The 144,179-nt window shown below is 39.7% G+C and overlaps 2 protein-coding genes across 2 annotated transcripts; both read left to right on the forward strand.

Moving 5' to 3' along the window:
* Nucleotides 1-27,073: 27,073 nt before the first annotated feature.
* On the forward strand, nt 27,074-64,061 carry SAMTOR (S-adenosylmethionine sensor upstream of mTORC1; the record flags this gene model as incomplete). Its single annotated transcript, XM_082013894.1, has 5 exons — nt 27,074-27,230; nt 40,054-40,195; nt 48,739-48,912; nt 57,139-57,253; nt 63,432-64,061. 5 exons carry the CDS (start codon nt 27,074-27,076, stop codon nt 64,059-64,061), a joined length of 1,218 nt encoding a protein of 405 aa, XP_081870020.1.
* Nucleotides 64,062-73,291: 9,230 nt separating this feature from the next.
* Nucleotides 73,292-93,569, forward strand: TMEM168 (transmembrane protein 168; the record flags this gene model as incomplete). Its single annotated transcript, XM_081999129.1, has 4 exons — nt 73,292-74,428; nt 86,245-86,387; nt 88,454-88,728; nt 93,022-93,569. The coding sequence occupies 4 exons, from the start codon at nt 73,292-73,294 to the stop codon at nt 93,567-93,569; spliced, it is 2,103 nt and encodes a 700-aa protein (XP_081855255.1).
* Between the last annotated feature and the right edge of the window lie 50,610 nt (nt 93,570-144,179).

Consider the following 144,179-nt stretch of genomic DNA (forward strand, 5'->3'; position numbering starts at 1 on the left):
ACTACCTCAGATAGCAGAAGACTTAGTAGGCTAAGTGAATGCACTGACCATGCAGGAGCTGTTTACAGGGCTGGCAGACACAAACACAAACCGTACTGCAGCATTAATTTTTGGCTGCACTTTATATAACTTAAGAGATAACAGTTCACACGCTCTAGCAGTCATTCATGTTTCCTCTCGCTTACTTAAAAAGTTTAGGAGAAAAAAAAAAAGAAGTAGTAGGAGCTTGATTAATATTTAATTACTTTTTTGCATTATCACAAACATCTAGAGCAACCGTTCAGTCCTGAAGACTTAACAACCTTCATCTGCCAAAAGAGGGCTGCCAGATTTTAGTAGTACTCCTTGTAACTACGTAGTACGATGTACTTCAGGTCAGTTGTGAGCTGAAGTTCACAAAGATTAACTGGAAGGGGCATTCTGTATAACATTTCTCATATGATTGCTAGAAGAGCAATCTCTGCTCAATAAGGAGCTATGAAGCAAAAAAGCAATCTTTCAGTGTTTATTGTCCCTTTCCGGTAGGTTGTTTTCTTCTTCTGTTACTCTTTGTGCTAGAAGACAGCAGCTAGATTTTGGAAGACCTAACCACTGATGTCACACCAGGCTGAAACACAAGTTGCAGCTGTTCTTCTGCAGAGGAGGGTGTCTCCCCATTCATCACTCGGCCCCTCATTGTGGGGAGGCAGAGATGCAGCTTGGATTTCAGCTTCTCATGACATGGCTATGCCAGCCCTCCCGCAGGCTGCAAAGACCTGACCTTTCAAATGTAAAAATAGAAAACTGAATTCCCTGGATGGAGAAGACAGCTAGAGTTTGAGGCAGGAGGATATTTAACTTGTTTTCCTATCAATTAGATAGATTCCTTAGACTACATATATCCTTCAAACTCTCTTAAATTAATAACATTAAAATCCTAATTGGTAACCAACCCTTTCTGCTTCCCCCAGGCAATTACAACAGAAGTAGACTCAGGTAACTCAATTAGGCATCAACCTAAGCCAGTGCTCTTCAAGCAGGTCTCTAAGCAAAACTCACCATGAGCTTGGTGAAAACAGCATTAGGGTTGCTTTGCTGAGGTCGGATAGCATATGCCTACAATAATCAAGACTTAAACTTTCTCCTTGAAGGCCAAATGTTGCCTTGTTGCTTATGCTATAAGACCTCTCTGCTCGGCACTTGGACGCCTCATCCATTCTGACCCAGAAATTCTACTGATCTGCTGGGTGTAGTATGAGGTTGACACTGCTCTTGTCTTGTTTCCCTTCAGTCCCACTTTTTTCCCAGACACTGTGCTTCAGACACAGACGTGAAGCACAAGATATCAGGCAGCAGCAATGCTGAGCTGTGTTTCAGCAGTCTGCTCTGTGTTTCCTCTTCTGCACGCTCCCTCTTTGCTGCTTGGAAGTAGAAGCAGGGCTTTACTTCATATATAAAAACACAACATGAGCACACAGGTGTAAGAAAGGGCAGCTCCAAAAATCTGCATGGACAAGGCCTCAGACCTCAGTTCAAATAAACCTGGGGCCATGTTAAAATGAATCCTTAGACCCTTGCCTCTCAAGGGAGCCCAGGATAAGGCACAGAGGCATCGGTGCAGAACATGGAGAGAGGCAGCTGTCTCCAAAGCACCACCCAGCCACCCCATCCCGGAAAACTTGATGTGTTGCATGTTGTTTTACATTCACTGGCTAAAACCCTGTGACTGCCATGCAACAAGAATTTCCTTGCCTCGAGGAAACACCCCACCCCTAAGCTACCACCCTAGACTCTCACCTATCTGCTCTACAGACATGTGTGACTGTGCTCCTTGCTCCCTGGTACCCTACACCTGCAGAAGGGGCAGGAGGTGCCTCCCCTGGTGAAACAGCCGGCTATCAGTGGCGGTTTCCCAAGCTGAGGAACGTTGATGGCCGGGGCTTCCTCCCCTGCCCTGGGCACCTGCTCCATATGCTCAGCTGTTATGAGAAGGTGGGAGGCACAACCAGACAGAAAGCAAGGCTTCTGAAATTACGTGTATGTGCAGACATCTAAAAATGGGTTGGAGCTCTTGACACAGGTTCACAATCCCCTTTTCCAGGCTAGGCATTAAAACTTCAAAAAGAGGCAAACGTTCAGATATACCCCTTGGGCTCAATGTCACCCATCACTAACTCGGAGGATATCCCTGTTGCACAAAGGCTGGTCCAAACCCCCCTCAGGCACTTAATTCTTCCCGTTGTCTGTATAGGGAGCCTGTATGCTTTACTGTATGATTGCACTTTACTCCAAGCACTTAGAATTCACACACTGGAGGACTTACTTAATTCATGGGTACTAGCCCTTTGTAATATCTGGTCTCCATCAGTAACTTACTGACACAAGCAAAATTGATATACACAAGGGTTAAAAGGATTAACAGAAATCTACATTAGAGATTTGCACCAGATGAACCAGATTGATTTTTAAATCCACTTGATTAAATGGGTGTACTTTTTCAAGACTGATTCATTTAGCAATTTCTCCCTCAAAGGCTTCACTGATATTTCACATACAGTGACTAATTACTTTTCAGAACACTATGTACTTGTTCTCTGCTTCTGTGGACTTTAGTAACTTCTGCACAGTCACTACATCTGGGTAAATTGGGTATAAAGTGTTATTCTGCGTGACAGTATTTCACACCACCCTGCAGGGAGGTACAAGGGATCATGAAAGGGGCAAGAGAGCATCTGACAACTGCTTTTGGAGGTAGAGCTGCAAACAGTGGAAAAACACCTTGCCAAAGCCTTCCCAGGTGGTGGGGCTGTCATACTGGCTTTGGAGGGTGAAAAAAAGCAAAGTCAAGGTGGGAGCAGTCTAGAGGTGGCTGAGCCCTTGCTGTGGAGAGCACAAAGGAGGAGGAGAAGGAAGAAACGCAGCCCTCCACCACCTGCCCACTCTTCTGCTGCCGTGCCGTAGGGCACGAAACAGTCCCCAGGATACCTGGTATCCTGCTTGCCCTCCCTATGACAGAGGCAGACAACAAGTGATGATTTAACACCAGCTTTTCCCCTCTTTAACACTTTTTTTATGCTAAATTCTTGAACCCCTCTGCTCTACCACTGTGCCTGGTGTTTACTTCCCGTCCTTTCTTAAATTTGTAAGCAGTTTTTGTGCAGCTCTGTCTCAGGTTTGTGTAGCCTTTATTTTCCTGCCTCCTTCGTGCAAAGTGGATTTCAGTATAAAAGTCTGTCAAGTCTTCAAAAATCTTCTGAAAATTCTCTTTCTCAGTGAAGTGTATTTCAGTATAGAAGTCTGCACAGTCTTCTAAAACCTCCTAAAACTTCTCCTCCACAGTGATGCCCAAAGAACCTGGACAGGCAGCTGCTTTAACTGACAGTCGTGCTGTTTATCATCATGCTAACTAGCATTTTCTCATTGCCTGCTTGTGCCCCTGCTCTTTTTTATTTTATTTCTGTGCTGTGCCTCATCTTACACAGAAACCGTTTACTTCATGGGACAGGGGCTGAATTTATGTTGTTCGAATCATACAGATTTAAGTGGTCTACAGCTGTGAAATACCTGGTTTTTACTATCCGCTGTTTCCCTATGCAAAGGGGAACGTACTCGGATGCTTCCCTTCAGCGGAGAACAGCATTTGTGGACCAGTCTCAAGGTACGCCTGAAAGGCCAGTTAGTCTTACTGAGAGCTCACTTAGACTGTGCCTGCTTCGACAGGTACAGGGAGATCTGCATTCACCCTCCTCATGCTTACCCGGGCAGCAGAAGCGCATAGGATACAGCGCTGGAATAGCTGACATAGCTGGACGTGAGCCAGCACAGCTCTGGCTTTAGTCTAGATGTGCTTGACTGACATGGGGAGGGCAACAGTCTCAGAAAGGCCTCCAACAAAAAGGTTCAGATCTCCAAATTCATCCGAATTATGGTAGTCATATACGCTGCCCTAAATTCACCCTCTCATTAAAATTAATGCACCATACTAACGTATTTATCTAATACCAGCAGTACCATGCTGCCAGTGTTGTCATGAGCAGGAAGAAGAAAGCCTGTGGTCAAAAGAATCCCTTTAAAAAAGTGTACAGAGAGGATCTTATTTCTTAAACGTCATCACCTTGCTCATTGTCACGGTTGCCCTCACATGCCCCACAATGACAAGAGAAACAGAACTGGGACAAAACTTCCCCAGAGATATGGCTCCAAAGCACTCAGATATGTTCTTCTGCACTCCACTGCAGCGTAGGAAAGCTGGCTGATGCCCGCGGTGTTTGCGCCAGTTCACACAAGAGAAGGTTGGTGTCCCAAAGCCTCCCCAAGCCAGATTGCTCGTTTCAGAGCCGACCTTTGGGATCCAGTTGCTCTCCTGCTTTGGAGTTGCTAGAAATGTTGAAATTCACTCCAGGCATGTTCACGGGTCTTCTCATAATGTTCTGTACTTAAGAGACAAAGAGATCTCTGGAAAATTCATTTAAGTTTTCTCCCACGTAGCCAGGCAGGGCAGGAAGGCCAGTTTATTGCTGCAGCTTTTCTGCTTCTTGGAGGCAGCTTAAAAGAAAATCTGAAATTTCCAGGGCTGTTAGTGCCACCACATGCTCCCTGTGAAAGCTGCTGGGAGCCGCTTGCGATTGTACATGACCTCTGTTGTAAGCAGGAGAGTGTAAGACATGGCTCAATGTAAAGGAATACAAGACTAATACTTTGGTGGGGGAGAGCTGCATGCCAAGCCCAGCTCCGACTGGACTCTTTTGCTGACTAAAGTAAGGAAATTCCTGTCCCAGGGAACAGGAATTGGGCTGATGTGATACTTACAGCACAGCATAAACAGTGTAACCCCTGTCATACCCTAAACAATTCCACTGACTTTAGCATTGACGGATAAGGTGTGAATCACAGTGGGAATTAGTTAAGTATTACAAATTATTTAAGTACTACAAATTAGCTCGCTATTACAAATACTGAGCAATGAAAAGAAAGGTCATGCCTGACCTCAGAGGTGATGTTACAGTTAAAAGGACCTTTCAAGGTAACATAGCTACAGTGGAAGGGAAAGACAAAACCAGGAAGGGGGCAAGGAAAGAAAGTATGAAAAATTGACTAAGAAAGGAAGAAAAGTCAAGAAAATGAAAGCCTTTTCAGAAGGGAAATAGCAAATAAAAAAACCCAACAGGTTGAGGACAATCAACATGCTCAAATAAATAAAAAAACATACATACAAAAACCCACAAAGGAAAAAAATAGAAAAAAAACCCTCCCCAAACATTTACAAGAGGTCTTTCCCACAACACTACTCTTAATTCCTCCTGTTAATACTTCATGCATATTTCTAATGTACTTTTAAAATCACAAGACCTGATTAATCAAATATGGGTACAATGTGGATATCTTCCTTGCTAAAAAGCCCAGGAAAAATACCATATAATGTCTAGGATAGGACTGTTATCTGCTTTTCCCATTAGCTCCATGGATTTGAAGACTAAATTAACGATTTCAATATATAACAATTTTATTTCTTCTTATTCCCAACCAATCACACATTAGAATCTCTAACATATTTTGTAAGATGCCACTTTTAAGACTCGACAAAACTTGATAAAAGAAGATATTTGGAACATTTATAATCACTATGAGATTAATCTCAATTTTGAGGCTGTTCTCCTTTATGATTGACAAGGTTAGCACTTCCACGGTCCCTCCTCTTTGTTCATATTCTGATTGTACTAATGACTGTGACATGACATAGATTTTCCTGTCCTACTTTCTACTTTGGATAGTAATTCACTTCTTCCTCTGACAATTAAGAGATATCTTGGAGAATTACTATTCTATACACTACGCTGAACCTAAGTCAAAACAATTCTCAGTTCAGTTTGCAAGCCCCAGAGGAAAGTGCTAGAATGTGCATATTGCACCCTCTATAAATGAATGCATGAATTATACATCAACGTTGTATGTCTCAATTCTTTTTAGATTATGAGTTGTTTATAGAGTACTTTAAGGTTATACAGAATTTAGCATGCAAAGTGACCCAACGCCTGCCTTGCTGAGTGTGTAATAAAGGTACCTGTTCACATCTGCGGAGAATATAGCTATTCCATCACATCTTTCCCTGGAAATCTGTGAAAGTTGGCATTAGATGTGAGTTCTCCAACTGCATGTTTTTTCTGGCCATGAGTCAAAGCTAGCATAAAGCTTTAAGAAGACTAAATCACACAGGCTACAATTTTATGATCCTGAAATCAAAGATTTCAAACACAGGAGAATCCACCTTTCTGAAGAACTAAATCCCAATTAAAGAAACAGTGATCACAGTTTTCTTGGCATAATATGAAAAGATCTTTTTCAGAATGCATGCAATTATATTCCAAAAAGCGAATTTCAAGGACTTCAGAAAGAGCAAGAACATCAGAAAAAAGGAATCCCTGTTAGTAATGCTGGGCAAATCGGTAAGAGGATTATGAAGAGCTTTACCAAATACATATGTGAAAAAGTAGGTCTAGGACTGGAGCAGAAATTAACAATGATTCAAAAATGACTACGATATTGAACACAGTCTGGAAGTCTAAGCATGTGGTAAGAGAAGATTAGCCACTAATGTAAGTAGATAAATGCAAGTCAAGGGAAACATTTGGATGAAGTGCTGGGAAAGACCATTAGACAGCTTCCTGCACTGCTCAGTATTTGGGGAGAGCAACCAGTGAAAGGAAGAACCAGAAAATAAACACAAAAAATAAAAATTGTTTTGAAAATTAACATTGGATGGAAAAAGACACTTTCAAGCTATGATCCTCAAAAGTCTATTTTTAGTCTTCATAAAAAAGGCTGCTACTAATTTACCAGCACAGTTAAAGTAAATGGATATACTGAAAGCTAGAAGTAGAAGACATTTTCACAGATCAGAGACTATGCTGAGGAAAGACAAATCTGGAAAGAATTACAATTGGGTTGAATTAAGTGAATAATTTTAATGCTTTTTTTTAATTAAAACAAGTTTCATTCCAAAATTACCTTTTCATTTCCAGTCAGAATGATACATTTAACGCAGAGTAAATCCAAACAATTTTACATCTGATTTTTATGCTTGCCCCACAACATTACTCACACAGATCTGGTAAGTACCTTTCATTCAGACTAAAGGAAGGAGTAATTAAATATTCCCATGTGTGATGACACCTGAAATAGAAACTCTTGCCCAAGGTTAAAGCCAGTATGGTAAGCAGTTAAGCCAGTTCGGTCAATAGGCTTCTCTGATTTCTCATTTGATTGCAAAGCAATGGATTGAGGCACAAACTTTTTTAGCTCTGCGTTATTAAAGGCTGAGGGAAACCAAAGGGCTAAAAGCAACCCAGCAGACAGCACAAACTGTACTCATCAGGAGCAAATGCAGGGCTTAGTGTTGTACAGGGCCACCTGGAAACTCAGACTTGGCTACCGTAAGCTAAAAAGCTGGTCATGGAAGTCTATTTGTATACTCTGTTAGGGCAATTAAGCAAAGTTGCAACTTTGAGTGCAAAGAGTGATCAGATTCTGCTGTTGATGGAGAGAAGCCAGAAGAGCCTCCAAATACTGGCAAACCACTTATGCCAAGGGATAATAAGTTACTATGAGGCCAGTGTTCAGGAAAAAATCCATATGAAAAGGTACAAAACCAAAGAAACAGAACCTTGCAGTACTGATCTGAGCTGGCCTCCCAGGACACTAGGCCCTCATAAAGTCTTCTCCCTCCTGCAAATGAACACTGAAGGGGGGAAAGACATATCTACATACATAGAAGATATTTATGCATATATATGCATGTATAAACCCCTTAATTCTGTCTTGGACCAGGCCTTTGGAAAACGACAATTTGCATTAACAGTAGCCCTGGCTGTGCAGCACCATTCAGGTTTCTGTGCCATTTTTTGTGCCACGTTTTCAAATCATAACACAGCAAGAAAAGAAAAAAAACCCCACCACACAGCACCTGTCATGTACAGAGGCCATCCTATTTTTCCTGATAAAAGCTGCATAATCATTCATTCATCATCAAGTCTGTGAGCTTTTATACATGAAGGCAGGCCTCGAGTTCCTCTTCTACCTGGCACGGAGAGTAATGAGATCAGAAGTGATCCTGAATCAGTCTCCAGGAAAGCGCTCCCTCATCCCTTGACTCTTCTGTTGTGATAGTCGGATTCATTGTACCTGAGCTGACAGCTGCTGTCTTAACCCAGATCCATACCATAGCATCTCTTTAAGGGCCTTACAGAAGAGGAAGGAGATCTTGAACACAATAATATATTTATTTTGTGGAGAGAAGTTGTACTGTAAAGGTAGGACAGGTCACATGGAAATTTCATAGGAATTTCTGCACTTGATGAGAAATATTTGTGACAGCATTGAAGAAGTCAGGAGAACAACCAAGCCTCCATTATAAAAGACCCCCTGTCTGGGACACAGCCATCATCAGACCTGGAAAGGCACCTCAGGGGCACAAAACACTGAAGACCAGCAACACTCTGTACTTTCTGCAAGTTCCCACTCACATGACTAGAAACAGATCTTTCAAGTCATTATCCCTGGCTTTCTTATAGCTTGTGTGTAATAGATGAAATGCTGGGAAAAGGATAGCAGTAGAGCTTGAATGCATCTGACCTAACGTCTCTACAAATAACATAAAAGAAAGCGTACGAATGGTTATGTTCAGAAATATTTGCTTCCTAAGAAAAAACATTCTCCTCAAAAGGAGCAGTCAGTAATTGAAACTTTGTTCAGCTTTTCAACTGTTTCAGCATGCTGCTTTTCTCATGCAGAGACCCATAAAAATATTGTCTTTTAATTCTCTCACTGGATATTTAATAAGAGGTAATAGCTATTTATTAACCGCTTACACCTAGAAGCAGAAAGTTTTACTTCCAGTTATCCGTTCTTTCAGCAACTTAGTCTTCTCCTGGTTTGGAGCAAAACGGGGTTATTATATTGTGCAATTTAAAGACTGTATATTTTTCTTTTCACATCTTTCACTTGTATGTTAAAGCAGCATCAAAATGTACCTGACATCCTGTATTTGACATCCATGATGTTTCTGTCTACAGAAGATGAGTTGGAGATGTAATGTCCAAGGACAGAGATCAGACTAGGTAAGGGTCTACTTTTCCCAAACTATTTGTAAAGCTGTTGTACAAATATAGAGATTAGTAATTCATACACGCACTTACATAAAATAATTATGTTGCTTTTTTTTTGGCTCACATCCAGCATTTTTATGCAGTATATACTAAAAACACTGTAAACAAGCAGCTTGTGAAAACTTTGAAGCTGTTTGGAATTAGTAGATTCATCCACTCTGGCAACTCCTAATTACATCATCAGCTGTTTGCCTGGTTTTAATCCAGTATGTTCACATTTTGCTATACTAAGCAAATGACCAGATACCCTGAACTAGCAAACATACTGGTCTGTAGTAACCTATCAGTCTAATACTTATCTCTAGGCCCATGTTTTTAAACAAAGCACGTTTCATGATTGATATACTGATATCTCCGTGCATGGCTATACATGGAAAGAAATACGTATTCTTCAGTTATGTTTGTTCAGAAGCGGTAGCTCACATGCTGTAAAATTCTGGAGAAGCATAACTTGTATTTTTAAGACATACTGGCAGGCAAGCTGATACGGGGGAGTCTAGTGCCTACCACCATCCTGGTTTTGATGCATCTGACAGTTTTCTGGATGGAGGAAATACCTCACTGACCTATATGGGTACAAAAGTCCACTCTTGAAACAGGGCAGATCACTAAAAACTCATTTAGAATTAAATAGCAGGGCAGTTATTTTGATTTCAGGACACTCCCTTTGTTTTATATCAGCAATTGTCTCACATGACTGAAATGTCATAGGTTATTCCAGGCTGAGGAACAGATTGTAGCCTCAGCTTTTTCCTTCTAGACTTAAATTCCTTTGTTATTTCCACAGGAATTATTCCCCCGAAACCTTAGGATTACTGTCAGTTGTCTAGGATTCCATCAAATTTTCAAAATCTTTTTAAACCTGGACACAGTATTCCCAAGCAAAGCTGCACGAAGCAGAATTATTTTGCTGTCCTTAAAAGTCATACCCTATTTATATATCTGATACAGTACTCATTTTTTTGCAACTTCATCACATTGTGAACTCCTGTCTCGTTTGCTCTCCATCACCCTCAGGTCTTCCTCTGCATTACTGCATTTTAAAACTTATGATTGGGGAACTGTCCTTAAGTAAAACTAACCGATTCAATCAGCCCTTATCCAGAATTTTGAGAATTCAGACAATCCAACAGAATATTCCTCTGCTTTCCTGACTCCACCTTCCCTAGTCACACCACAAATAAGCACATTTACTCCCACCACACACTAATCCTATTATAATTCTCAGAAAACCTTTGCTGTGGGTTGAGAGGAAATGGCAAAGAAAATAAAAAACTGTGCTGGAGGCTCCAGCCCTATCAGGGAAGGGAAGTGGTCCTCCCAGCACCCAGTGTGAGCTTACCACTCTTTACTCCTGAGGGTAGAAACAAGAATTGCTGCTTTGTTATCATCACCTCTGCTCCAGCATCTTTCATTAGCAACACCTCTCTGAAGCGTTTCTCTACCATCTCTGGTTTCCCCCAAAGCTCCACATGGTTGAAAAACACCTCTTTGGTGGCAAGTAGGCATTTTCTTCTGCATGGCAAAAGGGCTCTAAGCTATTTAATGTGGGAGTATGCTGAAGTTATATTTTATACTCTCTCTCTATATAAAAATTTATATGTATGATATATAAATATATGTATATGTATAATATATACACTATATTATATTTTACAATTCTGCAACCAATTCTGCTAGAAACTTCCATGTAAAGCAGAGGAGGATGAGATTCTTAGTCGGTATCACTCTAAAAGCTGATGTGTCATGAAAATCACAAAAACTGTGTACCATATTACAGCATGATTTACTTTGCATCAACAAAGTCAACTGCTGCAAAATTAGCTTCCTGATTTGAAAGACAGATTACTCAGTCTCTCTTCTGCTGATGGCATTCCTACCAAGCAGCAAACTTGTGAAGAAAAAAAAAAAAAAGCCCATTGTCATCTTCTGTTTCTATTCATGTTACACTGTACATACTGAGAGAGGCTTCAGTGAGAAGCCTTCCAGGGTGAGACTTCACCCCTGGAAGTTTTCCAGACTTGTCTAGACAAAGCCATGGCTGATCTGATTTATTTCCAGGATGAGTTCTGCTTCTAGCAGGAGATGGGTAGATGACGTCCACAGGCTCATTCCAAACAACACTTCTGGGAATCTGGTCTGAAAAAGCAGAAGGAAAATCTTTTGCATCTCATTGCTTTTTAGATGTCAAATACTGAATAAGGGAAGAGGAGAAAATGCATCTCAAAATAAAAACAGAGTCAAAGGATGCCTTGTTTTTCCTGTCTCTCAACAGCAACAAGAGCCAGGAGCAGGCAGAAAATACAAAAGTTCTTTTTCTCTCTGGCAGCTTGGGTGGGTGACTCACAGCAAGTAATGAACTCTCTGCGTATGGCTCCTGTCAGTGCCGAGAGAATTCGCCTTCTCAGCCCTGACCTGGACCACACGACTGCGGACAGAGAGAGAGAGCTTGGCTTCTTCCTAACCGTTTTTGTCAGTAAGACATAATGCTAAGGACAACCGAGGACAGCAATCACTGAAACTTAGACTTCACAAAGCAGCTAAAAACCAAGTGGCAGGAAAGCAGGTTGAGAAAGTCCCAGCACTCTCACATCCCACAGTTCCTCTGAATTGCAGCAAGCCGAGTCTCTCCCCAGACTTTTCTTCCCAGAGCTCAGAGTGTCTTTGGATCTCATTAACCTTTACACCTACCTACTGCCAGCCAGAAAATGTATGATACCTGTTCTTGTACTTCTCTATCAGCTAAGGTTCCCACCAAAAATTGTAGTTTTCCTTGTCACTTCTAACTTGTAAACCAAGCCTAAAGATTGAACAGAGGCAGCTTTTTCATGTGGGGAACAGGAAACAGAATTTGAGGCTGATTCTGCAATTAACTTGTTTTTGTCCAATTACTATATATCGTAATTGCACACAAGCACTGGGGCACTGATGGCATATTTCCCTTATAATGCCATGAATTTTCACAGTGCTAGCATATACCCAGAGAAGGCTGTTCATGCTCTTCCAGAGTAATAGGAAGACAAAGTCTTGCAGTAAATATTTGTTTTTAAACTTTCATTTGTGTTTTGCAGAACCAATGGATTTGTATATCATCTAAACTTACTGTTACATTTATTAGACCCAGAAAGTTGAATTGTATTTCACTTGACCTTCAGCTATGAATACTAGATTTTAGCCTCCACAGCTCAGGCAGCACTATACTAGTGTCCTGCTTCTCCATGTAAGTCGGATTTTTTATATATCTTACACCTAAAGGCAACAAGCATTATGGCTGTGAAATCTGCTGCCAGTGCAGCTGTGGCTCCAGCTGGTTTTCTTCCCTGGGGTAAATGAACAGTACAATACTTGGATCCTGAGGGGGGCTTAATTTATTGTAGACAATATCATCATAATCATCAATCATATCACTTACTGTTTTTGAAATAAGTTGTTTCAGAAGAATTATGATTTAAAAAGCATTCCCAAGATTTCTCAAGCTTGAGAATGACAAACCTGGTTTTTCTTGTCTTTTACTGTATAGAGTGTGTTACTGCTTACTTGTACACCAGGCAGAACATGAGCATTTTATGCTTGCTTTGCACAGCTCGAGGCTAAAAAGAACCCACTCCACATTGCACAGGCTTTATGACTGGAAGTTTTTCCTGTTCAATTCAACAGCACAAGGACAAAAGTGACTGTTAATATTAAATGTAGGGTTGGTGGAAGCTTTCAGGTTCATACCCTGGGAACAGATCCTTCTTGGCCATGTTCTGGAAATGGCTCAGGAAACAGCAGTGCACTTTCCTCTTTCCTGAGGTCTTCCTCCTTTACTTTAAAGAATAAAGTCCTTTGATACTGCAAGAGGTACCTTTATTCTGTGCTGAAACAGTCCTTCCTAAGAAGTCTCTTCCTCCCTTATGCTTTCTGACCTCCTACTTCAAGTCTAGTTCAGTTCAAAGTTGTCGTGGATTAGCCCCAGCCGGCAACTAAGCCCCACGCAGCCGCTCACTCACTCCTCCTCCCGCAGTGGGACGGGGGAGAGAATTAGGAAAAAAAACCACGTGGGTTGAGATAAACATGGTTTAATAGGACAGAAAGAAAGAAGGAAACAACAATGATAACACCAACAAAGGAACGTGCAAGAACAAGTGATGCCCAATACAGCGATTGCTCACCACCCCGTGATTGACAGCCCGTCCCCGAGCAGCGATTTCCGCCCCCCGGCCAACTCCAGTTTATGTACTGGGCATGACGTCGGATGGTAGGGAATATCTCTTTGGCCAGTCTGAGTCAGCTGTCCCGGCTGTGTCCCCTCCTAGCTCCCCGTGCATCCCCAGCCTGCTCACTGGCAGGCCAGCACAAGAAGCTGGACTGTCCTTGACTGCTCAGCAACAACCCAAAACATCAGCACATTATCAACAGTTTCTCATCCCAAATCCAAAACACAGTCTCACACTAGCTTCTGTGAAGAAAACCAGCTCTATCCTGGCTGAAACCAGGACAAAAGTGCAGCAAACTCACAGCTGCATGTGAAATAGGATGATTTGGGGATGCTTGTGAAGCACACACATATCACAGGATCTCCTCTGATCCTCCTCTGAGGATCCTCCTCTGGATTAGTCCTAGTGAATGTGGTTGACTCCTTCCACCACTGTTAAAAAAGCCCACAGGAGCCATTAGTGATCTAGCTGCCATGCATGCACCTGCCCATTAGAAGCTGTCCCTGACAGTTAAGAAGCTACTGAAAAGTAGTCATGAGAAGTTAATTATATTTAATTCCAATTAGGACAGATCTGAATCTCTGACTTCAGGGTGAAGGAGAATGAGTGCTGTGAGCGAATCTCCTACCATAGGATGTTCTGAGGAGACCTGCATGATGTCAACATTTGACTCTTTTCTGACAGCCAGTCACTGCTCAAGGTCAGGTAAGGGCAAAGCAAGTGAATGTAAAAGTAATTATTTAGGGAAAAAAGAGGCAACATCAACAAGACTTGGAATTTTAACTGACGTGAAAGAAGGTTATGCTTAAAGATGCAAACATTGGTAAGTAAACACATTTGTTTTCATTTGAAGATAGAACCATTGATCTGTTTGCCCTTGCTATGTTGTCTAATTGATCACTTGGCTGATTGGATTAAAATGTGTTCCTGGTATGTGCCCTTTCCACCTCTTAGTTGCTATTTCTTAAATATTTAGAGCATGTTAAAAATCAGTTTACAAGTATTTTTCTGATTGCAGACCACACTTATAGCATCTCTTGTTATTTTGAACACTTTGTGAGCTTTAGAATGTTACATTCCTCTGTTATGTTTTCTGTCTCCAAGTGCTGTATTTACTTGGTCACTTCCCATTTACTGGTAATTGGTTCCTGTAAGAAATCTACACTTTTTTCTTACAGGAAGTGTGCAAGTACTAAAATTCAGCTTCACTAGTATAAATCAAACAATTTTGTGAAACTGCAGTCTCATAGATATTATCTTCACTTTGCCTGTAGACTTAAAATCCATCTGGTGAGAACTAGGAAGACAAATATTTAGTATAAGTTTTAATTTTTGCTTTTCTTCTACAATTCATTAGGTCACCTCCAATCATGTACAACAAATCTTGTAAACTTTTAAAAAATAATCAATACTTGGCTAAAGGTACTATCTTGAAGTATGCACTCTTCAATAATGAAGTATTACTTTGCAACTAAAATATCAAACTGGGAGACAGGAACCATACAGTATCAAGAACGAAAACCTGACTTATGGCCCAGTTCTTCATTACCTTGCTCTGCCTTAAGGGTCTATTGGCAGACATGAACTTCTTTCTCAACTATTCAAAGATGACAAGGGCTGGCTTAAAACTTACAGTGCAGGTTAGGCCCCTTGGTTAAATTTGGAGAGTGTCCTGGGAATTGCAGGATTTCTGTGGCACTCTAGCAGAGGCTACCCTGTGCCAAAATGGCTGAAGGATGAATGTCTTTGCTTCATCTCTGCATTGAAACCAGGTGGCAAGAGAAACTTGAGGACTTAAATAAACGGTCCTCTGAGACAATCTAACACTCTATATGATGCCAAGAGTCATTTTTTTTCTTAGCATGTAAACTGTGCACAAGTAACTACATAAAGTGTATGAGTTTACAAGAAACAAATTACTCAATTCTCTTGAGTTATAAAAGGTGGTGGAACGAGACCAAATTCCCCCCTCGATACTCTGAAAGAAATTTCCTTTCCTAAAAGTGGTACTCTGATCAGTACTAGCTTGAGGCATAGATGCTAACAGGCTACTTTACCTACTGCTTGTGAGATGATGCATTTGCATCAACATCTTACTTTCTTTGAGAATATATAATTTAGAATATAGTCTTGCTCTTTGTTAAGAAATTCTTGAAAGTCTGAACGAGATAAAATTAATGATCTTTTTTGCCTGGAAATAATCTCAAAGGACAGTACTGAAGAGAGGAACTGCACTTGATCTAGGGCTGCACTAAAGGACTACCTAAAGCCCAGTTTGCCCTTATCCCACTCCAGCTGTAAACTTCAATTTATTCATCGACCTGTCAGATTTTCTAGGTTGTGTGTGACCTTCACATAACAGGTCTTTGCCTCATGCTTTCTTGCACTGGTGTCCAAACTTCATTAATTTACAGCACAGTGCTTCCCTTCCATGCTGGTAAGCTCCATGCTAGACAGAGCTGGGCAAGCTGTGTTTACTGTGTCGGCATAAGAGGTGGTAGAGCCAGGGATGGGCCACAGTAGGATGGCAGTGGGTCATCCTTCAGTGAGGCCAAAACCAGAGAATACTTCCTACACATCAGGAATTCTCCCCACCATATGATCCTGAATATGAGGGCTTGCACATTGGCTGAGATGATGCCCATCTTGAGGTTTGTGAGTTGCTCCTATGGCACTCGTGACCACATTCAACACAATTGCATGAATGGTAAAAAATAGTGTAATGTGCCAATTAATTTATATATAAGATTGAAAAATTGGTTCTTTATTTTTGGCTTTATTCAGTTTACGAATCCCTTCTGGTTGAAATATCATCTGGTCTTCTTATTTAAGGACGCAACTCTACAAGTATGTTTAAAAAGAAAATTACATCAGACTTCTACTTATGTGAAATTATGAAATCGCACAAGAAACAGTGAAAGACTGAAGTGAGAAAATACTTCCTCTGAGCACACTGACTGCTATTCCTGCAGTCGGAACTACAGCCTGTTCCAAAACTATGCAGCTGTTTTGCCCATTTATCAATCAAGATTTGCACGTTTACATACCAGATGCCAACGTGCAATCCAGTGGCCATTATAGTTTTTGTGTTAAAAGGAAAACAGTTTACATTAGTCTGGAGTCAACTGTTTGTAAAACTATTGTAAAAAGAGTATATGTAGAGTTATAGTGATCACAAGTAACTTACTAAGCATATTGACCCAAGACTTGCTACTAAGTTTAAGAGATTCAAATTTAGACCTGATAAGCAACCGCTGTCAGAAGTGGTAGCTGCTTATGTCAGTCATCTCTGAGAGCCAGCAAGCACAAGTGAATTCAGCAATACCCAGTAGCAAAAGAAGACTTCAGACTATAGCCATTTGTTTGTCATCTTCATTTTGGTCCGAGGTTCTATAGGAATAGGAGTCTCAGAAACATTCACAGATGACACAGTAACTTGAAATATCGGAAGACTAAGTATTATAGTCACTAAGCATATGCCCCAGAGTGGTAAGAATGTAGGAGATAATATATTTAAAATAAAATTCCATTAAAAATGTGACTCACTGAGGATTAGGTAACTTTTGGAAGTCTCTTACACTATACCAATAACACAGGCATTTTGGAAAGCTCCTCTCTTTACAGTTTCAAAAATCTCATCAAGTTGCTCAGATTGCAAAAAGGAAACCCTACCACGTCTATAGAAGTCTCAGCAATGGAGAGCTTTAAAAGCTCACCTTTGTGTTGGTATTTCTCTTATTCAGGATAAAAGAGGAAATGATGCTGGAGAACAATTCAAAATAATAACAGGATCAACCTCTGTATTCTTTCTCAATAGTTCCAAGATTACATGTTCCCATTACCTTTGGGGTGTGTTAGAAAAATCCCTGGCATTCAATTTCCAGCTAAGCTTCTTCAGGAAGAAATCCAGTTCATGTCCTCCAAAGGCCTTTAAGAACATCATGCATAGGAGATTCACAGGCAAGGGCGATTCATGTCACAGAAACATTTATGTAGTGTTCTTAACCTCTTAATGGAAGCAGACCCATTCAATCCCTGGGAGCAAAAGGTTCCTCTAGCAAAAGAAAATTGGCCAGAGTCCCATTCGTGTCCATCTGCGTGAAGAAGCTATTGCAAAACAAACAATCCAGGTGTGAATTTAAAGTACAATAAACATTTGTCTTGTTTCTCCTAGTGCTCTGGCTCCATCAGGCTACACTGGGGTGGCTACAGAAGTTGCTGTTCGCAGCTGGACACGTGCCCCTTGTTCAGAGGTTTCTGCCTCCATTATAAGGCTAGCTCATGAAGCAGCTGCTGGGCTCCCACTAATTACAGACTAAAGACATCAGGCATAAAACATGACCAAGAATGCATCTTCATCCTAGGTAATCCTAGGCATCCTGGATGTCAAGGCCATAGAATAAATGAGATTTACAGGTAGCCTGAAAAAAATCTGTCAACAAGGATTTGTAGGATGCCTCATGCTGGATCTGGGAACAGGGAGAAATTCTGAGTGCACCTAGGAGTCCTCGCCAAACATGATTTAAATATAACTGGTGTCCATACCAAAACCACTGTCTTTCACACCTTCTAATTTGAGCTGCTCCTCTCATAAATGAGCTTTCACAGACCAACAGAATTCTGTTTGTCCCACCCAACTGGGTGTACAAGCAACTTCTTTTGAAATAGCAAATTGTGTAAAAATAACTGCACACATGGACAACCCTCCAACAAGTGTAAGACCAGCTAGATCTCTCTATATATGTTTGATTCTTTAGACTTCAGCCTGAATGGTAAAAAAATGGAGGTAGCCTTTTACCAGAGAAGCACAACCTGAAATAATTTTAAGTCAAAAATTTCTTTGCACTTTTCACACAGATTTCAGTGTTCTTCAGAACAACAATAAAAAAAAAAGTTAATGACAAGGCAGGCTTATTTTTAAAATAGATTTTTGGTCATGCTTTTGGTTATGGTTCAGGGACCTTTAAGTAACGATAGATAAAATTCACCTTTATGAGTACAAATAGAGCTTGAAAGGTCATGAGTTATGTAAGAAAACTGGCCACAATTACTTTTTTTGGTGCTTCAGAATTATTTCTATGTCTTCTAAAAAAAGGCTGTTTCTATTTATGTAGAAAAGACTCCAGGAGATCATTCTAGCTTCTGAAAAGGCAAGGACAGCAATGCTGCAAGTACCTGTTAGGCTCTGTGATAAGCCTCACGCTGCATTTTGCTGATCACAATCAGGCTGTAAAAGAGGCAAATATTATAACTTTATAATATGAAATTATGTTCCTGCTGAGCATAAGACCTGGGACCTGACAGCCATTTCACCTGGATTTAAAGGAGTCATTCAGCAAAAATCCACCTTTCGCATTCCAGCAAGCAGCAGCTCTGCCTTTGGCTCTTATGCCCTCCTTACGTTACAGTGTGCTGGCAAATCATTGCCCCCATTTTGTAGTATGTTGTCATTATGTCTTCCAAAATGATGGCTTTTCCTTGGTGACCAGTGCAGAAAAGTGAGCAGCCTAAACAGACATTTTTATTATAAAAGCATTCGTAATGCAATTTCTCTATAATGAAGCCATCAACATTTATAAGGAGTGTTTCCACCACTGGTTTGAAAACTTTTCTGCAAAGAGTATCTACATGTGATGTGTTTCAAGGAACAAGTCAAAATGGCAAATGTGAGCAGCACTTCAGTACTGGATGCCCAGCAAAATTTAGCCACTTTTTAAAAGCAGAACTACATTTTCCGTAATGATACAGGTTCCACTTGACAGCCAGAACTCTGGAGAAATTAAGTATTTGCAGTTAGCTCTTCCCTTCCCCTTTCTTTTTTAATTAATGAAAAAGACAGGGCACCTGTAGGGGCTGAAAAATATGTTGTGGTTGTAATTACGGAGCCATTTGGGTCATAGAGCTGGGATTCTGCCAGAGCCAGATGAAGGTGCAGGCTGCCATGTGGCTTGCAGGTGCTTCTTCCCCCTCCTGTTAGGATGCCAGTGAGATTACAGCCGTGCTCTGAAAAAACCTTTTGAAGCTGCCTGAGGAGAAAGCCCAGAAGTGCTATAGGTCTCAGACTCCAAAGGTTGATGCTTTGTGGTGGCTACCTGAACCTTGTGTGTGTCTGTACGTGTGTGTCTCCTCCACGGTTTGCTGGGCGCCTCTCAGCCTGCATTTCCACACCCCCCCATCCTCCCCGGTTAAATGAGGCGTTCCTGTTTTCAGCGCTGCCAACTCTCCTGACGGCAGCAGTTTCAACCTTGCCGTGAGGCAGATGGCAGCCTTTCCTCATGTGCTTCCTCCTTCCTCAACATGGCTGCCACCTTCCATTTTGGACAAATGGGTTTACAGCAGCTATTTCACCTCCGTGTTTCTCTGCATGGCTGGAAGGTCAGCCCAGATGCTGCCCTCCACTGAAGTTTTGCCCCGTGACAAAGTGATGGGAGTTGTGGAAATCCTACAGGAAAGTAGGAAAACAAGAGAGGAGTGGGCGCCAGAAGTCTGACTGGGGGCTTGGAGGGATCCGAGGGAGCTGAGGTACGGGGAGGACAGAGGGCCGGCGCAGCGTGGCTGTCACAGGGGCTCAGGCAGAGAAGATGGTGGGAGCCACGCAGGATTTGCTGTGGAAAGCACAGCAAAACAGCACAAAACTCTGCATGACAGCCCCTGGTCCGTGGGCCCGGGGCTGAGGTGCTGCTGCGGCCCCCGTGCATGAAACATCCAATGGGAGCTGAAAGAAGGCATGTTTGAACGTAGACATGTATTTCCTTGCTGTTCGACAATTTTATTTTTTTATCCTGCATTTAACGTAATGATTTATGTCATGTGTAGCTCAAACACACGTTTTAAATGATTATTGAAATGTTTTCAGCGTGTGAGAATTCATTATTTTAACAAGACTTAAGATTACAACTATAACTCTAGCACTCCATAATGGAAGCTTATTAGTCTGAAGTTTTTCTAGGAGTTAACACGACAGTTAATCTCCAAGAACACTCTTACATGTAGAGAGAGGTTACAGACATTTTTATTAGCCAGAAATCTGAAAGACTTCAAGTTTTAACTAAAATCTGAACATCAGTACGAAATGTATGTCTCCATTAACTTCTACAGTACCTTTCTGTTCTATCTCCTAGTTTTTTAACATAACAGTTTATCACTGTATCCTCAACAAATTGAAATGGTTATTTAATTTTATCAAAACTCTACCTATCTTTAAATAAGCGTTTGAGAACCGCTCTCTTCTTCTGCAGACTGTAGTCTCATTCATACCTCAGGGCAGCTGCTATCAGATCGTTCTTAATCCATAGTAACAGGAGATAAAATTTTACAAAAATCTACTGTGGAGAATGCTCACTTCATGGTATTTGTGTCACAGTTGTTTTATTAGATGTTCGGGAGAAGAAGAGAGAAACCATTCTTCTAACAGTAGATAATCTTTATCTGTGGTGCTCATATGGGAGAACTATTGCATACCTTTGTGTAGTTACTGTCAAAAATTCTGAAACAGTATTGATACTTGTGGTTTCATTTGTCCTACCACCATTCTTTAGGCTCCTAAGTCTTGATCCTTCAAACCAATGAAGAGAATACTAACCCTTTTAATTTTATTGATAATATCTTAGGCATTAGCATCACTGAGGTCAGACTTACCCAAACCTAAAACATGAACTGTGCACCAAATACCGTGTGTGCAGGGTAAGAGCTTTGGCATTCCTTGCTCTTCCTGAAGTATATTATACCTCCTGTAATATGTTGTCCCAAAGATAGAGCTCCATTTGATGTTGTGTGAATAGACTTTTTTGTTGTTCTCTCATCTTCTTAACTGAAAACTTGACTTGAACTTCAGTAGAGTCCCAAATAAATCACATGACAGTATTCAAGAGGCAGGAGAGATTAAAAGAAGCTGGGCAATCTTTGGAATAGACAAGAATAGTTTATGCATAGTAGAAATGTATTCCTTTATAGGTCACATCTAATGATACCCAAAATATCTTCTCCCACACCCACTTAGGACGGGAAAGAAAGAGAAAAGTGAAATGACGCAGCGCACCCCGATCTATTCCCAGCATCACAGAAACAGATTATTCTCCATATGTTTTTTTTTTTCCCCTGTCTCAAAAATTCACATGCAGCCTAATCTTTCTTTGGGTGTTTTTTAGCACCCGCAACTCCAATCAGACTGTGAGGTCATCTTAGTTTATGAGTCAGGCTATCATACCGGCAATACAAGATTACAGGGATACTGCAGTATTTCCCAAGTTGAAAATGACCTCATGTACAGTTACATTGCTATTGAGCTGAACTGGAATTATACATACCCAACCCATACAGGAAGACTGGAATTTGAATCCTGAGAATTGAGAACATCTTTAAGGCCATCAGATTCCACAGATGCACAAATAATCAAACATAAAAGCTTTCCCACTAGCACTGAATTTTGTTGAAGTTACTGTGTCTGAATTGATTACTCAGCAAGTTTATGCATAGCAGCTGACAGAAACATGAATCAGTGCTAAAACCACATGCTATTTTGACTGACATTGGAAGAAAACCAGTTAGACCTGCTGGATGTTTTGACATCTCTTGCTAAATCAAAGTGATTTTATGAGTTAATCTTTTATGGCAGCAAGAAATCAGCTAAGAAGAAACTCAGTCTAGAAAGACTAGCTAGTAGTCTTTGTTAAAGCAATCATTATATTGATTCTCTTCATTTAATAATTTATAAATCCCAAATAACAGAGAAATGTGCTCAGACTAAAATCAGTGAAAAGACAAAATTTTAAGGGAATTCAGGATTATTTTTCAATGAGTTATGTTTATATTTAATGTTCTTTGTTAACGGAGTATTAAGTATGTTTGCGATGCTTATGTTGCAAAGAAGTTGTACAATGAAGTACAGCATTTATTTGAAAAATGCATTATCTGTTCTCAGCATTAAAGGATCATTTTACTTTCTATACATACACATAACATTCAGAATAACTCAGGTATAAAGTACTTTGCTGGTTTTCAGTAAACATTTCAGTAAGTTCCATGGAATTTAATTCACACTTTGCTACTAAACAAGTGACAGACTGAAGGGATTAACAATGTCTTAACTTTTCCCTGCTGTGTCAAAAGAAACAGTTCCTTTCCATGGACAGACACAGTTGGTATCTGCTGGCCACAATGGAGGTAGTGAATGTATTGTTTATCAGAAATGCTGGCTACTGTTAAAATTATTCCTGCCTTATTGTAACACAAGCTAACAAGAAAAAGACATGATTTCAATAAATAAAATCTCGTCTCAGTATCTAATTCTTGTGCTCTTGGGATACATACTTAGAGTCCACAATGAGCCCCCATGTATGAAGGATTTTTCAGCCACCTTCTCCAAGCTGGGTGTCTCTGCCTACTTGAGAAGCAACTTTAATTGCTCCTTCAGTGGAAGAATTCTCTTTTTTCCAGAAGCAAAATGTTTATTTCTGTAAATATTGGGACTTCAGATGCAAACTGAAGTCAATATCAAGGTTATTTTTCCACTAAAATACACAGGGGACTAAGTAATGGGACTGCTGATGTAAACTTATTTTTAGAGGTGTCAACCTCCATGAGTGGAATCCAGAATCTATAGTTATAAAATTATTGTTATGGGATAGCAGTTTTAATTACTATGTAATTTTAATTACTAAATTACTGAAGTGTGTAGTCTGGAGAGATGTAATAATGGACAAGCTCTTAATGATTGCTTCAGTGCAAATTCAGGGATGTGACTCCCAATTTTAAACCAAATTACCTTATTTTCGTGGCTTATAGGACTCCGCAATTCATGAAGAAGAGAAATCTTAAATTCAAACCAAATATGCTATTGCTGTCTGTTCGTCTTCCCTTTGGATACAGGTAGCAAAACCAGTCCTGTATCTAACAAAGAACCTTTTATTCCTTTTAAATTACCACAGTGTTTCTGTATTCCATTAAAATCATTACATGCTTTTAGTAATATTTTTGCAGATTACATTGCATTAGAGACTCTTATGATGATGTCACACTGGAGAGAGAGTGTTGTCTAGAAAGGTTTCTTGTCTTTGATGCTGTGTCATTTTTTTGGTTGCTTTTCAAACAACCAGACTCTATAAGATAGAAGGAATGAAGAGGCTGAGAAGACTTGATTGTGAAAAGTACCACTGAAATACAGATGGAAGCAGAGCACTGCTATTTTGCATAGCTCAAAAAGTTTTTATGTTACTTTTCTTCCACAGTTTCCCTAAAGAGAAAGACTGAAAATATAGGCTGCTGTCACCCTTCCCTCAGGAAGGAAGAACACTTCCACTTTGTATAATCTCGTAGTGAAGATGTGGGTTCGGATCCCCTCGGGCAGAGCAGGGATGTGAACTGGTTTTCCCACATCCTCAGTGAATGTTCCAGCCACAGAGTACTGGAAAGCGCTGGGGTTATTCCTCCTCCCGGCCTGTGAATCGAGACTTTTGTTTCTAAAGCTATTCATGAAAAGTGAACTGAAAGGCACTGAAATATTGTGGAAACGTCAAAAGGAACTGTTCTAGTCTGCCCTATGTCGGCTTTTTTTTTTTTTTTTAGAAAGTAAATAATACAGAGAGGATCGTTTGGCCATTTTCTACATTTAAGATAGTAAGCCCAGCTGCTCAGAATGATTCTTTCCCAGATGGTCAAACTCCACCGTCCCATCAGGACACAGGTAGTTTATTGTCTTATTCCCCTGGAGTAAGTGCGCGTGTCCTTATCGCTCGTTCCGCTCTCATGCCTCGGAGACAATCACAAGAGTTATGTTCATCTTCCTTTGTTCCTTGACTCTTCCTGTACCGTGTTAAAAAAATTGTATTGAGCACAGGTGTTTTTCTTGGCCTTGACAGAGCACTGGGTCATCAGTTCCAGGCTTGCCAGAACCGGTCCAGCTTTAGTCGCCCGCTCCATCACGCCACTTCTGGGGAAGCGCCTCCTTCGATCACTTTGCATTCAGAGTCCGTCGCGGGGAGCCAACTCTCACCACATTTTCTGAGGTAAGTACCTATGTATCCTGAAAGCATAAAGCCTCTTCCTCAAGTATTCTTTCATTTTTTTTCCTGGAAAAACTTGACATCTGGTAAATGCCGTTTACTTCCTTATTGAAACTAAACGTCTATGTTACTTCTTTAAGAAGGAAGAATGAATTTACATCATGGTCTACTTTTGTATAGAACCACTTAAGTTAAAAATTCGATACTTCTTTATTTCCTATTTTTTAATAATAGCTTGTACATCTAGATATGAAAGTAGTCTGTTGGATTTTTTCCTTGTTGACATATTTCTAAAATGCCAGAAAATAATTAAAATATTGAAAATATAAAGTAAAAACATCACTAACTTTTATATAAAAATGAAAGTCATGTAAAAACTGTGCAGTGTAAAGTCACATATGTAAAGTATGCCTAATACTCTAAGATTTGAAATAATTATGATAAATTAAAACCACTTTGTATTTAAAACCACTTTTAATTTTAGAAAGAATTCCTGAGAACTAAAAAACAACAGTGATAACATCATTAAAGTAGTAACTTTTTATTATTATTCTGAGAGAGTATATTTCACATAAGCACAATTTCCCCCTGATTTTCCAATTCTACAATTAGATTTCCAATTTTCCAAACCACAAATACACTCATATTTTGACTGTGTACCCAACATTTCTGAGTCTGGAGGCTTGTGACTGGGGGGATGTTGATGCCACAGCATTATCTTTTAGGCATCCTCCAAATGCCTCCATCTCTTTCCTGTCACTCTGGTACCCCTACTCTTCTGGGCAAGCTCCCTCATTGCTCTCCTAGTATCATGCCACACACAGGAGACTGGCTCATGCTTTTCCTCTTCATTCTGTCCTTCCCCAAATCCTACACAATATAAAAGTGGAAGGAACATTAACCACTGTGTAGGCTGCCCGTTAACCAAAAGGTTCCTAATAGTTATGAACGTAATTTCTTTTTACTCGGTCTTAATTCTTATGTGAACTTGCATGTAAAACTAGAAATAGAAATATTTCAGAAAGCTATCATTAACCCAAGCACCAAGTCTTCTTTCTAATTCAGATTTAACTTCCTTGATCAGTTCAGTGAATATGAAATACAATAAGCCATCCAAGAAGCAGATTTTTGTATGCTTTCCAAGTCAAAGTAAAATTAATATATACTGGTACTTTTTTAATTAACACATGCTCATTTTTTCAGTTTCAAAATTAAAAGAAAAATATAACTAAAAGAATAACTAAATCACTACACTTCTCTTTCCTTCCTTAAGTGCTGATGTCAGCAGCAAAAATTTAAATTCTCCTTCTATCATTCTCCTGTATTTTGAGAAAAAAAAGACATTCTGACAATAAAATACATAATGGCATATTAATATAGTGATGCAAGATCCAAACTACACTGAAGTTTTTTAAGCAGTTACTGAAAAATAACAGTACTTAAAAAGCTGGACCTTTAGTCATAACATGCAATCCACTTTCAGGGCGATGTCTGCGATGCAGTATTTGCCCGCACAGTTCAGAGTGAAGAGAAAAAGGGATGTCTCTGCAGGCAATAACGATGAAAAGCTTTTGTTTGGACATTGCTGTTTTGTCTTGACAATTGCACCTTCAAAAAGAAGTTTATCAGAAAAGCAGAACAACACCGTGCTCTGTGATTAGTTCTAAAATCTTTTTGACAGGACTGACAGAGCACTGATAAGGCCCTGTTATACACTCCGCTGCATAAAGCTGCATATGTCACTGACTTCTCATTAGGATGAAATCTTGACCCTACCCAAGTCAGGTTTGTCACCGATTTAATTGTAGCCGCAATTACCTCCTTAATGTTTTTGAACATCTTCAGGGAAGACAATTAGCTGCTTCTGGCCAAGCCAAACAAGCAAGCAACTTCATGGCAGATTTCCCTGCCATGATCTCGTGAGGAGAGGTTTTGTATATCCTACTTCCAATGACGACTGAAAGCAAGAATTGAAGTACTTTGGGTTTGGTGAAAGGTTGAAGCTAGGCGGAGAGAGCCGCAGACGAAGGTCTTCCCCTGCAAGGGGTAGTTTCGCTGGCTGCAAATGTTGCTTCTGTTCCGGTGGTGTATTTCGACCCAAATAAAGTCAGATAAACGGCCTCTGGAGAGAAATGGGCCCAGCAGCCTCATGAAGACAGAAAAAAGCCTGTAGAAAACTGTGCTTTTCAAATGCCTGCATCTAGACCATGAACACCAACCTACCAAGGTTTGCTTTACCTTATTTTTAATTCAGTTTGTTTCTGCAAGGTCTTTTGTAGGTGGGGAATGGGGTTTACCACCCTACTTCTGAGGAATTCACACCCAGATCTTTTACAGGGGTCTCTGGAGTAACACGTGAACCGGGGGGGCACTGGGAGGAGAGGGGAGCCCCTGCTGCGGCGGTGCCCTGGAAGACGCGCTGCCCACCTACCCTTACCGTGTTTTTCACCTTAATTTCTCCCACTAGTTTATTAAGCACCAAAGGGCAACCTGCTCCAGATGCGGAGTGTGGAATTTTTGCGAGCGCCCCGCCAGCCAGGCCCGCTACCGCACGGCGGAGGCGCGGCCCTGAGGCGGTGGGGGGGGCCGCTGAAGACTCCATCTCCCGGCATGCCGAGCGGCGCGGGGCGGAGCGGGGCGGGGCGGGCGGCCGCGCATGCCCGCCGTGCCATAGCTCCCGGCGCTCACGCCTCCCTCTCAGCCGGGTTGCGCGCGGCGGAGCAGCGGTAGCACTATGGAGGCCGTTCCACAGCCACGGCCTCGGCCCCGGTCCGGTGGGGCCGCCGCCGCCCCGCCGCCTCCCCCCGAGCAGGAGCGTAAGCTGGAGCAGGAGAAGCTGTCGGGGGTGGTGAAGAGCGTCCACCGGCGGCTGCGCAAGAAGTACCGGGAAGGTAACCGCGGGGGAGGGGGCCGTCACCTCCGCGCCGCCCAGGCCGGGCTGCCCCGCTCCCCTCACTGCAGGAGCCGGCTCGGGTCGGGCCGGGGGGCGGCCGGCGTAGAGCCACCGTGCCGCGGCGGGAGGACGGCAGCCGCCCCCGTGGGGGCTCCGCGGGGATCGGGGTGTGTCCCGTCCCCCCCCCACGGGCGGGGCGCGGTGGGACGGCCCGGTGCCCCTCCAGCCGCCGCCGGAGCGGCGCGGGCGGGCTGGGCCGCCGACCGCTGCCGAAGGGGGTGTGTCGAGGGGGGGGTGGCTGGGAGCAGCGGCTGGGAGCAGCTCCGGGCTCGCTTCCTGCTCCTCCCCGGGGCACCGCTGCCGCCGGTTGCCCGCAGCCCCGGTCGAGTCTGCTGGGGTTTTGTCGCTTTCCGTGGGCTCTTGGCAGCGGAGACCCCTTCGTGGCTCAGGAGGGCTCACGGCGCATCTCTAGGAGCTTTTCCCGTGGGATGCAGGAGAAGAGGATTGGTGTGCATGGGTAATGCTGCGAAGGGAAAAGGTGCGCTTGGCTGAAGGTGTGCCACGCAGGTCCCTGTGGCCCTACGTTCCAGCCCTGTGTGACATTTAATAGCTCATAGCTACAACGAGGCCTTTCACCACAGGAGGCTTCCAGGTCGTATGCCAATGTTTTCCAAGCTGGGAATCTGCAGGAGTGAGGAGGACAGTAGGTCGTGAATGCCAAGAGAGGTTGAATGGTGATCTGGAGAGGCAGGGGTCTTTGTGAACTGTTTGTGCCTCCTGTCTTTTGGTCGTGAAAGAATCGTTCAGGCTGGAGCACTAAGCAAAAGAGTTGGGGAAAAGCTGTTATAAAATAAATTACTCGGAGTTCTTGAAAAATCTACTTTGTCATCAGTATTAATGCCCTTATGCAAGGTTCTTATGGGTGGTATTGGAATGTTTAAAATCTCCCAGAAATGCTTTCAGATGAGCGTTAGTGTTGAGATTTTTTTGCTGAAATTTGTAATCTCCTTAGGTTGGTTATAATGATCTGTCTAATCTTTGTAAGACAGGTTACAAAAGAATGATCCATTCTGTCTTTCAGTGAGTCCACAGCTCTTTCGTTACCTGATGCATACCTCAAGAAGGACATTTATGAAATGGGAACTCTTCCAGTTGTAGGGACTAGTTCTTGCCTCTCCTCTCTGTCTGCATATGACACTTCTGTTAAAGTAACAAGGTCATTCTGCTTTCTGGAATTCAGAAGTCTCTGTGGGAGCCTGTCCATGGGATTTGGGCACAGATATCTACCTGTGTAGACACTGATCAAGAGTCACTGTTTTTTTTGGCCTTGCTGAGACAAAACTGAAGACAGGATCTCCCTTGTTCACCCAACATTTGAGTGAAGGAGCATAGTATGTTTAGATGTTCAAATCCTGGCAGAGTCATCCAGCTTTTAGCAGTTCATTTTTCTCTGTGATTTCAGAGTGCCTGCAGATTAAGACAAACAAACATTGGCACTGTGAACTTTAAAAAAATGTGAGCAATCTCTGTGACAACTGAATTTTTTTTTTTAGACGAGAGCCTGAATTACATGGAAGTCTATGTAAGCCTAATTCTCAGCAAAGAACAAGTTAGTATGCAAGGCTAAGCTGTGTTTTTATCTTTAGTTCAGTGTAACTGGGTAAGTGAAAGAGCCAATACTACTCTAATTTACTTCATATGTCCTGTAAATCATATGTTAGTGAAAACTTTACAGTGATTTTTCTAGTAGCTCTAAATTAACAACATTGTATGTATTCTCATGGAAAGAGTTAAAAAACCAAACAGTTTATCACATCACATCTATGCAACAAGGAGAGCTCCATTACCTACTCACCCAAGAATAGGTGGTCTTTACAAGTTACTAGCGATTAGTAGTTGTAGTACTTGGGTATTGTTAGGTTCTTTCAACTTCAGAATTTTATTTTTGGAGTCTTTTCTCCCTACATTTCTTTATGCTTCTAAAAGCAGACTTGAGAATCTCCTTCCCAAATGCCTTTAATGTCATTCTGAAATTGTAATACTAGGATGTGCTTGACCTCTGAAGGATCTTTTATTGGATTTTTTTTTTTAAGTACTCAGTGACACTGACTGGCAAGTACGTTACCCTGACAAAATCAAAGTTGATAGTTTGCTAAAGAGAAGTAAAAAAGCAACGAATCATCTGTAATTTCTCAACACGATTTGAATTATAACTGGGTATGAAAAAGCAAAGAGAAAAAACACCCTTGGTTATATGCTTACAGCTTCTTACACAGGGAAAGCCTCTTGACTCCAAAATACAGTGCACCCATCTCCATATGAAGCAGAAACAAAGCTTATTCCAGAATCTTGTATTATCCTTTTATTTTTTGTTTGCTGTCTTGGTTTTTTTTAACTCTGACGCTTCTACTAGAGTTCTGTGAAGCTAGTTTTCATTTTGTCTAAATAAGCAAACAGTATTAGCATTGCTTTTGCATGGACTTTGGTGCTTTGTCTGTAGATACTAAAATAGAATTGCTTATTAATTTTGTTGGTAGCAGAAAAAGCATATTGAGTATCCTGCGGAAAACTACGTGATTATGTTGCACAGGGTGGATAATTCTAAGAAAGCCCTTGGTATTGTAATATGATCTTAAGTTACTGTCTTCTGTTAGAAGTGTTGAAGGGAAATAGGCATTCTTGAGAGAGTGAGATGTTTGTTGATAGAAGCTATACAGGCTTGATTTTAATAAGCTGATTTCTTGGACAATTCATTTGTCTTGCTGATGTTAGCAAGGCTTGTGTTTTAATGGGAAACTGCAAAATGCAAGCCAGTGTATTACCTGGCTTGCTTATAACTGGCACCATTGTTATAGTTTTATTTTCCACAATGGTTCCTCTCTTTTTTTTGAAGATGAGCCAGTGGAAAAGTGACAATATGCTTCAAAACTGCAAGCTAGCATGTTTCTGAAGAACTTGCATACTTGTCAAAGTGCAAGAGCAGTATTTCTTAACTAGGCATGCATCACAGCAAATTTTTTGCAGTTACTAAGGAATTACTAAAGTTTAGTCAGCACCATGTCATTTAAAGGGTTTGATTTTTTTTTTTTTTTTTTCCTGGTGGAAAAAATATGACTCTTGAGATTCACCAAAGCTAATCTTGGCTTCTTTTATAATTTCTGCATTTGTTGAACTACTTCTACTTGTAAGTATGGTGGATGGATTTTGTATGTGCTTCTGTACTGTGGCTCATGTCATATCACAGTCCCAGAGCATGCCAGTGTATTTATGACAAGCATTTGCCGTGGTTGAAATGGTTCAGCTTAAATGTTTCTAAGTTTGCATTGAAATGCATTTTTTTTCTTCAACAATTTTAACTTTTTCTTACTGTGTGACTAGTACTTACCTTTTCCTATTTTCCTGAAATCCAGTATGACTTCTAGTGGAAATATTTACATTTTTTTCTCCTTTTTAATTTCCTTTTCATCCATTTCGATTTCCTTCCCCTTACACTCTCTCTGTTGTTAATTAATAAAAAAACAGAAGGGAAGCATGTAATCATAAATGCCATGGCAGATTTGGTATTTTGCAATTGTAGGATACTCTTTTTCTACTGTGGATGCTATCGTAGTATTATGTGTCATATTTTAAGACAGTTTAATGAAGTTTAACAAATTAGTGTGTTTGGGTTTTTTGTGGGGAAAAGTGTATTTTTTTTTTTAATCAAGGTGATCGGTCCTTGTCCACACTGAGCGAATGTGTCAACTAAATTAGCTAATCATTAATAAGCTGTTTCAGACTAAGGTAGTGATAGAGACAGACAAAACCTGTCTATTGGTTCCTAAAAATATGTCATTCCTCAGGTTAGCCTATAAACTTTGTCTTCATGAAAAATATTTAAGTGAGACCAAAACACACTGAGGTGTAACATGTACACTTAGGAGTATCTCATTAGCATGAGAGTAATGTTTTTCTGAAGTTTTACTCCTGCTTCCTGGCCAAAATGGATTAGTTTAATCATAATTACCTTACCCACCAGAGTAAAATCCAAAAGCTGAAACAACTCAAGTGCTCAGTTATTCACTTAGGAGAAACTTAAGGGTTTTGCAAGCTTGACACACCTTAGAAGGTACAGGAATGAAGGATTTCATGAGGCTTGAATTTTTCCTACTAGCCTGTTTTATACTCTGGGGGTAGGGAAAAATGATTTTTGGTGTTTAGTCTCTTGCTCTTGGTTCTGTTGCCTGGTACCATAGGTGACTCCAGATTTTACAGGGTTTTCCTCTATGCATCTTTTGGGTACCTGCAGCCATGGGCTGGAGCATGTTGTGTCGGTTGTGTATATGCATGTCTGTGGCATATATTGCATGTATGCTGATGTCTGTCAAGCCTGACAGGCTTGTAAAAGCAGATTTGGTGGTTTGTAGGGAACTATACATAATTTATTGAATATCTGCTATGTGATATTAGTTTGTTTGTTTCCAGTTGCTTGTAGCAGCCAAGTAGGTTTAATTTTTACTGTGATAAAAATCCCTTCCCCTGATACAGAAGCAGCCTTTTTTTTCCACCGGGTTGTTTATTACCTTTGTAGTCATGTAGAGCTGTACTTATCAAGTAAACGTTTTCTGTGCAGCATGACCCTCAGTTATAGATGGTTTGTATCTAGTCTGGAAAGATGATTTACAGGACCCTTTACTTCTCCCTGGAAATCCTCTATTAGTACCAGTGGAAAAAATTTGCTGAGGTATCTGTAAAGCTACTTTATGAAATATTTTGCTGTGTGTTTACTAAAATGTTTAATTTTTCCTTCCGTACACCTGTTAAGGCGTTCAGGCTTAGAATCACACAGATCTGATATTTGCTCTAGTACTATCATTTCTAGGTAGTAGTTTGATTCCTTAAAAGAAAGTTTTGTTGAATCTTTGAAGAAATGGATAATCACTGTATTAATAGGTTTTTCAAATCCAGAAAATTAGAAAGAGTTTACAGGACCTTGCCTGACAATAATAAGTAGCCTGAGTAGGTAGGTGGTTTAGACATTCATGTGAGAAGTGTTGTTCTGAAGTCAGTTGCTTTATGATCTCTTCCTCTCTCATGTTTTTCATGAAAAACCTTGAGAGTACTTAAGTTCTTCCTGATGTGAAACAGGAAACATTTTGAAATAGTGGCATTTTTCACAGGACAGGAAAACTTTGTCACTGAACTATACACGATAAGTTAATAGTAGTTACTCCTTTTAGCTAAATATAACTGGTTTACTGTAGAAATAAACCTAGGTTTTCAAGGTCTCCATTCATCTCTCCCCACTTGCATGACTTTCTTGGAAGAGGGAGACATTTTGTAGTACTAACTGCTACATTTTCAAGCAATAGGAACTAAATTCCATTTTGTTAAAATTAAAATTATGCTATTTTATGACATGAGCATTAAGATATGACTGCCCTTATAGCTTGCACACTACAGTTTTGCAATGAAACTTTCATTAGAAGCCCCATAATATTTTACAGTTTGGGGGATTTAATTATCAGTATCATTTGGTTAGCCCACAAATTTTGAAAACCCACTGGCTCCGGCACAGAATTGCATCTGAACAAACAGCTGTATGTAACCCCATTCCCTGCTCCTTTATTGCCTTGGAGGGGAAGATGGTTGTTCCTGTTCCAGGGTCAGCATAATGAAATCTGTACCTGTGGTGCTTCTGACTTTTGCTCCTGCATTTGCACAAATCTACCAAAATCAGTAGTTTCTGTTAATGTCTTCATCTCTGCATTGGTGGTGTTAAGGTGCAGCACATAGTCAATCCCACAAAGTTAGGGTTGGGGAAGAGGAGAGAGGGGTGATAGTTTCCAGTAAAGTAGAACCAACACCTGGGGGCAGTAATTGCTTAAACTGTCACAAATAGGCTCCCCACTGTTTGTGTGACAGCCATCAGAGATTTATAGCAGATATGAGACACAGATCTATCATCAGGGTGATACAAGCTGACCCCCAGAAGATGATTTAAATAGTAGATGAATCGTACCCTGGGAGTCTGTTTAGTGTAAACAGTTAAGAAGTTTACCTGACAGGTCAGATGTAGAAATACACATTTGGTCAAATGAATCCTTTCTATGTGAGTGGAAGGAAGGAACATTGAGATAGATAGAGAAAATGAGATTATTGCACTTTTTTTTAACGATTTTATTGTGAAATATGTTAGGTAAATCCTAAGAAATGTAAAGCAAACACTAGTCAGACAAGAAAAGGAAAATATTAGCTCTGATTGCTTGAACTTTGTCCAAGTTGAAGTTCATGTTCTGCATTTAGACATGTAAAATTGGAAAACAGTGGAGCCAAAAATACCTAACGTCTGTCACAAGAAGTACTGGCTATGCTGTTTTAGTAAGGTGTTCAGTAAGTTTCTAGTTTATCTTGTATACACTGGAAGTTGTAAATAGCATAGTATTACCTGGTATTCCTCATAAAATTTTGATAATCATTGCCACAGTATCCAGACATTTAGTACTACAGGTAAATTTCAACTGACAAGTCACTGTTAATGAGGAAATTTTGTCAGATATTCATAGGAGTTTGATTTCAGCTTTAGCCTAGCGGACAGTGTAGGGTTGCTTTTCTCATTTACCGTTCAGCATGTTGTAGAAGCTGGTTTACAGTTTCCAGTAAGTGAGAGGTGGTCTTAAGAGGCTAAAAATGAGATGGATTTTTTTTTTTTCATTCCACAGTGCATTGTCATCAACAACAAAGAAGAAATTTCAAAGATCTTGGTAGGCATTGCTATGGCCAGCAGCCTGTTATCTGAAGTTATCCGGCATTGTCATGGACACTTGTTAATTGTGGGGATAGGTTTGCTTTTTACAATGAGCAATTCAAAGAGCTTTATTAATAACTACTGTACAAATATGAACATGTCACTTTTGCTTCTGTCTTTCATTGTTAGTCAATGTATTGAGCCTGTTTTCTCCTCTACCAGAGCCATCATGTACATTGAAAAGCAGAGTGCTGTTAAATAGAAGTATTGAAAAGGATGTGGATTGAATCTGTTTTTTTACATTACCAATTTATATCAGCATGTAGGTAACCAAGACTTCAAACCCTTAAACCAAACCACTGTTTGGTCTTTACTCCCTGCCCCCCAGCCCCAGCTACTTGGAATTCAGAAAACTGTAGTTTTCCAAAAGGAAATAATGACTGTTCTAATTCCAGTTTTTCTCAAGTGTTAAAAAAACTGTTTCTTTGTGGGGGGAGGGAGTTGTTGATTAAGATCTAAAACCATCACTGAAGCTCAAGTGCATGGTCTCAGTTAAAATTTGAGATGCAAGATCTTGTTCAGTGATGGAGTATTTTGTACTTGTTTTTGAGATTGTCAGAGATGACTGCACTGTTTTTCTGAAGAGAACTGATGGAATTAAGGAAAATAGTGATTACAACTTGTCTTGTGGGTGTAGATAGTACTTTTAACTCTATGTGACTTAACTATTTTATTGCTTGATAAAACAGAATGAAATCAAAATTTTACTCTTTTTCATTCATTTCAAAATTGATGAAATTCAAATCAGTTGTTTGGGGTTTTGTCCCATTCCAAAAAGAAAAATACTGCCTTTAGCAAAACTGAGCTCTGCTTTGTTTATATAGAGAGTTGTGTTTTGTTTAAAATACCAACTGATAGGATTTGTTCCATCAGAAGTTAATTAATCAACTAATTAATTTTTCTATTTATTTCATACGAATACCTTAAATGACAGTTTCATTTAACACTCTATAGTGTTTCCTGCTTTTAAAAATAAAAAAGACAAAGAATAGGATGGAAGAAAGCTGCATTTTTTTTTTCTTAAGAATAGACTGCCTGGAGAGAAGACTTATGGTGTGAGATTGCCCCACCAAGAATGGCAAACCTGCTCTTCTCACGCTGTGCTGGGGACCTTTGAGATTTTGTAAATAAGTGTGGAATGAGGGGAGTTCTTACTGAGCCTGTATGACTCTTTCTTCTTTATTAAAAATGCTTTCAGTTGTTGAAACTTACAGCTAACGTTAGGTCTCTACTGCTGTTACCCACAATTAAAACTATCTTGTACTTGGGATCATTTAAAAATAACTTACACATGCCTGACCTGTTCTCTCTGTGACAGGATTCAGCAATTGCTGATTACCCTGTGGTTGAGTTTGGGGGTTTGATTTGGCTATTCTGAGGGCAGTATTAATGAGAGTGGAAACTATTTAGATGGAATCAGCTGTTGTAGGTTAATAGTATTGGATTTTGGTTATTGCATTAGAGAAGGCTGTGTTACGAAGAACCTACAACTTGGTCAGTCATTTGTTCACTGACAGAATTTCTAGCAAGAGGTGGGCTTTGGGCTTTTTTGTTTTTTAAAGAAATAGTTAATCTTTAAGGTGAAGAGTTTATTTTTTAATTATTAATTTATTTCATTTTAAGTTATTTATTTTCTAGGCAATTATGGATAGAGAGCAGAGGAAACATCAAATAATTTTACAGTAATGTCACTAGAGATTTGAGATGTGTGTGAAACTTGCTTATGAGCCAGTCTTGCCAATCACACTTTTCATCGGGACATTGGCATAACTGGTTCCTTAATGGACATCTGAGGTGTATGAAGATGTTTGAAGAGTCAGTGCTCAAAATAGGCTTTAAATTGCATAAATGATGATCTGCAAGTGCGTAGTAAGAGTGTTGAGTAGCCTTAAACTTTGTATTATGTTATGGTCATGACTATGTAAGATGAAGTTTAATGCATAAAATCAAATATTAACTTTAAGATGTGATCAAAGATGCAAGACATTATTTTTAATTCCTTTAGATTACCCTACCACAAACTTCTGTTTGATTTACAGCATTATTGATTGCTTAACAGAAGATTTTATTTATCTTACTTCTTTAATAACCATTAGTTTTGCAGGGAACTTTCCTGCGTATTTTACTGCCTTTTTGCTTACACAAGCAATGATTCATAAATAAATGTTTAACTCCACTAGAGTTAATGCAGTATTTGCACATGGTTTATAAAGTATTGTTTGAAACATTAATACACAGTGGATTATAATGTATTGTTTGAAAAATCAATACATAGCTCTACTGTGTTCTGGGTATCAGTTTAAATTTGGATGCTGCAAGATCTGTTGTAGTCATTACGTCAAAGTCTCAACAGATAGGAAGCATTATTTGCATTTTCAGCTCAGTATTGGAGCATGATTCTGGAATTAAAGTTCCTGTAAATCTGTCTAATGTGCCTGTCTATGCCTTCTCAAAGCTCATACTAGAGAAGAATGGAGGAAAAACACAAGAACAACTCACTACCGTGTTACTTGCTCAAGGGAAACTGGACCTTGGATGACTCTTTGAAAGTCCCTGCACAATGATGCCAGTGGCTTAAGAAAACCCTTTATCTGCAGTTAGATCTGTTTTAGAGCTTACATTAATGAAAGGGCAGACAAATGAGCATAGTATCAAACCCAGTATTGACAGTAGGTCAACAGCAGATGCTTAGGCAAGAATATATGAGAAGAGCTCCTGGAGTATCACTGTATGCTTTTGCTTACCATTCTGTCTTTCAGTGATTTCACGGTCTAGGAGCTCCTGAGTTAGAAAGTGCATCTTCATATATGGAGTTTGTCATGGATTTTCTTCCTTAGTTTGCCTAGCTACATGAACTTTAAGCTTAATTATACATTTTGTGAAGAAATAACTTTTTTCTTTTGATTTGAAGCTGACTTTGCTTTTCCTGAATGACTCCTACTCTTAGAACAACCAGATGTTTCCTATTTACCTTTCCTCTGTCACTGGTGATCTTGTGGAGGTCTGTTCTCTCCTGCTTTCATGTGCGTTTTTCGTGCCTCTATTTAGGTGTTCCTCATACTGAAGCTGTGCTCTATCTGTCCCATGTTGCCATTTTCTGTATCTCTAGCCCTGCTGTATTGGTAGATGAAAACAAACCAGAAGTGCACACAAAATTGACTTGATATAGGATGTGAGACAGAATTACTTTGTGATTGATTTTTCACCTTTGTTCTGCATGTCTGTCCTAATAGTCTGTATCATTCAGTTTTATTTTCATGTCAGCTCAGTGCCAAGATGTTATTACTGTCATAGGCAGCTCTGTTGTAACCCAAAGCTCATGTCCCAAAGTGCTAGTAGTCAGCTCCGGGTCTGCTGCTATATATCTAATTTACAATCTCTTATTTGTGGACTCTTTTGCCCCTCATCTGACTTTCACAGAGAGGTGCAAATCCCTGCCTTGTTCAGAAGGCAGTTAAGAGTTGCTATGAGAGCAGAATTCAGTGTTGGGAGGCATTGCTACTTTGCTATCAGAAAGGACTGGCTAGTTAAGTTGAGAACATCTATCTGGTCTGTGCATGTTTCTTCTTCCCCATCTGTCTGATTTCTTAAGTTTTAAGGAGAAGTGGTATTTGGAAATAGAGTAATTGCTTAAGAATAAACCAAATGAAGTAATGGACTAAAGTAAGAACGGTATTAAACTTGGGATTTTCTATTTGTGATGTATTCCTTCAGCAAGTGTTCACTTGTTTGCTTTTTCCTAATTTGTGTGTTCTTCAGCTAAAACTGTAGCAACTGCGATTCAAGTGCTTCACATCTGTCTGGAGCATGCAGTAAGATTCAGAGTACTGTGGCAGAGAAACTATGAAACTAATCTAAATCGCACCAGAATTAATTGGCTATTGAGAATATGCTTTGAACTTGGCTAGTGCTTTCTGGCTTGATGCTGTATAGGTTCTGCACTCTTTTGACAGGAGAAATAGATTTGTAAGAGTTGTGCTTGTTTTGCCACCTATGCTGGTAGGCCACCATCTATACCATTCCTTGCTCTCTTTCATCAATAGAGTGTGTTCTGTCCTGCGTGATTGTTTCTACATAAGGCTCTTCGGAAAGCTCTGGAGAAGTGACCCACAGGTTTTAGCAGAAACCCCTGCAGTGTCCTACCTTGTAATTTGGGTGCTTCTCTGCTCTAGTGGTCAGTTGGCAACTGCATTACTGCCTTCTCTTATAAAACACATCTCTCTGAACTTGGGTGATTTGGGAAATAATGAGGGATACCACTCAAAAATTATAGTATATTTTTTGTCCCGTCTATATAATACAAAACATATTTTATATTTCTAAAGATGTTATTTATTTTTATAAGTAAAAGATAATATTTTTCCAGTCTAATAACTTTCTCATATATGCTTGTTGAATAGCAGGCAGAATACATGATTTCTTGCATAGCTTTGCTATTTTGTTAAAACTAAACCATGTCTACTCCCTTCCATCTCAACTGCTGCCTCACACAAGGGAGTATAAACACCAAATTTTAAACATGACTCATTTTGATGATCGTACAAGTGTACTAGATGATTATTTTTGAAGATAAAATTGCTGTGACATCCCTAAACCAAACTTAAATATGGAGTAACCTGGGTGGTTGGCTTGAATCTTCTAAGTATGCCACTATCTAGACTTGTCCATGATACAGAGTCTTGCTGTAAGTGGAGAACAAGTGAGGTGAGGGATTGTTACTGTTTTGCACACATTGGAAGGGGGGGGGGAAGTTGCCACTGGAAGAAATGTGTTATTTACTGCTACTTAAAAGAATACATATCGAAGAAATTGCCATAATGTGTTAGAAACAGAAATCTCTTACTGATATGAGGATAGGTCATACTATAAGCTACTTTAATGCTTTAGCAGACATTAATAATTAGATTATGCTTGACACACTTTTAAAATATTTCTTTGTAATATGAAGGTGCTACAAATACCAGTTCATGTTGTAAAAAGCTTGTTGGTTATCTGAGTCAAAGCTTAAAGTATAGCTCTGCTCTTGAAAATTTGTTTTTAGCTGTATCAGCTTGTAGGTGCTAAACCAATAGATAACTTTTATTCTGTAGATTTATATATATTTATACTGGATGTGTGCACACATTTGTGACTAAGAAACACAAAAGGAATTAGTGAAGATCATACCAGTGAGCATGTCTTTTTCTTTCTTAGGGCAGAAATGTCCTCTTCGTAAGGTATACCAAGGGTTTGTGTGCTGTAGAAACCACAATAGGAATTGTGGCTAGCCACAACTAGCATTTGTCTTGGTTTTGTTTAGCAGTACATTATGTAAAGCAAACTAAGAGAAGTAGATACATAGCAGCAAAAGAGGGAAAATCATCACATTTAATTACTTTGAAGTACCAGAATTTAACCTGCAAGACTTCTTTTCAGCAAGGTGAAGAGCGTGAAAATAAATCTGTCCCCGGAGATCAGCAGATGAATTTATCTGTGATTTTCTGACCACAGTTTGTTTGATTCTTCAGTACTGTCCCCTAGAAGCCAACTCATTGAGAGTGGCTAGGTTAGGCAGATGTCAATGAAGACTTGAATTCCTTTTCCAATGTATCCAAAGAAATCTATAGTCTTGGTTAAACTTCCATTACAGCCTTTTTGCGTATAATGTCATCCACAGTAGTTGTCACCAACATGAATGCTACTAGGAAACCTTTCAGTCTTTTACTTCTAAAATGTTTGTCATGTTAATGCTCATGCACAAAAATCTGAAAGCAAAAAATTCCCAGGGACTTGAATTTCACAGAATGAACTGAACAAAATCAGTATACTGAGAATATTGCTAGTTTCTCAAGTACCTGATAGCCCCTGCCTTCTCCTAAGACCTGGAATTTTGTGTTTGGTTAGAGAAGGGGGGCCTTGTTTTTGTTACATGCAAGTAAAGTAATCTCTTGGTGTATTATGTAACTTCTTTTAATTGGAAGATGGGGATTTTGCCATGGAGATAATGAGACACTTTGTATCTAATGTGCAATTTTTTTGTTGTTGTTTTGTTTAGTGGGAGACTTCGATAAGATCTGGCGTGAGCACTGTGAGGATGAGGAAACTCTGTGTGAATATGCTGTGGCAATGAAAAACCTTGCAGATAATCACTGGGCAAAAACTTGTGAAGGGGAAGGCCGAATTGAATGGTGTTGCAGGTAAATCTTAATGTATTTGAAAGATGCAATTGCATACTTCTACTCACAAATTTCTTATAATACAAGGCTTAAGCTTTTTTTTGCCATTTTTTAAGATTTGTTCTATAACATGTTAATGATTTATTGCTTCCTAAAGCAAGTACCTTCCTACTGTTCCAACTTACTAAGGAAGTATAGCTTATGAAATGTTTTGTTAAAAGGTGGCCCTTTTTTAAAAGTATCTTCAACAAACAACTTTTCTTCCTCAATACTGAAGCTGTTTGCAAGTAAACCTATGAAATAATTTTCTATGCATTTGTCTGAACCTAAACTGAACAAATAGAGTGAATGTAGCTCGTTTAATTTTCAGGGCTTTGATTTGATTTGTGTGTATAATACAATAGTGTTTAAGCTCCAAATGCAAATCTCTGCTTAATTTTCAAGTCTTAATCTTGACTCTAGCCTCTGTGGAAATTTTTTAAAATTTATTTTAAACTTTTTAAAATTCCTGGGTTGTAAACGTCTAAATTTTATTGGGTTATCTGAAGAGTAAAGTCATGAAGTGGGTTCAACTAAACTATTTCAATCCTTGAGGAAAATAAACTCCTAAAGGAGGAGAAATGTTGGTTACTCAGGATTCCTGCATACAGTTGGCATCCAAGGCATACCATGGAATTTGTACAGCAGAATAAAGTAAAACACTGTTGAAATCCAACTGGGAAGAGAATTTATCTATAGTTTGGCGTTTGGGAATGACTTTAGACAGGTGAAAAGTAACGTTGTGTACCAGTCTGTAGGTCCTACAGGTGAGTGTTGCAGTGTGGTGAGCAAAAGGCATCAAATAAAAGAAGGCATGGTATCCCTAAAGTTATATACATTATGTGGGTCTCATTAAAAAAAAAAAAAAAGGGGGGGGGGGGCGGCGACACAACTGTGAAACAGTTGAACTACAATACATCTTGGTGGCAACTTGAGCTGTTCTGTGGCTTCTGGAAATGGAGCAAGTAATAGCAAGCTGTTTCACTTTTTCCCTGCAACAGATTCTTAAATATTTGAAACTCATTTCTTTATCTATTAATCTTTTATCCTTTAGCTTAAAAAAACCAAAAAAACTAATTAAGTGTTTTTCTGTAGACCCTTTTCTGGACATGTTTTGTGTATCCTTACCCCAGTTACAAGAGAGGTGAATCAGTTGGAAAGGACGCCCAAAACTGGACACAGTGTTCTCCATGCCTTATCAGGGATAAATAAAATGAAGAAATATTCTGGTTGTAGTAAACTCTTGTTATGCTGCTGACCTTGTTTGGTGGGTTTTCTGTAGAGTTTTTTTGTATTGGTGTGGCATTGATTGTGGCTCACTTATGATCCCCAAGTGCCCATTTCTTTTTTAATGGCTTCCTCAGCTGCTAGTTGTTTTCTTGTATTTGTGCTATTCATTACTTCTATGGAAATGCTGATATTTGTACTTCTCTCTACAAAATTACATTCTCTTGAATCATATTGAATTCTAACATTGCTTGCAGTATCTTGCCCCACCCCAGCTTGGCATAGTTTGCAGATCAGTTAAGAGGAGTACTGATTGTTCCCAATGGTCAGATTATCTGTGAAAATACTAATTTTATTGGACCCAGGACAGACTCCCATGGAACATTGCCCAGTATTTTCTTACAGTATAGTTGTCAACTAATATGTGAATCTTTTTTCAGTAGAGCTGTGTACATTTACTTTAACTTCAGCTGAACTGTATTCCCTTTGCTTGTGACAAGCTTGTCTGTTACCCTGTAGGACAGAATAATGTTCCTTGTGGACAGTTGATGGCCTATGTATTGAAGTTGTTTGGCTCTGTGTCTCACTTGTTTTCTGTTTGTAGTTCATACAAGATTTACAAAGTAAACATTTAAATAAGTGTCCAGTTTGGGCCTTGCATCATGAACTCATATTAAGAAGAGAATCCACCTGGTAAGAGACACTAAAATGCTCTGTCTCGGTATAAAGCTTCAATTAAAGCACGACCTTTTCAGTTTGCAAAGCCAAGGGGCCAGGATTTTTACATCAGTAGAAAAAGAGGGGTACTTTTGTGTGTCTTGGATTAAACTGAGGTCTGGATGGCTAGATACCAGAACATATCTGATTGACTTTGTGTTCTGCAATTTTTTTTTCCTTTTTGAAGGGTCAAGAGGTGTGCCAGACAGATGGCAGGTCCCATTGTTGCTACTCCTCTTTATGTCTGGGTGCATAATTGCATGCAAGAGACCTTGACTTGCATGAGATTTCACTGAAAGCTTTTGCTCAATGCAAGTTTTTTTTTTTTTAAATCTTTCCTTCATTTTTCTTGTATTCTCTTATAAACAAGCATCTGATAAAGTAAATCAGAGAATACAGAATAACCAGTAGAGAAGCCATGTGTATGTCTCAGGATCAAGAATAAAAATGTTCTTGTAGCTTTCCACTTCTGAAAGCCTTTCTAGCTATTTAGTTGAAGCCACTGGAAAAATGCTTATTCTGACATTAATTCTTAAACCAGAAGACATGAAACCTACTATTTTACTTCTTCATTAGTTGTTCATTTAAACAAGCACATATCCAGACTTAAGGAACTGTAAAAGATGGAAAGCAGTACATGATAGTCTGTGCTGATGACCCTATGCCTGCATTGTGTAGGGACAGTTTTATTTATTTTTTCAGTGCAACATTATACAGCTGTTAGTTGGGGACTGGCAGGGAAGAGGGATTAAAACTTTGGCTCTTTCAGGTGCAGTTTAATGATCCCCTGAGTGGTGTTGTAAAAAGCCTGCAACACTCAACTGTCCTTCCCTTATGTTCTTTTTATATCTTTAGAAAACTGAACACATCAGCAAATGGTATTTGGAAACAAATGTTTCTGTTTCCTCTTTCATTTCACTCGTACTACAACACAAAACTTAAACCACAATGGGGTAAGATGATGTTTACCCTGAATAATTGTCCTAACTCTTAATTTTTGCTGTCATAGGTAGGCTGGTGAACCTTTGTATGGACAATGAATGCCAGTCTGTTCTGGTTCTAGTTAGAACAAAATAAGCTAGACCAGCAGGTTTCCTTCTTTCTGTTGCTTTTGCATGAGTGTTAAGACTTGTGTTGACTTGGCTATTTTTTTAAATAACAAAAGACAAAATCTGCACTTCTAACTAAAAACAGCTATAATGACAAAGCACTATTTGGACCTGCGTTTTTTTTTTAAAAGTCTTTTGATTGTTTCATGAGCCAACTGAGGAAATACGGGCTTGATGAAGTTACTGTCAGGTGAGTGCAGAACTGTTTGGAAAAACTTGCAGAGAATAGATGTTAGAAGGTTATCTTAAAAATGTGATTTACTGAGGAGAACTCTCTCAGTGTCTGTCCCTGCATTCATTACTAATCAATATTTTCATTAATGATCTGCTAGAATACTGTCTGTTTATTAAATTTGCAAATGAGACCAAACAGAAAAGAATTGTCACTCTGAGAGCAGGATTAAAATTTACAGTGTTGTTAACTATACCAAATATTATCAACTATACAAATACAGGCCGGGGAGTAATTGGTTGTGTCAGTCTTTTAGAAAAGCATTTGGATTCTGTAGCAGGCCACAAACTGAATATGAAACAGTCATGGGATGCTTTTGCAATAAAGTCAAATACCATACTGGAGCATGTTCATGAGCTTGTCCTCAAGATATGTAAAGTACTCCTCTGACTTTATTGAGCATTGCTCTTAGCCAAAATATCACCTTGGCCACTGCATTTAAAAAAAAAAAAAACCAGCTCAACTCCAAGAAAGATAAAGAAATGGTCAAAAATCTTGTATGTTTTTTCAAAAAAAGCCTTGGATTTTTTTTCTAGACACTGGAGCTGTCTGTTTAAAAGAAGAGAGGGTTAAGTAATCCCTTACAGGATCTTTGAGAATAACAGGTCTCTGCTAGAACTGGGAAGCTGATCCTGTTTGGGCTTGGAAGATTGAGTGAATGAATGTTTTAAGTCCCTTCAACACTGTTTTTCAGCTTTTTTGATGAATGCAGTTAGTCGAGCAATTCACTTTCAGGAGAATGGAATTAAGAAGGAGGTGGCATAAACAGGAGGAGGGAAACCATTTAAAATGGAAGAAAGACTTAATGTTCATTGTTCATGTTTATATGACAGTCTTCACTTTTGCTCTTAAGTACTGCTTTGTTCTGACAAAACCATATCTGTTTGTTGAACACTAGAGCAGTGTTACAGTCACTTATTAGAGCACTGATCATATGATAACTACTGGCTATTTTCAAGTTCTTGGAATCCTTCGGTAATGAAAGATATTGCCTCCAGAAGCTGGCTTGTGGTGGAGGGGTGGACACAGTATCAGAGAAACATCTGATTACAGACCTAATTGTGTTTCTCAAAAGGAGAATGTCTCAATTCAATCCTAGAACTGAGACCAAATATGAAAAGTAAAATGGACAAATGTATCGTGTACAAGTTTTTCAACTTGAAGTTTAACAAAATATAAACATGATAATAAAAAATTACCATACTTTACATTGCGAAACCTAGTGCTCTCACCTGTGCTGAATACAGGATTTCCTTACCTAAAGCTGGGTGTGCAGGACAATAGCAAAATAATTTCCAGTCCAGAGGAAACTTTTCTGCTTTCATAGGTATGATTAAGGTGATCGAGGGAAATCGAGAATTCTCCCTTCCTTGATTTTCTTTGGAGGTTGGGTGGTGGGTGGGTTAGACCTGTGGAAGAGTTTACACTTTCTTTTTTCAGGCCAGCAGCTCTGTCAGTTGACATTAGTAAACTTATTCCTCAATGGGTGGGGTTCGGGGAGGAACGTTTTGCAGACAGAAACGATGAGAAATTCAGACTTTCCTTCAGCTCTGAAGGGGAGTATGTTATTTCTCTGTACTCTCACTGAACTTCATCTTCTATACTAGGTTTTAGTTAGTAAATATTGTAAGGAACATAAGTCAAGCTCACCTTTTGCTCATTATAAAGCAAAAGGAAAGACATGGACTGTGTCAGTTCTTAGCCTGTAAAACTGGCTGCTTGAAACCCTTGAGCATTGATAACAGCTATCAGAAACTGCTTTTTGCCATGGTAAAAGCTGACTACACCAGCTTTAATGTAGTTATTCATTATCACTTGACAAGAAGAACTAACTACTGGTTCTTTCATGGCTTTTAAATTTTGTGTGGTGTTTCTTTGGGAATTCCTCCCTCCTTTTTATTAATTATATATTCCATTGAAACCCTTGGTTTTGGTCACTGTATTAAAAAATGAAGCTTCTATTTCATTGCTGGAGAGTACTAACAAATGAGTATGTATTTATACAGGCTTTTAACAAAGCTTCCTATATGTGTCCAGCCCAAATGGTGGAACAGAGGGATCAACTTGAACAGGTTTACCATTTGAGATTTGAAGTATGGAAGACAAGTTTCGCTGAGGAAATATCTAGATTATATTTTTTTTTAAAGCAAAGACATGAACTGGACACTTCACCAGTGTCTCTGCCAGCCAACTTAAACAGTTTAGACCTGAAATGTTTATTTCGCAGTTTGTGTAAACTGTAGCAAGTGTTAGCTAAGGTAGCATTTACATTCCACAATTCTTCACAAACAACTATGTTAATTGTAGAGCTGTTAGTGTATCATCAAACACTGAAAGCTTAAATGCCAGTTAAAAATGGAGCCATGTCAGTTCTCAGAATTACAAAATAGATTTCTTCATTTTATTTCTCTTTGTAGGTAATTAAGGAATGTTCTGTTCATTACTTGAGTCAGTTGTTAAATACAGCCTTAAACAGCTGCATACTCAAAACCACTGTGTGATCAATGATGGCTTTTAATGGCCATGAAGTTAAATGTGTAGCTACATCAAGAAGTTACCATGGGGTAACCTACTGAGTGTATTACCTCTGGTTAGCTGCTGTGCAGTGACTGCCTGTCTGCCCACTCTACCCCACAGTGAGTGTGAGGTCCGCTTCCACAAGGGGAGTATGTCAGCAGCTCTTCTGAGGTCACAGGAACCAAAAGGGCAACATGTAGTAATCCTGTCAGAATTATTGTAACTTCAGAAAGGCATACAATGGAGATAACCTTCAGTGGTTATGAAGTGCAGTGTTTCTTAGGGGTTTTTTGTTTGCATGGGTGGATTTGTTTTTTTGGGGGTGGGGTGGTGGTTTTTTGGCTTCCTTGTGGTACTGCAGAGGTATGCAGGCTGGGATCTGAATGTGAAGCATTTTACTCAGTCCTGGGCCTTCCTGTGGCTCTGGCCCCTCCTTCTACCAGTGAAAACCCAGAAGTAGAAGATGCTTCTCCTCATGGTTGACTTTGACAGTGTCTTATGTGCAGACAAGGAAGGTCAGTTAAGAAGCATATAGAATTATGAGAACTCATCTGACATGACAGTCGGGGGTAGAAGGATGGAAAAAAAATAATGATTTACACCAGTACCATTCATCAAGAAATGGCTTCTCAGTGACAAGAAGAGCTTATACTACACTTTACAATGAGATGGTTCTCCTGTGCAGAAGCTCATTAACTGTTAAGCTGGGCAACATACCAGCTTCTAGTGAGTTAAAAGGTTGATAACATCAATAGTTGAGGAGAAAAACAGTATATTCTCCCAAGGTTGTGAACTTTCTGATGTGTTCGGACTCACCTGTGAGCGTCAATGGCAGTGCAACACTATTTAAACTGCCATTGATTTTGGATGGTTTAAGATATACAATGAGAAAAAAGATTTGGAATAAAAACAGAGACTGCAGGGTGCTAACAAATTATGAGGTAGCTGATAAATGGTATGGAAAAATATATTTTTTCTGAGTTTCAATTCTTTGACTAAATGACACACAACTAAATAGTTTTAAATTGATCATATGCTTATAAACAAATAATACAATATAGCGTAAACCACACTTTTATTAGCATACCAGCAATAATTCCAGTGTTTTTCCAGGGTTCTGTTTTGTTTACTGATGTTTTTAATCTCTTTCCTGCCAAGTTAAATGACTGGCTCTTTAACTTGCTTAATTTTAGAGTTGTTGTCTTTCCATACATGCAATCTTTAATGGATGGAGTTTGTCTTATATATCTGGCAGTATTGAAGCCTGTACTGTGACTAATGCTTCTGCATGTGATCTTGCTGCATACTATGAAGATGTTGATTTTATTTCTGTATTCCACCTAGCTTCTTTTTGGTCTGAAAATATCTTTGGTTACTGAAGAATTGTAACTATAAACTTGCTGATTATGTTTACTGAGTTTATTTCTCAGATAGCTGTGTTTTGTCCTGAGGTTACTGTCTGCATTTTAGACTTTTTATATTTAGTGCAAGAATGCCTAGGGCCTGCTTGAGCAAGTAAAACTTGCTTGTGCTTTGAGGTCATTAGACATAGGTCAGTTTTGATCTTGAGGTCCTGTAAGCATGTCACCATAGAAATGTGTCCAGGATAACACCCTCGCCTCCGGCAAGTAGTAGTAAGCGGGACATAATGTACTACTGTAATTATACCTTTACTGACTTAAGGTGGTCATTTCCTACTATCTTCAAGTAAAGCAACTTCTGTCTGTACCTGTTTGATTGTGTATGTTTCCCTTAAAAAAGTCACTGAGTTGAGTTTCTTATTTTCCTTCACATCTTATATGGTGGAGAGGCTGGATATATTTGTTGCCTGTAATATCATCAACCCTTAGATAAGGCCTGTGTATTCCAAGACTTTGTTTCTATTTGTTATTTAAATGCAGCATTATACCACATGTCCTTTCCTGAATTTGTGATGTGAAATACTATGTTATCTTGATCCTACTTTGTATAAGGTGTTATTAAACTACACTTGAACTTATGTTTTTTGGAATGTTTCCTTCAAACCTCCGCAGCTTTGCTAGAGGAAAATTGAGTGAATTTCAAGAAAGCATCATAAAAATGGGTTGTCAGGAAACCATCCTAACAGACATCCTTAACAGAGAAGTACTATTTCTGTTAAACTTTCCATGAAAATATTTGGCTGGCACATCTAATTAAAAATACTGCTTTGTGCAGGGTGTGTCAGGCTTTTTAGTTGCACAGCAACAAATTGTTTCCAATTCTACTTCTATTTTGTGGACAAAATTCAGTTATTCTTGAAGATAATGCTTGGTTCTCATACACTAATGCTGACTACTGGTTGAAGTATGCAGGTGCAATTTAACTTTTTGGACAACATTCATTCCTTTAAACTGGTTAACATTTCTGTTCAAGTATGACTAGATAATTTTTTTCTGGTTCATATTAGTAAAATAATGAAGTATGGAGAAAAAATTTAAAGCTAAAATAAGTCTAAAGCTATTTTGAATCTGTTTATTCAACTGGGACTTACAGCCTAATTTTTGGAAATAAAACACCACTTGACTTCAAGAGTGTCTTTGGATGTATCTAAAGCTGATTTACCAAAGTTCCAGTAAAACCTAGATTTGTCTAAAAGCTGACAGCACTTGTATCTCTTAAACCTCTGTCTTGTGCCTTATCTATAGTAAAGACCAAAAATAGCATTCTTTTTTTCTGGGGAATTTTTCTTTTTATCTTTTCAGTGTATGCAGAGAATATTTTCAGAACGGTGGGAAGAGAAAAGCACTTGAGAAAGATGAAAAAAGAGCACTTCTTGATTCTAAGACCACTCCAGCTTTAAATGTTCCTCAGGCTCCCAAGATTGAAGATCCCTTGCCAAACTTCAGCTTGACAAATCATGAAGCTATAACAGAAGAGTAAGTTTTACTTGTTTTCCAGACTTTTTTCCTCCTTGTTTTTGTGGTAAGACTTACCTGGATTTTTCCCCGTAACGTATTTGATCAGTCTGATGTATTTTTAGTAGTTAGGAAGGGGAATTTTTATGTGAATATATACATGCTTCAAGAAATATTTATGCTGTGACGTATTTTGGATTAATACATTTGATAAATTTGGATACCATAAAACAGTTGCTTGAGAATGACTGACTACTTGGTCATCTTCATTTAAGTGTTAGAGCAGTTTCACTTTTGTATGTCATTGGTGTGTAATGCAATTTATATTAAACCTTGAGGTGAAATAAGGGAGACATTAATTAAGTTAGAATCTAATGGCTGTTCAGCATTGTTGAAAAGTCAATTGCTTATGTAAGTACTAAGTGCCAAATGTAAATATCAGAGTAGTTAAAACTTTCTCTTCATAAATAATTGCAGAGAAACTCTTGATTCCAATTATACACTTCAAAAGTAATTTTGAATTATAACCCTTAATTTTAAATGTGCTAGCTTTCTCATGACTGCCTCTGCAGAAGTTGTAGTATCCTTGAGGTATTTTCCTAACAACAATTTTAATTTTGTTTTGACCTTCACTAAAGAATTTTATTTTTGGCATTCAAGAGTAGCTTTACTTCAGTTACAGTCCCGCCCTCCTTTTCTTCCCCTAAATAACACGGGTCATGTTTGTGGCTATTCCATGTGTGATGGAAAGAATTTAATATTTTGCAAGTATAATGGAATAATGAATGAATAATCCTATTATCGTTAAACGTTACACTTATGACTTGCTTCATATTCTTTATAGACCAGTTCTTACAACTGTCTGCAGTAGTGTTTTTTCTGTTCTGTGAAGAGATTGTTCTCATTATTGTAGCATATCTTCTGTGATCAGCACTTACTTTAATTTAGATATGTCACTAGTTAGGAAAGGAATGAGCATGTTAATGTTATTAGCAGATGTGTCTGTCCTTATGCACTGGTATCTTTTGTGGTTTCTCATGTTTGTAAAATAACTTGCAAAAGGCATAAAGATCCCGAATGCCTATGTTGTTAAATAGTTACATGCAAAAAGAAAATATTTTCTCTGTTGTCCTATTATGACAAGACAAAACAGATGCTTCCAAAATGAAGATAGTAGCTTCTCATAAGATGACTTCCCCTCACAGAATCCTCTTTTTAATGCTCATTTTGCTAAGTCAGTCTCAAAATGAATACCTGTTTTTAATGAGAACTGCCAGGCACTCTCACATAATGGGATACTAATACCTTATAACATCTCAATAATGCTAGCATTTGTTAACACATAATTTTAGCATTACTATAAATAGCAGTTTGTTGGTACTTGTTTGTTTAAATCTATAAGTTTGATCATACACTACTTAAAGTTGATTTGTCTTTCAGTGGGATGCCTTGTCATGTTAAAGTATTAGCACTCTCTTTGCATGTGCTCTATCTTTACACTTTATACAGTTTATAATGGCTGTTGCAGAGTTAACTTCACATGACTTTCTTCTTGCTACCAGTAGTCTGTAGCCTTACTTTTTGCTCCAACAAGTGTCTATAGACAGTAGTTAGTAGAGAAGTTTTTATTAAATAATTTTTAAAGTATTTATTAATATAGTGAGTGATGATTTTTTTATTTTCATTCTCAAAACTTTAAAAATACATACATGCATAAAAGACATACCTGGCAAAGGCAAGATTCATAATATTTACCTGAGTAAGCAACAAATGATAGTAAGGTTTTTAGTAGCTGTACAGACCTTAAAGCAACAAGGCATACCTCTTCTAATTTACTGCCCAGAGAAATCAAAGTTCAATTTCTTCCTTTATGCCTTATAGAAGAAATTAGAGTTTATCAGAATGAAAATGGATTGTGTATTACGAAAGACATACTTTCCTCCTGATGTGCTTTCCTACCATGCCTACACTGATCAATTAGTGAAGTCTGAATCTTGGTGAGGTCTTGATACAAAGGGGTATGGGGGAACCTGCACACACACACACTCACTCACTTGTTCAAATACTGTTACTCCAATCTGGTCATGTAATGCTACAGATAAGAGTTGTGGGGTTGTCTATGGGTATGGCTAAGCCTGTAACTTTTTTTTTTACTCTAGTAAGTGTAAAGACAGTAATTTTGTTCTTCCCATATATCACCCTCTCTCAAGCAGTATTAAAAACTGGTTATGTAGGAGCTTATATAGGAGCTCTTTCTGAGCTTACCTTTACTGGCACGCCGTTGTAGAGCGACTGTACTTTGCTTGGTAAGGAACAAAGCTAGCTGAGGAATAAAAAGTTCCACAGGGAGTAAAAAAAGATGCTGGGGGATGCAGAGAGAAGTTGGAAGCACTCAGCCAGCTCTTAAAGGTGATGGTAGGAAACATTATAGGAACCAGAAGTGCAAAGTTTACTGCAACTCAGAAATTCACTCAGCTACTTTGATGATCCCATTTCCAGTTGCTCACCTCTTTCCCAGATTAAAATTGATGAGTCTCACAGAAATAACTAATGCAAACATTCCTTTTTGACTTTCATCTGTATGAAAAGTAATGTATTGTCCACAGTATGTACTTCCATCCTGGAATGAGTTCTTCTGTTTCTAACATTAACACTGCACCTGTTGTGAAGCTGGACATCAAAGTGGCTTAGTCTTGCAAGATAAAAGCAGTTGTTATCTGCTATTTAACAGCTCCTCCCTTCAATAAATCAGTCCCCCCTTTGTTCTCTTTTGGAGTTGTTTCGCTTTTTTTTCTGTCAAATTAAGCAGTCTTGCTTTTTATCCTTACTGGTAAAAATCACAACCTCTTTCATATGGGTTCTTCTCAGGTGTAACAGCTGAACATGAGCCGGCAGTGTGCCCAGGTGGCCAAGAAGGCCAACAGCATCCTGGCCTGTATCAGAAATAGTGTGGCCAGTAGGAGTAGGGAAGTGATTGTGCCCCTGTACTCGGCACTGGTGAGTGCTCAAATAATATGCACCTCGAATCCTGTGTTCAGTTTTGGGCCCCTCACTACAAGAAAGGTGTTGAGGTGCTGGAGCATGTCCAAAGAAGGGAAACATGTCTAGAAGCCCAAAGAAGGGCAATATGTCTAGAGCACAAGTCTTATGAGGAGCAGCTGAGGGAACTGGGGTTGTTTAAGTCTGGAGAAGAGGAGGCTGAGGGGAGACCTTGCTCTCTACAACTACCTGAAAGGGGGTTGTGGTGACGAGGGTGTTGGTCTCTTCTCCCAAGTAACTAGCAAGAGGATGAGAGGAAATGGCCTCAAGTTGCACCAGGGGAAGTTTAGACTAGATATTAGGAAAAATTTCTTTACTGGGAGAGTGGTCAAGCATTGGAACAGGCTGCCCAGGGAGGTGGTGGAGTCACCATCACTGTGATGTTGTTCAAAAGTGTTGTTTTGAAGTGTTCAAAAAACGTGTAGACATGACACTTTGGGACATGGTTTAGGGGGCATGGTGGTGTTGGGTTGATGGTTGGGCTTGATGATCTTAAAGGTCTTTTCCAACCTTAATGATTCTGTGATTCTGTGTTGGTTTGACTGTCTCTTAAGGTTCAACCTATCATTCCTTCTTTCGTATATAGCTCAGCAAGCTAGACCTTCCTAGTGGATATGTTTATGCGTGGATGTTACAAAAGATTTGAGGCATACCAGTGTTGCCACTCGGAACCAGACATACAGCTTTGTTCTGCTCTTCTGACAGCAGCATAAGGCAGCTGATTTTTTTTTTTTTTCCCCTCCCATCCTTGGTAAATAATAGAGTAATTGAAAACTGTAAACTAGAAGATTAGCACTTGAAGTGATTAATTTCAGAGATAAAGTGACTTTCCTTATGTTCATGTAATTGTGTTCTATTTCTATCTACTTCCAAGAGAAAATGTCACTTACCTGTGCAACACCTAGTTGAATAATAAGTGCATTTTTAAGGGGGCTAATAATGAAGGACTGCAGTCCAGGTAGTAAACTTCTTCAAATAAACAGGTGTGGGATATATTTGAAATACACTCATATCCCAAGTTATGGACACTTTTTTACCAGTTCCTGATCTTTAACTATTCATACTATATTTTTTCCTACTTGTACACTAATGCATTGGAGAACTCTGGATTCAAGATGTGCTGGGAGATCACCTGCAGTGGCAAAGTACCCTCCTTGCTTCTAATGTTGCCTTGACTGAAAATCATTAGAAAACAGGGGGTTGAAGGGTGATTATCAACACATTCAGCAAGACTACATTTCTAACAAAGTCATTGGCTTACTGGATCAGTGATAGTCACCTAGATTACAGTTATATTCTCACAGAGGAATCTGACTTAAGAGTTACAGTGCTGAAAAGTAGGTCTTCAGACCATCTGAATCTGTAGTCTGTGCTCTCTGTATATGTTCAGTGACCAAATCTAAGTGCTTCTGAAGAACTTCAAAATGATTTCCAGCACCTAAGTAGGATCCTGTTCCTACTGATAACCGCAGCCTGAGAATTGCTACAAAGCAATTCATTGAACCTGTGTTCTGAGAGGCAGCAAAACCTGACAAGCAACAGGAAGTCAAGACAAGTGAGCATCTGCACCTCTTCTACTTTTAAGGTTTCAAAGTACATTTGCATTGAACTTAGACTACAGGGCTTCTTGGATATGAGACATCTATCAGAATGAATTTGCCCTGTATCAAATGCCTTCAATGTCTTGTCCGTTAGTTTAGAAGAGAGTTTCTGGCTTCTGCTCAGCTTGGAATCCAGACTTGTAGCGTTCCAGAAGTGTGCCCCAATGCTGTAGTAGTCTGAAGTTGTTTCCCCTATCACCCAGTCAAGAATAACGCTGCAGCCAAAAATGCAGGTTTTGTAAGAGAGGAAGACGGAACGCATCGCAATTATTTTTCACTCTGCCATAGGTGAAGTGGGCTTTCCTGGAGAGGGTTCTGGGCTGTGCTGCTTAATTCTAATCTGTACAAGTATTTCATTGAACAGTTTAAAAGGAAAATGTTAAGATCTCTAGAGGCTGTCACTCTTCTTTATGGGAAGTTTTCTCTGCACTATAGAGTCGCATTCCCTCTTCTATTTCCAGTGGTCCCATGTGGTTTCTATTCTTTTACTGTTACCATTGGACTCTTATGTAGAATGCAAGCATACATACAGACATATGTTTCTGTTATTGAGAAAGAATCTGCCATTAGTGTCTCCATTTGCTAGGCAAGGAGATGTGCTGGTCTGAGAAATCTCATACTAGCCTTACATGGTGAAAGACACGACTTAAGCCCACGTTTGTGATTTATGGCCACTAGGATCTGAATGGTGCCTCTGCAGTATTCAAATTCCTGTTGTACAGTTTACATTGTGATTGGTATCCAAGATGGGAAAAAATTGTTGCTATTATCTTCATTCTGGAAACTCACTCAGTACTGACTGACTTATGGGGTAGCCTGGTAATGTGTCTGGTTTTAACTTAAAGGGAATCGTTGCGTTATTTGCCTTGGTGGTGTTGGTATTTTGACAGAAGTATCCCCTGGTTATCTTATATTCCATGAAGAAGCAAAATTCTTAAACTTGGCATTACTGTTCTGCTGCATGCAACAAGAAATCTTCCCTTGCTTCTCCAACATCCTCGCTGTGGTAGATCACTGGGAGTTTAGGAGGAGCACAGAGAGCCCAGATCTCTCTTTTGCTCCTTAAAGATTTTTTTTTTCCTGCAGTATTCCTTACTGCTTTGTTGTTGCTATGAGTACAACCATGGCTTTGTTGGATTCCATTGACCCTTCAGATCTATTTCTGAAAGTTTTTTGCAGTTATCTGTCTCTTTAGGGAGGAATCTTTCCCAAAAAGATGACAAATGATATTTCGGAGATGCCAGTTGGAATTGGCTACAGAATCTTGAATCAAAAAGCAAAACTTGCTTGCTGGAAAGTTATCATTCTCCTCCCTGTGATTTCCATGTGAAAGCTGTGGGTTTGCCTCTGTTAATGGAGTTTGGGTGTTCTAAGATCTTACAAATCATGATGGAAATTTTTAGATGCAGCCCTGTAAATGATCCATTAGAAAGAGCTCAAACTGTTGGGTGCTAATGGTGCTGTACTTTTTTTTTTTTTGATACATGGGTGCACTCATCAAGTTGTGTTTTAAAGAACAGGCAGATGTAAAGTCTGTGCTAGTGGACTTGAACACAATTGTTTAACTCCAACATTTACTGTTTTGTTGCAATTGCAAAGAAAGAATAAACAGCAGGGGCCTCCAAATTCAGAATGCAAGGAAAATAAAAAAAACTGAGGAACAGTGTCTTTGATTGTAGAACGTATTCAACAGCTGAGTCCTTGATATTAGTGATAAAAAAGTGCAACTTCAAATTCTGATTCTTTTATGAGGGACAGCGTATCAGGTTAGACAAACTAAGTGCCAGGATGAGGCAAAACCTTTAAATGATGACGTGATAGCTGACTGGCAGTACTTCTGTACAGGTGCATTGATCTTATCTGATGCTACATTATATATACTGCTGTCTGCCTTAGTCATGAAGAAAATGCCTATGGTTGCAAGCTTGATGACCACAAATGTTCCTCTAGGCATTGGTCAAGGAGACTATCCTTTGGAAGATAAGAATGCTTTCAGAGGCAAGGCAGCAAATCACTATTCTCAAAAGTTGCCAGGCATGTTTTTTTCTTTTTTAAACTATATATTTAACTTAAAGAAAGGAACAATGATGTCTTTATCTTCATAAAGGCATTTCAGGTTGGTTTTGCAGTTGGTCACAGATTATGTCAGAGCTTCCCAAGAAAAGGCAAATCTCATCTTCCAGGCTTTAGCACGTCTTCTGCTGTGCTATAATGGGAGGTTCCACTAGACAGTGCAAGAATGTCCTCTCTTCATTTCTTCAGTCTGCTATCTTCTTTCTGATCTCCCACTCTTCCAGGTTTTTTTAGCCCAGGAAGCTTTAGAATCTGTTTGAGAATAATGGGCCAGTTATTCAGTGTGGGGGGTTGTTTGGGTTTTTGGGGTGGTTCCCCCCCCATGATGTTTTGGAAAGGTGTATGTGCATCTCTGCAGCATTCTGGAACTAAATTATTAAAGTGTCCTCAGCAGTCTCTCAACCTCCTTCTGTCAGTCCAAGCATTAAGTCATGATTTCTCAAGTTAATCCCCCTCCCTCCCTTTTTTTTTTTTTTTAAAAATCATTCACCTTTTGTTGTTTGGAAGCATAGTTAAGTATTTAGTATGACAGCCATTGACCTTCTTATCTGTAATTTCACCTTGAATAGTAGGGTTATCACACAGTGGCAGATGAGATAGATTTTTGGCTTACTAAAATGTTCTCCAGAATTCTTACAGGATATATCTTCATTTTTCAGTACTTCAAGAAGTACTCTGATTAGGACTCTCTCTCTTAAACCAGATGGCTATTTTTGACTATTTGTCATTAAAAAGCTTTTGGATCCTTCAAAACAAAATTGATTGCATATTATGGAGTAGACTTTTTTCCAAGTAGTTCTGAGGGAATACTTCAATTCATTTAGATGTTTAGAATAACTTCCTTTCAACTTGAGCAGCCAGTTTTTAAGTTTGTGGCTCTGCATGGACTGCTCTCTTTCACAGCATCTGTTGAAAACAGACTTGGAGTGAACATCCAGCATTTTAAAAAATACTAGCTAACATAAAGCAAATAAACCATCTTAAAATTTTTGCAGGGAATAACTAAATGCTCTCATTTTTAGGTTTTTTTTGTTTGTTTACATTGGAATACCATTATGTGTTCTCTTGTCTTTGTTAAACAAACGATGGCACTTGACTTCAGATGGCCTTTAAAATGGGACTGACAAGTAGGTAGGTCATAGAGTGTTACCAATTTTTCTTTCAAACTCCTGAAATTTTAAGTCTGACTTGTGTGACTTCAGTACCAATAAATACCACAAAAACGTAAGTGGGAAGCACAAAGCAGTAGAGAAGGCCTGTCTAGTGGACAGACAAGTTGCCATTTTAGTTTCTTACTGCAAGTACACAGGTATTACAGCTGCTCTGAACATAAACTCTTCTGTTTGAGGGCCATCTGCTTTACTGATGGAGCTTGTTTTTTAGGTATCTCAGCAATTCAAGTAAGGCATTCACTTCTATTAGTCACTACTATAGTGTTCTATGACAATTTTTTGCATTAGTTATTTGAAATTGTAATTCAGAATATAGCTTCAAAAGTAACATTTGATAAAACTGATTTTTTGCTGCTTCTTAGATTGCTCTACTCCTTGGGGAAGATCAGATTACTTGATGTTGGTAGCTGCTTTAATCCATTTCTGAAGTTTGAAGAATTTCTGACAGTTGGCATAGATATTGTTCCAGCTGTTGAGGTATGTAATGTTTGCTGAATTTCTCAGATATTTTAGAATGCTTCAAAATGACTGTTAAAAAAAAAAAGTATCTTTAATACTTAAGCATGTATCCTAAATACCTGTGCTTTAGTAGGAACTGGGGCCATCCTACTACATCCTTTCCCATGAACAGGCTCTAACCTGCAGTTGTGTTTTGTTTTAAAAATCTAATTTTTTTCAAGAGTTGTGCCTTTATAATGCGGTTGTGAATCTTAAAATGGGAAAATTTTAGTAGCCATCTTTTAATGGCATTTCAGATGAATCCTTGCATCTTAAAAGGCATAAATAAAAATTGAATAAGCTTGTGCTTAGGCATGAACTTCTCAGAAGCTGCATTCACTGACAGAAGGAAATGATCAGTGACTGTACTTGGTGAGGCTTTTCTGGGGAGTTCTAGTAACCAGAAGTGTACTGTAAGGGGCCTTTCCAATTTAGTGCTAGAAATATTATTGAACTTCTTCAATATGAGGACAAATTTATCAGCACTTTTGGGGTAAATTGCTTCATTTTCTCTAGGTAGTAAGGTTCTCAAATGCATTAATTCTGCTGTAATCATAGAATCACAGAATCACTAGGTTGGAAAGGACCTTTAAGATCATCAAGTCCAACCATTAATCCAGAACCACCATGTCCCCTAAACCATGTCCTGAAGCGCCACATCCACACGTTTTTTGAACACTTCCAGGGATGGCGACTCCACCACCTCCCTGGGCAGCCTGTTCCAATGCCTGACCACCCTCTCAGTGAAGAAATTTTTCCTAATATCCAATCTAAACCTCCCCTGGCGCAACTTGAGGCCATTTCCTCTTGTCCTATCACTAGTTACTTGGGAGAAGAGACCAACACCCTCATCGCCACAACCCCCTTTCAGGTAGTTGTAGAGAGCGATAAGGTCTCCCCTCAGCCTCCTCTTCGCCAGACTAAACAATCCCAGTTCCCTCAGCCGCTCCTCATAAGACTTGTGCTCCAGACCCCTCACCAGCTTCGTTGCCCTTCTCTGGACACGCTCCAGCACCTCAACAACCTTCTTGTAGTGAGGGGCCCAAAACTGAACACAGGATTCAAGGTGCGGCCTCACCAGTGCCGAGTACAGGGGCACAATCACCTCCCTACTCCTGCTGGCCACACTATTGCTGATACAGGCCAGGACGCTGTTGGCCTTCTTGGCCACCTGGGCACACTGTCAGCTCATGTTCAGCCAGCTGTCAACCAGCACCCCCAGGTCCCTTTCCGCCGGGCTGCTCTCCAGCCACTCCTCCCCAAGCCTGTAGCATTGCATGGGGTTGTTGTGGCCAAAGTGCAGGACCCTGCACTTGGCCTTATTAAACCTCATACAGTTGGCCTCTGCCCATCGATCCAGCCTGTCCAGATCCCTCTGCAGAGCCCTCCTACCCTCCAGCAGATCAACACTCCCACTCAGCTTGGTGTCATCTGCAAACTTACTGAGGGAGCACTCAATTCCCTCATCCAGATCATCTATAAAGATGTTGAACAAGACTGGTCCCAGAACCGAGCCCTGGGGAACACCACTCGTGACCGGCCGCCAGCCGGATTTAACGCCATTCACCACAACTCTCTGGGCTCGGCCAGAGAGTCATATATTTTTTCAAAATCATATATTTTTTCTGTCTTTTTCTCTTGACCCAACTTTTGTCAGTCCTAATAGCATTTATCAACCAAGCAAAATGACAAAGTGGAATGAAAAGATACAGAAAGGAATGCATTTCTGGCAGAAAACAGAAAAACTGTTGACCATACACATCTTGATCACTTAAAGTTTAAAATCAGGCTGTATTAAAATCAGTGGCCTAAGGTAACCCCCTGTAGAAGTGGAGAGGCGAGAAGTGTATGAGTACAGTGATACAGTTAACCTGAAAGTAATGTTCTCATTTGCTGCAGCGTGGTTTACATGCTAAATGCATGGTCTTTTGTTGTGGTTACAAGGTTTAGTCCACTAACACCTAATTTATATTTTTGCACATACGCCTAGAGGTAATGAAAGATATTATTGAAAAAAATCTGAGTCTGATAAATTGTTTTTTAAAGCAATTCAATGTAAATTTCGTTTAAAACACAAAGAAACTTTTGAGTGGACTCCATCTTGCCTTATGCCATATGGAGGGCAAGGAGGTGATTCAGGACAGCCAGCTGGTTCCACCAAGGGCAAGTCCTGCCTGACCAGCCTCGTGGCCTTCTATGATGGAGTGACCATGTTAGTGGACAAGGGAAGGGCTACAGATGTCATCTATCTGGATTCCTGTAAGGCCTTTGACACGGTCCCGCAAAACATCCTTCTCTCTAAATTGGAGCGATATGGATTTGATGGGTGGGCTGTTGGGTAGACGAGGAATTGGTTGGATGGTCACATCCAGAGGATAGTGGTCAATGGCTCAATGTCCAGACGGAGATCGGTGACAAGTGGTATCTCTCAGGGGTCTGTATTTGGACCAATACTCTTTAATATCTTCATCAATGACATAGTGGGATCAAGGGCACCCTCAGCAAGTTTGCAGATGACACCAAGCTGAGCGGTGTGGCTGACATGCCTGATGCCATCCAGAGGGACCTGGACAAGCTGAAGGAATGGGCCCATGTGAACCTTACGAGGTTCAACAAGGCCAAGTGCAGGGTCTTGCACCTGGGTCGGGGCAACCCCCGGTATCAGTACAGGCTGGGAAATGAAGGAATTGAGAGGAGCCCTGCTGAGAAGGACTTGGGGGTACTGGGGGATGAAAAGGTAGACATGAGCTGGCAATGTGTGCTCATAGCCAGAACGCCAACAGTCTCCTGGGCTGCATTCAAACAAGCGTGGCCAGCAGGTCAAGGGAGCCAATTCTGCCCCTCTACTCAGCTCTGCTGAGACCCCACCTGGAGTCCTGCATCCAGCTCGGGAGCCCTCAGCACAGGAAGGACATGGACCTGTTGGAGTGGGACCAGAGGAGGGCCACAGAAATGCTCAGAGGGATGGAACACCTCTCCTCTGAGGACAGGCTGAGAGAGTTGTTGTTGGGGTTCAGCCTGGAGAAGAGGAGGCTCCAGGGAGACCTTGTTGCAGCCTTCCATTCCAGTACTTCAAGGGGACTTATAAAGAAGATGGGGGTGGACCTTTTACAAGGTCCTGTAGCAATAGGACAAAGGGTAATGGTTTTAAACTAAAAGAGGGTAGATTCAGGCTAGATCTACGGAAGAAATATTTCACAGTGACGGTGGTGTATCACTGTTACAGGTTGCCCAGAGAGGTGGCAGATACCCCATCCCTGGAAACATTCAAGGTCGGGTTGGACAGGGCTGTGAGCAACCTGATCTAGTTGGAGATGTCCCTGCTAATTGTTGGGGGGTTGGATTAGGTGAACTTTAAAGGTCCCTTCCAACCCAAACTATTCTATGATTCTGTGATTCTATGATACAAGGTTTCAGAATAAGATCCAGAGTGTTCTTATGGAAGTTAATGTCATCTTCTGACATGAAAAATTGATTTGATAACTTAGTGGTAGAAGCTGAAAATAGAACTGGTAAAATCTTCTGATTTAGATCTCTTGGTTAAGATATCAGAATACTTTTTGAAACACATTGAAACATAGAGGCTTCTTGGGAAGTCAGTTTCTTGAATAATGTTAAATAGAGGGTTAAATAATTCCTTCTTTAATAAAAATAGTAGATTAATCCACTTTCTGCATCTAGAAGTGCTTTGGGTATACATTAAGTAGTTGAGTAAAATACTTCAGCTGATTTGAGTAAGGATGTAATTGTGGAAGAACTAGGAGAGGAACTGAAATGTTAGTTATATAATAAAAGAATTAATGTCTTCAGAATGTTTAGAATCTGTTTCATATAGAGAGAATGTAAACTGTAGAGATACAAATATGGAAATAATTTCCATTAAAAGGTTTTGTGTTTTGAGGCAGGGGGGAAGAGTACCAAGAAAAGATTAGTGTCCTCTTTAGCTAGGTATTGTTCACTCATTTTCAGTGTTTTGGTGTAAGGTGTACACTGAGGGAAACATGCAGTATTAGAAACTAGGAGGAGGGAAACTGAGTCTGGGTAAGCAAAACAGGTTTCTTCTTGAACCAGTGTTTTTGCTGGCCATTCCCTCAAACATTCTGCTTATAACACAGGTATTCCCAAGTACAATTAGCAGTAGTTATTTTCTTAGAGGAGTTTAATTTGTCTACATAACAAAAAAATAAATTTTAAAAAAAGATGACAAAATTGGAATGAAGGGAGAATGTTCACTTTGGGAAAATCCAGATACAATTACATACTGCTGGGAAACATGCTGAATATGCAGCAGATGTTATATTGGAGTAAATATAGTCTGAGACAAAAAAAAAGAGAATCTGGAAGGGTATTGGAATTAAACATTAGAATATACAAATAGGATTGTTTTCTTAAGTGTCAGTGAATGCACTGAAATATGACTGCTGTTTCAGTGTCTAGAAGAGCTTTAACATCATTTCAAGACTTGTGTATCTAAAGTTTAGTAGCAACCTCCAGTTTAGTAGCACTTTTGTCCTAAAACTGCCTGCAGAGTTCAGATTCCACTTGAAACACACTTTAGTCCTGAAATTGTCTTCAACATTATTCCTACATAACTGTTTTGTATTTTTCCACTGAGAAATATATGCAGTCTAAATTGTTTTTTCAACTGTGTATGTATAACCTCTAACTTTTTAAGTCTTGTTTCTAAGTAAAGTTAGCATGTTCCTCTGAACAATTATTCTTCAAAGCACTTGTTTCTTTTAAAACTTGTTAGAGGATATCATGAAATTACTACTGTTAATTTCCTGTTCTAAATATTACAAGGAAGCAGAATATGGCCCTGCAGGTATAATGGTTGCAATTAAAATTTCTTGATTATAGCCACATAATGCAAATCCTTGTCTTGATTTTTTTGCATGTTGGAGGCAAAGATTAAAGCTACTGGAAAAATAAATCACAGATATTTTTTTTTTAACATTGATTACTTTTTCTGATTTACTGCATACTCTCAGAAGAGAATGTGATTTTACCTAACAGAAATAATGTTCTCTACATAGAAACAATTGTGCATATCAGTTGCTTTGTTAATAACTTTATACTAGTGTTCTAGTGATATCTTTTTTGATTATTGTTTTATAAAACACGCTAAAATGCAACAGATCTAACTCCATCTTTCAGATGTGCTCCACAGAATGTTTTGTGTCTGCTTTCATTTTCGCTTGCCTGTTTAGTGTCCATCGTTCACTGCGCATTCTCTAGGCATTAATAACAATTTTTATTGCTATCATGTCAAAATCTTGTATCTTAATACCTTTCTTATAAAACAGTCCCAGGTTTTGAGTACTATAAAAGTGTCAAAACTTAAATGCAGTGAATAGCATACTATTACTCTTATTTTTTTGAATGCTCAATGATTAAAGATGCTAAGAACTTATTCTTTTGTATGTTGTATTGTGGTGTCATTTCCCATCTTTGACAGCTTGAGTGCACAAATGATCAAAGATAATTTATAGCCCTTACCTTACTTTGATAACTGCCCAAATGTGTACTACTACACTTTGTATTTACAGCAAGGTTAAAACATGGACCTGCATCACTGCTGTAAAGAAGTTAGTGTACTGCAACATTCTAATATATATTGCCTTGTTGTAGCTTCTTCATTTATGTACCAGTAAAAAATGATACTTTTTTCCAAGTGACCAAACTACCAAGTTTCTTGGATTCTTTTAAAAGAACTGGTGGAAGTACTGAGGTATCAAATTTATTTTCTAATTACTGTGTTCACACTTATGAAAACTATAAAAGGCTTCCAGCATCCAGAGAAACAAAAGCAATGCAGGCTTATCTGAGTTCTTAAATAATTTGTGAGATAGTTGATACGATACTTTGTTCTTTTGGGGCTAAATTCCTTTTTTTTAATTAACAGTTCTCAGCTATCAAATCTCTAGTAAATTACTGCACATCTAAAATTTTGCCCTGCGATTGTGAAAGCTAGCAATATGCATTAAATTGTTATTTTAGATTGTTTGCTTTAATAGCAAGAGGAACGTTCAGCAGGCTTGACATTTCCTCATGGGAATGGAGAGGTTATCATTGATTTTCTGTGGGTTTGGATTGTATTTGCTCTTTAAACTAACCCTGATGTTTGTCTGGTTTTCTGATTTTCTTATTCCACCAGAGTGTGTACAAATGTGACTTCTTAAATCTTCAAATTCAGCAACCTCTCCAACTGGCACAAGATGCTATAGATGCCTTTCTTAAGCAACTGAAAAATCCCATTGATTCTCTACCTGGAGAACTGTTTCATGTCGTCGTTTTCTCACTCCTCCTTTCTTACTTTCCATCACCCTATCAGCGATGGATATGCTGCAAGAAGGCACATGAACTTCTCGTATTAAATGGCTTATTGCTTGTTATAACTCCTGATTCATCTCATCAGAATCGCCGGGCTATGATGATGAAAAGCTGGAAAATTGCCATAGAGTCCTTGGGTTTTAAACGCTTCAAGTATTCCAAGTTTTCTCACATGCACCTGATGGCATTTAGGAAAACGTCCCTGCAAACAACAAGTGACTTGGTTAGCAGGAACTACCCAGGAATGTTGTATATCCCGCAGGATTTCAACAGTATAGAGGATGAGGAGTATTCCAACACTTCCTGTTATGTTCGATCAGACACAGAAGATGAACAGCTAGCCTATGGTTTTATGGAGCTACCTGATGCTCCTTATGACTCAGACTCTGGAGAAAGCCAGTCTAGTTCAATTCCTTTCTATGAGCTAGAAGATCCTATCTTACTTCTAAGTTAATGTAGTCGTTGAAAGGCCCTTTCAGCCAAACCTTGCTTAACTAATTTTGCTATACTAACATGGGCTCAACACATGAAAATGGTTTGCATAAGGAAAATGCAAAGGTTTACAGAGTTTGCTATTTTTTTCTACTTTTGAATTTTAAAATTTATTCTTGTATGAAAGTGAAAAAATACAAGTTTTATGCAAATGACTCACGTCATAGCATAAATTGCTGTTACTTCCTTTAGATTTGTATCACTAAATTTTTTTTCAGAAAGGTACCATTCTTTTCTTTAGTGCTGTGAAGTGTGAATTCTATTTAATTTGCTAAATGTTGTTTCAATATTTTAACTCAATGTGGTTGAGCTTAAGGCACTGGAGTTGGTGGGCTTCTGAGAATTGTATGTAGGAAGAAATAATTTGCACTTTAATGAAATGTGCAGATAGGTTAGGACACTTGGTTACATGTGTCCCTTCTTAACAAAACTTTTTTCCAAAATTTGTTTCACTCCGGTTAAGCCTGGGCTGGAGAAACTGTAATACTTGCACATTTGGTTTTATGTTTATTGCAGCCCTCTTGAGATAACACCAAATCGAGGTAACACCACAACACTGGAATATATTCATCCCTAGTTATATATACTGTGTAATTTCACTGCATAAATAGCAGTTAGACATGAGATTTCTGAAGAGGTTATCCCCCTCCAAGGAGTATGGTACGTCTAGACAATTATGTTTCACTTCAAAGCTGGAGCATGTTTTTGCAATTTTATGAGTGTACAAGCACTAACATATATCAGTATTTCCCCGATGATGGTGTTCTGTATTCTCTTTAAACTGTGGTTTTTGGGGCACAGGGTGGGTTTTGTCATGTTTCAAAGTAAATTATTTATGCATTTTAAAAACAAACAACTTTAATTGTCCTTATTTGTAGACCTCCGAAGTTATATGGTAACTACAGACTGATTTTGTAAAAAGGAACATAATTATACAGGTTTTTCAAGGATACACATATTTGCACAAAGACATGTATTCAGACCACATGAGTGAAGTTAACGTACAGTATTTGTTTGCTTATTTGGACGCAAAAATCTTCCGTTCAGTTAAATAAAAACTCCATAGCTTTCTGAAAACTGGTCTGCACTGTAAAGAGATGGAACAGAAGTGTTTTACATCTATGAAGTTTTTTAACTTGTGTAATAAGTTTGTGAGTTTTTGAAGGAAAAGCAATGCTGTTCAGTGGTAAAAAATAGAGGATTCAGTATTAGTTTAGGTTAGATTTCTTTCCATTTAAAAATAATGGCCAGAATTTTCAGATTTGAATGTTAGGCTATTAAATCTATGTGTAAGTGCCTAATAATTTGAATTGGGTGCCACATCATCATTTTAAGACTGACTTTCAGCAACATGGTAGAAAATACTGACAAAGGTGGTTGTGATGAAATATACCTTACATCATATTAACTTACCATGTTGTATTTATAATACAGAAGTTACCAGATAAACTGAAGTGTATGTTTTACAGTGGTTGCTGCAAAAATTAAACGTACCCCTTCCAATGAAGTTTTGCACTGAACGTGTCAGTTTGACCTACCTGTTTTTCTTTTATACTGTTTCCTACAAAGAGTCATCCCACATTGGTCCTGCTTACACTCAAACATGAACTGGACTGCAATGCTTTATTCTTTAACATAAGTTTTTGTGTGTCTCTTAAATTTAAAGCATCCCCTAAGACCTGATTCAAATTTGTTATTCAATCTGAACGATATATACAAACCAAACAATTATATTCTGATGTGTTAAAAAAATAAGTTTAGACATACAAGCATCATGGATGACCTTTTAAATTTTTTTACAGAAAATACTTGTCTAATGAAATACACAATGGCTTCAAAATCAGCTATGAGTGGGTATTTGCATCTAATGCTGTACCACATTCACTAAAATGTTTGTCAGTCAAAGCCTTTCTTCTTCCTGGTTACCTGTCTCCAGCAGTGCTCATGTTAAAGCTAAAATATTGGTGCTATAAATTCAGCTGTTTATGGCAGTATGTGTGCATACTTCAAACTGTAGCTAACATTTTAACTGATACTCCTTTTAAACTTATATATACCAGTTTATACACGTGTTGGCACTGGTTAATGTAAATTGGTTTGTGATTCATACAAAAAAAGTGATTCAGACCAAGATTTATCCCCCCAAAATAGTTTAAAATATTAACATTTAAAATTCAGCTTTTTTGGCAGGTTGGTGACACTGTTGTATTTCTGGTTTAGGGACCTGAAATTCACAACCGATTGGTTTTCTTGCTGCTCATTCTAAATACCCAAAGTGTTCTCCTCCCCCCACCCCCCCCCTCCCAAGGGACAGTAGCTTGTGGTGGAGGAAGAAAGTGGGATTTACATAAATACTTCAGACCTCCCTGAACAATGAAGTGGTGATATCAAGAGTTGTTGGATATTTGGCTTTGGTGCAAGAAAAATGTTTCTAGGTTATGAACTATTTAAAAATTATGACTGTGCAAGAGATCTCTTGTTCTTAAGATGCTGGAGAGGAAAAGGAAAAAAAGTGTATTTGCATTTCTGTTGTCTTTATGTCACTACTTTTTGTGAACAAAGCACATTTATTAAAAAAAAAACCTGGAAACTTTTTAAGCAATTGTTTCTTTGAGGTGGAGATGTTGTCCTTTTTTCTTCCTGTGCAGTCGGTTTATGCTGAAATCCAGTGAAATCAATGCATAGTTATTTTCCTTATTGTGAAGAAAATAGTTGTGTTGAATTCTTTTTATAAACAACTGAATTATAGTAAAGGTGTTAAATTTGGTACTTCAGCTTCTACATCTGAATTGTGGTCTTTGCTTTATGGAAGGGTTTTTGGAGTTCGTTGATCCTATATCATGTTTCTTTGCCTGCCCGCTTAGGATGTGACCACATTCTAAATTGAGTTCCTCTCTTACCTCTCTAGATGTTCTTAATTTTTCCTCTATCTCCCAGAAGTATCTTTGCAGCACCTGTTGTATGTTGGCCCTTTGAGGTCATTGCTGTATTTTTCTACATGGTGATTTTGAGTACTGGAGGTGTTGGGGAAAGGATAGCAATGGGAAAAGAAACCCCCAAAAAATGAACATGCAAGGCTTCTACTCAGATCCAGATTCTAAGAAAATTAGATTTCAGCAGAACTGAGGTATGTCCCTAGCACTGCAGAGCCAAGCTGGTATGTTCTGGTCTCTTGACAGTAGAGATCAGAAAATGTGATTTCACAGCTGTTCTCAGTATTGCTTCCTGCAGAATCCTTATGTCCTTTTCAGCTTCAGGGAGACTTGCCTTCAAAAGTGTGATCATTCTGAGGCTTTTTAACTGTATCTCCATGAAGCAGCAGTGTATCTGTGATTCCTTGCATTTGGGATATGTATCCAAGTTTATACTCCTTTTTCCTCGTTTACTCAGTTTTCCTTGAATCATTGTTTTGTACCGTAGAATAGCAGGAGGATTTTTTTTGGAAGTGTTGCATTTCACAAACTTGCACAGAAACTTAGTTGGGGTTTTTTTACTTTTTAAATAAAATATTGTCCAAGCAGTTCAACAGTCAGTTCCTTGAAGAATATGCCTAAATCACAGCTGGACAGATATAGTACCAACTAAGTGCCATCCATGATGCTGGTAAAGCATCTGAAGCAGGTGACATTGACTAAGGAACGGAGATTTCTACTGTTCTGCTTGTTGAAGGAAAACCTCATAACTTTTTGGTTTTCTTAACCCATGTAACTTTTAGGCCCGTTGACCAGTTTTATATAAAATTTGAAGAGAGGTAGGGATTTTGAAGACTGAGGTTCTTTGTATATCAGTTGTCTGAACAATTGAGGCCGGAAACACAGACCGACTTCTGTCAGAAGTTCAGATGTCTGAGTATCCAGCTGCTGCCTGTCAGCAGTAGCGCTTCTTGACTACGGTGGTGAAAGGGGCCGGTTGTGATAAAGGGGTTGCAGGAACAAAGGACATAACTCTGCAGCAGGCCCAGCCTGCCCTCCTACAGTTCAAAGAGCCCCTGTGCAGCATCTGTCTAAACTATGCAGTCGAACTACCCTTGTTTTGCCTGTCTCTAAGCAACGGAGATATTAAGGTCCCAAAACTTCCCGTTCTTGCTCACTGGCCCGCGAGGGACAACTCAAAACATGCCTTTCCCCTACAAAGTGCTGTGGAACACAGGTGGTCAAGGATGCGCGTGCCCTCTCTGGAACGCGAGCGTGGCGAAAGCTTTTCTTTGGGAGGCAGGAGTCAGCTTGGGCTTCCCCCAGCCAAAGGCTCCCACTAGCAAGCGCTGGGAAGGGTCACGGGGGGTTCAGCCTGCCCAGCCCTCCCCCCTCGAACACCGCTTTCCTGCCCTGTGTCCTAAGCACCAGTGCTTACAGGTTCGAGGGGGTTTTTTCCCCTTCTCCCAGCCTCTTAACCTTGCAATTTTTTGTGCGTGGAGGGGAGCATGCGCTTTCACCCTTGCCTATCATCTAGACGTTACTGAATTCAGTACGCAGAGTGTTCCCGTTAAGAAAACTTGTTTCCGCTAAAAGCGAGGATTTCAGCATAGGTTACTCTAGGCCCGCGGGGGGGGCGGCCCCTCTTCTCCCCACGGCCGCAGCTGCCCCCGCTGTGACTGGCGCCGCCCGAGCGGAGGCACCGTCCCAGCCGGCGCCTCGTCGCCCGGGGCAGGCGCGGGCCCGTCCTAGCCGCGGCGGCGAGCTGAGCTCCGGCAGCGCTCCGAGCCTCGCCGGCCGGGCGGCCGCGACGGCGTTTGAGCCTTGGCGCGGCCCGTAGGCAAGGACGCATCGCTCGGCCTCAACATGGCGGCGGCGCTGCGCGGGGGGTGGGAAGTTTCCGGGACGCCTGTTGAGGTGAGTGCGGGACGGGGCTGGGGCCGGGCCGCCTCCCGCCGGTGAGGGACACGGCGGGCTCCCGCGGCCCCGTGGGCCTTGCCCTGGCGCCGTGTGCGTGGAGCAGGGCCCCGTCACCGCGGCGAGGCGGGGGCGAGGGGACCCTGGCGGACAGCCCCGAGGGGGGACGCGGCCTCCCCGGGCAGGCCCGGGTCCTTGGCGGGGCGGAGGCCGTCTGCACAGAGCAGCTTCCCGGGGCGACAGCTTGTGGCGAGTGGCGTTACCCCGACAGACCGGCGGCTGGCAGCGCCGCTCCTCGGGGCCAAATGCCGTCATTAAACTGCCCTGGCCGGGCCAGCCCGGCAGCTGCTGCTTCGGCCGGGGCTCTCCGGTTGTCTGACAGCGGTCCCCCGTAACAGGGGCTCGGCATTAACATCTGAAAACTAGCAAGAGACGTTCATCGCGGGTTTAAGCCGACTGCATTAATGTGTTAGCTAATTACGACTTTTTGCTTAAAAAAAGTCTGATAAAGTTTCTTTTTAAAAAGAATATGCTCTAAACTGGTAGAATAAAGCTGAAGGAAAGCGGGTCCAGTATTTTAGATAGACCTCACCTGAACTTTAAATTAACTACAGTTAAACTACTGAGCTTGGGTTTTGTTTTTTGAGGGGTTTTTTTCTACTTGCTTAGGCAAATTAGGATAAAAACTGCTTTGGGAATGCACCTCTTTTACGTATGGGAAAGCTCTTGGGTAGTTTAGTATCCAAATCTAGTTAGACTTCAGGTTTTGTTTAAAATTGCGTTTGCAGAAGTTGACAGATACTTATGGGCGTGCATATTCGGTTTGTTTTGTATCTAAATGTGATTTGCTCAGATATGTAACTCAGATGTTGCAACTTGAAACTTTAAGGCTATTACTTTAGAAAAACAAACACAACAACCCCCCCGCTCCTGGCTTTGAACAGTCTTTGTCTAAACAGTCAAAGTCTTACCAGAAATTAGTAACGAATAGCTATGTTTTAAAGAATAAACTAGATACTGAAATTTCCCAGTAAAATTGTCTGAATTGCTGTGTTACATTTACTTGGTAATATCTATGTGATGGGATATATTAATCATGAAAATACTGCTTTTTCCTCTTTTCCCCAAAAAGGTTGACCATGTGTTTTGGTTAGAAAAAGACTAAGGATTAATAGTGTGGTTTAGTAGTACACCTTTTTGCCAATTGGCTAGAAGATCAGGAAGAGCAGGTTGCACTCATGGTCTGAGCTGTCATTTTGTGAATACTTTGTGCTCTGGGAGACTTTGTGTCTTTCCGCTAGGAACAGGCATGTTCCTCCACCCCGGTACCCAACGCAGCACGAGAGGCAGCAGCAGAGGAGCTTCTCTTTCATGTTTCTCACGAGGCAATAGCAGCAAAACTCCACTTGGCACGAGCTGAGCCCATCAGAGTAGTTTTCTGTCAAGAGTGGCAGCTTGCCTGCAAAGAAGTTTGCTAGTGTAACAATCCCACTAGAAAATAATGTAGCGACAGTAGTAAAATTTTCAGCGAGGTATTAGGCGGGAGCTTCCTCCTTTTGCGTATGAGCCAGCCTGCTGACTTCCATGAGGCTGTTCTCTGAGGGAATATGTCCAGTGTTAGCCCTTTGACTTGGAGGGCTTCCAGAAAGACTCAGGTATCATGATAATGGCACGGGATGGCAGACGTGCTTCAGCGTGGCAGTAGTCACGCGTCAGGGCTGTGGATTGCAAGGACATGTGAAATTGTCCCTCTGTACTTGACAGTCTTAAAGGTCTTTTCCAAGCTAAATGACTCTATGATTCTATTCATGGTTTGAACAAGAGGTAACTGTGGGTGGGAGGGCATGTGTAGGAGTTGAAATAAATGGCTCAAGTTGTCCATAAAGCAAATGTTGATTGTAGTACAAGAAACAGTGAGACTGCAGACAGTGCTATGATACCTAATACATTGTGATCTGGAATACAGTAGCTGACTTTGGGCTGTGTAATCTGTATGAAGTAGAAACAAGTGAAAGGTTGAGAGGAACAGTAAGTATATTACCAAGGGAGGGGAGAAATATTACGAGATCTTAAGTATCCAGGCAACTCAGAATTAAGTTTATATGTATAAAACACTAATAATAATGAGTACTACGAAAATGCACAGCTGAAATCCAAAGAACTTTAACTTGCAATGGCATCGTGTAATAACCATTTGCTCTATATGGTATGTATTCTGTTTCAATTAAACAGATTTTTAATGCCCAGTTCTTTCCAAAATAATATCTGCAGTGTGATTAGGTATTTAACGTAATTTGAAAATACATGTTATCAAACTTAAGTAATTTAAACAGTAGGATTTCTTAGGCCTGGTTTGTCTCTACATCAATTACTTAAGCTGGTTTTATACTGGGTGTCAGTCTTCAAATCAGCAAAGCTTATGGGCAAATCAGTCAATTCACATTTTCTGTTGTTGTTCATTGGTTTAAAAATGAGAATTTAAAAATCAAGAGAGAAGGAAGTCTAAGTTTCAAGGTGTCCTTTCAACATTATAAAAGAAAGCAGTAAGCCATAACCTAGCTCTGAGTGTCCTTGAGACATTGGCTGCACTTTCATGCCAGTAACCCTTCAGAAGTCTCTGCAAGATGTGCATAATTACGCACATGTAGGTAATTACTTCCAAAATGTTAGATGCAACAGATGCTTCTTACTTCTTGGGAATTCTGCCCATAACCTGTAAAATCATACTCTTTGATAAACTTTTTGTTAATAACTTTAAAAACAAAAGTTATACATAAATATAAGTACTATATAGGATTGCAGTAAGTTTTAACTAGGGATCTTGGACTGGTTGTTCTGGGGCTCTTTGTAATTTGTGATACTCGTTAAAGAAAATTTGAGACAAAAAAATGTTGATGCTGATTTTCTTGTTTCTGTATTTTCTGGTGATCCACCTATCGTTTTCTGCCTTATTCTCTCTGGAGGTATAAGCTCTGTTTTATTTGTTTAGTGATTCCTGGTTTAGAATCTCTAGGCACAAAAGGATCAAAAGTCTGAAGTACATGTAGTTTCATAGAAAGCTTGTTCTCTGAGTAATTCTTACCAATTCATCACTTGTAACACATTTTGTGTACGGAACAGAGTTGTGACTTCAAAGTACATGCCTTTTTTGCCTTTAACTAGAGAGCTTTGGACCAGGCCTCTGACAACTCTGTAATAAGTAGAAAAATATATAAATACAGTGTAATAGAGGTTTTCAAGGAAATAGAATTTCCTCAATAACTTTTTTGTTTCTAATCGTAGTAATTAATAGTAATGTTTATGTGTAAACTCAGTAAGATTAAACACCAATAGGATTACAGTGGTCCTCGTGTTTCAAGACTGAGTTCAGGCCAGGAAGAAGCTTGTCCCGTAAAATAGTAAAGATCTCCAGTGAGATCTGCCTAGCCACATTGTCTTACAAAATTCCCGTTAAAAATATTACAGTCTGTTCCTCTACTATATGAAAAAGAAAAGCACATCATTTAAATGGATCTGAGTAGGGGGAGCTTATGTTCTAAATATAATATTTAATCCTGAACATTTTGTTTTGTTTTTATGGGGAAAAATGTGGCTTGGAGGAGTGAAAATTAAGGCTTTGATTGTACATTAAGAAAAGTCTCTGAAAGTGTTGCCAGATCAGTTGATACATCCCTGTGTCCGCTCCTTTTCTGTGAAATGGATATAATGATAATATCCTTTTCCATGATGTACTGTGGGTTAAGCTTGTTAACTGGTTATGGAGTCCTTTTTGTAAATCCTGTAGCTATTTGACTACTAAAAAGAAGTCTTGCAAAGCATACTGAAAAGGTTTAGTATAAAGTAAGAACTTGCCAAATGTAATGGTGAAGTAAAACAATGTTTTAAAATACTTTGGAAGGTAATGGGTATCATAGGAATATTTTGAATACCCATAGATATCCAGTATAGATACCTAATGGGTGGTTTTTGTGGAAAAACTGCACAGACCAGGTTTGGTTTACCTTTTCCTCTCATTCAAATTATAAAGTAAGATACATGCAAAACCCATTTTATATTGATTTTAATAATGACCCAAATTTGAATGACCTTGAACAACACACTTACTTGATCTTTATTATGCATTTTTTAATTTAGATGTTAAACTCCCTGGTGAGAAAGGATGTGTCATGTTTATGCTGTGTACGATTAAAAGCAATTATTTGCCACTAACATTTCTTTTCATTCTTCTTCCAGGACTTCAGTGATTTTGGACCACTGTAACTGAAATGATATTACAGAACGCAGCTATCGGATTGCGTTCGTTGGATGAAACCCAAATTTTTACTTTCAGTCAAGTGGGTAAAACCCCGTAACTGCAGTTTACATGTGTAGGTCACTGCGTTACTGTGTTAGTCACTGTCTCCATGCAGCTATGACAAGGCTAGAAGAAGCAAACAGAGAAGTGAACATGCACTCATCGGTCAGATACCTTGGCTATCTTGCCAGAATCAACCTACTGGTTGCCATTTGCATGGGCCTTTATGTCAGATGGGAAAAAACTGCAGATGCACTGATTTTGGTAATATTTATTCTGGGGCTCTTTGTTCTTGGAATTGCCAGCATTCTGTATTACTATTTTTCAATGGAAACAGCAAGTCTGAGTCTCTCCAATCTTTGGTTTGGTTTTTTACTTGGTCTTCTCTGTTTTCTTAATAATTCTGCCTTCAAAACGGATGTGAAAGAAGAAGCTACTAAATATTTGCTCCTTTCTGCCATTGTTTTAAGGATATTATGTGCTTTGGTTGAGAGGATTTGTGGTTGTGTCCATCATAGGCCAACTCTGCTGACAACAGTTGAATTTTTGGAGCTGGTTGGATTTGCAATTGCCAGCACAACTATGCTGGTAGAAAAATCTATGAGTATTATTCTGTTGGTCATGGCTTTGGCCATGTTGATTATTGACTTACGTATGAAGTCTTTTTTGGCAATTCCAAATCTGGTAATTTTTGGAGCCATTGCATCCTTACTCTTTTTTCCATCATTGCAAATCCCCACAAACCCATTTGCCTTGGCATGTTTCTTCAGCTGCCTGATTTCAGATCCCCTTCTCGACGTTTACTTCAGTGGACTTTCAGTTACTGAACGATGGAAGCCCTACTTGTACCGTGGCAAAATCTGCAGAAGGCTTTCTGTCATCTCAGTTGGGGTCATTGAACTAATCTTTTTCGTTCTTGCAGCCTTTAAACTGCGTGATTTGGATCTCTGGTATTTTGTGATACCTGGTTTTTCTATTTTTGGAATTTTCTGGATGATCTGTCATGTCATTTTTTTTATAACTCTTTGGGGATTTCACACAAAACTAAATGACTGTCACAAGGTATACTATACCCACCGTGCGGAAAACAACAGCCTTGACAGAGTTATGGCATCTAAAGGAATGCGTCACTTCTGTTTGATTTCGGAACAGCTAGTATTTTTCAGCCTTGTTGCAACTGCTGTTTTGGGGGCCGTTTCTTGGCAGGTAAGTAATAATCTCTTTATCTTGATTTCACTCTTGAGAATGCTCCTGAGAATTGTTGGCTCCTTAAAATTCCTGTGACATTTGACGGTGTGCTGTGGCTCAGCAATTCAAAGTTGGAACCCTTGGTTTCACCAGCGTGCTCTTCAAATGTAACATTCTGTGCTGCCTTGACTGTGGCCTGTTAAGGCAACTGGAACATACTAGTTTCTTTACGTGGGCAAAATGGGAAGAATTAATGCTTCCAGGACAAAAGAAGTGTGCAAAGTATTTGAAGTTTACCTACTTAGAAAATTATTTTGCTTTTGAATTAATTGTGCCATAAAATTTGTTTTCAAAATGAATCATGGTGTTGAACTCTAATAATGCTCACTGTATTGAGGGCTTTTCTTATGGAGTATTTTAACTGAATCAAGGCAAATACATGTTTTAAGAATGTATTTTTCAATATTTTGCTTTGCATTTAACCATTAATGTGGAGTTAGAGATCGGCTGATAAACTGGTAAATTGTTGACATGTATTTTAAGTGTCTCATTTTCAAATCTAGTTATACACCACAGGCTATGTCCTCTGAAAGACCAATTCTTAAAATTGCACAGCGTTTTTTGACTTTTCTTTCCATTGCGGAATTAAGGATGTTGTCTTTTCTTTAGCAGAAAACATACATTTCTCTCAAAATGCTTGTTCAGTGCCCAAGTAAAAGTACATTGTGTGGTATCACAGTTGCAATAGAGTGAAAAGGGAGTGTGGTATCTGTTTTCTTTTTTAAGCTGATCTGAAAAACAACAGTAATCATATTTGTACCCATGCATCTCTTACAAAAATTAGGTATGTAATTCCTTTATATCATTATTATTATTAATGTTATGATTATTTATGGCAGATCTAGTTTACAGAAATGTCTCCATAGTGTTTCCAAAACAATTTGCTGCCTATTCCTGCAGATTTTCTTACGTTAAAAAACCTTGTGGATGAAAGGTGTTACAGAACTTGCTGGAAAAGGAAATTTACAGGGTTTTTGTGAGGTTTTGTGGGGGGATTTTTTTGCTTTGTTTTGGTTTGGGTTTTGTGGTTGTGTGTGTGTGTTTGTTTTTTTTTTTCATGAGAGCATTTTAGGTTAACAGACAAGCCTGGGAGGAAGGCTGGGTAGTTTTGCTCTTTCTTTGAGAAAGTATCAGCATGCATATCTGTAGCATCTGGATTTGCAGAAAGGACAAAAGGAAGAAATAGAACCAAAAAGAAGCAGAGAAGAAAAATCCCTAAAACCTGTTTGCAGAAAGTGAAGTTGCTAACGTACCAAAAGAAATGGGAAAGTGGTTTGGGAGACAGAAACAATAGATGGAGTATCAGCATGCTAATATTGCTAACTTCTATACTTTTTCTTCTGAGAATTTTGTGATTTTATCAAAATGCAAATCTTTAATCTTTATATGCTAGATGACTTTTTTAAGTAAAAGCAATTTTTTCCCATCTCTACCAGAGAGTCTTACTAATTTCTCTGTCCTGGTTCTCCTCCTTTAACATCCTGAGACAACGCTAGTTAATGATCACATAGTTTTAAAATTTCTTGGGTGGAGTCACTCCACCTAGTTACACCTAACAAAGCAGTCAGAACAAATCAAACGCCCAAGTTGTCCATGTAGTTAAACTGGAGCGAGGCAGTTTGTTTTGATGGTGCCCGGAGCCTGCCTGCAGGGGGTTAACCACCAGACTTGGACAGAATCTTCAGGGGAAGAGCTGTCACTCCCCATGCATCTGCTTAAAGCCCACAGGCGCTTCCTTGAGGAAGACTGCTTCGATAGTGCAAGGTGTGTGCGTAAGCAAGGACGACTGGATTCATACTCACGTTGTTACTTTTTTTCTCTTCATGTCGATTGATAATTCTTTGCAAGTTTTTTTTTCTGTCTCTGTCCTCTGCCCCCAAAAAACTGCAACTCTTACATGTCTGGTAATTTTAGTCCTCTCTAATTCTGAAGAAGTGCTATTGTGCTGTGGAATGACTTGTGCAGCACCATTCACAAGAAGCAAACTGGCAATGCGTCTAAAATCTTAATATTTGTTATTGGCTAATTTCAGTTTGTAGCATCATGTGTGTAAATAAGATAAGCTGCTGCTCATCACCTGTCTGTTAGGTTGTGTATTTGCCTATACCATGGAAAAAAGAGTAATTGTAGTGGCAAAAGTGAAAGGCATCAGGCCAAACACTTTTACTTGTCAGGAAATTAAGTTTTTTATTATAATCATTCAGTTTTAGTAGATAATTACATTTACATTTCTTTTACTATATTTATATTTCTTTCATCATGTATTTATAGTAATCAATTAGATTAAGATTATGAATGCAGTTGTCTCCAACTAAAATAATTACTTCTTCAGAAGACGTTGTGATGTTTGCCTTGCAGATCACTGTGCCTATCTCATCTGTTGTCAGAAAATGAAATACTTTATCAGACCTGGCCAGAACATAACTTAATAGATTGATGTAACATTTATTATAGTGATTGCTGGGAACTGTGGCCTTTTCTGTATTTTTGTTGATAGTGTCAGGTTTCAAAAGAATTAGAACTAAGAAAGTAGTGATGCCTGAGCATACAATTTACCCTCTTGCAGGGCATTTGTTTTTTTCTAGAGGTTTAAGGAAATGAGTATTTTTTCTTCTTTGTAAGGGGGAATTCAAGGCTTCAAAACTACTTTAGAATCCTTTGTTCAATTTTTGAGTCTGCTGTTTCAGAATTTCTGTTAAACCATGATAGTAATACAGAAAACAAGCTTTTCCAGTGAATATGTACTTTCCTTAGGGTGTTTTATATGTATTAGTAACAGTTAAGGAGACAAATCAGTTTGAGAACACTCTCTGCCTTCCTCTTTAAAAAGTGATAGTTATTGCTAAATACTTAGTGGGTTGGGATTTCAGGGTTTTGTTTGGGTTTGTTTTATTTTTAAGAAAACTTGGCTGCAGAAAAAAGCTGGTGACATCACTATGTAGTAGAAAGAGATCTTAGAGCTGTGTTAGATGCCTTTCCGTGAAAACATCAGCTTAATGTTTATTGGTCATCAAAAATGCTGGGAATTACTAGGAAAGAACTGGAGGTATCATTATGCCACTACAGAAATCCATAGCTTCCGTATTTTGAATAATTGCACAATTCTTACTTGCCATCCTGTAGATAAGAAAACAAGCAAAGGTTCAGAGAAGGGTGACGAAATTCAGTATAGACATGAAACAGTTTATGTGGAGGGAATGAATAAACAAAGATGCTTCAGTCTGGAAAAGAGAAAACTAAGTGCAAATATGAACATATAAAATACTATCTGTGGTGTGAGAGAAGGTAACTGTTAAGAGACAATAAAAGATCAATTCTAGTGCAAAAGTTGAGGGGAATCAAGTTGGCAAGAAGCAGGTTGGAGCCAGACAGGTGGGAATAGCTCCTTATACAGTGCTGAGTTAGCTCTGGGGCTGTGCATCATGGCGTGCCGTGTGTGCTGAGCAGTTGCAGAGGCTCAGGAAGAAGCTGGACAAGTTCATGGAAACATTCACTGAGGTTTACATACTGTATGGGAACAGCATCTGGCTGGGGAAGTCTTTGAGCCACCAGTGGTTGGAGTACTCAGGAAACATATGTGCTTGGTCTTTCCATTTGGCTTCTTTGGGAGACAAGACGTTCTTCTAGATAGACCTTTGGTGCAGCCTAATACAGCCACCCTTACATTCTTATATTATGGATTTTTTTAAACTTAAATTTTCAACATATTTTTTTCCTTATATTCTTAGGAATGCTAATTCAATGATCAGTCACCAGATCCTGAAAATGTTTGCTCTTCTTAAAATTATTTAAAACATTTTATGTATGTGTAAGATTAACAGTTTTCAGTCTTTGCAACTTCAGTCTGGGATTCATGTAGTCATTTTAGTAAGTGTTAATTATATTTGAAATCTGTTAAGTGTCACCCAGAAGGTGAAGCATTTTTTATTTATACCTTTCCTCACTCTGAAGATGTACTGAAAGCTTATTTAATGGTACTGCATTTGATGTCCATTTGACGTGGCTTGAAATCACGTCACAGTCTGCCATTTGACCTCCTATGTAATGAATAGAATTGGCAAAAAACCTGAGCCTTGGAAAGGTACTTTCTAACAGTGAGCTATAAATAATTAGCCCTGGTTATAAAAATTCTAGCCCAGCTGTGTGTGTTAGGTTACAGCCAGAAATGGGGTGGTGAAAGGGAGGGGTTCTATTTTGTGGAAAACTTTGTTACAGGCACATTATATATACGCTTTTAACATTTTTAATAACTGTAATTATATAGTGTATCTGTGCATCATATAAATCTCAAGTGTATGAAAGGTCAAGATCTAAAGAGACAGTTGTCTGCTAATTGGTGGTTAGAAGTATCCTATTTGATTAAAATTGCCAGAAAAATATCAAATCTCCTTTTGTGGAGGGGCCTTTAAAGTGAGGTCAATTAAGTCGCTGTTGCGCACACAGTAGTTTTGTGACTCATGCAGAATTGTTGAGGCTGGAAGTCCTCTCAGCCAAGGACCTTTCTTTAAGGGGAGCTTAGCCCTTGTAATAAGCCAAGGCTTGAAAGTCTCTGTTCCTGGTGCTTCAATACATGCTTGGGAAGAACTGTGGTTCTTGAAAAGAACTGTGGCTCTTGAAAGCAGAATCTCTCTCCAACAGATCAAGCTTTAAATGTAAAGAGCAGAATTGTCAGGTCTGTCTAACAGTGGAAGATGTGCTCAGGCAGCATGAGAAGTATAAAATTAATTTGTGAAAGCCAATTGCATTCAAAAATGGAGTAACAGCTTTTCAGTGAGGCATGTTTCAGTTGGGGCATGGTCTGCCTCTGAGAATAATCCCTGCTTTAGTTGGAATGGAAAGACACCTTGTATTGTTGGTAGGGATACATTGAATTTTTCCTTTCCTTCTGCGGGAAGTGTTCTGCACCTGCCTTTACATTTGTGTGAGTAATGTCAGTCAGATCGATAGACTTTAACTCCAACTTACTCATTTCAGCAATTACTCACGTGCCTGTCCATAATTGGGCTCTTGGGTGGGACAAGATCCAGCAGAAGTCATGCAAACGACTCAGGCATTACTTCTTTCAGAAGCCAATAAAATGATGAAAAATTTGCAGATGGAAGTCTTGAAATTTGCAAGCAAAGGTTTTGGAAATGTTTGGACGAATCTTTTTCTCAGAAATTTAAAATCGGATTTCATTAAGTACTCTATGCCAAGGTAGCAGTACAGTTTTTTTGAATTACTGGCCAAAGATAATTATTATCCCTGGAAGACCTGTATTTAATATTACCAAGAGAAAAATTAACTATGTCGGAGACAGTTAAAGTAATGGAATTAAGTACTTTCAGTACATTATTCTTGTTTTTTGTGAATTTTATGGGTTAGTAAAATAATAGTATTCATGATATGCTTGGGTACTTGTACTTAAATGGATGATGCTATTGAACACGAATTATTCATAGAAGAAAAATTAATTTATTTTATGTATGAGTATTTTCTTGTTTTGGGGACAGTTTGTGATTTTTGTAGTCTCTATTGTTGTGTGATTCATAGAATCATAGAATAGTTTGGGTTGGAAGGGACCCTTAAAGGTCATCCAGTCCAACCCCCCTGCAATGAGCAGGGGCATCTTCAAATAGATCAGGTTGCTAGTTGATTGCCTGGTGTTTCTTGAAAGCTCAATTGACAGTGCCTTAATAAAATTGAAGAAGGTGACTTTTTCTTTAACTTCTCTAAAAACAATATTGTTTTCTGAATAGTAAGAAGTTTTCTAAGTAACATCTATATTTACTTGCACATACTTTCATGAACATCACAGAATAAGTAACTTTTTTGAATGCAAATCATATCCAGTCTTTCTCATTCATTTTCCCCTGGTTTTCTTCCTGACTCGTATTTTTAATCCAGTCCTTCTCAGGCTTTGCTTGTCCAGTTTAATTTTTTTTTTTTCTTTTTTCACCCAGAGGCCCTACTGCACTCTCTGGGCTCTCTCCATATTTTCTCCAATAGCCATGCCACTTCTGCTTTTTTTTTTTTCCCCACTTTCTGTCTGTCTGATCATCTTTAGTTCCCCCTTTCTTTTCCTCACCGACAGTTTTTCCTCCTCCTTGACGATTTGACTTGCCTATCTGTCTCTTGCTATTTCTTTAAAGACTTACCTGTTCAGTTTCTTTTGTAATACCTTTATTCCGTTTTTCCCTAATATTTCATCATCTCTTAAGCTGGATCCTAAATCCCCCTTGCTCACTGCTCATCATTTCTCTCAAACTCATCTGCCATCCTGTTTGTTTTTGCTGCCTATCTTCCTCTCTGCGGTAGGTGCTCAGCCCTCCTTGGCTCTCTACCCCTCCAGTCCAGTCCCCTGGACTGTGTCAGGTTGTCTGCTCGCATCCCATCCGCAGTGCAGCACACCTTGCTGCTGTCGCCACCACTGCCAGAGGCCCTAGCTCAGGAGGGGGATCTCCGGTGACAAAAGAAAGGGAGTATTCATTGTTAGTCTAAAGAATCAGATTTACGTGTTAAGCTTTCCTGTCAAAGTCTCATTAATTTCTGAATTGGAAGTTTTGTATTAAAAAAATTCAGAAATCCATTTAGTATGCTTTTAAATTGACAACCACTTCTGGTTTTGCTGGGACAAATGCATGTAGACTAAAGCACAGGCTTTCCCGTGGTTAGAATGGGAGTCAGGAATGGGAAGCATAACACATTAAATCTGTCTGCCGGTGAATGTGATGATTATTTTCTGCAAACTGTTTTCTACATATTCCCAGTGCTGTTTTAATAGTCAGAAGTAATGGATCATTTATTGTTGTCCAGAGATTATTCTTTCATTAAATAATTTCTTATAAGACTATTTCCTCTGGTAATTGTTCTACATTGTAACTTTACAAATTTTGTCTTTAAGCTTCCTCTTACCTGTAGTATACATATCTTGTTTTCAATTGGAATAAGCTATCCATGAAGTATTTGTAGATAAGTTATCATATTATCCTTTTTCTCCTGAGCCTTCACCTTCGTGGAGTGTATACTTTGTTTTTGCAGAATCACTGCAGAGGAGCTAAGCAGAAATGCCTTTTATATTTCCTTATATATGTGTGTGTCTATAAAAATAGGTAAATATTATTCAGCTTGGATAATGGAAAGCAAGGCAGAATATTTTCTTATAAATACACAGAGACATCTTTGTAAGCTTCCTCAATTGTTGGTCTGTTATGTATGATCCTGGGCAGCCTGCTTTGGGTGGCCCTGCTTGAGCCGGGTGGGGGCTGGACCAGATGACCTCCAGAGACCCCTTACAGCCTCAGCCATTCAGTGATTCTGTGATCGTCTTGGTTGACATCTGTTTAGGAATTTATTTCTATTTTAACCAGAAGGGCTTTTCTATAGGTCTTTGTAACTGGCTTCCAATTTAAACTGATGTTTGTTTGCTTGTTTTTTTTCTTCCTCCTCGTTACTTTCGTCCATCACAGTAATGCTCCATTGTCATAAACAGAGTTCCAGAATTGTTCCACTTCAAACAGTGGTTTACTCCTTAGGACTGGAGTTATCCTCTCCATGATTATAAAATTATATACCTTGGCTATAAAATACCTCTAAATGCTTCTGGTATTTTAACAAAGTTAGGTTTAGCAATAAAGTGTTGCTTGAAAAGCTGAAACAAGTGGAAAGATAATACTACTAGCAAATCTCACACAACTTTTATTGTGTATCATTTCAGTAGCCAGAGGCAAGAAGTATATTTTTTTACCTTTTCTACATTATTTGAAATGATAACACACTGTATATTTATGAAATATTCATCTAGAAGAAGAGAGACAAAGGCAAAAAACTTCAAAGACTAAGATAAAATGGCTTCTTATATTTTCAGTGGGATTGATGAGGTGGTGTCTTGTCTTCTGTTCGCTTTTTGAGCATTCTGTCTGGAACCAGTGGGCACTTAGAGTACAGGGATGTACTGCAGGCTGAGATGGCCAGTGAAGTCAAAAACAGAATTAAAATGTTTTGAACAGATGAAAGAACAAACTCCCTTTCTGACTCCACCTATGCATCCATGGCCATCTGCTCCATTAAGGACCAGTCGTCAAATCTTTTGGGTTTAGTAAAGCACTGACAACCTCCACCTGGCATCTTAGCTGTTACCTTAAGAGAGGGACCTGTCTTCAGATTTACAGTATTTACTAATTTAATTAGATATTATTTTTTGCTATTTCAAGTTCTTATATTTTAGGTGTTTTAAAATTCCACCAGTCATTTTTTCGCAGTGCTGAATTAAAATACTTTATTGTCTTATTGAAGAGCTGCTCTAAACATCATTAATCATTCTTAAATTTGTTAGTAATATATTTCTTCTGAATCAAAACCGCTGCAAAAGTGCTGACAGCAAGTGCCAGCATCTTTGTTGGATACATGTCTGTACATGTAAAATACCCATACCAACAATGCTTTCCTCCTTCATAGTGTAAGATGGCCACTAAATGAAGATGAAGTTGAACCTTCAGATGGAGCTGAGTTGATTCATAACACCATAGAGCATATTTCCCATTCCTCTTTAATATTTGGTACAAACTAAGAGTAGAATACAGAGCAAGATGGATCACTGAGATGATCTGTACAGTTTCTATGTATGATCCTTATCTCACAAGTACTTGTGAATTTTCTTGTCAGTATCTTCATATTAGTAGGAGTACTTTCAATAATTCAAAAAGTAAGACTCAATCAGAAGCTTCTTGAAAACTATTTATCTTTGTGATGATCTCAAGTTGTGTTATTGCAGAACACTGTAGGCTTAATAACTTGCATGTGTTTTAGGGGATTAAGGAAATGCAGGGAGTATTTAGAACAGCATGGTATGTTGCAAGAAAACTTAGACAATAAAATTATATAAAGTAATAATATAGTAGTAGTATTTAGGATATTATGATAGCTGTAGTTTTTATGGGCAAGTGTGTATTTTATTTTGTAATATGTTCGCTGTGATCAAAACACTAATGCAATGTAAGAGCACTTTGCTCTAACAAGATCCAAGAGAAGTTATATTTATGTATATCATATATAGAAAAGCTGAATTTGTCATAAAATTTTGTATTTCATTACAATACTTCCTGGTCCATGCGTTCAGTCTTTCAAAGGTGTAGAGAATCCTCTAACTAGCCGATCATGAATCGGAAGCTTTTCTAGACAAGCCCTTCAATTTCTGCAGGATCCAAGTCTTCCTGTTTTCTTTGAACATAAAGCAAATTATCCTTCTGATATCTACAGTTGCAAAAGTAAGTCTCCAGATCTTGGAACTAATTTAGCTAGAGAGCTCCACTATTTTATCAAAGTCTTATATTTTACAATGTTTGTATAGAACAGAAACTAACCAAATCTCTGTAAGTTTGTATTGCCGCTGCCCTGAGTCCTTTTCATTTTCAGAGTGCATTTGGAAAACTGAGCAACAAAAGTGAGCACTTTCTGCTGATACATTTGAAACAAAAATTATGTTGTCTTAATTACAGGATTTTTTTTTCTCCTTATTGACAACAAAACAAGTTTGTTTTTTTCTTGTCTTCTGGTGACTTCAGCTAATTGTATGGATTTTGTGGAAGTTGATTCTGAAAATCCTTATTCTCTGACACAAAACTTGAGAATCACTGTGTGAATGCTTCTCTGCGCTTGCCCTCAATACATTCCATCTGCTCACTCACTCGCTGTTCCTGACCCTCTGAGTTCAGGCAAGACTGGGACAGGGAAAGGAATATATCTGGAAAGATGCAATATACCTCCTGAGATGGCTAAGATAATTATGTACATAAAAGTGATTGTGAATCTCCTATAATATATGTGCACTTCATAGGCACACATTGCTCCTTGTAGATTCAAATTATTAGCACCAAAACATCAAGTTACATTATACCACATGAAATCGGTGTGCAGTAGTAACACTAGCGTTATCACCTGTTGATGGACTTGTTATATCTGAACCAGTTTTGTAGTTTGAATGTCAGGAAGTCCATAAGCGTATTAATTGCAGTTTTGTGAAAAAGTGTGCAGGGCTGTCGGTAAAGGGAAGCTCTCCATGGTTGTTCTGTAACGTGATTTGATGTCTGCTCAGTGTCATGTCCTTGAGAGCTAAATATAAATAAATAAACTTTTCATTTGTTGTGAATTATATAAAGCATAGTGGGAGCTGGATAGAGTTTTATAGTGGTTTCAGGGGTTGGAATTTTAGAATAATGCTGTCAGTTAACAGCTACCAGTTATTTGAGAATAGTGCTATCTGTTAATTATGCTGTCAGTTATCAGCTAATATCAGATTCTAGTCTTTACTTGTGGTTAGAAGTATTGCTTTCACCATTCCAAGGACACGTAGGTGAGATCCTTCCATCAGAAGTAGAATGGGACACTTTTTAAAACCGGGACAGGTAGCAAACAGTACTCTTCCTTAGGGCAGGAAGCACATTAGATGGGTAAAGCTGTTCTTTCAGACTAAGTCATGTAATATTTATGTGTTTAAAAACTGCATATAGTTGAGTTAGTGCCATGTGCCAACGGAACTGAGTTGGTTTAGGTGTAATTTCCTTCATTGTAATTTACTTTCCAAATTATTAATAGCTTTGTCTATGTATTAAGCTGAACTACCGGTCCATATCAAGTCACTGACTGTTAAAACAATAAGGCAATATCCAGATTAAAAAAAAAAACATTAATATTGTATATTTATGCAAAGAGGACAAATAAAACTTAGATGTAGTCAGGGGCCATGGAACTCTTCTCAAGACAGAAATCCATAGCTATGAATTTATTTCCTTTGCTTTGTAACAAACATTAATATTTAATAACTGCACCATGGTTATTAAAGTTCTTGGTTAACTAGATATTATAATACTGTTTCTACCTTTCCTAAAGCATTTAATGCCTCATTAAACTCAGTCACACCATATTAAAATAATTGAAATTAATCTGTATCTGTTCTGCCCTTGCTGACAACTGGCATTTCAGAAGTGCGTTTTTATTTTACTAGTACTAGCGGTGGAGACTTAACTTTTGAAACTTCTTTTTTTTACAGAAATCATCTGTGTATCAGTGCATGTAATCCTTTCCAAAACTGCTCTTTACCTACAAAACAGGAAAGGTCCATGTAGGGTATTAGCTGTGTGAATGCTACAAAGTCCTGTAGTGGAACTCCCTTCTTGTCTGACACGTATCTGACAAAGAATTCTCTTTTTAATTGCAATAATGTTCACAAATGTTCTTACAAGTCATCTTTTGTGTGGCATAGTATGCTAGAAAGAATATTTTAAAAATCCTTGGTGTTAACAAGCAAGAATAGTTAAATCTATTTTTAGTGATGCAATACAGTATGCTATCATCTGACGCTAGGTACATAATATTCTGTGTTGTGCTTTACTGATTAAGGCCTGATCATGCAGATATTTACGGATATACTTATTTTAGGCACATAAATAATTTTGTGGTGTTTGATTTTCCTGCTTAAATGGGTAAAGCAAAACTATGATCAGGGCTTTTAAACCTAAGTCCTGTGCTGTTAGTGTTTTCAAATGCATTCCTTTCAGAAGAGTGATCTCTGTTTACCAGCCACGTTCTCCCCAAACCCCCAAATTGGCCTTTTATTTGTCTTTAGAGTACTTCACTGTGTAATATGTGAAAAAATAAGTATACATTATATATAATAGCTTGCATGTTTCAGGACCCAATTATGTTTAATCAAACACAGGGAATTATTCATAAAACCATAACCAAGAGATAGGAAGGATTTTTCATGCAATACCTAAATCTCTCCATTTTCTTTTTAGCCAACCAATGGGATCTTCATGAGTGCATTTCTCATCGTGTTACCTCTGGAGTCCATGGCTCATGGGCTTTTCCATGAGCTGGGAAACTGCTTGGGAGGAACCTGTGTTGGGTATGCTGTTGTGATTCCCACCAACTTTTGCAGGTATAGTTAGAATGTATTTCAGCTTCACTGTTAGCTTGTAGAGGCAATGCAGTGCTGTTGCTTCTATTTTTCTATAATTACATACAAATTTAAATAATAGGCAGATTTTTTATTTTTCCTTTTCCTTACCTTCCAAAAAGAATTAATAACGCCCAACTCCACCTTTTTATATGTATTTAATTTGCTTTTAGAAAGCCAATGAATCCCTTATGCACCAATCATGCATAGGCAGATTCCACCATCCCTGTCTCCCGCAAAGGAGGACTGGGGCATTTGACTGAGTTCAGATATTTTATAACAGGAGATTTAATAAACCAAACAGATTACTTTAAAACAATTTTGAATTCTGTTAAATGAGGTGGTGTCTACATTTAAAGGATGTTGAAATTAGATTTGCAAGTGAACTATATGTCAGTTATTAATACTGTGAATTTATAGCTGATTTTTGTTCCAATGTAAATGTTACCATATGAGAAATTCTTGGGGGTGGAGGGATTGTACTATTATTATTTGCCCATTTGTGTGTGTTCCTTCTAAGCTTTAAACTTGCAAATGCTACTTTATCTCTAGAATTAAAATTGTGTGTACGCATTTTTTTTGTAAATGATAAACAAGAGCTATGTAAATTATCTATTTGAGTTACAAGAGAAACAGAGCGGTAAATTGAAATGAGAGGCTTAAGAATGGAACTGCCCAATTTGCCCCATGAAAACTGCCCAGCTTGCAGCATGTGTAATGGATTCAGTGGGTAGGGGGAAAAAAATTAACAGGCAAAGAAACAGAAGGTAGCATGCTGATCTGACATAGCTGTATCTTAAATAGTGTAAAATGCTGCAAAAACAAGTTTTCTGAGTTTTGATCCACAGTCTTCAGCTATGCACTCTTTTAAAAAAATCCATGTAGTCAATTATCATTAGGGATAAAAAAAAAAATCAAAATTTACATGACAATAGAAATAAATTATTTTTGTTTCCATGGCAATAATTTAGTTATTTAATTCTGGCTGTGGCAGTTCCTTCTAACTTCTTGAGTGAACGAGATACTCTTGAGCAACTGTTTAGGACCTGACAGAGCTAAACTTCCTTATTAACAAAGCTTGACTGTTTCAGTAATGGGCTCAAGTCTTCACTTGCTGAGACAAACAGTAATGATGATGTATTCAATATAGTTGTAATAGTAGAACATTAGCCTTCATGAAGGCACTAGACAGGTGAGGAGGTGCAAAATTTAATTAGCTAGGCCAAAAAATAAAGCAGGTAGCTTTACACACTGACTTGCAAACAAAATACATGAAGAATATATACATACATACAATACAATATATCTATAAAAAACAATAGTCATAATTTGTATTAGTAGAGTAAGACCATCTCCGTATTTTCATCCACAAAATCTGTCCATTACCCAGGGAACCCAGTGACTCTTGTTATATATGCATATTCATATATATACACACATACGCTTATATATATATATATAATGTGATTTGTTCCAGCTCTAGTTTGTAATTTTCTTAGAATTTTTATTTTCTAAGCAGTAAAAACCATCATCTGAAATATATTTCTTATGCTGAAAGATCAGCATCTGAACAGCACACACAAGTAAGTATTACTGTATTTGCATGAGTACCATATTGAATAAAAGCTCATTTGGAACAGAGAGAAATTAATTCAAAAATATCTGAGCAAAATGTGTGTTTGGATTTCTCTTTATTATTGGAAACTAGTTTGCATGATATTTTATGCAAACTAACACTGAAGCCCAACATGTTCATATCACAGCTCCCTTCTCCCTCCCCCTGTCTCTCAGCTGCAGGAATAGCGCAGAGTTGTGCAAGGACTATGCTTTGAAGTGAAGAAGCATGACAAAAGGGAGGGGGAGATACTGGTCCCTCACTCAATTTTGAATTGTTTATAAACTGTACATTTCAAGTCAATCTGAATTTAGAACAATGCTACTTCATAGCAGAGAAAATACACACAAGGAAAACAATCACCAATTGCTAAAAGTACACTAAGCGTGAAATAATTATGTATCATAATCATAGCTGTTTTTCTTCTCTGTAGTCCTGATGGCCAACCAACTCTTCTTCCACCTGAGCACGTACAAGAGTTAAATCTGAGGTCTACTGGCATGCTTAATGCCATCCAAAGATTTTTTGCGTATCACATGATTGAGACATACGGTTGTGATTACTCTACAAGTGGACTGACCTTTGATACCCTTCACTCCAAGATCAAGTCTTTTCTTGAACTTCGGACAGCAGATGGACCCAGACATGATACCTACATTTTATATTACAGTGGTCACTCACATGGCACTGGTGAATGGGCACTGGCAGGTAACTGGTTTGGAGATTTTTTTTATTAATAGTTTTGGTATTGATAAACTTTCCAAATCAACTAATTTGTTCTTTAAAAAAAATCATACTGTATTGCAAAATTTTTAAGTTTTGGTCACATATATTATCTGATAGTCCAGATGGCAAAGAACCACCAGTATTTGGAGAACAGGTTCATACAAGCTCCTGGCAGGGAAGGAAAAAAAAGGAAAGGGTAATATACAGAGCATGGCTGTTAAGAGATTCAGGGGCTACAAGGAATAATCAAATTAGGCAAGGTTGCAGTCTAACCACCTCTACTAGTGGAGAAAATGGAGAAATGCAGAAGCCCCTTTTGTATGCAGTTAACTTGATGTAAAGAAGCAGCTCTTATCTTGCTCTGTATGATAGTCATGTGTGTTACTTTATGAACTTCTATGTCATTTTAGTATTTAGTCACTTTGATAAAAATCCTTTTGCAGCTAACTAATCTTACACTTGTTCTCAAAATTATCTAGATGTTGTTGACCCCAAATGTATGCTTACAGGTTTGAACATAATTTCATATTCCCCTTACAATTCAACAAGATAACTTTAAGGATTACTGCTTTTTTTTTCCCAGAAAAGTGGAAATGACCCCCTCATGCTCTAAAAAGAGATTTACCCTATATTTTGAGGAATATTTGTTCACTGTAATGAACAAGCATAATGTCTTCTCGTTCCCCAGGCATGGCAGAGTGAATTATACAGTGTCCTCTGGCTGTCATGAAGGACTGCGGTCAATCCTTCACACGTGCTCTGTTTTTTTGGTAAAAGATAGAATCAATAAAAGAAATATGCAGGTGTACAGTTCACACTAGAAAAGCAGATCTTCAAGCATACAGCAAACCTTGTATCATGAAAACAACTATGGTTTGCTGACATCCTAGAGTTTGAGAGTCACTGTGGACAGTGTAGCCTCAAGAGTACAAACCCCTGTGTAAGGGGCCGGTTTAACGCCTCGTCATATGCTTGGTATTGACTTCACCATTTCCACTTTTCTCGGCCCGTTTTTGATCTCTTTATAATGGGCAATCCTATCTTAACTGTATTCTTTGGTAAACCTACTGAAGTTTTCAAACCATTGGTAGGTTTAGCCTTGCTCTCCTGCTATATGGAACTGGGCTTCTGAGGTTGCTGTGTGCAAAAAGTGAATCTTGTAGTAAATACACTGAAAATTTGCAACTTTTTTTCCTTCCTGGGACAGAATTAATTCTCTTGGATAGCGCTCTGCCTGCGAGCTCCTGGCTGTTTGTCAGCAGTCTCTCCCCATGCTCTTTAGCAGTGTAGACAGGTACTAGCTCTGCCTGTGGTCATGCTGAGGTGTTCAGGCACAGGTCAGTTTTCATCTGGAGTCCGTGTACCTGTTTTGGTGCAACTCCATGCCTGAACTGTTATACCTGCTGAAGACCAATGCATATTTTTCTCAAAGGCTTCATCTGGATCAGCAATTTAAAAAAGCCACAGCTGTACTCTGAGCTTAGTGCAAGTGATGTACTGCAGTGTATGCCAGGGTGGCTGAATGACTTCTCCAAGAGTAGGATGGTCTCATCCATCAGAGCAGCTACTTCCCACTCGTGCTCCAGCCCTCAGCGTAGAGATGGTTAGCTTTCTAGCATGTCTAGAGCCAAATGTTGCTGCAAAAATTGGGCAGCTTCCAGCCCATTCCTGGCCAGCCTGGAGTCTGACAGCGGAGCTCAGGCCTCTCTATACCTCTTCAGGTAGCTGCAGCCTAAACTGAACTCTGTCTTTACTTCTAAGATAAGGGCCGAGGTAACTGTTAAAATAAAAAGAAAGTTTCTGTGCTAAAAGGTAACACTGTGTAAATGCAGTGGTGGTCAGCTTTTTCACAAAGTTGCTTTTCAGTTTGCTAGCCAAGCACCTTTTCAGCTTCTGCTTAGAGGTATGTATAGTCTCATAAAGGAGAGGAACAGGCAGCTGTCATATATCTTGCATCCATTTTCGTGATTAATTTTAGGTAGATCACGGAGTGTAACCTGATACTTGTTCCAGACAGCACTGCCCCTGAAGGTAACTTGGAGAATAAACTGAAAAGATGAAGGCTGTTTGGTGTAATTGTGCCGCGCGTGTTGGACAGTGGCGTTTTTTGACAGATGGAGCATTTGGTCATCAGCTCCTGTAACGTGTACCGTCCTCCGACCTCTGGAGAGGATGAAGAGAGATGGCAACAATGAAATGGATCTAATAGAAAAAGTAGCGTCTTACTGCCGGATTATGCCATGATACAGCACAGCAGTAGCAGTGTAGTCTTTGCTTTATAATGACATCTTTTAAAGGAGGCTTACTGGATTTATTAGTTCACTAATGATGTTCCTCTGTGGTTGGAAGCTGAGATGTAACACAGTGGTGTATAAAAGAAACTGTTAACTAGTCATGCATAAAGTATGAGTGGTCAAATGACCCGAGAGGTCGTGTTCTCCAAGTGAAGGCAAAGGCAAGAGCTGGGCTAATGAAGCTTTGTCTCTGTTGCTGAAACTGTCAGCTTAACTGCCTGCAAAACCTGCCAAAGAGACAGATGTGGCCACACGTATGGTTTTCTTACACAGCTTGGTGCCTAAATCTTGTGCTGGCTGATAAGTCCATGTGTCTGAGGTCAGTAGGGTTAGAAGCTGAGCATGTGTTTGTGTGTGTGTATGAAGGATGAGATCATTTTCCTTGCGCAGTTCTATCCACTACCATTTGGAAATCGCCTGCACACCTGCATAGTTATACTAAAATAAAGTTTATTTATAAGCCTTTAAAACATGAACAAATAAAGGACTTTTTACTGCTAATTGACACAGAAGGCTTACCTAGAAAAGAGAAACTGCTTCTGTACAAGTCTCTGCTGTAAATAACTACAGCAATGTGGGGATCATGTACCAACACAAGTCATTACTGTAGGTTTGTATATTAAGATTTTCTTTGGTACTAAATTTTCCAGGTTTGCATTTTTTTTGAGAAAGTTGTAGCCTTGTAATTTTGCTTTTACTTTAACTGTGATAGCATGCTCAAAGCTTTTAACTCTGAGCTATTAATTTGAAGCACTTCTGTGTCACCCCTTACAGGTAGAGATCTAAGTGCTGAAATGTGCAGCTATTCTGTTTGAGATTTATCTGTGCAGTTAAATACCTACTAACAAGATTTTAAATGCCGCTAAACATACGTATATTCATTCCGCAATTAAAATAACTATGGAATTAAAATGCAGTCTTTTTAAATCACGTTTTTCTACCTTTCTCCTAAAAGTGTTTTTTTTTTTCTAAAGTTGACATTTTCAAACTACAGTGTTTTTTTTGTAAATCTATATCATAACTCCAACCTGCCAACACCTAGATGTATCAGTTCTTCACATTAATAGTCACTGTGGAGCCAATGGAGATTTACTCGATTGTTTGCAAGATGTTTTCTTTAGTAAGTAGTCTGGTTTTCAAAGCTACATAGATCCTGCAGTATTCATTACACTTAAGCAGAAGAGCTCCCCACTATAGGCAACTTTTTTTAATTACAATCTGCTCTTTCAAAGCATTGTTGGAGCAAGAGCTGAGATGGAACATGAGGAGTTGGACACTCTAGCTGCAAGTGTTTTCTGAGCTGATAGGAAATAAATATTGTGGAAAAATTCCTATGAGATTTTTGTTTCATTGAGTTGTAAATCCATACCAATTTTAATTTTCTTAAAGTTCTGAAGACAACTATGTCTGTAGAGTGAATCTCTCCATTTCTGGTCATGTTAATTTTTCAAGCCAAAGCAATGGTTGTGCCCATAGGTGGCCTTCTCATCGCTTCAGAACTGTTAGCATGTGTTGTGTTCAACAGTCCTCTCTTTTCCTTAAAATAGGAGTCCTTTTTAATATTATTAAAAACATGTTAAAAAGAGTCCTTTTTTTTCCCTTAAAATTATTAAGGTTTAATACAAAATAAACTCTATTTCAGGTTTGCTTTCCTTATTTAGCTGTTCCCAGATTTCTTCAGTAGGCTGTAATTTCTTTTACTCTGTGAGGGAATTCCTTTCTTTTTTTTTTTTTTTTTTTTTTTTTTTTTTTTAATCAGTGGTGAGTTAATGGCCTCATTTGCCACAGCAAGTCAGGTGGAATCAGTTAATACCTCTCTGGAGATCTGCAACTTCTATAAACAGGGAGGATCAGTTGAAAACTTCTGTTATATCTGTCCAGATTGTTAAAATAAGGGATTCTTGGAACCTGCAGTCAAAATTCTACAGAGGTTTCTGTTTCTTCATCCTAATATTAAATATTTTTTTTTTCCTTGTGTCAGGGGGTGATGCTTTACGACTTGACACGCTGTTGGAGTGGTGGAGAGAAAAGAACAGCACTTTTTGTTCTCGACTCATCATCGTTTTAGACTGTGAGAACTCTCAGCCTTGGGTTAAAGAAGTAAGAAAAGTAAATGACCAGTACGTTGCTGTGCAAGGAGCAGAAATGGCCAGAGTTGTAGACATCGAGGAAGCAGACCCTCCACAGCTTGGTGACTTCACCAGGCAATGGGTTGAGTACAACTGTAACCCTGACAGTAACATCAGCTGGTCTGAAAAGGGACGTACAGTGAAAGCAGTGTATGGTGTGTCAAAACACTGGAGCGACTACACTTTGCATTTGCCAACGGGAAGCGATGTTGCCAAACACTGGATGATATACTTCCCACGTATCACCTATCCCTTAGTACATTTGGCAAACTGGTTTTGTGGTCTCAATCTGTTCTGGGCCTGTAAAGCATGTTTTAGGTGCTTGAAAAGACTGAAAATGAGTTGGTTTCTTCCCACAGTGCTGGACACAGGACAGGGTTTCAAACTCGTTAAATCCTAATTGGCAACCAAAGACAAAATGAAGTGGGAGCTCTGGGAACTTCCTCACTGTACCATACTTACAACTTTTTATATGACTATTTTTCTCTGAAAAAGTCTGCTACACTCACTTTATTCAGCTCTTTGAGCAGCTACAGTATATGCAACAGATAGAAACTGCAATCTTAAACAGAAGAGGGTAGGACTAGGATATTGAGTTTTGTTACTGGTCTTTATGTACATATGTAAGAGACTTATTTAGTATGACCATGCATTTTGGAGACATTTCGCATGTTCATATGCAATGCTCAAAGCAGCCTTTGTTCAGAGTCACCAGTTTGATGGACGGCAGCTCCTGTGAATGTTATAGCATGCTTATTTGTCATTTATATCCACTATATGGTCAAATACAGGAAAGTAACCAAGCTAATACTCAAATCAATTTATATGTCCTTGAAATTATATGGTGGGGTCAAGGGTATTATAAAACAGCACTGAGCCAAAAAAATAAGAGAGAAGAATGAATAGCCATTGTAGGGAGGTAGCTACCAAGAATCTTTAGTTTTATTTGCTTTTACATCTTCAGTCCCTGCCTCAGTTCTCTACTGCTGTCAGTGGAAATTTGGCACAGAAAACAAGGAAATCTGACAACCCTCTAATGTTCTGATGCTGCTCAGCCAATGTTGTCTGAAGTGCAGTTTTAAAAACTTTCAGTCTTGCGATCAAAATTCAATATCTTGCTGATGATCTTTGTGGTGTTTTTTTGGTTTTTTTTTTTTTGTAAGTATTCCCAGTAGTTAATTCATATATGGAATAAAAAGTGCACTGAGAACTTTTCCCTCACCTGTTAGGGTGGTTCTGTCTTTTCCAGCCTCTTATTAGTTTGCATTTTGAAAAGCTACCCTGAAGGAAAAAAAACACAAACAAACAAAAAAAACCCAAGGAGTTTAACAAACAAAATAATCCATAGCTAAAGTGTTGCTTTGCTTCCATGTTTATCTGAAGTCTTTGCTGTGCTTAAGATCTTGGTTCTGTAAAATGTGAGTTCATTATCTGTTAAAACCATGAGCAAAGTTTGTCAGAAAGAGTAGATTATTCCTTTAGGACAGGAGTGAATCCTGAATATTCCTCAACTCTGTTCGCCCAGCCACGAGGTCCTGATCTTCATCCTTCCACTTACAGAGCTGGATGGGATTCCAGAAATCCTGTCCCGACCATTCCTGCTCAGTCACAGAAGCTGCATAGCTTTCTGATCTCATTTTCTCAAGTGCAGAAAATAAGGAGTGAAAGAACTAAGCAGCTAACTAAGACAGTAGAATGTGTGGTGGGTTTTTTGCACGTGTGCAATCCAGTAGACCTAGAGTTTACTTTTTTCTGTTTCCATCAGTATTTTAATAAAAATGTTAGGCATTAGCTGATACTTGTCTAAAATATAACTTTTTTTTATTTAAATACATGAAGATACTTTAGGAGCTCTTTAAGTCTTTGCCATTAAGGGTTTCTCTAATTCCTCTTGAACTTTTTAGCCAGCTAAGTTAGACAATCGGCTAACACTGATACCTGTTAGTAGCTCCTGAAAATAGAATGTGTGATTAAATTATGAGATCTGCAATAGCCAGAGTAATTTGCATCCACCAACTTCAAAAGGGTGATTTTTGTAAGATTTACAAGTGACAGCCGCTAAGTTTCTTCATTAGTGTGTATTACACAACTTTGTTTAGCAAGATACCCCTCTTGGCCTTTCTCCATCCCCTTCCACAAAGTGAAAAAGGGATAAAGAAATGAGAGATGAGATATCCTACCAAGACTCAGTTCCATTGGGTCTTTTCTAAGTAAATGCTGTGATTGCAGCTCTGTCACAGATTCGAGAGGTGGCTGTTCTCAGTGAGGACAGAGGATAATCTCACCATCTAACTTCAGGTATCCAATTCAAGTTCCTAACATGGGACCCTGGCATAGAAGTCATCTCATTTAAATTCAGATGTCTGAAAGCTAGACATCTGAATTCATGCTAGTGACCTGAAGTGCTCCACTGCTCATTAACGAAGAGAAATAAATGTTTCCAGAGGAAGACTTATTTGATCTCTATTTTAGGATGAATTTTCCTGTGATTGCACCTATTAGATTTGTTTTGGTTTTGCTTTCATATGCCAAAGGTCAAGCAGACACATCTGTTATGTCTGTTTAATAGCCTTAGAGTGCTTCTGTTCTAAGTCATCCTCTGGAGCCCAGACTGGGTACATAAGCTCCTTGTTCAAGCACATAAATTGGATACTTGAAGTTAGGATGAACGAGCATCTATCAGGTTGCAGAACAGCAGCACCGCCTCCTCTACAGAAGTAATTTTCAGCCATTTCTGGCCAACAAACCTTGGGTATAGAGAAAAAAGATTGCATAAAGGCAATCATTTGGTTTGTAAAATCACCATTATTTTGACAGCTATTTCAGTAAAAGTTCGTCTGATTGCATCATAAACTGTTCCAACTTGAGCACTAGAAAGTTTTAACAAAGTCCCCTAAAAGCAACACTGTAATATCCGATACTCACTCTGTGAACAGTTGAAAGTCAAGAAGTTAGTGCTTTTTTGTTTGGAAAAGCTTTGAACATCGCCCATAACACCTCTCGCTAATTATAACGGGTAAATCTTACTCTGTACCTGCTACTGCTACATTTTTATGAACATCATCTGTATCTTTCTTTTTGTACATCAAGGGGAAAAGGAAAAGTGTGGGACTCCTGACCTGTCCTGGGACTGTGAGCAGACTAAAATGGAGTATCCCTTCTGCAGTGCAGTGATGGGCCTAGCTTTGAGCAGAACAAATACAACAGTTGGTGCTGATCTTTTGCATCTCTTTATTAAATGGTTTCCAGCTTACTTATCAAACTGTTAGATTTTCTCTAGGATTGACTGGACAATCTTTAGCAGTTTGCTGAAAGTTAGATAAAGAATCAGCTAAAAATATACAAAAAGATTATTTGCAAAACTAATCATGTGTTTGCAGATTTGTTTCAGTTTTCTCAATTAAAGAACTCTGGTTTTCTGAATTTGAAATAGTTTTAACAAGAGCTAAGGTATTCCTACTTTTGTTTTTAGTATTTTTTTGAACAGCAAAGGCATGGTGAAGATGCTGATTTAAACTAAAAGAAATGTTTACAGCCATTCAAAACTGTGAGGCCTTTCTGGACAAGAGACTGTCTTGTGTGTTTCAAAACACAATAAAACCCAGGGTGTGAGATGATGAGCCTCAGGAATTTAACAGTATTAATTCCCTCCTTCTACACCAACTAGTACCAAGGTCTCCTACCGTGACCCATGTTCCCCGGTGGAGGTGGAGTTCTCGGCTCCTGGCACTTGTGCACCTCCGCGGTCTCTGCCCAGTCTCTGAGGGACAACGCACCAGGAGCTCCTAGTCCCAGTGAGGAGTGAGAAGTTATCCCTCCGCTCTTCCCTGTATGAAATACAGCGGCAACGCCTGAAAGAGAAATTGAAATCTCATTCTTAAGAATGTTGTATATGCTATCAGTTACATACATGTCATTTTTCTTTAGTGGTAACATGCTTACAAATTAATTGTCTGGATGGAGAAAATCTAAACTTTTTTTTGAGGCTTGTCTCTGTACTGTATATTCAAGCGTTTTGTTACAAAGGTTGTTATAAATTTATATCGCGACAGTAATTTTATGTTGACTTACGTCCTGTATAGTATCAGCTTTGCTGAAACATGCAAATGCACTAAGTCCTACAAATGTAAGTCTTTAAAAGGAATTCAAATTGCAAATCCACAGTACTGTTTTTCTCTGAACAAGTACTGGGGGGGGGGGAAAGCCATTCTTAATTTTTGCACTATGAGAGCCACATATTTGCAGTTCCTTATGCTTTGTATGCCTTGTGATTGTTGTTGTCCAGCCTTCAAGTTTTTCCCAGGAATAATTTCTTCACCTTTATTAAGTTTTCCCTTTATTTTGCAAAGGCGTAATTAACACTGTGCTAACTGTAAAGAGTTGTGCTATCACCTCTGTTGCCAGCAGCAGGCAGTGTAACTGGGTTAAATTTCTTTTTACAAATACTTTTGTGGGAGGATTTTTACTGGACATATCAATTTTAGATCTGTAAAGAGATTTTTTTGTGTGTATTTGTGATATTGCTTAAATATATTTTGCTGTTTTGGATGCTAATTTCCATTTCATGTTTTTGTTTATGCCTTGATCACTTCCAATATTTCTGTGTTCCATCTTGAATTACATGGGGTTTTTCTCTACAGCTGGTTTCAGAGTATTTTTTAGCTTGAAATTGCAACAGAATTTACTGAAAATAGACTAAGGATTATCTGTAACAGTTTAGTAGAAATTAGAAATATTAGCTTAAATTATTAACACCTTTCACCTTGTAATTTTTTTATGACTTAGTCAACAAGGTAGTAAAAATGTTATTTATGCTTTGAGACATTATTTTATAGAGCCTTAATTCAAAGACTTCATTTACATGAGTATTTGTATTTAGTCACACTTGTCATCTCCAGTAGGGTCTGACTCTAAAGTTAATGGAGGGTTCCTGTCAGAGAGATCAAGCCTTGGGAGAACAAAGCAGAGGACACAGACACTGCCAAATGCTGAGGAGGTCAGATCTGCACATCTGCTCCCCCCTGGGAGCAGGGAGGTTCCTGCACTCCCTACTCGTGAAACAGCCCCAGCATTAGCTTAGCAAGCCCAGACTGAGCCGTGCACCTCTCAGTGAAGACTTCAGTGGGAAACGGAGGAGAAGCAGAGCTGCTAGTGTGACAAGGGGTGACGGGTGTGTTGATGGTAATCCAGCATCCAGAGCTGCGAAGAAGGGTACTGCACTATTAGCTGCGCTTTTAACATGTTGTCTAGCCGAGTACAATGAAGATTTAGTAGCACTTTCTTCTTTTTTAACAGAGGGAATTTAGTTTTGACTTACCCTTCTAATTCATGATTGAATCCGTTACTTTTGCACCTTAGTAATCAGTGTTCCTCTTCTGTTAAATTTCTGTAGATCCTTTCTGTTTAGTCTCAAATCCAGAGGTAGCCCTAGCAGGCAATGCAGCTCGCCTTCAGTGCTGCCCTGCAGCCCTTCTAAGTCTCTTTGGGTGGAGTTAGGCAACCCAAGGTATATCTGCATCCACAGAACAAAGGTTTGGGGTTTTAGGGGCTTTTTTTGGTCAACTTTTTTGGTGACCTAGGAAATAACAGTGTAAATAGACATATGAATGTTCAACAAATGTTTCTTCTTAGGTGCTGTTATATATTAGTGTTGGAGAACAAGTGTAGCCGAAAAATTCAAGTTCGTTGATTTGGAGCAAGGAGCGCATAAAGGCTTTGATCGGTGTTATGTTCTGCGCCAGCACTGCACTCAGCTGGTCTCTGTCGGCTCTTGCCCACTACCACTGTGGCGTAAATTACAAACACGCCGTTACTGCTGTTTTTACTGGAGACTGGAAAGCTGGATCCAATAAAGGCTATCAGTATTACAGAGCTCACCTCTAGAGGTTCAGGCCCAGAACGAGGACAATGTCTTCGCACAACCAGTTGCGCACACAGAGTGTCGTGGTTTAGCCCCAGCCGGCAACTAAGCACCACGCAGCCGCTCGCTCACTCTCCCTCCCACAGCGGGACGGGGGAGAGAATTAGGAAAAACCTCGTGGGTTGAGATAAACACGGTTTAATAGGACAGAAAGAAAGAAGGGAACAATAATGATAATACCAACAAAGGAATGTATAAGAACAAGTGAGGCCCAATACAGAAATTGCTCACCACCCCGTGATTGACAGCCCGTCCCCGAGCAGCGATTTCCGCCCCCCCGGCCAACTCCAGTTTATGTACTGGGCATGACGTCGTATGGTAGGGAATATCTCTTTGGCCAGTCTGGGTCAGCTGTCCCGGCTGTGTCCCCTCCCAGCTCCCCGTGCACCCCCAGCCTGCTCGCTGGCAGGCCAGCACAAGAAGCTGGACTGTCCTTGACGGCTCAGCAACAACCCAAAACATCAGCACATTATCAACAGTTCCTCATCCCAAATCCAAAACAGAGTCTCACACTAGCTTCTGTGAGGAACACCAGCTCTATCCTGGCTGAAACCAGGACACAGAGGCATCTGTGAAGGCCTGGCCGCCCTGCAAGGCAGCCGTCGGACTCTTTGGGATAGTGACTAGGCAGCTGTTCCCAACAGGGGCCTGCAGCATCCAGCTGCTTACAGCTAGTGAGACGGAAATTTAAAACTTTGCTCCTCATCAGCACTGAATTATTTTCTCTGTACTGTAATTATAATAGCCACTTCAGTGTATATTGAAACATTCTGGGCTCTTTTTGGATACTGCACTGCACAGAGCTAGGGAACTGCCAGTGCTGACTTGTGCCAGTGTTGAAGCTGACAGAGAAATGCAGCCAGCTCAGTTGATTACAGAGAGTTCTATAGTTATAGGTGCTAAAATACATCAACATGAACCTGACTTTGCCATCCCACAAATGCAAAGCCAGGATACTGTAGCACAGTTTGTGTCAGAAGCCTGAAACAGACAACTTCCTTTGCAGATCAAAAGAGAACAGCCTGATTCAGAGTTTGGCAATAGCCAGAAGAGAAGCAGAAACTTTTTGCAAAAAAATGTTTGCTTTATAAATTGTGTATAAGGTCCCTAGATACCATGATACTGAATACATTATAAATGCATAAGAGATCCATTAAGAGAGATGGGGGGGAACTGACAAATTAGGTTTATATAGCTGAAAGCCCTGAAGATTTCTTCTGCCTTGCAAAAGAGTATAAAGATTTTTATCCTTAGAGAAAGGTTACTTCTTTTCCCAGGAAGGAGAGGGCAAAAGAAAAGGAGGGCAAAAAAAACCCAAAGAAGCCGAGAGGAAAAGTAATACTGTCAGATGGGTCAGATTCAGCACTGTGGCCAGGAGAATGGGCTTTGCAGACTTAGAACTAGACTGAGGCTTCAGAACTGATCAGTTCTGTTTCCTGCAGAAGTGGCCTGTGTGTACTATCAGATTGTCTTACCTTCAAACCAGGGTAGCAGCATCCAAAGTGCCTACTAAACGCATCCCACACCAGCTCCCAAGCCCTGCCAGGGAAAGTTGTCAGCCCAGCCAGAAGTATGGCATGGCCCATCCTAACAAACCAACAAGATAGACAAGTTTCCTTTCTGGGCTCATGTCCTGGCACATTTAATTTACTGTTATAAAGATGGCTTCTAAAAATTATGATTATATTCTTAATAGAGTGCCTGAAACCAGATAATGCTGTATAGCTACAGCTGGCGGAGTGGTAAGGTTTTTATAGTATGAAGGCAATAATGGATGCTACGTACCCTCCAGCACATTCCCACAGCAGTATTTGTGCATGAAACATCTGCTGTGGCGCTGAAGAAGGTTCCCTTGTCTTCTGCCATCGCTGGTGAAGAAGATGGCTCAGACCATTTAAGCCAGGTCTCTACCTCTGTTTCATTTTTACTTTCAGCTGAGGCTCCAGATGCTTCTCTGGACGAGGAAAAGTATCTTCCCTGCTGAATTTGAAGCAGGTTTCCAATATCTAAAATTACTCAGGGAAATAGATTGTTTAAAGATCGACCGTTTTCTGATAAGAGATTTGATGAATGCAGACAGAATACAGTGCTGGCATACACGGACGAGGTACGTGAACTACAGCAGGACGGAAAGCGGGGCTGGAAGGGGAGCAGCAGGCCCTGTAAAGGAACCGCATCCTGCTTGTCTCACACCCAGAAGTGCCACGAGACTGCTTGAATTAGGGCAGGAAATAAAATATCTTTTAATGCCTGCTATGTTTGGCATAGGTGTATAAAAACAGTAAAACTAAGATAATGACCAGGAAGGATTCAGGTGACTAATCTACAAACAGAAAGCGCGTACCGGGCCAGCACTCAGGAGATCACCCCTGTCTTAACAAGCCAGAAGAGACTGGTTCCACCCAAAGACAGGAGGACCTAAACCTTTGGACCAGCTTGCTCCTGCTGCCCAAAAACATGTACATCAGCACCAGAATTAGCTGTTGGAGACTTGTAGTAGGTGTAGAGAGTCTTCAGGCATATCCAGTTCTGGGTCAGCAGTTTGTCCTGCTGTGGATGCCAGACTTCTGCTTAGCAAGCGTGTCGCTCCTGGGAATCTACTCCAAAGCTTCTAACGCGTATTACAAAACTGTATTATTTAGAGGCAATTTCTTTGAAGGGAAGAAAAAACCCAGAACCCAAACCATCTGAAAAGCAAGTACTTTTCTGGAATTCATTGCTGCACGTCAGCTGCCCCGTGGATCTTCTGAGGAAACAACAAAAGGAGTTGATGGCAGCCAGGAAATAGCTACGCACAATTGTACGGTGAACTGTTGCCGCTGGAAAGGCAGCGGCTCGCGCGCATACCCTGGAGAGAAGGTTTGCTGGTCATTGCGTGATGCCAGATACTGAGCTGCAGCTGGTGTACCGTTACTGTAGTTCATTTTCTAATTCTTTCCCCAGCTCTTCACTAAATAACCTTAACAAGAGAGTTAAGCTGCAAGTCCTGCCAGAGGGTGTTGCAGATGCTTATATGGATTAAAGAGATCTAGGAGAGACTCATGGGAGACAGCTGCACCGCAAGCTCTGAGACACAAAGCTAGTAACTCAAGTTCAGGACTCCTCTCAGCTACAAACTGCTTTACCCATTCTTATGGCTCGTCCCATTTTTGGCCACTCTCAGAAACACAGCAGACCAGATTCTCCATGCCCTGAAAAGCACGTGGCCCTCCTGCCTACCCATTGCTCACTGGCCCCCGAGGCCAGCACGCTGCTCGGTGGTTGCCAGATGCTGCCAACCGTGTGTCTCCTCATGGCTGACAGAGCGCGAGAGGGTTAGTGGGTGTCTATTTGAGGATGCCAGGATTTTTAAGACTGGTCAGTAAAATACCCCCAGCATCATAAACTGAAACTATTTTCATTGTTAGCTCCACGTTAGATTGTGGGACAGTCACTGTGTGACCCTGAATGCCCACAATTGTGTCAGTGTGCTGATTCGACCTGTAATGTCAAAACTGAGGTAAATACCCAAAAATATCACTTTGAGAACTCGTTCCTTTTTCGCTGTCTCGTCTTCTAGTTACAGTCATTGCTCTTTATATTTCCAGCCACCCTCCGATGGTTTCAGCTGTGTAAGTTACAGTTTTGATGTCCTCAGAATTTATGAGGCACTCAGCTTTAGACCACAGAAAGGACATAAGTCAAAACCGGTTGCAAAGCTGTCAGTTCACAGCTCATTCCAGCTCATCCATCTTTCACTTTTCATTTATTTATTTGGTTGTCTTTCCCACAGCAGCCATCCTCAGTTTGAAGGCCGTAGCTCAGATATTCAAGCCATCAGACTTACCCCAAACCCCGCTCAGAAGAAGCCGTGGTGAGAACGGTACCACCAGAGGGCTGGGGAGTAACCACCGAGCTTGCAGGTGAAAGCATCCCAGTGCTCCCGTGGCAGCATCTGCACAGCTCTGGACACCCGCATCAGTGCTTCTGCCGGTCCACATATCCTACAGTCTAATAAACATTGGTTTATTTACTGAAAAGTCAAAGGGAGATGTAGCATACTTCAAAGACTCCTAGTTTTGTGGGATATAAAGTAGGACCCAGGTAGCACTTTTCCACCAAACATCACCCTGCCACCTAAGCAAATCCAGCCCAGCTTTTAGCCCTCTGTTAGGGTTACCCCAGCATACAGAAACGGCTCCTTCCCTCACCCGAGCTGCTTGCAGCCTCGCGTGCACCGCGCAGCATTGTGCACAACGCAAGGGAAGAGCTGCCCTCCTGAGAAACCCAGCTGGCCATCGCCCTCGCTCCGGGAGAGAGGGTGGGCCAGCCCCGGAGCCTCCACCTACGGTGGGTGCGTGACGTGAAGGGGTCATGTCGCCCCGCACCCGGGATTGCAAGCCTTTGGGCGCAGAGGGCAAAGCATGCAAACGGGCCTCCAAGGCCACCCGCAAGGCAGGATGTGGTCGATGAGCTGTCAATAACATGACAGTTGATGAACATCAATAACAAAGCCCAGACGCAGACAGCTACGCAGCTTGGGACTGTGAACTTTGACATCCGTTCTAGAGTTAAATGTTCAAGGTAATTTCTGGAGTCTTGTTTCACCATTAAACTGGTATTTCAAAACCGTAACTGAGGGAAAGGGAAGGAGAAGGCGACAAGCAGCCCAGCTGGCACTATGGGCCGTAAGGCTGTTGGGGGGCACCGAGGTCATGGTCAGGGCAGTTTGCACTGAATAGGCACGAGGTTCAGGTCACCGAGGTGACTTCAGTGCTTATACCCCATCTTCCCAGAGCCCCCTCTGAACCCCGCGCCAGTGCCTGCATTTGTCGATGAAAAGCCGGTGTCCCCACAGTTCTGCTTCTGTGGCCAGCTGGAAATCCCCACCCCACCCCCCAACCCCCCCAGCAGGGGCTGTGTATAAACCACCCAGCTCGGGGCTACGGGCACCTCTAACTCCATGAAGTTTTACCCTGTTCATGTCTTTATTGGGTTTGCGTGGCCAGGTTTTGGTAGCGGGGGGGCTGCAGGGGTGGCTTCTCTCAGAAGCTGCCAGAAGCTTTCCCTGTGTCTGACAGAGCCAATGCAGCCGGCTCCAAGATGGACCCACCGCTGGCCAAGGCCGAGCCCATCAGTGATGGTGGCAGTGCCTCTGGGGTAACAGAGTTAAGAAGGGGGAAACGGCAACAGCAATGGCAGCCGGAGAGAGGAGTGAGAAGATGTGAGAGGAACAGCCCTGCAGACCCCAGCTCAGAGCAGCAGGAGGGGCAGGAGGGGCTCCAGGCGCCAGAGCAGAGGTTCCCCGGCAGCCCCTGGGGAAGCCCATGGGGAGGCCGGCTGTGCCCCTGCAGCCATGGAGCTCCACGGGGGAGCAGATCTCCACCTGCACCCGGGGAGGGCCCAACGCCGGAGCAGGGGGATGCTCAAGGGTGATAGAGGGGAGGAGGTAGAGAAATCAGGAGTGAAGTTGAGCCGGGAAAGAAGGGAGGGGTGGTGGGAAGGTGTTTTAAGATTTAATTTTTATTTTCTCATTACCTTACTCTGATTTGATTGGTAATAAATTAAATTAATCTCTCCAAGTCAAGTCTGTTTTGCCTGTGACAGTAGTTGGTGGGTGATCTCTCCCTGTCCTTATCTTGACCCAGGAGCCTTTCGTTGTATTTTCTCTCCCATCCAGCTGAGGAGGGGAGTGATAGAGCAGTTTTGGTGGGCACCTGGTGTCCAGCCAGGGTCAACCCACCACAGTCTCCTTGCAGAGCTTGACCTTGTGGGTACAATTAGACAAGACCTCCAAACATGTGCTCTAAACAAGAGCTCCTAGGAAGGGAAAGAGACTTTCCCATTTAACTAGATGACTGGTTCCAGTACTCACTGGGGACATCGGAAACACGCTTTGATTGCCAACCCTCCAGCTACTTTAAACAGTATTTAAAGATATTTGGGATTAGGATTCCCCACTCAGGAGTGTGATACTCCCGAGTACAGCACTTCACCTTTCCCTGAGCCAGCCCAACACACCACCTGAAGTGAAACGCTTCTGCGATAAAGACTGGAGAAGATGCTCCACCCGAGACTACGGTGACACGGGGTGGGAGGTGCTGTTCTCACCGAGCAGCCGCGGGAAGCGAGCTGTGATCACCCACGCCATGGCGGAATAGCTGTAAATACCAAGTTTTGGGTAAATAAGAAAATTCCTGTCTCCTTGCCAAACAGCTGTTGATCTGTTAGGGCAAGGGCGTGTAAGGTTCCAGACGCAGCTTGTCCTTGCGCACAACAAATCCCATCCTGTACAGCCTCGTGGTGTCTGCAGGAAAACCAGCAGTGAGTATTTACTTACCACCCTTGGTCTCAGGAAACCATGCGTGAACGCGAGTACAGGAAGCTGCATTTTAAATGCCAAAATATGCTTGAAAAGCTTTGTGTCAGCTAAGCTTTTCCAAGCTAGAAAAATACCAGCAGCTTCAGGAATAATACAATGCAAGAAGAAATTAAATTACCTATGTTTTTTCTTTCTTCCCTTCATAAACCACACTCTCCTGAAGTCAAGCACTAATATATTAAAATGTTTTTCACCTGTGGTGTTTTGCACATCAGGAAAAGCTCATAATTTTATTTCAAATTGGCATTTGCATATTCAGTTAGTAAAATCCATTTCCTCTCATGATTAAGCATGCTATATAATTGATATTCTTCTTCCCTGTAGTGTAACACAGCATGGGACTCAAAAAAAACTTGCCTTCATAAGGATATTCATGAATGCTGAAGCACAATACATGCGGAAAAGCATATTGCATTCCTGTATGCTCAGGCTAGAGGAAAACAGCTGCAGTGCTCCATAACTTAGCTTTCTTCAGACAACTGCATGCTGTCTTTGATCTGAGAGAGAAATATTTGCAAGGAAATACCAAGGAAGCTCTCGCCACTTGTAATTTTGTGAGTTTGAGGCATGTTGAGGGAAATTAGCTGATCATATCGAGAAGGTATCCATTTCTTATAAAGGAGGACATCTACCCCCGAAGACTGTTTCAGGGTTTTTTTCCCTCCTGAGTTTTTTTGGTTTTGTTTTATTTTTTCAGTATTGCATTCACTAAGAAACAAGCCAAACTTATGCTTAGTGAGTTGCTCCAAAAATGCACAACCATCCCTCTGGGTTTTTCGCCCCATGCAGAGTATGGGCAGCCAGAAGGGAGCCCTGCACTTCAAACGTTTAGAGAGGCATCACATGCCCAGCCACCACCTCCCTGTATTTAAAACTTTCTCCCACCTAACCTAGACTTTTCAAAGTTGTCCTAATTGAAAAGTAAGCCCCTGGCAAGTATAAAATTTTAATATTAAGCCACCAGAGACATCCAGTGAAGAAAAGTTATTAAAGAAATTGAACTTGAGAAAAAGATAACCACTGAAGCAGCCACGGGAGTAACCTAAACCCTTAGCAAACAAGGATCCAGGTGTTGAGCACAGGCTTAGAAGCGGCGCGCTGCTGCAGCGCCGGGTCAGCGTGCAACGCATTCTTCACATGCCTATGTGCACAGGCCCTGCATGTCAGCTGTACGTGTGTCTCCACTTCTTAAGAAGTTTTAATTTCTTATTCAGATTAGTGTTGCTAATTCTAAAACGATTCATAATACAAGGTAATGTCATTATATTACAAGATGGCTTAATTTGCAAGTTCATTCCATGCCAAGAGCAAGGCAGCAGTATCCCTAATTCTAAATAAAATCTATTTCATGCCAAATATCCTTGCTAAAGCCCTCTAATGAGCTGGCACCAAATAGCTTCACAGGAACATCCTAATGTCAGCAGTGCTTTCCAGGCACTACCAGTACCTTATGACAACTCTTTTTTTTCCCATGTGGTTGTCTGTTCTGCCCTTCTCCAAGTATGAGAATTTCCTCTCTCAGCCACCACACACATTAAAAAAGCAGGTCACTTCAGTATGTTGTACTCCAGCTCTGTCATGTCTGGAAATACTAAACATTACTATTAAATATTTATATAGTGAAGCAGTTCTGTCACTGATAGAGAAAGCAGTCGGTGTTGGAGTCTGAATCACAAAGGTCAACAGTAGACCTCTTATTCATACCCAGACAGGACAAAAACTTTATGTGGGATTCAACTGCTTCAAGTGCTTACATGAATTATCCTGAAGACTTTGCTCAGCCCAAGTGCTCTTGGTTCCACTTACTGGCCTAGTGGGAACTGAGGATATGAGAATATTTTAAGGCCTGTCTTGACAAACAAGTGTGTTCCTCTCAGGAGGAACCAAAAAATTAGATCAAAGCACTGCTGCACTGCCTTCTCTCTATTAATTCAATCATCATGAACCAAATTATAAGCTAGTTTCTTACAAACTTCCATTAGAGGAAGCTTTCCCTAAGTCACTGAATAAACTCTAGAAGAAATCCCAGTGCCTCTCCCCGTTGCCCAGCACACACATCTTTGCAGTAGCAAAACATACTGCCCGAGTGCTTTAACATTACAGGTAGAGAGTTTGTTACTCAGGAGCAGTTACACATATTCATTGGTATGTTTTGTCCTGTATTGCCACCCACAGGCACTGATAGCTAGGGATAGCAAAACATTAAAAAACAAAACAAACAAAAACACAAATAAAGGAGGGAAACAACCCGGAAGAGAACCCTTACCTTCTCACCTGTGAGCTCACTTATCTGAAGGTCTAGTTAACACCAAGCTGTGGTTTTCAACAGCTACTAACACATCTCCATGACCTCTCTCCTCCTGAGGCAGCCAGTCATCTCCAGGTCATTACCAGTGCATGTATCAGTCACAGCAATCCACTCCACAGCCTCGCTAACACCCACACCATCTTGTAGAGATGCACTTGACAGCCTGCTCCTTACAGCCTCTCCTCTGCTCATCAACAAGAAGCAGCTTTGCCGACAGCTCCAGCACATCATAGACGAGGAGCCATGGACCCGTGGGCAGCAACAAGTTTTTCAGGATGCCCTTGATGCAGCATAAAAAGGCTTCAGGGCTCAAGGAAGGAGAAACCATTTCCTTGGATGTGGGGTGACCTGCTCTGACTGAAGAACCTCATCATGAGACAGCTCACATCTCGAGAGAGGTGACAAACAACTGGGGAAGCAGCACACCAACACCAGACTCCTAATCTCTGCAAAAGCCAGTCACCAGCACCACCCAGAGACTCACTGCCCCTACCCACCAGCAACCACTTGGGCCTGAGCAGGTTATATGCTGGCTGGTGATGGGGTTGCGCTCTGCTGATGCAGCTGAAAGTGCAGCTGGTGCAGGTGGGATGTGATATATTTTCAACAGGGTGGAGGTGATTAAAGAACCTTACTCCTCCTTGCTGTTACATTATGTATTTGTTAGCGGAGCCCCTTACTCCAAAGTGTGGTTTAAGCACAGTGATATGTTTGTCAGCATTAATGCACCGTGCTGTAAAGCATCGACTTCTTCCCGCAGCTACTGTAACTGGTACAATTGATGGTCTTCTCTCTGGAGACCCACCTTAGCCTCTGCTTCCCTGATCAACAAAGCCTTTTCAGGAATGGCTGGCGAACTAATGTCTATTAGCTGCAAGCTCAGAATGAAATACGAATTTGGAAAACTGAAAGGGCAAGATGCAGGGCTAGAGACTTCCATTTAGCAGCCTTTTAGTGTTAAGATTATATACTCAAGACAGAGAGGTAGAAATTATGAGCAAGTAGAAAACTACTGTCTCCAGAAGAACACTATGCAGCCTCTGATGAAGGCTGTCAGAACCCCCTGACAGGAGTGGGCTATTTTTTATTATTATTAATTTAAAATAAATTCTAGTGAAGCTGTGGCTGTGCTGCTTTCATGCTTTGTGTAATTTTGAATGGCTAGCCTACAAATGGCCCATGAGAATTTGAAGACCTGTTTTGTGAAACATGAAACATTGCTTGCCTTTCTTTAATGAAATATAAGAAAAATTAAGCAAGATGACTGTTCTCTTACAGCTCAGAAGGAAGTTTATACTCCTGTGATTTATTAAGTTTGTGGCTCTGATGTTTTTTTTATGCTTTGTTTAATACTGTATGAACATTGCTATTAAATGTCATGAATATTACTATGAAACTTAATGAATATTGTAAAATACAGGGTCTGAACAATTCATGAAATGCAACATACAATTTCATGAAAACTGGCTGTGTGTTTTCTTGGAGTCTACCCAACTTACAACACATTTCACTGAGATCTTAATTATTTTCTTTATACACTGGCATCTATATTTCATGAAAACATCAGGGAGTCTTTTTAAAATACTTAGATATTTCATGAAAATTGCCGAATATGAAAGCAGAACTTCTTTGGCTGAAAGTTGCTCTTTTATAGAACTTTTTTCAATTACACAGATGTAAAATACTTTTTCATTTAAAAAAAAAAAAATAGAATTCATTTTGCTGTAGTAAATTACACCAAAGAGGAAAGCTTGTAAACTTAAAATGAGTAAGTCATTAAATTTTGATGCGTACGGGACCTATTGCGGGGATTTGTCAAAGTCCAAAAGACTACAAGTTTCCAACTTTACAATTAGCTGCCCACTTTGTTTCAGGTACCTTGAGGACCAGGATCTTGTGTGGGAGAGAGCCCTCAGCTGGGTGTCCTGTTTCAGTACAGCCATCAAAGCAAACCTTCAGTTCTTAGTGCCCTATGCTATGAGCTACGCAGACAATAAGCTTTGATAGGAGGGGAAAAAAAAAGAGGGGTGGGGGGAAAGCCTTGTTTCAGTCTGCTTTCCAGTGAAGCCATTTGCCTGTTCTTTATCTGCAGGAATGATACTTATCCCTGTTTCCCAAGTCTTGTTGTTCACGGTGAGATTTTCTTCAGTTACAGCATGGCTAACCCCTTATCTTTCTCTTTCCAGCCTTGAGACATGCTGAAAACAGTCCTGAAAACACTTGCTGTCAGCCTTCTTAAACAGCTAGATGTTGTTCAAGCACTTCCTCCTTTGATTTTTCTCTCCTTCTTGTTTAGATTTGCAAGGAAGGAGGAAATGGTCCTTGACAGCACCAGTGGTTCACGTTCTGTGGAAGGCAGGTAGATTAACATGAACTTCTTACCTGGATGACTTAAAAGTTGCGGTCTGCCACACTTACACAGTTAAGAGATGTTTGCATCTTCCCAGACTGGAGACAAAAAACCCGTTTCTCTGTCTTGTTTTCTTCAAGTACGACACTATGTGGTCAAGAGTCCTCTCTGTCTACTCCTAGGATGCGTGGCCCACGGGGGTAGGTGGGTGGTTTTTTGCTGTGGACCACTGATCAAGAAGAGCTGACTGTCAGCAGCAATGGTTCCCATTGCTGCAGTGGGAAAGGGAAGAAGAGCTTTCAGAGGACTTTGGCAGGGAAATACTTGGGAAAGCCATGGAAGAAATGTCATGCTTTGAATGCCTGCAGGAAGTAAGGTAACAATTGTGCAGTGGTTTCCTCTGGCAGACTGCATCTAGTATTAAAAAGCACAGATGTACTTGTTTAAGAAGGTAAATGGAAACTCAGCAAGACACAGGCAGATTGATTCCCTCACAAAATGCTGCTGGCATGTAAGGGTGTAGCTTGATGTAGTGGAGCAGATGAGAAGGGAGTGCTACCTGGAGGTGTTACAGCTGTACCTTCAGTGTTTCCTGCTGGTAGGTACAAAGTTCATTCACTGGTTATAATAACCCCTGTAGGATTTCCTTCTAGAATTGCCTTGTTAGGCAATTAAATGCTCTATCACCATGACATAATTCTATGAGTCATCTGTCATAAGTGTCATCTCAACAACCCAATGATAAAACTGAATCAAAATGCTTTAAATGATGCGTCACTTCTAGACTGCTCCAGAAACTTATTTCACTGTAAAGTTTTATTACCCTAAATCTAGTATGTGGCACACTAAAACCACAGCGCTTTCTCATCAGCCCTGTGAACCAGAAGCTGTCCTTACCTCGGAGGGCTTGGCTGTGTTGGCAGCTGAGAGAGACTCACTGCAGGCTGCTCTCTGACAAAATGGCATCCAGCTTGTCAGAACATGAATACAATGAAAATATTGCTGGAGGTCTGGGTTGTGCCCAGTTTCCTATCGAGACAACCCATAATAACCCTGTGTGTGCATGTGTATCTTCCCAGTAACTTTCGAACGTAGTGATCAATATAAATCTCATTTCATGTCAGGCTGGAGATGTTCAAGATGTTAAGTTCCTACAAGTTTCATGAAAGTATGTAGATGAGATGGAGAGGGACTGCCCTCAAGCCTCCCTCTTGAATGAAAGGTTGAACTCATTTCAGGTGCTAGTTACTGCATACAAGGGTGAATACATCATGAATGTCCTTATTGCTGTAGTGTAAATCACGGCTAGCATCATTAAACACCACAGAGTTCAGCTAGGAGATTCAAATCCACAGTTAACCCATTTCCTTTGGCTTTTGCTACTCATGAAACCTGCTGTTTGTTCTTTATGTCTTCTACAATTTGCTTTTACCTCACTGTGTTAATAAAAAAGGCTGGCCCAGATGCCTCCTGGTTCAGGTACACCCTCAAGAGATACTTTGCCAAGCCCATCCTGAACCTTTCCTTCTTCCCCAAAGTCATGGAGATCTGCCCCTCACGGGCTGACACAGCACTGGAGTACCATGGCCATATTCTGCTGATGATGATGCCAGGGATGTGCAGGTTAAAATGCCCACGACTTCTTCCACAGCTGGAAAAGACCTGAAGGCAAAAGGACTACTTGGTCCTTGTGTGAAACACAACAGAAGGACTGCCATACATTAAAAGCATATCTTTGTGATGCTTAAGTGAGCTTAAAGCACCTTCAAAACAGACTGAGGAGCAAACGCTGTCTTGGCAGTCAGTACACTCTAATTATCCCGCATTGTTAGTTGTTAGCTGCAGCTGCTGTCATGGGCAGTAGCTAAGCATAATGTGAAATAAATACCCCTGTGAAGACATGTCTTTAGTTTTGGACTTGTCATCCCATCCAAACTGCTGCAGCGTCACAGGAAAATAGCTGGTTTTAAACATTCATTCTCTATACCACTTTCTTGAACTGTTGTAACCTTCAAGACACATTTGTGAGGCAGTTAACGGTATCCGGTGAAACGACTCAACCAAAATAAAACGGGTACCCTCGGGTGGGGAATTTTCACAGGGTGGGTAACGCAGTATCACAGTCCAAGCTCAGGAGAGGCCAGGACAGCCCCCATAACTCGGCAGCGGACCCCTGCCCTCTGCCCCCAGCTGGCTGCTGGCTTGTGCGCTGAGCACCTGCAAAGGAAGCAGGAAGCTGGAGCCTGCCAGCATTATTCTTTACTGACAAAACAAAAGGTGGCTGGCAAGAGTTGAAGGTTGCTTTGAGGTGTCTAATGCCCTCCTCAGCTTGCTCAAGATGGAGTCTGGGACAAGAAGACTGAGGTGATTGGGGGTTAAGTGGCTCTCCTAGCCTTTAAGGTAAGAGGCCTAATGTCAGGTCTTGTGGAAGGTCCCCATGTTCACAGGCTCACGAGGGATGAGTTGCTCCAAGATCCTGGTACACAGTAAGAGGCAACTGACCTCTATCCCCTATAAACTCAGTTCCTCCTGCTTCTCCAGTTCCACCCCCCAAGCTGTTCTCCCCAGAGTCACTTCACCTTTTTCCCCGTAATTTTCCTTTCTTTTCATTGAAAACCCAAGTTTTTTCCTTCCCAGATTTTCATCCTATCGCCTCTGCCCCCAACACACATTCACACATAATTTCTTTTCTGAACTAGCTGAATTGTAACCCATGAAAAGCAGATAATTTCATAAGATATTTCCTTTAAGTAAAAAGAACAGAAACACAGTTTCCTCCAACAGCCATTTCTAAATTCAATGCTGATTGCTGTCAATGAGAAGCATGAACTTTAGATAGGCTGGATGGTGCTGCAGTTCAGTGGCTGCAGTATCTTCCCACTAAAGTAATTTTCAAATGGCAACTTCACAAGGCCGTATTTTATCAGCCCAGTAGATCCCCTCCAGTCTCCCTAAAGAGAGAATTAAGCTCTCCATACAGGTCCCTCAGAGGTACACAAGGTACTTTGCTCTGGCTAGGAAAAGTGTTGAGTGACTAAGATCATTTGAGATATAAATAGATTAATGATTTGCAGGCCACGTCTTCCCAAAAGATGTGACCTTCACTTGCTAGCACTAAAAAAGCCCTGTTTTATGAAATGGAAAATGAATTTCAAGACTCCTGCTTGAATTTGAGTCACAAGTGCTATTTCACATCAGCACAGGACATGCCAGATTTCAAGGTAATCTTGAGTATATGTGTATAATTTAGATTTCCAAAAAAGCCTGTATTTACATTTGAAGGGCATATCAACTTCACTCTGCCAAAGTCAGCACTGTAGTATGATCCCCAGATGAAGACGAAGGCTGTAATTCATGAACGCACAGAGATTACCTAGGAATTCCTGTTGTGGTGACCTCAAACTCTCAGAAAATCCTACCCCTACCATACTGCTTCAGGTATGCCTCTGCTTTTCATGCAACAGCTGCTAAAATGTCAAAGATTTACAAATACTACCCATGAACTGCAATGGTTCAGTTGCTGCAACACACACATCTGAGACTGCAATAAAATTGGAAGAAGCAGGGCAGAAAACAGGAGCATGACAATTCCTCTGCATTACAATGAAAAACTGGATTTTACTGACCAACCAGCTACATGTCTTTCAAAGAGGTCTTCTTGTAAAGCTGCCATGGTGCATTGCGAGCAATTCTGCTTGACCTCATCATAGTCTGCATTTTCTTTCTGTTTAAAGGTACAACAAATCACTACAGTGAAGTAAATAACAGTCACAGATTTTTCTGGAGTATACACCACTATCTGTTAAAGCTGATAAGGTAAACTGCACTGCTATTAAGTCTTCAATACCTTGGATTAAAATTAGTTTTTAGTAATTGCCCTGAGTCAAAATGAACTCAGAAACTGCTCCTGAGCTCATTAGTCACAAGGAGTTTCTCAATTTCTCCCTGCTGTGTTGGACTAAATGGGATTTTGCTGTCCTCTTCTGTCTATAGTTTTTTGGTTTTTTTGCTGTCAGTAACATCGCCCCACAACCTTTGAAATAGAGAGCTGGTCTATAAGGACTCAGCTGTATGCACATAAGCGGCAGGCAAGTCTGCTGTTATGGCTACACAGAGTATCTAAGGCGAAACATGGATTTCGCATTGAAGAGGGAAGAAATACTGTCATCAGTGTTCCTTTAAATGCCTCTTCTACATCACAAATGTAAGCAGTATTTTTTTAATAAAAAAACAGTTGGTCTGTGGAATCTCTGAAAACTAGGCCACATGTTCTAGTGACTAAATTTAAGAATGCAAATATCATCAGTTTAACTTAAATTAACCATGAAATTTTACCTTCTTATACTACACAAGCCTAGCACACATCTACTGTTTTAAGACCACCATCTCTGTCTGCATTTTTGGAAAACAGGCTGACTCAGGATTCTGTCCAAAATTGCTGTGATATAGTTTAAAATTTCCCAGCTGTATCTCTGAGATCCCCTCTGGAACAGGAGAAGCTGAGTAGGAGGTACGTGTGCACCAGCAGGACGTGTCCTGGTAGAATGCTTAAGCATCAACCAAGACATGCAAAAAGGCAGTTAGACTTCATAGAGTGATACCCATCACCTCTCAAGGAGTCAGGTCTTTCTCCTCCTGGTGTCACCAAATCAGGCTATGGTGCACGAAAAGATTTAAAAAAAAGACTTCATGCCTACCTACCGCTTTGTTGTACTGATTGAAATGAAAATTAGTCTGCTGGTTTAGTTTTATCCATCTAGGACTGAACAGAGTTGTTTTATCTACAGCAAAATTCAACATGCTGTTTCCATATCTTAAAAGCTATGAAATCTGCGTGTTCTGAACTCTCCGTTATGTGTGCAATCCTAAGTTTGTTTTCTGGAGGTTTTTTTTTTAAATCAGAACTGGTATGCTGCAGGACAGGAAATTGGAAGTCAGATCTTCTCCTTATGAGACAATTGATAACTGAACAAGTTGCACAAGGAGTTAGGTTGGGAAATTGCTTCTCCTTATGTTGTCCACAGACATAAAAGAAAATTCAAGAGTTGAGGGAGTGCAAACAAGTGTCAGAGTTGGTTTTTAAACCTTCGGGTGAGAGATTTAAATGACATGGTTTTTCAGGCAGAAGAACCATCTTGATTGTCAAAAGAGTCCAGGTCTAGATCAAATCCCCCCCAAACACTCAAGAGGAAATTAGCTGTGTAAATTTTACTATTTTGCATAGTAATATGTAAACGTGTAAATATGTAAACTTACATAAACGATGTAAACTGTGGATGTCCTGTGTGACTTACATAGGAATATAGAATAACTGCTTAGAAATCTCTCTGTAAAGCTCATCTTCCTTGTTTCTGTTGCCTGAAAGACTTCAGAACTTCTGCAGCAAGTTCCACGGCACGGTGTAGCTATTTCCCCGGTGCCCCACTATTTGAGAGGAAACACTCGTAAGTCCTGAATGAACATGGGGAGACCCTGAAGTGAAGGGCAGCGATCCTTCAGAACCACAAGAACTCCCTCTTTTTGCTGGAGAGGTCTGGGTAACGCATGTGTGCGTCATCTGGGGAGCCAAGGCTTGTAGCTACAGGGTTCTGGATTAAGCTTTGGGAGACAAGACAGCAAACTTCAGGCTCAACCAATTTGCTGACACACAAATTCCTTCTCAGATCTATGGCAAGGCAGGGTTTCAGATTGTGGGTTCGGCTATAAAGTGCCTAAAACCAAGTGCTGCTGCAGGATCACCTTCATTCTCTTTACCTTCCGTTCTTGGGAGGATCCAGATCCCAATTGTTTTACTAATATGGTCTGAAATGTACTTCGTACACCAAGATGTATTTGATTCTGGCAGAGTAACACTTTGTCTTGTCCCAGTGTTACCACTGGGGAAAACAACGCTTTTTAGAATCAAGGGCTGTAGTCTGCGACTTACATAAACCTGACCCAAAGAGTAAAGAACATCTCTTCCTGAATTCCTGTTGGTTTGGGGAATATCCCAGTGCAAATGGGCTTTCTATATATTGAGGAAGCAGAGTGAAAATCCTTAGTGTATGAATCTCATAATCTGCGCAAATCAACAGGCGATCAAAGGGGTTTTTATTACAGGTTAAACTGGGCATGCCGCAGGAGGGCACGGCTAAAAGGTTTTTGGAAGTTGACAAGATGTGGATGTCTTGCAGCTAAACTCAGAGCCGTCTGACTGCTGGGCGGGCCGGCGCAGGTAAAATGGCGTAGTACCGGTACCAGAAGCCAGCGATGCAGCGAACCAGGGTGCTCAATCTGCCAGCGAAGGGGCACCGTGCAAAGCCCCGTACTCGGACGTGGGGACCAAGGGCTGCAGAGGTAGCGCGATGCCTCTCTCTGAAGCGGTTTGCTTTGCTGAGGAGGTTCGCTAATGTAGCGTAAAAGCAGCTATGCAGCTGGTCAAATGTTTCTTCCTACTTCTCCTGCTACTTCTACATTCCCAGGCTGAAAGCTGGCACACAGGCGCTAGCTGGCCCGAGAGCTGTGTGTGCTTTGTTTTCATAAAAAACGAGCTTAGCTTCACCTCAAGAGCTTTGGAAACTTCCTAGACTAATAGATCCATTTAAATTTGGGCTCTGAACCAAACTCTGCAATCCTGGGTTTTCTGGGAGCTACAGCTATCAAGCAATGTTGAGAATCACGTCATATATTCAGTAGCTTTTCTTTAGATAACCATAGTTTAAAAAAAAAAAAAAAAGTCCTCCAAACCTCAGCATTAATACATCACATCGTTAAAAGATAAAGGGAACTTCAATGTAAACTAACAATGCCTTTTGAGAATGTTTCTAAAATACAATATTATCATGTGACCATAAGTTGGATTAAAGCCTGAAACTTAAAAGTAATACTAAGATAAAGCCCTTTTACTGTAAAGTACTGTTTAAAAAAGCAGCTAAATGCTTGAAATGGATTGAGGTGATAAAACAGGCCTGCTATTTTTTTTAACTCTTAAAAAAGAGTGAAAAACAGAACTATGCCAAAATTTAATTTAAACTTTGTTTCTTTTTTTTCTACTATTCGATTGCCACATAAACAAAACAAGTTTCTAATCTGTGCGTAAAAGACAGCAGGAGTTTTTTAATGCAGAAGTGAGAGGCATGTAAGCACAGCTGCAGAAGCTCTTCCACCCGGGCAAAGGCAGTAAGAGCTCTCCAGAGCAAGAGCAGGCAGAGCACAGAAAGAGGTCACCAGTCTTCAAGTCCTCCTGCAAAGAGTAGGGGTCCTCTGGGTCCCTGCAGGACCCAAAGCAGGTACTGAGGTAGCCACAGTAGTTATCTGAATTATTTACACTCACAAAATTAAAATAAAATACTATGGTGCTACAGTAATGGCTCTTTTTAACAAGCTTGAATAACCACTAGGCATCTGAAAGGTTAGCAAGAAAAATATGAAGCGACTTACTTTATTGATACAGCCGTGGTAAATCTGTTCTCTTTACATTATTTGTCCTTGGAACAGAGGATCAGCTCCAGACTTTGCTGCATTAGGGTCATAATTATGCAGTTTAAAACAGGGTATGTGCAACTAGGCTTGGATAAAAACAAGTGACTGAGGTGGTTTTCTTGTTTAGTATCATTGTAGATGGACGTACTGTCACAGAGACTGTTAAATGTAGAAAAAACATTCTGTTTTTCTGGTGAAAATCTTTCATTCTGTACTGGAAAGGGAAATTTGCAAAGATTTTTTTTTTTTAATTAGCAGTAATTCTAAATACTCTAACAATGCCACACAGAGAACTGATCTAAAATGAGTAAATATAATCTTTTAACGCTTTGAATATAATGAGTATAATGCTTTTAAGTGACCAGTTTTCCAAGGCTGCTCCTCCTCAGCTTACCCAGGTTCAATAAGAATAAATAGCATTCAGTTCCTCCTTGGGCAGACAGGCCGCCCAACGTACACGGTGGGAACGTGACACTGTAAAGCACCAGCACCTCCCAGAGGATGCTGACTGCTGCCAGCTCTGTAGCACCCCAAATAGTCTCTTCTCCCAGCTAATAGTCTCATTTTAGGGGCGCAAATGTTGGTACGGGTGTGAGTTAAGATGTGAAGCATCTTGCAAATCCTACGTAGGAAGTCCTCAGCTGAAGCCCTCACACGAGTTACAGCCACGCTGCCTTCCATCGCAGCCAGTCAATAATCTGGTGAAACAGAGATCTTCCTGCTCCAGGAACACGACCCAAGAGCTGCAGAAAACAGGGGCATTCAGCTCAGTTTGGAATCAGGGATATGAAAGAAGACAGTTTCACTTTCTAAATAGAAAATATTTTTAAATAAATTTCAAATAGAAAAGAACTCTAGAAATATAGATTTTATACTTAATGGAACACAAACTTCTTGAAATCTCAGCATTCTCAGAAATTCTCAGTTTTGATTAGGCTGCTTAATCAGTAGTAGTGTTGGCTCTGCAGACTGAGGCTGCAGTGCTGGGTGATAACACATTACAGCAATGCTCTCCATTCAAGGAATTGACAGAACAGAGGGCTGAGTTTCTTCATCTTTCAACAGATTTCAACATCTCCCTCCCACAGCAACACACTGGTACCTTTGATCTAAAAGCTACCATCCATTCTCATGAAACCTGATTGACTCTCCACTGAGACTAAAAGACGAAGACCTTTCTGGCTTCAGTAGCAGCTAGGTGTGGTCTCTGTTGTCTACAGAACCATCATTGCCACAGAGGAAGTAAAAGAAGCACCAACAGAACTATTAGATTTTCCCTTTTTATAACTGAGAACATAATAGAGATTTCTGGTCCTACAAAAATTAGGGGGAGGCACAGATTCCAACTCGCTCAGGAAAAATATTTCCTGAATAAACACAGGGAATGTCATTAGGAAAAAAATTGTATGTAGAGAATAAAATAAAAAAAAAAAGAGGTTAACCAAGAATCAGAGAATATTCTAAAACCAGATTTATTTTAATACACTCCTTAATCAAATAGATTGTATTAGATCACAAATCAGAAAGATCATTTAGGTATCAATGTCTTAAATGTAAAACAAAGAAGATTAATGCAAAAGAAACTTTATGCATTCCTCCATTCTACTATATTTATGATAAACGTATGCAAGCAGTATAGGATGACATTTTTTTGAAAATCTATTACACAAAGCCTCTTTGTGTATTTCATCTCTATATTTCAAAGTGATTTGAGACAAACACAATCTTGATATTCTAGTGAAAAAATACTGTATTTAGAGAAACTTGCTATGATGATAAGTTTTTACTGAAATGGTTTTCACTTCCTCAAAAATGAATAAATACTCGTTACTGACGCTCTGATGGTTAGAAAACCCTTGACACCAAAAGCTGCAACAGAGTTTAATTTGATCATTAGCAAGGATAACTTGTGCGAATGCCACCAGAATGAATATCAGAGACATAAATATAGCACAGTTCTTGAAGATAGATGCTGCCATTTCTTAGACTCTTTCCATGTCCAGTATGCAGTGCTGCTTCTCATTGCAAGTCTGCTGCCGACTGCTCCGGGAAGTGTGACTGTCTGAACTTTTACATGGATGCAAAGTTGTTCTAAACCACTGCACCAGCCAGCCAGACCTCTGCTAAACACAACAAAAGCAAACCACCAGGTTCCACCAAAGACAGCAGCCTTCTCCAATTATTTGATAAGTAACTCTATTGGGAAGTCAGGAAGCCTGGTCTCTCAGTGCAGGGGCACGTGCTTGCAATTCCAACTCTGCATGGCACCGAGAGACTTCAGAGGGACTTTTGATACTCCACATGACTTTTGCAAAAGTCTGAATGTGTCAGAAGTTAAATGCTCAAATTTGGAAGGAATTAGGCTCATTAAACTGCATTTCAAACTGACATGTGACTAAGCATAAAATAATCACAGTCCAGAACCAAAACTGATACATATTACTGCAGGAAATTTGTTTTCTTTTCCTAGTAATGACTAGACTGAACAGTAAAGTGTAATCATTTATAATGCTACAATTCCACAATATTAAAAAAATCTTCATGAGATAAGCCAGGAGTTGGTTCTCTAAAAAAGCTGCATGATCATCTTTCTTTAGCTGACTGTTGGCACTGTACCACACGCATGTCAACATATTCTCCTCTTTGTCTGTGTAACCAAATGGATCTAAATGCAAACACAGACTTGATGACATTCATGGAGTATTACCTAACCCTGAGCCACAGGAAGCATATTCTATGGTGAGATAACAAAGACTTCCTGTTAGAGGATGATACTTCCGAAGAGTTAAGTCTATTAACCTTTAAAAAAGTACTTTGAAGATAGCTTGGAAAGCCACCAAAACACAATCAATCTAAAGGAGTTCAAGAAACTCCTTTTTTGACATTAAAGAAGCAACTTTTTCATAATTCAAACAAAACATGCAAACATTCCTATTCCCACAGCCATCGATTTAAATAGAAATAAGACAGCAAGACTCAAATACGAGGTGTATGTACGCTGAAAGGGTGCAAGTTCACAATAGCTTTCTCAAACTTGTAGTTAGGTAAAGAAATCAAAATGTCTAATGCTGATTAATCAAATCACATACTTGATCTAAATGGAGAAACAATGTAAGATTATAAATAGTCCAAAAGTTCACACATGTGAGCAAGACAAACCATCACAGCATTTAGGTATCTCCACTATGTGTCTTCAGTGCCAAAGTCCAAAATATAGATTCTAAAATGCTTGTTCAGCTGTTGCCTAAGTCGGGAAGTATTTAACTCCAGTTTCATAGAAGGATGTAGGTGCCTGAAGTGGAATTTAAATCAAACACATGCACATAGTTCCAGCAGTGACAGCCAAAACAGACCCCCACATTTTCACCAGTCAAGGAGATGCACACAGTTCCTCTTGACAGAAAACACTGAAACAATCAAACGATTGAGGATTAAATCCAAAGTCTCACCTTATAACACACATTCTCTCTTTCCGGCCCAAAGCATATTTAAGTATGCCGTTTAAGAGTGGAACAATTTCAAGTACAGATTGAGAGCACTCTTTCACTGAGCTAATATTGCCTGCTTCAGGAGTCAAGTCCTCTTCAGGAAAAGGGAGGAACTGAAGCAGTTCTGCAACATCCAAAGTGAGCGGACCAAGCCATGAAATAAAACATTTGACATTTTCAAGGAGGATTGCTTACTGCAGCATTTCTAAGAGTATTCCCAAATATATTGATTTCTTACTTTCAGGGAAAAATACTTTGTTAAGTAAATGTAAGTTTACAAGCATTTATCAGTGTTCAGAACGTATATTGTCTTCAAAAAACCACTTAAATTCTTCAAAACTGAGTAAATTAAGGATAAGCATGCTTCCTACAGAAACATCAAAGAAATTTTAAAACAAGATCTGCAGCCTTCATTTCATCTAAATTGACAAATTGAGAATGAAATCTCACATTAGTGCAGAAGGTCAATGGGAGGAGTTCCAGAAGACCTGAGAGAGTAAGTTAGAGTAAGCCTACACGTCAAGCAGACAACACTGAGGGTTATCAAACACATGCATGCAGTTCAATGTGCTGTGACAGATAGTAGTGCAAACAGTGTTAGAAACAATAAAGATGCTGAGATGAAATAAGAATGCATTTCAACAGTTTTATAAATCACTGAGGTGTCCTACGATACCATTCTGGACTCACTAAGTGAAAGAACCCATGAATAACATACATATGCAAAGACAGCTAGGAGAATGATTAGAAAACAAAGTTGGGAAAGGCATCTGTATGAGAAGACAACCAAAAGACTGTAATACTTCAGAGAAGAGTAGCAACATTATAGAGGGACAGGAAATAATTAAACAAAGAAAGAAAATCGAATGCTTCTGCCCACTTGTTCTTAAAAATACAAGGAATGATATATAATATATAATATATTTTTAATAAATATAATCTACAAGGCTTCCCATTCCAATTTAATATACCCCAAGTGCTTGTCATCATATTCTCTTTGGCTTGCAGCAATCATGAGGAACCTCAGCAGAATTCTGAATGCCCTTATGCCTCATGTTGAAGCAGTCCTGTTCCTCTTGCAGTATATAATGCTCCACAGAATTACAGTGGGAAGCGGGTCTGGTCATGGAATCCATATAGACAACATGACTTGAATCATCATCCTTTGTAAAGTAAATACCTATTCTTTCTTTTTCAAGTGAATTCCTGCATGGATTACAAGATCAGCAGACAGCAGCTACAAAACTGTTGTTCAGGTTTGAGGTTTGCAAAACAAATCTAAAATTTCTCTTATATTAGTGAATCTACAGAAGCAGTCTGACTTACAATGGAATGGGCTCTAGTCCATGCATTTAGATCAGTTAGTTGGCTCATAATACTATCTGCCACAGTAAGATATACACTTAACTGGTATTAAAATTACAAATCTTGACCTTTAATCAATTTGTAACAGGCCACAAAGCCAAAGTGAGCTCTGAAGAGTTCTGTCCTGTCCAAGTCGACTTAAAGATCTCTGATAGCATCACTGGATAGAAAGTCAGCATTTTGCTAGTTAAAGTTGAGCTTGGTCAAAGAAAAATGAGGAAGTTAATCAACAGTGAAAGTAAAGACTAAAGAATATCTTTGGTAAGATACAAAAATATTAAATTGGTGAGGAAGAATCTGTTTTGCAACTAACAATGTCATTTTTTCCATAAAATTAGTTTAATTGTCATTATATTTTCTTCCTTTTACTATATAATAACCAAGTCTTGTATCAGCATGCCTCATTTTGCCTCAGACCAATGTTTCAGAAGTCTTCATTGCTCTATAGAATGTTTCAACTAATAAAATAATTAAATTATATTACTTATACCTATAAACCTTCATTTTCTTACATCCTCAGGCTACCACATCTACAGTTAACACTACTACTAGATAACCCAATCTCTATAAAATGCACAATTATCTTTAAAGAATATAAAGCTGTAGAGTCAGAAAAACAAAGGGAGCCTGGTCAAGCTGAGACTGTGCTTTAAAAGTTGGAAAGAAAAAGCCTGAATATAGAGAGTGAGAGATGTTCATAGAATGGTTTGGGTTGGAAAGAACCTTAAAGATCATCCAGTTCTACCCCCCCTGCCATGGGCAGGGACACTTTCCACTAGACCAGGTTGCTCAAAGCTCTATCCAGCCTGGCCTTGAACACTTCCAGGGATGGGGCATCCACAACATCTCACTGGGATGGCTGTGGGAGAGAGATGATGGAGCTTTAGAACTGATGCAGCAGAACCTCACCTGCATTTCAGAGCTGCACATGGCAGCTGCAGAGCTGTTGCACTGAACAACAGAGTTGCTTCATTGCAATTTTTCACTGGAAAAAAAGAAGATCTTATGTTCAGGAAGTGGGTATAAAGGCCACAGAAAGAGTACCTGGAACATATTCAGGAGAGCTGAAAAAACACAGACTTCCAAGCATTTTGAGCTAACAATATTGTAGGTATTATTTTTAGTAGTATGGTTGTTCCGTACGTTATTTGCAAAAACAGATATGGAGCAGTTTGCTTTATGCCTCTTCCATCAACCTGTCACTAATTCTGTGCTGAGATAAACAGTTCTTGCCTAAAAAACCAAAATGGAGCAGTAGAAAAACATTACTCTCTTTCCAAATTACTTTTGTCTTTTGAAACCAACATAGAACCAGTAAGCAGGCGACATCCATGCTTATAGTACAGGGGCGTTTGGAGAAGCCACATGCACTACAGCAAATCTAAATTGTCATGACTGATGTTTATGTCTAACCAGCCCCACAGATGTGACAGGATAATTCTGCCCAAGTTGTTTACTCTCAACACGCTGAGTCATATAAGGTGTCAATTATACTGAAGTTAATAAGAAAATATTTCATTTACTAACTGCAGGATCATACAATGAATCAGCCTGTGAAGAAACCGGATTAGTTAAAAAACAACAAACAGTAATTGCCTGTATTTAAAAAAAAAAACAAACCACTATAACAATATAAAATATAGTTCAGTCTTATCTTCCACATGCAAGTCAGAATCTTTAAATTCATGAATAATGGATATATCTCTTTTATGATATCTCGTTACTTTCTATAGTATGAAAAGACAAGCATTATGCAAATATAACATATTCAAAAACAGTGTCTTGTCAAATAGGCATCATTTTCTACTTTTCTGTTGCTAATATAATTGACAAAATACTTGATACTACTGATTATGCTTTTTCTTGTAAACCATTTATTTTATGGGCTTTAACAGCTGTGTTTTTGTCTCTATGAGCCTGTGATTTTGTTATAAAGTTGTAACCATGCTGTGAAAGAGCAATAGGCAAAGTCTTAGGCATACTACTCTCTCAGCTGGTAAACAGCATTTGATAGCAATAAAGGCATAATTCAATCAACATTGGTACATTTCTAAAAAAAGGGAGAAGGTTAATATTAATTATAATACTATATAATATATATAATTATAATAAGTTATATTTTATTAATAATAATAAATGATATTATAATAATATATTAATAAAATATTATTCTCTCCTCCTCCTCTTGAAATAGTTGAGCCCACATGAAATGAACAGAGATTTAATTTGTAGATGTTCTTGATTTATATAGAATCTCTTCAGTGATCTGCAAACATCTGTCATTGTTAACAATTCTAGGTCTTACCCTAGAACACCTTGAATCAATTAATCTCTCTTCAAAATTTTTTTTAGGACACATCGTATCTGCTATAAAATTAGACCAAAGGCTAATCTAAACCTAGTGGCTCCAAGGTTAGAGAAAAAAAGGTTTCAGTTAAGGCATAAGTCTTGTTCATTCTTACATTACATCATTTCTGCAAATTTCCATGGCAATAAAATAATAACGAAGTGGCAAATTCTGGTCAAAGACTTTGTTTGGAAATACTTGTTATAAAGTTATTTGCCACTAACAGTCCTTCAAACATTTCAAGTACCACACCAGATTAATTCTACAGTGTTACAGACGTTGAAAAACTCTATCCTGAAAAATATCGCTTCCAGTTCGGTGAGATATTGGGGACCAAGCCATCAGAAACTTCATCAAGTTCCATGAGAAGTCCAAAGTTCAGCACCTGAGGCAGAAAACTCTGATGCATTATGAGAGGCTGGGAACCAACTGGTTGAAGAGAAACCCTGCTGAAAAGCTTCTGGGTCGTCATGGTGGATCTCAAGTTGCATATAAACCAACAGAGTGCCCTCATATATACCAAACACCACACAGATTAGGGGGATTATGGCCAGCAAACTGCAGGAATTCACTATACCACTTTCTACTTGGCATTGGTAAGGCACACTTGGAACAATGTATCTAGCTTTGTGACCCCTAGTTTGAGCAGAAAATGAAGATAACTGGAGAAAGAACAGGAGAGGGCTCTTGAGGCAGAGGACACGTGGCCTACAATGAGAGATTGAGGGAAAAAGGCGTGTTTAGTTTGACAAGGAGATGAGAGGAACTAACTGCAGCCTACGACAACTAGCTGAAAGGGAGTTACAAAAGTGATGGTGTCAACCTTTTCAGACAACGGCCTCAAGTTGAAGTTCATATTGGCCACTAGGAAAAACTTATTCATTGTGAAGAGACTGAGTCTTGGAACAGGCTACCCAGAAAGGCCGTGGAAACTTCATCCCTGGAGATTTTCAAGACTCAGCTGGACAAAGTCACAGTTGACATGACAGATTCAGCAACAGTCTTGCTACAAGTGGAAAGCTGGACTAGATGACTTAAAAGAACAATTCCAACCAATTTTTCTATGATTCCATGTGAAGAACCGAAAAACAGCATGTAGTCAAACATATTTATCCCTGGAGAAATAACACATCTTCTTATTTTTTTTAAACTGTAGAAAATGGACTGCATTTTGCATTACACTGCAAATTGTAATACAACCAGTGCCATATTTAGAGCTACCTTTCATTTTTTTTCAGTTACACTAAAATGAAGCTACTTCAGCAGGGAGAAGGTTGAGATCTGAGAGGCAAGCACCTTTGAGAAATGGAATTCAGACCTTATTTCTCTCCTCTGCATTTCTCTGCTCATCTTTGCAGCTTCTTTGAAGTCACTTCTAACGTGCTTCATTTTCCCTGCAGTGTGTTAGGCACCTGTGCTCTTAACAATAACTGGTAAAGTTAATGAGTGCAACAACCAGGCACTGTTTGCCAATGCAGATTCTGAACTCTGCATTACCTCTGCTGAAAAAGATGGGTGAAGACATAAGGGAGAATGTCTTTTTACTTTTAGCTATTTTGTAAGTACAAAAAATAATAAATTGGAATATGCTACACAGTAAAGATTCACAGGATTTATTTCATACAAAAGATACTCTAATTAGGGGCCAGCTTTTTCACCAGTGTTAAACGGTTGCAGGACCATCCTAGTTTGGTTTCCTTTCCTTCAACTGTATACCATGGCTGGAAGAGGTATGGAAGATAAACAATAAGCTTAAAGCCAAGAAGCACTTTCCAGTTTCTGGTGTCAAAAGTATTTTTAAAAAGCACATAACTCTCAGTTGCTGCTGACAACCAAAATCTGTCACTGTTGACTGTGGCACAAGGACTGATGTTTTGCCATCATTTGTCTGGCTTAGGAATTTTAAAATCTTCCCTCTACTGGCGCGGGGCTTTTTCCTCAGTGATGAAGCAACACAGTTTTGTCCCTGCACATGTATATATGTGCATGTATGTTTACTGACCACAACAATTTAACTAATCATCATTTACTTCACAGATCTGGAACTAAAGTTGCCATGCAGGATAACCAGTACTTTACCCCTGTGATGATACTCCTACTGCTATTACCATCTTGGTTTTTTCTTCATGGAGCTAAAGGTTTCCTTCTTTCCTGGCCACTCTGAAGCAGTCTTGGTGTTTCACAGAATCCTTCCTAAAAACTCCCCTTCTGAAGAAAATATGGCCAAGAAATTTTGTGTTTGAACATGTTTGTACCTGGACTACAGTTTAGGAATGAAATTCAATTTGAGTTTCTGTTGTACATTTTTTTCATGTAATACTGTCCCAGTGTTGCACTAAACTGTGATATATTTCTTATTCTAGTTTTTCCAAAACATACTTTTGTGTTAAGTAAAGCTCATTTGTATTTAGTTTTATATTCTTAGTCTAGTTGAGCTCTAAATTACAGTGACACTGGGCATGCTAGGACTGCATCAACAGCTCTGAAGGTCACTTACCTTTACCACTGGCCTAGGTATGGCCTGGCAGCACAGAATCAATGCCAAGACTACATTGAGGCCTTCTTGAGTTTTGTCTGGGTTCCCAGCAACGATCCCTAACATCTACAGAGCTGTCTTGTGGTCTGAAAGGATTGGCATGAATTAGGAAGGCCCAAAGTTTGACTTTCTTTTATATTTCATGATGGTAAAATGCAGAGAAAACATTGAGAGAGGAATAATGTAAAACTGCTTATGCCAACACTGCTGTTCCCTCCTTTGGAACAGCAAATTTTCATGAGGCTATTTTAGCCTCATGAAAACAAAAATCTCATCTTACCTCCACATTAGTGCTTTGATAAACAAACCAAAACAAATTACAGAGAAACAACAACCAGAAATGAGATTACATTTGTACTTCAATTACTTTTATAATTTTTCCCTGTGTTGTTTCACTGATTCATCAACACATGCAAATATATGTTATTATTTAAAAAAAAAAATCTGATTTGAACCTTCCCTGCATGTATAATATTTACTCCTTGTTACTATTTTTTAACTGTTTTTATTCAGTTTAATCAATTTGACACATTCAAGGAAAAAAAACCCACATCTTTCTCAGCAATTCAACTTAATAAGAAGAACCTCTACCCCTTCTAATCAGCAACACAGTATCACTGGCAAGTATCACTGAAAAGCATTAATTTAGGTGTTTCTAGCAAGAAAATAAAAATCTATGCCTAGATTTAAAAAGTCATAACTTGGTCATTTGCCTGCAGTTATTTTATTCGCAAAGTTTTCACATGTTATATTTTACAGATTAATCAGCAAGTGTAATCTACCTACCTGACTTCAGACCCCACCACTCTAAGCCTTTCATTCTTTACCTGTCCATTCTTTCCATATTGTCATTTGTATTTAAAAAAAAAACAAACCCAAACAAAAAATCCAACCCACACTTTGGGCAGGGACTAAGTAGAACTCTGCTTTATGTTCCATAAAAGCACCTTGTACTTCTGTATTTCCATAGAAATGCTTCTCAATAAAAATAAGAAAACAGAACATTCTAGAGGAAGAGAAATAGGCTTTTGGGATAGATTTTCAGTCAATAAGAACAGATATATTATTATCTTCTGATGTTCCATCCAGTTCCTTCATTATCTCCACATGTGATATCCTCCTTACAGTGTTGCCTGAATATCTTGTTGGAGTACCACACCTAAAAGGCTTCACTTTTTAATGTGGAAGTGATTCACTTGCATGCTTTTAATGCTGCACTAAAATAAAACAGATTTTCTCAAAAAATGAAAAAATTTCAGTATTTTAGTAGAGTAAGTTTTATGGGTCAGAAACATGTTTCTTGAAAAAGTACATAGGAAAATCTGTAATGCTTTCAGAACAACAGCCTGTACATAAATAATTTGAATGATGGAGTTGAGAACATAAACGCACCGATATATATGGAAATGTTATTTACTGTAAATACGATGGTATTTTATACTGGCATAGTTGTAAGTTTACCTCTCTCTGACCGCTCCTGAAAGCCTGCCCCCACCACCGACGCTGCCTATGCCCAAAGATCCAAAGCTCAGCTCAGATACAGCCAGTTGTGTAACCTTAGCTCTGAGTGCTCAGCAAATTACAAGGTGAGAAAGAGCAATGAGAGGATCTGTAGAGTAAAGCCAGGCAAGATAAGAAAGGTAAAATTGCAAATAGAGGATTGCTGAGATAGGGATCCCTAGTAGTTTAAGGGGAAAAGAAAGGCAACAGAAAAGGGTACAAAAACTTTCAGAAAAACACAGGGAATCAGAGGATGACAGTTCAACACCATCAAAGATCTGTTCCAAGGAGGACCAGAAGTCAACCTTCCCTCACTTGTCTCATATTTCTCTGGCTAGTAAATATTCTTCAGGTGTCCTATTGGGATGGGGAGCATATTAATGCTTAGCTGATTAACTCATTAATCTCAGTGATCTTTGGTGCGTTCTGCCAATATGAAACACATTTCTGCATTTGTCTTGGATGTGTTCTATATGCAGAGTGCTCATAGTGCATGGTAAAAGGTGCCTGAACAAAGTTACTCCTCCGCCATCACAGAGGGAAGGTAACCTACACAATAAGGGGTCTACAAGTACAATGCACAACCTAGTTGCAATAAAGAGGTCTGGCTATATACAGTAAAAATATCTGGATTTAAAATAGTGAGACGGTGTTCTCTGGAGAAAAAATGGAGTTTTACCTTCAAAGAAAGGAAGCTATTCGTCTTTAAAATAATAATAATAATAAATCTATCTTCTGAGTTCTGCAAAAATGTTGAGACAAACCAAAAGGTTACATGACATGGATACTTACAATTGCAAGGATCCTGATTCAGTGACCCAAGACGTTCCCTTCCAGTCTTAAGTTCATATTTTTATCATATCTGGTTCTGTTTCATGGTCAAACAAACAAAAAACCCAAGCTTTGCAAAATCAGTCCAGCTTGTTCCTCTAAATTTTATACTGTCAGGTGTTAAGAATTGTAAGGCATGCATATCAAGTTCTGCCTTTGTCTTGAAGTTCATCTACACAAAAAGGACCTAAAAAGGAACAGGCAGGTCAGGAAAGGACTATCAACTGTGCTTGGTTTTTTGAAAGGAATACTTAATCGACTTTTGCTTTGTTTGTAAGTTATGTGTCCTGAGGCCTAGGATAGGGGGAATAGGAAGTAGCTGTGCTTCTTCAATGGAAGAAAAGGAAATGACTGAATGACTTATTAAAGTCAAAGTTATTAATCAGTGAGGAACATTTCATTATTTTAGGTAATAACAACAGTGAAAGAACTAGGAAAAAAAGCACCCAATCAAGTCCGTGCTTACGTTATTTGTAATCAGTATCTTATGGTGAAGTCTGAGCAGAGGCATAAACTTAATTCCCAGGCAGCATCCTCTGACTAAGAGAGTCTCAAAAGCTCAGTCTATGTATAGGGAATTAAACAAGGCCAGGACAGTCTCAAGTACTGTGTTGTAGTTCTTTATAATGTTTAACATACTTAACTCTTAGCATGCTCCTTTACTATGGCTTTGCTTTGTCAGCTGCCACTCTCCCAAGTTATGCCATATTGCTAGGACAGCATGGGCCAAGCACTCCCAATAGACAGTATGATACAGCCACAATGCAAAGAAGAGAATGGTCCGTCACAGGAATGTATGTCATAATATGACACTTGCTTTAAAAGTCAGAGAACAGGTTCAGGTGTATTTTATTTAGTAATACAGCCAGAGCCTTACGGTCTGGACTAGCAGAGGACAGGAGTTTTGCAGAGACTGCATGCTGAGGTCTGTGTGAGAAATGTATCACGTTTCCCCAGACCAGGTTGTAGAGCTTTAGAAATCAATATTCTTCAGTATCCCTAAGTTTCAATGAAGGCAGTAGAAAGGTGAGTTTTTCATAGGGATAAGAAGTTGTAATGCTCCCTAAAGTCATAGTATTTGTAGGACAAAATAATTTTATTGCCCTATTGACTATAAGGAATTATGATCTATATTATAAGAAACATTGCTGATAACAATATGGTTCTTGTTGAAGGTCTTGTCTAAACAACAACAAAAAAGTATCATTATAACTAAGCTGTTAAATTACTAAGTCATCACTACAGTATAAGTAAAGAAAATTCACATAACATGCTCATGTTGATATAGACTTTTCCCTCCAGAATGAATGGCAATAAACCATACTGGTAATGCACCTTCGTAATATAACTACCTTCCCACTACCATTTGTACCATTTACCAACTACATTAGCTAAAAATAAAATCACATTCTTAGTGGACGTTATCATGACAAGCAAGTAGCCTGTTCAACAAATTGGTTTATTTTCTAAAATAAATGCTTGCAGTAATAAATAAATGTTTTCTTGTGGGGTTGAAGCATCTGCTAAATACCAAGTGAATGATCTATCTTAACCATTGTCAAGATACATGGATTTGGGTTACTTTAACAGACCTATATTCAGATCACCTAAATTCTGACTGAACTGGAATACAGGTGAACTTTCAGTGACCAAAGAATTTTCACCATTTTCGAGACACCCTTTAGATATTTATTTTGGGAAGGTAGGAACAAGACAAATGTTTCCACTTTCTTTTTTTTTTTCTTTTCTTTTTGTGACTATACATTTTATAATGTCAATGGAACCTATAATCCAGGATTATAAACTGCTGTAAACGTGGAACGAAACGGCACTCAATATTTATGGAAATACTTTGGGGCAAGGAAATTAGCAGATATAAGTTGTCTAAAACTATAAAATGTTTCATAATATCCTAAACAATTCGCCAATTCTAGGCAGACAAAGGCAAAATACAGAAGATAGTGCACTAAAATAAACACTTCAATAATTCTTACAAAAGAATGATGACTGTGGAATAAATGACTCTCCAGCCAACAAGCTGATGGGTGTCCAGCCAGGAACCTGATTTCCATAATTGTGTGAGGTACACTTAGTGACCACAGGTGTTTGAGAAAAAGAAAACCACTGAAAACATTTCTTGTTATTATGTGGATTCAGTTCCTTGCCATTCTTCAGACAGGTTTTCCTAAATAGAATGATTCTTTTTACTATAGTCCAATCCATTCTTTAAAAAGTATTAAGTCTTTCTTCTTTGAAAAAGTGCTGCTGTAAGAAAATTAAAATTAATCTTATTTGTATTAACAAATATTTTAATTTCATATTCATTAATGGATAAGCCTTTGAGAGCATAGGCTTTTTCGCTTCGCATTTCCTTCTTACTTTTAAGAATTTATTAATAAGTACCAACTCAAAAAAGACACCAGTATTCTGCCTTCTTTATTAGGTTGCTGGGATAAAACACTTGTTTCCTCAGGCGTTCTCTGCCTGGTAAGCCATAGGTCTATGATATAAGTTTCTAAAATATACTCGCATGTACTGTATATCAGATTAACCTTCCTGTAGGCAGTCTTTAAGGTACTGCTGCAAAGTATGTCAGTGTTACAATATTTTAGTGACTTTATTAGAAGCAGTTCTTGCACATCACAGATGTCCACAGTCTTTTAAAGTGAAGCAGTATTTACCTAAAACTTAATTGATAAATTAACTTATTCAATGTAACACAAGATGAAGATACAAAGTATGGACCTATAGATGTTTCTGTGTTTCAGGGAATTCCATCTGTTTATGCCAAATGTTACAATTCTTTATCCTGAACATTTATTTTAATTAATCCCTCTGCTTACAGGATCCCCAAAAATGTTTTTATTTTATACAAAGGTTAAACTGAATAAACAGAATTCCTAAATCTAAACCAATATTAACCTAAAGATAGATTAGCAGACAAATCAGTAGTATAAAGACTACAAATTAGGAATCCAGTGATCAAATAAATTAATAAAGACAAAATCAGGTAATTAAAAATTAAGATCCCAATTAGACATCCAACAAGTTGAAAGTATGGACATGTACAAATAGCAATAACCCATACATTTTTACATTGTTTTTTGGTGCTGCTTGCCTATCTCATTTTCTTTCAGTTTCTTTAAAGTAACTGTAAATTTTGGATCAGGAATTCTTTCTTTAAAGGCTCTTTATTGACAAGTTACTGAAACAGAACAGCAAATTTTACAACAGCACAACCTTGGTTAATAATTTTTCATAAAGGAGATAATGACTGTAGAAACTTAATTGGAAGACACCATGCTTTTATAGTCTGAGAGGGATATCAGAAATGTGTTAGCACTGCTTCTGTAGCTGACTTCATAACGTGTCTTCCCTACACCAACTCTGAAACTGTCATCGAGCTAGGCTTTCATGCAAGAACAGTAACTTGGAAGCATCAGGTACATAATCTCAATTGTATGAAATCTGTTTGCTGCATAGAGAGGGCTCTATTCCATGGGCATGGAATTTGCCACAGAGTTGACAAATGACCATGTTCCCTTCATTAAAAATAAAAAAAATCTGTAGCTTTCATGAGCTGTGTACGAACACACTGTGGATGCACACAGTAGTATCACTGTAAATTTGCAAATGTCTTAAATGACAGCATTATCATCAGAGATGGTAATTTCAAATACCAATACTTTTAACTGTTTCACTACTGATAACTTTTAGCAACTATCTAATTAGTGCCAAAGTTCAGTGGCACACTCACAGTTTCTTACTCCCACCTACCCAGGAAGCCAAAACTATTCCTAGCCAACCTGCCAAATCTTCAGCTACAGCTGATAACAGCATTACTACAGTTAGTCATGTGCAGTACAAAACCTACAGTATGTCAAAAACCTCAAGGTACACAGAATATCATAAATTGATTCAAATTAAGTGTGCAAACAGATGACAAGGCCCCTAGAGATACATTTCCACACTTAACTCAATAACTAAATCATTCTGAATAGCCTATTGCTGTGTATTTCTCCAGCTGCAACTAAAAACACACCTGAAGTAGTTACAACATAACCACTAAAGTGGTGCCATGAAGATCACAAAAGAATACGTCTTGTCTGACAATGTGCATTGGCCCTGAAGTTGAATGTTAATGAAAATTCCTTTGATGTGCTATTTGTTTAATGTGGCACTGCATATTCTGCCCTGTTGTGTCTATCTTAATCCAGTACTTGTCAAAATCAAGCAGTTGAGACGAGTGAGTAAAATTAATTTTTGTTATAGCTGAAAAAGAAGGGAGAATCACAGAGTTGGGTCCTTGATTCCCATGGCTATTAAATGGGAAAGTGCATGAGCATCCTTTTTAGAAAATACAGGGAAAACACTTTACAGATACTCCCTCTCAGTATGAATAACCTTACTACAAGGCCACAGAATTAAGTTTCCTTTTGAAAGCCATCGGGACTGATGAGGTTTGCACTGATGTCAATGCATGCTAAGCAAGAAGTGGTCTGTGCTGACTAATGGATTTAGATTGAATTAGCCACTTAGACAGTATTCGTTTGCTTTGCTGCCCATTATCAAATCATAAAGATCCTACAGAGGACCTGTGTAACTGCTTCCCAGGTCAGAATGCCTCCAGGCTTACTCCAGCAGCCATCCTGAGGCACTGAAACTTTATGGATCAAGGTAGAGGAATGACAATACTTGATTTCATTTGCTTCCACAGCACAGCTAGGCAATGCCAGAGAACAGTCAAACAATCTGTCTGAGTGTACTGGGTTTGCGTGGCCAGGTTTTGGTAGCAGGGGGGCTGCAGGGGTGGCTTCTGTGAGAAGCTGCTAGAAACTTCCACCTATGTCCAATAGAGCCAATGCAGCCGGCTACAAGATGGACCCACTGCTGGCCAAGACTGAGCCCATCAGTGATGGTGGCAGCGCCTCTGGGGTAACAGAGTTAAGAAGAAAAAAAACACACCTGGCATTTGCAGGGGGAGAGAGGAGTGAGAAGATGTGAGAGGAACAGCCCTGCAGACCCCAGGCCAGAGCAGCAGGAGGGGCAGGAGGGGCTCCAGGCGCCAGAGCAGAGGTTCCCTGGCAGCCCCTGGGGAAGCCCATGGGGAGGCCGGCTGTGCCCCTGCAGCCATGGAGCTCCACGGGGGAGCAGATCTCCACCCACACCCGGGGAGGGCCCCACGCCGGAGCAGGGGGATGCCCGAAGGAGGCCGTGACCCCGTGGGAAGCCCACGCTGGAGCAGGCTCCTGGCAGGACCTGTGTCCCCGTGGGGAGAGGAGCCCAGGCTGGAGCAGGGTTGCTGGCAGGACTTGTGACCCCGCGGGGGACCCAGGCTGGAGCAGCTCGTGAAGAACTGCAGCCCGTGGGAAGGACTCACGTTGGAGAAGTCCATGGAGGCCTGTCTCCCGTGGGAGGGACCCCACGCTGGAGCAGGGCAGAGTGTGAGGAGTCCTGTCCCTGAGGAGGAAGGAGCAGCAGAGACAGCGTGTGATGAACTGACCACAACCCCCATTCCCCGACCCCCTGTGCCGCTCGGAGCGGGGGGGAGGTAGAGAAATCGGGAGTGAAGTTGAGCCCAAGAAGAAGGGAGAGGTGGGGGGAAGGTGTTTTAAGATTTTGTCTTATTTCCCATTATCCTACTGTGATTTTGATTGGCAGTAAATTAAACTAATTTCCCCAAGTACAGTCTGTTTGCCCGTGACGATAACTGCTAAATGGTCTCTCCCTGTCCTTATCTCAACCCACAAGCTTCTCATTACATTTCTCTCCCTCCTGTCCAGCTGAGAAGGAGGAGTGCCAGAGCAGCTTTGGTGGGCACCTGGTGGCTAGCCAAGGTCAACCCACCACACTGAGACTTGACTTTCTAACAATAAGATACAGATAAGATACAAAAGGTATTTGGGCAATCTGACTCTGCTCCCGAGCCTTGAATTCAAAGGGACGAGGAGATTCTTCTGTAAGTGTGTAAAGACCCAGCATTCACTGGAGATATCACCAAGTAAAGATGTGTTATCTGCAAGTTCAAATTCAAGAATGAGGACAGCACTGTCTGAGATACTATGCCAAGAAATAATGACCATACTATCCAAGAATAATGAGCTGTAGTCTAGACTTTTTATTTCCTAGTTGCAGAATACATTTTATTAATGGAACAAAACACTGGAAGTGTTCAAAAAACGTGTGGATGTGGCGCTTCAAGACATGGTTTAGGGGACATGGTGGCACTGGATTAATGGTTGGACTTGATGATCTTGAAGGTCCTTTCCAACCTAGTGATTCTGTGAAAAAATCCAATGGTAAACCATGAGATCAATACCTAAGTAATAGAGATGATTCACATATTGGTATAGCTACATTATAAAAGAGGAGTGTTTCAGGTTTTGCTATTTACTGTAAGATGTTTTGCAAAATGCTGTGTGTGAACTGTATTTTAATGATGATTTTATTTACCCCAAAAGTAATACTTGTGTTGCTGTATTTTCAGAAGAGTATTATTCATAAGCTGTTCTCAAATATAGGGAGAGAAACAAGTGTACTTATTTGGATCAATATTAAACCCACAGAATACTCATTTCTAATTGAGCTTTATTTTAATTGTTCACAATCTTGCTATAGTTTCTAGATAAAATGGTAGCCATAGCAACTACATATCAAGTATCAGATAGAAACCAGCATCAAATCCATCCACCGTACATAAAAATTTTAGGATAAAGCTAAGAGAAAACTACTGAGGAATACCTGTACATCAAATTTGTTATATTGAGAAGCTAAATTCATACACATTACCTCAGCAGATTATGTTTTATGTATAAGGAACTGTTGCAACCTGTTACTCTGATGATCAAAATTAAGACCTGAGAACGACTCTCAACAATAAAGGGTAACGGCTGAGGTACAGAGCTTCCCTTCAGGACAAAGCATCATCTGTCTCCACCAAGTGACCATTTTACTAAAACGTAATTTTACTTATTTAAAAGCACTGTCAAATATACATAAAATAAGACATGCTAATCCAACCTCACTGTGGCTATATATTTAAAAAGAAAACATAAAACAAAACTGGGTTTACCTAATTCTGTTCCCAATAAACAACTGCTACAATTTAAATTTCAGTGAGATATGACTACATTTAAGGCCAGCATAATGGTAGATGCAGTTTTATGGTAAACATTCTGTTTTCTGAACTGAAATTCTCAGTTGTGGGAAGCACAGAAAGAACAGTCAGATTAAACAGAACAGCTTCCAAGACTGTTCTCAAGGCACAAAAGGACAGTATTTTTACCTAGCTTTATAAAATGACTTTTTATCACTCTCTGGCATAAGCATAAGACTAATTCTTAAACCATTGCTAGTGTAACAGCCTGGCCTGTTTTTTTTTTCATAACAATATTCCTATGGGAGATCAGAACTATTCATTGTTCCCTTTTTCAGCCTCATTTACAGCCTTTTAACACAACAGAGAAGGTACAGGAGTATTCACAGTCATTCCCTTACTGAACTCTCATTTAAAGGTACCAATTAAACAGCTTTTAGTTGAAGAGTGTGCTGCTTCTCAAAGAAATAATGCATTTTACCCAGCTAGCCAGCTATACAAAAACCCATCTCTGAATCAGGACTCAGTGTCTCAAAAACTGAAAGACAAGTTCTGACCTGTTACAAGAACTGAAGTTGCTCACAGCCTTATTTCACCACTCACTACATTTGTTTATCTAATGGTCTAACTGGGATTACTGAAATGCAGAGCACAGCCACACTGAAAAAGCAGCAGGCTATTAGCAGACCAGCAACTTAGTTTTTCCCATACTTTTTTGTGTGCCTGTCTAATCACAATGCATGTATGTGATGGGTCAAATTCCCTAACAAGCAAAGTAACAGATCAAGCCAATGCACATCTCAGTCTAACCACATTAACGTTTGAAAAGTTCATTACATCAGCTCACAGGTGGTAAGTTCAACTGAAAGCTTTTATAATTAAAAACAGTAGTTTTTATCATAACATCAAAGACATGTTTTTCAAATTTAGTTCCTGATTATAGTATGTATTTTCACATCTTTGGACTCAAATCAGACTATATGGGACTGGTACTTTTCAAAAAGCTTTGGAAAAATATATTGGCATAAAGCTGAAGTTAGTTAAAGGATACTACTAATTTCAGTGGTGTCATTAATCTTTTTCAGGGAGAGAAGAAATTTTGAGAAGTTACTACATGTCAGCTCAGCAGCAATTAACAGAATGTCCAGTTCCACTTGAGTTGATAAGTCGTACAGAGCTAGGTTTCTACGCCTTGGATTCACTGCTTCACCATTAATACCTATCTGCTCTCAGAAGAAATTTTAGATAACCAGTTCTGCTAAAATTTCAGTAGGTTAGTCTTCTCCTGTGTCAACTTGCCCAACATTATTGCTGTATCAGTGCAATTTTATTAGTTTATTCATCTCATCTAATTCAAAAGACACTATCACAAGGGGGCTAGCATGCAGACCCATTCTTTTTTGGGAGGTAATGCCCAAAAAAGCAATATGGCACACAAGTCTGCATATTTTTGGGGTTTTGTTAGAGGTCTGCTCAGTTAACATAATCCTTGATCCTGCACCCAGTAACACACCAGCATTTTTCCCCATTCTGCCTCTTAGCACTTTTTATAGGGGAAATTCCCATCATAATGGAAGATCTGTATAAGCAAAAGGTGAATTATCTTCTTCAAAAACATTTGAAAATAGCGTGTAGAACCTAAGCCACATCCCTCTGTCTCCTCACAGGTATATTCTTAGTCCTTGATTATCCAGGATGCACATTGGAGAAAAGCGGTGCTACAAAGTTCTGTATGTGAATGAGTTATCTACATACAGACCATGGGGAAAAAAATCCTGTAGGTGATCCTACTATGAAAATCCCATGGCCGCTGGGAAAAAAACCTGGAATAACCAGGGACTTTTACTACCGAAAAGCAAAACTGTAGAAGATCAAAGCTTGTTCTGACCAGTCATTTCAGATAAGCTCTTTAATTCTCTATACAATCAAATGAATTCTCACTTACCATGGAAGTATGCCATTTTAAGACTAGAGAAGTCCTCCACATCAAAAAAGTGGTGACTTTTCTTGGACGGTTGAAAGGCCTGTTAATGGGAAAAGAACTGAAACGTTAACTAGATTATCAGCAGTACAGAATTAAATGCATAATAACATAGCGACGATTCTTTGAACAACCTTGAACATGTGGAGAAGCTACAGATACCAGATTCCAAAAGTCATCACTCCTGATTCCTTGAGGAATTAATAACAAGAAATAGGTGTCTACCTGGCCAGTTTTAATACACATGATGCCAGTGGTGATCAAGAATCACTTGATCTGTGAAAACTAGCTAGTTGCCTGACCAAATCTTACAGCCTTAATCAAGGGGACCTCAGATTGCACTGACACTTTGAGTCTCAGCAGTCCCACCAAAAAACTATCTATGGGTGCTAAGTGCACCTTATATTTCCACACCTTTTTTGCCTCCAGACCAAGGATAAAGCACATTGGAAAGGCATTTTGAGGAAGGCAGAATACATGCTCACTACACTACATTTGTTCTGTGAAATAATGGAGGATTCTCTACAAATTTACTGTGCTTTCATAAAGCATTAGGAGTAAAGTGTCTATTTACTAGTTACACATTAATTACCACAGTACTTGCAACACAATCTTATACTGTAGGGTTATTATATCAGCAACATAAGAAAATTGCAAGGTATCTAGCAAATTAACTTGAAACACTCCAGATGCACGTGTTAAAGTTTAATTCAGAATCACAGAATCACCAAGGTTGGAAAGGACCTTCAAGATCATCAAGTCCAACCATAAATCCAGTGCCACCATGTTCCCTAAACCATGTCCTGAAGTGCCACATCCACGTGTTTTTTGAACACTTCCAGAGATGGTGACTCCACCACCTCCCTGGGCAGCCTGTTCCAATGCATGACCACCCTCTCAGTGAAGAAATTTTTCCTAATATCCAATCTAAACCTCCCCTGGCGCAACTTGAGGCCATTTCCTCTCGTCCTATCGCTGGTTACTTGGGAGAAGAGACCAACACCCTCGTCGCCACAACCCCCTTTCAGGTAGTTGTAGGGAGTGATAAGGTCTCCCCTCAGCCTCCTCTTCGCCAGACTAAACAACCCCAGTTCCCTCAGCCGCTCCTCATAAGACTTGTGCTCCAGACCCCTCACCAGCTTTGTTGCCCTTCTCTGGATGCACTCCAGCACCTTAATGTCCTTCTTTGTAGTGAGGGGCCCAAAACTGAACACAGGATTCAAGGTGTGGCCTCACCAGTGCCGAGTACAGGGGCACGATCCCTGCCCTACTCCTGCTGGCCACACTATTTCTGATACAGGCCAGGACGCTGTTGGCCTTCTTGGCCACCTGGGCACACTGCCGGCTCATATTCAGCCGGCTGTCAACCAGCACCCCCAGGTCCCTTTCCGCCAGGCAGCTCTCCAGCCACTCCTCCCCAAGCCTGTAGTGTTGCATGGGGTTGTTGTGGCTGAAGTGCAGGACCCAGCACTTGGCCTTGTTAAACCTCATACAGTTGACCTCGGCCCATCGATCCAGCCTGTCCAGATCCCTCTGCAGAGCCCTCCTACCCTCCAGCAGATCAACACTCCCACCCAGCTTGGTGTCATCTGCAGTTACTGAGGGAGCACTCAATCCCCTCATCCAGATCATCAATAAAGATATTGAACAAGACCGGCCCCAGAACCAAGCCCTGGGGAACACCGCTTGTGACCGGCCACCAGCCGGATTTAACGCTGTTCACCACAACTCTCTGGGCTCAGCCATCCAGCCAGTTCCTCACCCAGAGAAGAGTAAACTTGTCTAAGCCATGAGCCACCACTTTCTCCAGGAGAATGCTGTGGGAGATGCTGTCAAAGGCTTTACTAAAGTCCAGGTAGACAACATCCACAGCCTTTCCCTCATCCACTATGCGAGTCACCTGGTCATAAAAGGAGATCAGGTTGGTCAAGCAGCATCTGCCTTTCATGAACCCATGCTGGCTGGGCCTGATCCCTTGGTTGTCCTGCAGATGCCCTGTGAGCGCCCTCAAGACCAAGCGTTCCATAATCTTCCCCGGTACAGAGGTCAGGCTGACAGGCCTGTAGTTCCCAGGATCCTCCTTCTGGCCTTTCTTGTAGATGGGCATCACATTGGCAAGCCTCCAGTCTTCTGCGACCTCCCCTGTTAACCAGGACTGCTGATAAATGATGGAGAGTGGCTTGGCAAGCTCCTCCACCAGCTCTCTTAGTACTCTCGGGTGGATCCCATCAGGCCCCATAGACTTGTGGGTGTCCAGGTGGTTTAGCATGTCCTTGACTGCTTCGTCCTGGATTATGAGGAGTACATTGTGCTCTCCATCCCCATCTTCCAGCTCAGGGGGCTGAATACCCTGCAGATACCTGGACTGGCTATTAAAGACTGAGGCAAAGAAGGCATTAAGTACCTCAGCCTTGTCCTCGTCCTTGGAGACAATGTTCCCTGCCATATCCAGTAGGGGATGGGAATTGCAAAAGGTTAGATTTAAAATATTGGTTCCAGGGAGCATATAATTAATTTTAAGTCACACTGAATTCTATAAAACTACTTTTGTGGTTAAAATTAAGCATATTCTTCAGTGTTGCTCCTTCACAGCTTTAAGTCTAATCATCCAGTTTGCTTGGCAAGATTCTTTGAAATCATATCTTCAACTCCCAGCCAGCCAGGTGACTTCATTCCATTAGGTTTAAAGAGTATTTAATTACATTTCAGATACTTTGTCATCATTGGCCATGTTGGTAACGTAAAAATGGATGTTATATCTGCCCAGTGTAGATATTAACAACCTCATAAAAATAAATTTGGATGGAAAAGGTTTATCTTGCTGTTGGAATGCCATGATCTGTCTTCTAAGGTTTGCTTGTAAGAACTATTCAAAAAATCAATTATTCATGTAGTAAAAGAAGTGTAACCTTCAGCAAACTAGATTGAACTTTTCCTGAGGGACTTCCCAAATTTTCCTTTATTATATTTCATATAGATGCAACTTGAATTTCTCCCCTGCAAGAATGCTATGATGTTATAATATTGTCCCATGGAGAGTAATCTGCATCTAATACAAACTGAGTTGAAAAGACCTATGGGTCCTTAAAACACAAAAGAAGGGGGAAAATGCAATAAAGATTGATCTTTATTTCAAAATGTACTTTCTTTACTGATTGCCAGATGTGTCAGGAGGTGATGAAACTAACCCAGGTTTGATACTTTACTGATCAAGCATGTTACTATGTGAACTGAAACATTGTCTAGAACTGTTCCACTGATGCTGTATTATTTTTATGTGTGCACACACACTGCTCAGTAACCATAAATTTTCATGCTTCTTAATATTTTTAAATTTTAACCTTAATGATAATGTTTCATCTACCTGTAATTCCTTTTTCTCTAAACACCATTTCTCTCAATGGTATTTCAAAATACCATATTTAGTCATGCTGCCAGAAACAAAAGACACTCCCAATTCTTTGGCAGTCTCAATTTCTTCCCATCCTATTTTTGCAAGTATTATTTCAGTTAACTCTAAAACAATTTCAACTTTAGAAAATACTGTGTGCCACAATGGAGGGTAGTATCAGAATGGCAGTTCTTGTTGGGCTGGCATTCTTTCATCATTGGTATTATCTCAACTTTTCAGAGGATAATCAGCTCAAACTTCAATGCCTCATTACATCAGTACATCCTGGGAAATCACTGTAAGCTTCCCATTGATTTCACACTATAATAATCATTCCCTTGGTCCTGCTGAAGGGCCACATTCACTCTGAAATCACCACTGGTACCTCTCCTTTGAAGGACAACTGTTTTCAGGGAATGCCTGTGGTAATAGGAAAACATTTATTAAACAGGCAGACTACAGTGAGTTCAGAAAGCAGACAGTGATGGTCAACAGCCAGCTAATTCAGCTAAAACAGCCCTTCACCAGTTGCTATATATTGCCTTTCTATTGTTGTTTTATTCTATGCATGGTTTTACACCACATTTATCACAGTCATATCTGAATGCCTTCCAGCAGAACACGCAGCAATGTGACTAGCATCTGTCACACGTTGTTTGTTCCCTTATCTTCTCCCTAGGGAGAACTGTATGTGCTGAGGAGCATTCTGCTTTGGTAAGGCTTGTATTTTTTAATCAAGCACTACTAGTTACTGCAGGAAGGATGTGGAATCACAACTGAAAAGTGATCCAGAAACAAAGCTTTCACTTAAACACTCCACAAGATGAGAAGATTAGATCAAATCAAAACCAAAAAGCATCTGAGGTCCATTTCAGTTTCAGCATAAACAGTGGCGTAGAAAAGATAGGCAAGTGCTTACACTAAAGCTTAATTTGACCTCGTTTTCTTTTTTTAAACACAGCATGAGAAGCAAAACAAACTAAAATTTATTTTAATGAAGACCTTTTAATGGTTTTCTGTTTTTTCTAAAGGCTGCTTTTGCCATAAGATTATTTATGATAGTGATGATTAAAGCACAGACATGAGAAGAATTGAGCCTGAGGCTATAGTCTAAATCAACAATGTCTCTCTTTTCCTGCTTTACAGTACACCATGCAAGAGCTCAGATGCAGTACATATCCTGTAAAGCAAAGCATAACAGCAGGCTCAGTTTGCTTCATCCCGAAGGTAAGGATTATTTCGCAGCAACTTTCTCGTGTGCAGACAGAAGCTGTAAAGATGCCTCTGAAGCAGACAGAAGCCTCAAAGAGCACCGTCTAGCAGATTCTTTTTAGCGCATGAGTAGGAGTTAACAGAGCCAGCCCTGGTTAAACACCGTATACATCTGGCCAATGTGTGCCAAGAAGCATAGTGTCTCATTTTCTGACACATCTGTTACATGTTTTTTTACTTAAATGGTAATATCCCAGACCAATTCTAGATGCTTTGCATTTTGTGCAATCCTAGTGTTTCTTACTCTAACTGTTCGAGCAGTTACCGTACTTGCTGTGTGACTGAGCCACTATAAATCTGCATCAGTAAGCCCATTTCTTACATGACTGTGTCACTCAAAGTATGTCTGCTCCACAAACTCTTCTATGACTTTGTACATATAACCCTCCAGTTACCTCCAGGACTGAAAGAAATTAAGCTGTGCAACTCAGAGCTCAGTATAGGCTGGTGATGCAAAAATATACTAATTTTCTGAGCCTATGTTAAACCCTGGATCTACACGTTTTTTTCCCAGTACACAAGCTCAGTAGTTTGAAGGTGGCTTTGACAGATCTACACTACATAACCATGTTGATATATGTAAAAGTCTTCCATTTACATGGAAAATTTGAGACAGAAGAATTTAAATCTGCAAATAGTTCTCTATCAAAATATAATTTTCCTCACTTCAAAATATCTTACATAATTCTACATGAATATAAGTAGGCTTATTTTGATTACAGTGCCGCTATTTAAAAGCTAGTCAAAGTAGTGCTCTCTTGTAACAAATACAGCAGACTAGATTCATAATTTCTAGGAAATCA

This window comes from Phaethon aethereus (assembly GCF_964289735.1).
Source record: "Phaethon aethereus genome assembly, chromosome: 1".
NCBI lineage: Eukaryota > Metazoa > Chordata > Aves > Phaethontiformes > Phaethontidae > Phaethon > Phaethon aethereus.